The 144179-nt window shown below is 38.6% G+C and overlaps 3 protein-coding genes and 1 long non-coding RNA gene across 7 annotated transcripts; 3 read left to right on the forward strand and 1 right to left on the reverse strand.

Annotated features, from left to right (window-relative positions):
• Window positions 1-3498: 3498 nt before the first annotated feature.
• On the reverse strand, window positions 3499-90826 carry UBAC2 (UBA domain containing 2). 2 transcript variants are annotated; one of them, XM_053934816.1, is made up of 9 exons: window positions 90703-90826; window positions 81896-82023; window positions 78594-78713; window positions 78052-78158; window positions 33655-33778; window positions 31674-31721; window positions 20996-21241; window positions 7673-7792; window positions 3499-4369 (listed from the first exon to the last, which is right to left on the reverse strand). In XM_053934816.1, exons 1-9 carry the CDS (start codon window positions 90731-90733, stop codon window positions 4262-4264), a joined length of 1032 nt encoding a protein of 343 aa, XP_053790791.1. In that variant the 5' UTR covers window positions 90734-90826; the 3' UTR covers window positions 3499-4261. The 2 variants fall into 2 exon arrangements, with proteins under 2 accessions (XP_053790791.1, XP_053790790.1); XM_053934815.1 differs by lacking the exon at window positions 90703-90826 and adding an exon at window positions 84535-84669.
• Window positions 40948-51803, forward strand: LOC128783769 (G-protein coupled receptor 183-like). Its single transcript, XM_053934814.1, has 2 exons — window positions 40948-40988; window positions 48845-51803. The coding sequence occupies exons 1-2, from the start codon at window positions 40948-40950 to the stop codon at window positions 49947-49949; spliced, it is 1146 nt and encodes a 381-aa protein (XP_053790789.1). The 3' UTR covers window positions 49950-51803.
• GPR18 (G protein-coupled receptor 18) lies at window positions 75617-76833 on the forward strand. Its single transcript, XM_053934817.1, has one exon. The coding sequence runs from the start codon at window positions 75617-75619 to the stop codon at window positions 76580-76582; it is 966 nt and encodes a 321-aa protein (XP_053790792.1). The 3' UTR covers window positions 76583-76833.
• On the forward strand, window positions 90712-93308 carry LOC128783773 (uncharacterized). Of its 3 annotated transcripts, none has more exons than XR_008429237.1 (3): window positions 90712-90786; window positions 91425-91519; window positions 92924-93308. It is a non-coding gene; the product is annotated as an uncharacterized LOC128783773 (long non-coding RNA). The 3 variants fall into 3 exon arrangements; XR_008429239.1 differs by lacking the exon at window positions 90712-90786 and adding an exon at window positions 90846-90921; XR_008429238.1 differs by lacking the exon at window positions 90712-90786 and adding an exon at window positions 91219-91283.
• Window positions 93309-144179: the final 50871 nt, after the last annotated feature.

The following is a 144179-nucleotide window of genomic DNA, read 5'->3' on the forward strand; positions in this document are numbered from 1 at the left end:
ATGGTCCCTACCTATCCTCAGTCAAAAGGTCAGATCCTGCTTTCACTTCATCCATGATCCTGGAATTTTTCACACGCTTTTAATGTATATTCCTGCTTTCCCCACTGCAACCATTCAGGTTTAGAAGCAGCCCCCTACATAAAGGAATGAGTCAAACTAACTTCTCCTTCCTCTTGAAAGTCTCCTTTGGAAAACAAATAATGACAGCTGAACTACCAATGTGTTGAGATTCTCAACAGTCACACCCATTTGTCCAGTTCAACATTCCTCTGCTCCCACTGCTGGTGTCTCACCTCATATTTGCACCAAACACTGCTGGAAGCACACACCCTCTTTGTTTCAGAGTGGACTTTCTGTGGTGAAAGAATCCCTTTATATATGGAAACAGGAGGAATGTAATCCTACTGAAAATTAAACCAGTATTTTTTAAGTAAATGCACACACATTTTACATATATATATATATATATATATGTATGTATGTATGTATGTATGTGTGCATATATATAAACACATACAGTGTTTGTGGGTTCATGTGAATCTCCGAGTAAAACAATTCATTTGTTCAAAACATGCTCATTTATATTAAAAACTGATTACTGTGGCCACACAGTTAAAGAAAGCTAATCGCACGTAGGTTTTTCTTGTGGAAGAATACACAAGAATTTAATTGCACTTTTGTATCAAATCCCTCTATTAGTTCAAATAATGCATTTATTTATCAAACAGATGCAGTTCTCCTCATGGGAATTGTAGTTTGGAGTGTTTCCAAAGCTTGGTACCTTTGCAATTGCACAGATACTCCAAATACACACGTTTGAGAGAGGGGGGTCTTTGAATATAGACTTTTAATTTTCTTTTAACAAACTCTTAGCTCCGCTTAAATTCATTGAACCAATACATAAATATTCTCACTCACTCTCTGTATATATACACATGCATACACACATACATATGCATATATATAATCATATATATACATATACATACAAACAGGAGAGCAAGAAACTTTGTCCTTTGCCCAGTGCCTTGCAGTAAGTTTTTCTGGCTTGTTCTTCTCTTCCAGACAAAAATAACAAGACCTTTTCTCCACCACATATTCCAAAAGGCACTGGTAAGTGCTAGATAGCACAGGCTGGTGCGTGAACCAGCTGCAACAGTCCCTGTGCTCGCTCAGTAACAGGCAGCCTTTAATGCTTGTTTTGAGGGAGAGGAAAATGTTTTTGGTAGGTGTTGAGACCAATCAATCTCCATCTTGGCAAAAAGTTAAGGCTTGAGAACCTGAGCCTGGTGGCTTATCAGTTAGATTTACACAAGTATCAACCTCACTGTGGGTGTATTTCAAAGTGTCACATACCTGTCTAGGAAAGTCCCCCAGTAAGTTACTCCAGTGCTGTCTCACAAGATTATATTCCCTGTCTAGTAGGGAAATTTTAACAGCAGCAACTACTTTTATTTCAAAATATCACATCTTGGCTTTACTAGAACTAGACTCAATTTTCTAGGGACTTGAAATCCAATACGTAAAAAAGTATTCTGCCTTTTTCATGCTGCCCAAAAAATATGGCTTGTGTCACACACAGATTAGAAACTGTGTGATGAGACATTCAAAACTGTATCAGACAAAGCCGGCGTAGGCTGTGAAGAACATGTTCCTCACATTCCCAGAAACAGTTCATGAGAATTTCACCATCAAATGGAAACTGAGTTGTTTTCCAGCTCTAACGTATGGTTCTTGCATGAAACAGGAACCGTTTTCAACAGCATCTCAGACTCTTCTTTTACCACTTTTTTTTTTTTTTAATTGGAAAGCACAACCCTGGAAGCATTTTAAACACAAACTTTTCTCATAATCAAGTAGAATTTTCAATTGACATCACCAAGACCTGCATTTTACCCCTTAGGTTTAACCATGTTTTGCAGAATGCCCAGCAAAATGGGATTTTCCAGGCAATCATGACATTTGAATCCCCCTGTACAGGCAACAGTGAGAAAGGATTTAGTCTTGGAGAATATCCACTTACATACCCCATACGCTGCTCAACATGTTTTAAAATTCCAAGAAACAAATACTCTTTCTGCTTGTTCCTACAGCAGGGCAATGTCTGAAAAGGGCACGTTTATTTACTCTGGGATAGGTATTTTATTTCCTACAGACAAAATTTGATTTCTGAATTAATTTACCAGTCTTTATTGCTATTTTTGGATAAAATATTTGTGAAGGAAGAATCAGTATGTTTCAAAATTAAAACCTGTTTCAAAAACCTGTATGTTTCAAAACATTTAAGTAGTCTGCATATACACGTTATGGTAGGACTTCTTTTTCTTACATGTATCCTTTGCTTTCCAAGACAGCAGGTTTCCAGAGTTCCCTGGGTACAGAAGTGTCTGTGGTCTACACACACATAGCTTCAGCTTCACACAAACAAAACTTTTCAACCTTTTTAAAAAAGTAGACCCTCCCTAAATAATATGATCACAGAAACAAGCCAAACCCTGAAGGAGATTGATCAAAGCCCAAGAGAACACACTGTCTTTCCAAAACCCCCTTACTTAACCCACTGCAAAATACCAAAGAAATACATACAGAACACTGACTTAATTAAAAATTATGTCATGTGCTGAAAGCGGCATAAATTAGATGCAATTTCTAGATAAGGACATGAATTCCCAAAGGACTTTTTTCAGTTTTATCAGTCAATTTAAAAAGGAAAGAGAATTATCTCTCTCTCGCCCTAAAGCTTGTCCGGCAATTTCCTGATATGCTTTCCAGACCAAGTGAGACTGCAATGATCTGTGCTGTGGTACAGAGTGTTCATCTAGATTTCCAAAACATCCCCTATACACCTGTTATTGCCACTGTTACACTTCTTACGACCTACACCTTATTCTAAATGTATGCATGTATTAAATATGCCTGTGTGTATATAAACAGACACATATACACACGCTGCACACACACAAGTACAGACAGAAACACACATGAAATGCGTAAGATACCTGTGTAGACTGGTTCCATGGAGTTGCACTTTGGAATCTTGTATTCCTTCAGATTGCTTTTATAGACATGTTCCCCTCTCTGCACTCCATCTCCTGCAACTCCTAAGGTGCTAATACTGAGCACTTCTGAGAGTCAAGCCAAGCAAGCTGACTGAGGAATCAATCTAAGCTTCAAACCCGGCATGCCACAAACTTGGCACATCTGTCCTCTTGCCTCCTGCACCAGCCTGGGTCACCCCTAATGTGAATGTTCCAGTGGTCAACACTAAGTTGACCAGACAGTGAGGATTCAGCAAATGCAGGGCCATCCTCATCTCTGACACTAGAAAACTAGACTTTTATGTAGAAAAGTTAGCTTTCTGTAATTTTCTTTTAAGACAGTATGTAGCCAGCTGAAAAAACTGAAAGCAGCACATAGGATACTACATACAGCCATTGTTACAGAAGTCACGTCTGAGTTAGCCATGGAAGTCATTCACATCAATCATTCCACTTCTGATCTTATTGCATCATTCGATTCACCTTTATTGCTTCCAGTGAGTATCTTCATGACCCGTATTTCAACAGCAATTCACTCAGTTTGTAAAAATTCAAATTTACAGAGGTCTCTTGCCATAGCTCACCATACACATATGAATTTTCTCTCACCCTATCTGTCTATGATGTACTGAATGACAACTTTTATTCAAAAAGAAATTTGAGAAATAAAATATTACAGGCATTAACAAAACTTTGCAAAGAATGACATAATAGTCCCATAACCCTTTATTGAGTTGAAAATTAAGTGATCTTCAAACCTCTTATTACTGTAATAAAAAATCAAGTACTGTAAAATAACATTTAAGCTTGAGAAATTAGACTTGTAAATGAAGAAAATATGATTTTTCTTGACAGGTAAATCTAGCTCTTATAGTTGCTGGAGCTTTTTTTTCCCTAGTCATTAAGTCTGATAATGTCTAACAAAGATTTACAAGAAGAAACCCACCTATTTTATTTAAAAATAAATTTAGGTGATATCCAATAACAAGTAGAAACTAAAGTTAATTTGAAGAGGATAACCAGACTAGAAACCACCAAGTGATCCGAAGGCTTGGGAACAGTTCATATAGTTTCTTAACATCGCTCTGAGTCACCCATCACGTGGAGCCGTGTCTCTCTTGCTCTTGCTGGCTGACCTTGGTGAGTTTGCCCAGCAGGTGGCTTTGATCCTCTCCCAGGCATGTACAAACCCGTTGGGTGAAGTTCCTTCACACACAAAACCATCAATGCTGCAGTAGAAAATTAGTGGCTACATTTAAGTCATTATTTGAAGCCCTCAGAGCTTCTAGAGCATCTCCTCTGGAAAACCCCATTTCCATAAGTCGTGCGACCTGGAAAAGAAATGAAGTAACATCACTTTAAAACCAGAGTTTTATTCACACTGTGTGCACATTAGTCAATAATGTCGGAAATCACTCTTCCACTGATCAAAGACCTGTTTGGGACAGTGTGCTTCAAAACCTTGCCACAGAGATGACCACTTTCCGCCACTTAGTTCAAAGCTGATTGCAGAAAATGCCACACCTGCATTTTCCTGGCTGGTCCAGTTTTGAAAGAAGAGTAAAATCCAAAGTCTGGTACCACACATGAAAATTACAGTCTGACCTGGGGGCTTGCTGCTCTCAACAAGAACAGGATCTCAAGAAACCAACACTGACTAAAACACAGAATTACAGAGCAGATGAGAAAACCTATCCAGAATGAATATTCAGCTCTTCTCCTTCAGAAGATCTACTTCTCCAGAGGGCATTAAAAAAACTCTCAAAACTATTCATTCCATGTGTTGAGCTTTTTTGAAAGTTAGTCCTAACATAGAGGCAGTACAATACTTTAATTAGTTTAGTAAAATTCTTGGAGGGCTTCTACATATACTCAAAAAAGCTATTTTTTTGCCAAAAACCTCTGCAAAGCAAAAATCAATGACACCTGATGGAAGAAAAACATGGAAAAGGGCACATTAAGATAGTGATTTTGTTAAACCAATAAGCACTTGACCAGCCCTCTTTATAATATCACGTACTTGACACCTAATCTTTGTGCTCTGTGTTAACAGATATTAAAAGCACGATGTGTAAAAAGACTATGCAAATTTAATTTATGGTTAAATACAAATTTAAAGTACATTTAAAATCTATAAGTCTCACTTTGGTATGACTGAAAGTCACAATATAACTCATTTACTTTTATAATTAATCTTCCAGAAGTGGAAAAACAAGGTGCGGGAGGGCAGAGAATGGCATGTAAAAGTAACTGTGGCTGCTGGCAGCATAAATCATTCCTCATCCTGCTTCAAAGGGAAGCAAGACCAGACACCACAACTCCTGAACCTGGAAGTCCTGGGCTACAGAAGCTGTCAGAGAGCTACTGCTACTGCTACTCCTCCTCCTCTGCTTGCAGTGAGCCTGCAGCAGCAGAGTGAAGCAGGAACGCAGAAGAGGCTGTACACAGCTTGAGAGGAATTTTCCCAGGGTGCAAGACCAATGTGCAGCACTAGCACTGAAAGTATTTTTAAAAGAAAGTTGCCACCAAAAGCAGCTTTTCTTTCCTCTAAGACACCTCCAGAACTTTCAGTATTTTTAGTCATCTCTGCTTTGGTGACTTACTGAGAAATATACAAGTGCCAAGTTTGCCCAGAAGCACAGGTCCTCCTTTTCTTAATATAAATACACCACCACAACACATTTGAGAACAGCTACCTTGGATGTCAGAACACCAACCTTACAATCCACTGCACGTTTTTTCACCTTCTTGTAGGGAGAGAGATGAATTGTTACTTTTGACACTTCTGCAACAACAATTTAAGTCCAAACTCAATTTTGTAACCTGTAACTCTTATTTTTCATCTAAGATTGTGGGGTTTTTTATGAGAAAAAGGGCAGGCAGTGCAATAAAAGCTAACCACAGAAACATACTTCAGAAGTAAAGTTTTTATTCCAGTTGCCATGAATTCTAACTTTAAGAAATGGTGGATGGAATTGCAACATTACTATTTGTAGAAATATTCATCAAGCACCACAGGGAATAGTAATAACAAAAGCCTCTTTTCATCTGAGCATATTTTAACCACAGGAAAAGAATCCAGCTCCAGGAAACAGTGTATAAATGGCAACAGTAACTAAAGGTGCTAAAGCTCCACAAGAAATGCAGAGATTTTTTGTACCACAAGCATTGCAAATGCTCACAAAATTTAATGTGATGAACGGATGAAACCCTTGCATTTCTGCCATTTTAAGACAACTTGTGTCATTATTAGTACAGTCTTGAAAAACCAAAGGTGCTTTAATGAGTTCTTTGCAGGATAACCAGAGAGCCTTGCAAATGACAGCAATCAAGTAAGCCCTACATCCTTAATGCATCAGAAAATATAAGTATATATTGCTTTCATAAATCTGAGCCTTGGGTAAGAATCCAGACTAGCAACTATTTCATTAGTTTTGGCCCAGAAATAGAAGTCTCCATAAGCAGAATTTGCCAATAATTAAAGAAGAAAGCCAACCCAGCAGGGAAAGCTTTTGGTCCATCCCATACTGGCACTGAGTAGGCTTTCAGGACAGCCAAAACCAGGTTTCTGGGCTTTGTCTCAGAATGTGCTTTTTGATGTGCAGTTTTTATTATTATTTTCTTTTTGTTTGTTAGTTGGGGTTTTGTTGATTTTTTTGGGAGTTTTTTTTTTGTTGGGTTTCCCCCCACCCTTTCTAGATGTAGCCCAAGAAGTTTGCAGTCAGAAGTACAGTTAAAAATTTTGAACATTTTGAACACAATCTAACATCCAGTCAAAGCTAGAAATCAGATCATAGAAAAGACTTCTGTTTGAGAGAAGCTCAGTTTAAACTAAAAATGACATTGCTGCTACCAAGTGTTGACTTATCTCCTTATAAAAAAGAAGAAAAGGAAAGAAACCTAATTTTGTTCGAGGGTAGCAGAGACCTTAAACTATAAAATGGCCAATACAGCTAACTGCAGGTAGGCTACAGCCTGGAGAACTTGACTGCATGCAATCAATCCTGAATGCAGGAATAGACTAATCTTAAATTCTTAAATTTCTGAGTAAATAATCATCTCTTTTGAGAATAAAACAATCAAAAAAAAAGTCTAGAAGTCTAAATCTATACTTGATAGAAAGGACATAAACTTCTATGTGGTATCAGTATAAGGAATTAGTCGACCACATTATTGAAGGAAACATCCAAGTTTTAGCCCAAGTGTGTTTTACAGTCCAGAGCTGGCATAACATTTTTATTAAAAAAACCCAAAATGACTGAATTGGAAACTTAAGCTGGAGACTTCAGTGAAGATGATTTCTACATGACAAATAATGAAATTTATTTATCATTCTTCCTTCTTTGAAACATTTATTTTATCAGATTTGAATAGTTTCCACTACTGAAACCATCAACATATTTAAATACAAAATACAAGCAGTAACACATAAAAGTAAAACTCCCAAGTAGCTCTGTAACTCTGGTTTGGATTGTAATGACAATATGCTGTCTCTGTATTGCGACCATTACCTTATATTCTCATTTTTGCTGCTATAGAAACCATTAGAGAAACTGTGTAAACAGATGACAAAAAAATAGTAGAGATTAATTCCTAACCATTTAAAATGCTATTTTAAAATACAAAATGTTTACCTGCTCTTCAGAAACCTCAGTAGGTGGAGGTATGCCTTGTTCAGATGGGTGATCTTGATAATTTGCATTATGTCTATGACGTAAAGGAGGAAACAGTCTATTCCAGTTAATCATCCCACCCTGAAAGCAGACACTACTGTCAGTCTTTGCAAAAAGAACTACAAATGTTTTAAACAAAAAGATCATCCATACCACATTACATGAAAGTAGATGTTTAAGTACTTTATTTTAAACAACAAAAACTGCTGTAGTCTCCTATGAAGCAAAAATTGGACTGGTTACTTCTTTACTTGTTAATTGAAGTAATCACTGCAAACTAAGGAAAAGTGCTAACAGAAGGAGGAAAGGATGTTTCAAATCCATTGGGATAGATCTGGTTTAGTACAGTCCTAGGTTTCTGAAGTTGAAAGACAGATGTCTTTACTAACAGGGGTTCGCCTGGCAAGAGGTGCAACAGCAGGTCCTGCAATACTTCACAAAATTGCAGCTGAAGTTAACGAGGGAAAAAGAGTGCAAGAAATAAGTGAGGGGAAAAAAGCAAAAGGGGTTTCTCAGTGCATCAGTAAAATCACATCAGGAAACTCAGAATAAACCCAACCTTCAGGACACCTGGGACTTCCATGCAAGTGACTACTTCTGTGACACCGGTGTGACTTGCAGACCCACCACATTTACCTCACTTCCATGTATGAAATATTGTGGCCATGTTCCAGTGCCAAAACATCATGTAACTACATAGTAATAATGCAAATACACAGCAGTAACATAGGCATGGTGCAAGTCACAGAACTGAAACTTCATCTTAACATCCAAGCTTCAACTCTTGTAATAGTAAGATATTTGGAACATAAAGAAGAAATACTAAAATATAAGCTTTATAATTGTCCAGAAATAATGAATCCTCATTTCATTAGCTTAAATGGACATTTTGGAAGGGATTTTGTATCACACAAAGCCCATAGATCTTGTGAGCAGATAAGAGTAAACCCCACTCTGTATTTTCTATAGTTGAGACATCTTTTGCAGTCTGTCAGTCTGTGTTGTCCTTTTCCTCCTCCCCTGCTCTCCCTGTTACTATGGAGAAGATCCCCCTCCCTTTCTGTATATATGGGACATGGCCTTCCTTCCTCTAGTTGCTCTATTTTAGTTCAGTAACGTTGTTTCTCAGAAGGCCTTCCTCTTACAAGAGTTTTCTCTTTTCTTCTCTCAGATTGCTCTTCCTGCCTTTATGTTCCCTTAGAGCATTAAATACCCTCTGCTCAATCAGATCAGCAACAGCTAAATGTGCTCACCAAAAAAAAAAAAAAAAAAAAGAATATTTAGCATTCCTGCCCTTTCCTTTGTTTCCTTCCGTTCTGTCCAGAAGAGACCGAACCAGCCCAGACACCACAGGGGGCAGTACAATGGCACACTTAAAAAAAGCATTTGAAGAGTCATGAAGCTTGAAACATCAGCTTGAGAAATATTCTAGTCCCTTCTATACTAGAGTACATGTGAAGATGTAAAATCTCCCGTTTTCAAGACATATATTGCATTGTTAGTGAATTTGAATTTTAAAAAGTATGCGTCTACATTTCCCATAAAATACTTGCTTAACATTCATGGCATTTTGATCAAAGGATTCTGTGTAAGTCTCATGTTAGTCAAACAGCACAGTGTAGTAAAAAGGAGAACTGGTTTGGAGCATAAGCCTAAAGAGAAAGAGGGATCAGATCTTCTACTGACACTACTGCACTACCTTGTGGTCTTGGGGAATCGCATTCTGTACTTCCCCAATTATAATTTCCCAAAACTCAGAATTACGTTACATTTGAACTTTGAATTTCTCACAGTCTACTAAGCTCTACAGTTCAGTGAGAGCACTGCACTAATGCTGCTTTACCTGTTTTTACTATTTAGAGATGACTTGAGGAGAAGAAAGTAATGCTGCCACAAGTCATTCACACTGAATTGGTAAAAATACTAACTGGACTATGACACATTCCTTTGAGGCACCGTAAGTCATACACAATAATATATAGCAAATACAAAATCTGCAATATACATTAATTTACCTTTATCTCAGTGTATCTGAAGACCAAAATAAACGTATCTTTCCAGCAGTGCCCTGAGCTTCAATACTGAGCTGCCTATTCCAGTTTGGTTTTGCATCCTCTCTGTCCTGTGCTCTCTTACCTAACACTACAGACTTGTCTACTTCCTTATCTTAAGCTTACAATACAGTTTGCATTAATATACACAGAATTCATTATTTTCAATGAGAACTGCCATTTCCTTACAAATATAACTATTTAGTTTTGAAGGTTTACAGCAGATACCTTAATAAATTACAGATGTTGACTGAAGCATTCAAAAGAGTTTCACATGAAGATCCCTTCCCAGAGAAAAGAGACTAGACAAATTAGATAAAAATTGAGTATTTCAATTACCTTTGGAAACTGTGGTAAACATAATGTATCAGTTCTTAACTATATTAATGAGAGGAAAATATCCAACATTTAATGGTCTGTGAACACTGATGGTTAGGATTAATCCCGACATTGTGGTGCACTTCTCATCTGCGTAGTATTTTAAACTTCACCAAAACTGGGTGCATTAGGATTCTTTATCTTAACTGAAAGAAAATAGTTTCCCTTCACAGTCTTGCTTCTAATTAGATGACACACATCCACAAGGTCAGGCTCAAAAGAGCAGGGATTCAAGGAACTGCAGCAGGAACTATGGAACTGGTAATGTGGTCAGTCTCATAAAGGAAAGGGAAAACTGGGAAGTGCAGCTAATGTCTTAAATCCACAGAAGACGGAGATCAAGGCTATGGATTTACAGTATAGATGGTGACTGTGCAAAGACCTTCAGACAACCTTAACTATCATAGCAGAAACATGAAGATCTGTTTTAAATTGAGCCATACCAAGCACCAAATAATGTCTTAACATCACAAATTCCAGTTTAAAAAATGCACAGAAGAAGATTTCCAAATCAATATTCATTCTTGCCTTACAGAAATTATTTTGCAGACCTCCCCTTCATAATTTCATGATAATTTCTGTAGTGCAGTGGTTTTACACTGTGCCACCAGACTTACTTGTGAGAAGTCAAGAAGATTTCACATGAAGATATCCAGTATGATTAATTTATGTAAGTGAAGCTTCTAAACAATCTGAGACTCCCTCCTGGGAAATCAGCAAACCATATTTAAGCATTTCACAACATACTTGACCCTCAGCACCAGCACCCAACAGCACAGAGGAGCTCACATCAATCTCCTCACTCTCCACAGAAGCCTTGTCTTAGATAACAAAGCTCTCTGTTACTATTCAAAACTGTTCAAAAACCAATAAGCAGTGGGGATGCTCCAGGGTCCACCGTGTAACTCGCTTTCCTTAGCAGCACTTTCAGTGACAAGTGTGTGCCAGTCTAATCCATTTAGTGAAATCCAGGCAGTTCTGTGATTCCGGATGGCAGTTTGTTATAGTAAGAATTAAGTTCAACACTACATGGTTCGGGGGCTGAGACAACATGAGCCAGCACTACGTAAGGAGGATGCCTTAAACCTCTTGCATCCAGAGCTAGATTCAACAGCTGATAGACTTGGGCTATCTTGCACTGAGATCATCTCAGGCAGTATTGTTCTTGGTCCTGATCTTTGGTGTCGGGGAGCAGCTGGTGCAGGTGTACTGCTGGAGAATGAGGAGCATGGAAAAATTCTAGACTATGATTCATAAAAATGCTGTGCACAATTTGGCGCCTGGGCCCTTGTCTCTGTTCACAACACAGACTTTGACATGTCATCAGGAAAAAGATTTGACAAAAGCACTGCTTCATTAATTATTTGACTAGAAGGGTGACAAGAGAAACCTAAGAGAGGCCCATAAGCCTTTCTTCCTCCTTTAATACTATGCTATAATTTTTTAGAAAAAGTAGAAGTTTCCTTTAGTTTAAGCAGCACAGACGGGGTGAATCAGCTGATTTTAAGTTCTTTGTTACTGCCTGATGGGACACAAACATACTAAGGAAGTAATTTTACTGGTCTCTAATAAATCACTATTGGAAATGGATTAGAAGAACACTGGTAATGTTGGAACTTCCGTTACAGGAAGACAACAAACTCGTCACAAGTTTAGATGACCAAAGAATGAGATTTATAAATGGAGTGAACTAAAGAAATGGGGAAAAGAGCAGCTCTTCATTACAGAAAAGGTTTTAAGGAAATGCCATATTGATTATTTACTCCTGGATAGCTGCCAAGGCTTTACATACAGAAGTTGTGCCTTCTGAAGTCACATCCTTGATTTTGTTGGGTTTTTTTTTTTTTGGTTAGTTTTCTGTTTGTTTGTTTTTTCAATTTGGGTTGTTGTTTTTTCTTTCAGTGGTGCCTGGGCCAATTCTGTTTACAAGAAAGAAGTATCCTCCTTTCCTACAGAATAAGGAAGAAATATCTAGAGCTAGCAAATGTCTCTGATTGTACAGCCTGCTAAAATCTTGTTAAGCCACTTCTTTTCAGATAATCTTCTCTGTTTTGAAAAACAGCTCAACCTGTTTCCTACATACATATCTGCCATGGCATATTTTGTAAAAGCACTTCTTATCCAAAGCTTCACAAATGAAAGTGTTGCATTATGGACAATTAACAAATATCCAGTTATGTAGTCTTCAGATATCACATATTTTAATTACATTAATTTCAGAAGAAATGAAAGGCTTTATAAAAATCCTCTTGAAAGTGATACATGTGATTAAGATATTTTGATAATGTTATCTCCTGCAGATGGTTAATGCCAACTTGTCATCTACTTGCACAAACAGGAAGGACCTCCTGGTATGTCCTGTTCACCTTTTTTTAACATAACAACCACTGTGAGAAAAAAAATAGGAAATTGCTTTGCATTTCACCTTTTAAAGTTACATTTGTAAAATATTCCACTCTGTATAGAAGCCTTTACTTGATAAAGACAAAATACTCTCATACTTTTTTTCATATAAAGCTTCGTAACAAAATTTACTGAAAACAAGAAACATTGACTTGCTTTTCTGGCATAAATTTTTCAACAATGTATTGACTACAAAGTCCACATACTGATGATATAAATAAACAAACAAACAAAAAGCATAGCCTTGGATGACATGGTATCTGATGCCCTAAACACTGCATAAGAGAGAAAAATGGTGAAATTTCCACTACACTTACTCAAAGTCTAGCCTGCCTCTATTTGTGAGGAAAAAACTCTTCTGGTTTTTGGTTGTTTGGGGAGACTTTTTTTTTGTGTGTTTTGTTTTCCTCTTACTTTAATAACTTCCCTCTTTTAAAAGGGGTAGAAACGTAACAGTATTAATGTTGTAAGTGTTGTTCTTAACGACAGAAAGAATTTTTCACCAAGTAAAGCACTCCAGCAATTTCTAGTGATATTCTAATTTCCTGGAAACTTATCCTACAGACAAGTCTATTCAGCCAAAAGGCTCTGTCTCCAGCTCTTAGTTTCTGCATCCTGAACTTTGATGCCTGCATTGTCCCTGAGGAGCTCATATGTCACACAAGTTCAGAAATCCACATGTGGTCTTTTCTGAAGCCTGATCAGCTATTTCCTTTGTAATCTAGAAGGAACACCTTAATCTGGCTTCTGAAGCTGCCTGAGAGACAATGGAAGGGATTTCAGTACTGGCATGACACTGGGAGTATCCAGTGTTCCAACTGCTGAAGGCAGGTCCACCAGCATGAGTATGGAGTCTGTACTTGAGGAAATAACTGTACTTCTGTTTTAGACATTTTGCACAAAACAGAGTCAGTTTTAATCCTTACCCCATGGCTCTTTGGATCTGGACTTGTGACACTGAACTGGTACTGAAGCATGATGATTAGACAGATAATTCTTCACTCACCTCCTATGCAAAAACCTTTTCAAAGAGTAATAAGGAATAAGAAAAGACTGGAAACAAAGTGAGAAATCAGAGTTTTAAAATTTGTTCGGATTTTACAAGCTGAGATAACAAACTCTTGGCACAAAGCAAACTCAAACCTAAATCCTCCAAAATACTACATAAGCACATTCCTTAGTATATAAAAGGCTAGTTTGTGATGACATAGGGAAAAAAGCAGATCAGCATCCCATTCTGGGATGTGAAGGTTCAAGTACTGTCTTAGGCTGCAAACAGGATTAGCTTCCATTTATTAACATCTCAAAGTCAATATACAAGGGGTCCTATGCAACACTTTGCACCCGCAGCATCTCTTAAGGTATCTGTCCTGATTTCAGCTGGGATAGAGTTCATTTCTTCTCAGTAGCTGGTAGTGCTGTATTTTGGATTCAGTATAATGGTGGTAACACACTGATATTTGGGGGTTAGCTAAGCTGTATTTATCTTAAGTCATGGACTATTTTTTGTGTGTCTCATGCTCTGACAGTGAGGAGGTACACAAAAAAAGGCTGGAAGGCTACATAGCTGGGACAGGTGAACTGAATTGGACAAAAGGACATTCCACACCATAGAATACCATGCCCAGTATTTAAAACTGTTTGAGCTAACCAAAAGGAGGACTGATCCAGGTTAAGGAATGGACTCTGGCCTCTGTCAGCCAGTGGTGAGCAATTTATTGCACAGCACATGTTTGTGGGTTTTTAAAAAAATTACTTTATTATTATTACTACTACTACTACTACTACTACTACTACTACTACTACAAGTACAATTTACTTTGTTTCAATTATTACAGTGTTCTTATCTCAACCTAGTTTTGATTCTCCTTGCTACTCCACCAGGGTGGCGGGGGAGGTGAGAGTGGCTGTGTGGTGTTTAGTTGCTGGCTGGGCTTAAGCCACCACAGCAGCACGTTAAGGAACAAGGTGTGGAACCAGCTCGCAGTTGTTATGTGCGAGTATCAAGAGTTCAAACCAGAAACCCTACGTATTAAGGAGGACCAGGTACTATCTGAACCACAGGCTTCTTTTTTACTACATACTATGGAAAATGGCACTCTAGAAGAAGAAATGGCCCGTCAAGGCTCTCTAAGTGCAGATTGGAAGGACAGTAGAAGCAGACTTGGAATCCAGTAACTGACTGCCCCCAAAACAGATGCCTTATTTGCCCCATGTTCATTAGAAATGAAGGGACAGATACACCTAAAAAAATCCTGCCTTCTGTAAACAGAACTTGATTCAACAACAGTGAATTAAATAGTCTGGAAATGTCTGGGGTGATTTGTTATGTCATAAGCTTTTTATAAGAAATTTCCTCTAGTTAAATTGCCAGAGGAAGGGAATATAGACTACTCACATAGGAGAATATTATATAAAATATTCTATTTCCCAAACAATTTATTTGCTTTGAAATAAGCAGTGTTTTGCTTTATAAAGTTGTCCAATCGCTGCTTCTCTAAGAAAGATGATTACAAATATTAAACCAAATTCAAAGGCTACGGCTCAAAAGCTGAGTCAAAACAAAAGAGAATTTCGTAATTCCAGTCCAAGAGAAAAAAGGATTGTTCAATATATGAGCAGGGTGCTACCAATGAGTAGGAGATAGAGAAACTCAATCTTGTGATTGTGACAGCTGGCTATTAATGAGACACACTCAGCTTATTCTAGTTGTACCAGTGTCTGCTGACTCTAGTTCTGTCAGCTTGTGGAATTGCCAACTTCCATAAAAAAGACAGAAATCTGAAGTTTCTGTGGCAGTCTGTAGAGGAAATAGTAATGAATTGTTCATTACCTGGAAATTCATTACCTGTGAAATTTTAAATTTCACACCTAGAAGCCATGAAAGAAATCATACAGCAAAATAATCCAGAATGTTTAGATAGCAATGGGTTATCAGTCGCTCAAATACATTATTGAAATGAAACAGTTAAAAACCAGAGATCAGGAATGCCAACATCGGCAGCATATGCAGTTTTTACACCAAATAAACTCTTGATATAAATCCAAGTTTATTTTCAACACAAAGAAAATAGTTTTTAACAACTACAGAGAATAACCAAGGCTTGAAAATTCCAGAAGAGTGCAAAAAAGCAAAGGATGAGTTTAAGAAACACAGGCCTGAAGGAAAATATATTGTTTTCTCTACAAAAATGGAAGCTGTTATTTCAAAATGTGTCCACACGTGTACATTGGCATGCAGAGGAAGGGAAGAGTGATGGAACACTGAGTCTAAATTTAGCCACAGTCATTACTGCTGCAGCATACAAGCTTCATTCATGGGCTGAAATGAATCTGTAAATCACTCACTGGTTAACACAATTCTTTAAAAATATGATGTCAAATCCTGTGCACACATATCCCAGGAGTCTAGGCACAAAAGCTTTTTTATCCTATTGGTACCCTACATATTTGGAGTTTATGGAAGTGTTGCTAAAGGCAGTTTCTATTCAAATATGTCACAAAATCCCAAAGAAGCCTTAGTAACACAGAGTGATTGGAATGGAAATCCAATTAAAAAAAAGACACTTGGCTGAAAGTCTCACCCATTTATTCAGGTAAAGCAGTCAGGTAGTTTCCTTCCTGGCAATGATACATAAATTTGTGGAACAAAACGGAAAAACTGCTTCCATCCAAAGTCCTGGCTGTGAGAGCAAGGGGTTTTGTGGACTTGGCAGTGTATAAAGGTTGCAGAAGGTCTTCATGGTTCAAAATATCTGTTTGAAAGACTTCTTGTTGGTCCTCAAACTTGTGAAATTATTCAAGAAAACTTCAGTGAAGTGCCACCTCAGTACCAGTAGGAGAGCTAAAAAATATTCCCAGGTCTAGCTCTTCACTTTGAAAAAGCAGAATTGGGCTGTCTGGGAGTATATTCACTGGGGGACTTCTTTTCTACCATCATGAATGAGGATAACATTCCTGAGAAAGAATTCTTGAGCCAGGGAAACCTCTGCTCCATTAATCTATTTTTTCCAAGGTCAGGAGTTTATTGCTTAGATATAACCAGAAGGTAATTTACCAATCTAGACAGACAGTCCTTAGTTGACAAAATATGAAACTTGCAAATTGCTCAGGATATGAGGCTCCCCATAATAATAAAGACACTCAGTTTGCCTACCCACAGAACATCTCTCCTGTGTCCCAGGAGAAAGATATCTAATGAATGAACAATTAGAGGATGTCCCTTTGTTATAGAAGTCTGGACTTTGCAAGCAGAAGAATCTCATATATGATGAAGATGGGATATACATATGAGATACCATGTGGTATGAATCTTAGGAGATTCTGGCCTCAGTGAAAATTAATGGCAGCTGGAAGAGAAGAACAAAAAGACAGGAGGGGAAAGACAACATAAGCTTGAAGTGGCCAACAGGGTAGAAAGAGAGGTAGTGTAATTAAGATTTTCATATATGACTGTAGGCTTGTTACAGTCTGGAGCAACCTGGTGAAGCTCTTCCCTGATCCAAGACACTTAAGAGAATCCAAGAAGAAGGCAATATGATGTCCTTAACATGCTCAGCAAAAATGCTTTGCAGATACAAACCCCATTCTTTCAAGATGAAGGGACTGAGGTTGATACACTGCCCATCCTGAATGGGCACAGCGAGCAGTGCTCCAAGAAGCTGTATTTAATGCCAACAGATGGTGCTTCCCACCTTTATACAACCTTCCACCACCTTCCAGATAACAGTCTGTAGTGACATCAGAGCAGCCAATACCACCTAGGCACGGAATCTTCCCTAGCTATTCACAATCTGGCTCTCTGCCAGCCTCCCTCCACAATTCTCAATGGGAAGTGAAAGTCAAGTTGACACCCTGATACCCACACTGGTGCACAGATGCTGCAGTTGCTTCCCTTTTCCCACCAGGGTTTTATTTGGGTTACAGAAAGATAAACTTTACAAAAATGCTGAGAAATAAAGAGATCTAGAAATATAAATATCAGGAGAGGAAGACCAAACTTTTATCAGTATTACAGTAGCAAAAGGATAAAATAGCAAATTATTACTGGTGGTCAGACATGACAGGAGAGGACTTCCCCCAAAGTGAAGAAGCATTTTATATAGGAGCAAATACAAAGTATGGAAAACAAGAGAGATGAAGGTGAAGAGGTGACAAAAATGTGGGAGGAAAATGGCACAGTGGGGAATGAAAATGTGACAGTGATATGGAGGGGAACAGAAGATCAGATAATGGGAAAAAAAGAAAAACAGGACAAACTATTTACAAAATAGGAGAGATAAAAGAGTGTGAAAGAAAATAACTACAAAAGTGAAGTTTAAAAAGCAGCAACAAAATGGCAAGCTGATATTTTTAGGGAATAAATACATATGGCATACATTTTATTCTACTGCATTTAAAGGTGAATATAGGTGGTGCTAAGTAATTAATTTAGACAAGATCGTAATTTCTCAGCAATATGCAGAAGAGTAAATAAAGAACACAGTAAGATGTAGAAAGTTTTCTAGATGAACACTACCATGTGTTTAAGGGCTGTATCCACAGCAACTAGAAACCAACACAAAACCAGTCACCATTTAACCACACTCCCCTGAGAAACTACCAGCATAACAGTTTCTAGCAACATATTCAGACACCATGACCACTGAATATTTAAGAACTACAGTGAGGTACATCAAATAACAAACTTGGTGGGTTTATTTTCAAATTCTACCACATGCTCAATCAACTCATTGAAGTCAAGGGTGTTTGACAACCCAGTACTCACACACAGTTCCATGCTTCAGGTTCCTCCAGACTAGAAGATTTCAGCTAGTAAAAGGCTGGGAAAAGTAAAGCTCAAAGAATTGCCAGCAAAGAAATTCTGGGGTGATTGTTCCTTGCTTTTTATTTTTTGTAGAAAGCATCCAGAGTGAATTCTGCTTTGGATAAAAGGGCTTAGTGAACAGCAAGGAAAAAAAAAAGAATTATTTACATCTCAGTATCATAGAGGTATACTAAAAACAACTTTTGAGAAAGGCTTTCCTCCCAATTTCTTCCCTCCCCCCCCTTTTTAATTTTTTTTTTAATTTAATTTTTTTATGTTGGTTTGCATAACCTGTCAAGCTCATGTTCTTCAGAATGTCTTGTGAAGACTCGAAAGAATAAACTTACTACAAAAAGCATCTATTTAAGAGAGGGGTCTCCCTTATGAGAGGCTGCCAACATTGCCCAGACAATGGAGCCCCAATTAGAAGCACTGATCTCCTTCCATAATGCTACCGACATTCTGGGAAACTGCATTGTCTCATTTCTCAGATAGATGAGCTGAAGAGTAAAGGAGTGGGAGGAATGAGCAGAGCACCTTCTCAAGGGGTAGCTGAACAAAATTGTTGCACAATGGCATAGAGAAGAAAGTTAAAGTTCACTTCCCTCACCAAGCAAAGCAGAAAGTGTAAGAGAAAATGTTAATTTATCTCACCTATGGCACTCTACCTACAGACAGCATATCAGGACTTCAGAAATCCAAACAACATTTACCCAGAATATAATTCAAAGCCAGATCTGATGGCTGACATGTACTTCACAGCTTTTATTATTTTCAATTAAAAAAAAAAAAAAACTGTCTAAGAAACTGATCTGCATTCTTTATAGCTTCACTCCCACAGGTAAAATTATCATCTAAATTCCTTTCATCTGCAGCATGATCTGTTCCACTCTACTGTCTTCAAATTACACCTTGCCAAATTTTTAAAGGCAAAATAACTGCCCAAATACACCAATCCAGAAAATGGTTTTCAACTTTTCAAATATTATTTTGAGATTGAAAATAGTCTGTTTTTCATTTTTACCACTACACAGCAACATTTGTGAGTGATGCTTTTTCCGATTTAGCTGATGACCAGTAAATTCTGTGAGTGAGTCATTAAAAAACACCATGGGTGGGTCAAAAGCTTTCATGACACACCTTTTCTGAAGAGCCTCTGTGGAACATTCATACATTGATCCAATGGCCTTCTGATCACGGGTTTCACAGATTAGCACTACCAGTTAAATAAATGCTCTGCTCAAGTTAAAGGCTAAACATGAAGGTAACTTGAAAGTGTTTCAGCAACTTGTAAAGGGAAGCATCTTACTGATGTTCAAACAGTGTTCCTGCATTTTAGTCAAACCCCTCCACCTTTTTAAAGAATTCTATTTGAAGTCAAACATGAAAAGACATTTTTCCACTTTCATTGTTCACAGCCTAGGGAAAGGACAAGATGAGAAGAAAATGTTATCAACAGCTCTTTTATCATTTACCATTCTGAACTTATTTACCACTTTTTGTAATTACAGAGATATTAGAAAGACTGTCCTTCCTAACTGGAAGTGGCTTCATTCTCACATCTGAAGAAACCTGGCTGCACTCCTCACAACTGCTTGTAGCCCAACTTATGAATTGAACTTTCAATTCATTTTCTATTACAATGGCAACATTCAAGAATTGAGTAATTTCTAGTTCAGTTCTTATGTTAAAACTGATTAGCATTTTAATAGGAATGGAGAAAAATAGATTAGAAGTTTCTGCTTGAGGAATAATTTCATCATATTGAAATGTTAAGGAAACAAGAAAAACAGAATTGTGTTATCAGGTACTGGAAACAAAGATTCATACTCCAGTATCAAAAAGGCCAAAGCTTTATGCCATCATACCTCTAATTCTGGGAATGCATTAACACAACTATATCTGTTTGCACTACACCACCCCCAACACAAGAAGATCTCATGTATCAGTACAGAGCTGTGTTTCAGGCAAAGAAAACTCACTGAAGATAGTGAACACATCTAAGACACAGGAATTGAGACACCACCTGCCTTGTTCTGCTACCCTACAACACCAAGTCTGAGAATATCTGGATTTGTTGGTTTGTATAAAACAGAGAAAATAAAAAAACTTTGCTACTCTGTTCAGTAAGGAAATAAACCAAGAGGATTAAACATGGCAAATAGAAAGTCACTTGTGGTTTACCTCTGTAAGTTAGAGAATTTAATTTCTGCCCTTAAGAAACAACACATACATCCACAAACAAAGGAATTTCATAGAAAATTTTCAACCTCTCTGAAAAGGCTGCTAACCAGACAGATAGACAGAAGAGTGAGAAGCATTTTGACTTCCTAACTTTACACAATGGCTTTCATTAAAGACCACCAAGAAGCAATCACTTTACCTTTCAGCCTCATTTTTTGTGACAGAATGCCTGGAGTACCACAAGATCCCCACAAGATTGACATCCTTCTCACATCTTGTGAAGCAGTTTTAACTAAGCTATACAAACCACTTAAATGGCTATCAGCAGTACAACAGTGTATGAAAGACTGATGGAGAAAAATTTAAAAATGCATGACTTTTAAGAAACAGGAACAATCCAAGATCTACGAACTAAAAAAATATATATTTCTTATGTAATCCTTAAAGAATGCATAGCAATACCTGCTGCTGTCTTTGCCGCCTCATTTGGGCAACCTGAGACATCATGATTTGACGATCCAGTAACTCCATTCTCTGCTGCCTCTGGATGTCAACTGTTGCTCCCATTCCCACTCGAACTTCATTCGTTGGTTCCACAGATGAGAAGACTGGTTCAAGAGTCCAAGAAAATATCTTTGCTACCCATCTGGGTACACAAAGAATTTGATGAACTTTTAAGATACTGCTATTGTAGCAAATCCCAGAAATCTAAAATCAAAAACAAAAATGTTTAAAAAACCCTGAAAACCAAAAAACTTAAGTACACCACATTTACTTTGAATTTGGCTGCAGGTAACAGTTGGTCTTTCTGGTTTTCAAAGCACTTTTACTGTATTTACTCATAGTTCTCAGTCAAGAATCAGAGAACAAAAAGGGGATTTCTTTAATTCCCTACAACTACAAATTGCTTTTTAAAATCTGTGTGGTGCATTGCCTGTGACTCATAAAGCTGCAAGGGGCTTTTTGTTTGTTTTGGAATCTGAGCCCAGGCCAAGTGACCTTTTCTAAAATTGGTCAAAATTAAAATAAAATTTTAATTTCTAGTAAAAGAGCTAGTCAGGGTATGCTGCACGCTGACCTGAGAAGATTAAGACAGTTCTTGAGGATGCTGAAGCACCCTACACACCCCTTCAAAAAAAAAAAACCAACCCCCCTTAAAACTTCCTGTCCCCACCACCTGAATCTCTCCTTCTAGTAAAGTTAAAAGCAAACCAGCAGAACTGAAGTTAATTCTAAGACTATGCACACACTCATTCCAAAAGAAGCCCACCTGCCTTACAGGAGGGAAAAAAACCATTTGAAAACCAATACATTAAAAACTGTGATACTGAGAAAGTCAGTTTTTGAGAGGCCCTTCTCCTGCCCATAAGAAAAAAACACATTCTCTGTGTTCATGCTTGCATTAGGGCTTTATTTAGTTTTGGATTCTGCAGGAGAAAAAGAGAAATCATGAGCCCCATAAATGGAATTACAGTCATCACTCAGCCATTATTTTGAATGCCATTGTGAAATCACAGCACTTGAGCCCCAAGCGGTCCCATCTGCATTCTGCTTTATGCCACATTTCAGCATTCGTGACTCTCTATTGTCTGTTATGCCACAAGAAATATGCTATCACAGCAGAGTGAAATGAACAGGAAGAGATGTGAATCTCAACAATTCTGTAAACATACCCCAGAAATGAAATTATGCTAAAAGCAATGTAGAAACTCTGCATCTAATGTATCTATTTATTTATTTATTTGGGGCTATTTGTTGTATCTCACTGACATTTGTATAAAGATATGAAATACATTGCTGATTATACAAAGGGAGACAGTATAGGAAAAAACAACATTCTTTAGGAGGGGGGATATTTTTCAGATTATTAACAAGATTATTGTTAAATATCCAATGAGGTAGTGAGACTTTTAGCAAAAACACATTCTGCTTTTGGAAACAATGATTTTTGTTTTATTCTACTTTCATTTTATGACTCATGGTTGGATTTACAGCCCAAGCTGTTGGTTGCTTGACAGCCCAAGTATGGGCTGTCATTCTAAGATGAGAAAGAACAGTTTTAAACTACTCTTAACCTCTTCAGTCTTTCAGTCATGCTATGAGAAAGGAGGTAAATACTATAAAGGCCATAATCACATCAGACTGAAGACTGCCTTAATTAATATTTTCTGTATTCAAAGGAAGGTCCTAACTGGACAGGGCACTGTAACAGCTTTTTCCTGATCTCAGAGATCCTTTCCTCAGCTCTAGTGAAACTGTTCCAGATGACTGTAAACTCATGACTAAAACTGTGCACATCAACTGGAAACTAAGGTGTAACTATAATCACCAAGGAACAAGAGGAAGAAAATTTGTATCACTTCTGCAATTCACCTGTTTTTAGTATGTACTGCTTGAGGTGTCTGCCTAGCAAGAAGGTCCCCCAGAAGCAAACCCCTTAATTCTGAGGGTGTTAGGTAGATAGGCCACTCACTCAAGAAAACCTAGATTGCACAGCAACAGAGAAAGCAGTTTTTGGGGAGCGAGAATTACTGAACCAGATTGCAAGTATTACATAGACATTTAATCTGATGTTTTCTTCAATGCAAAATGCACAAGCAGCACCAGAACATACAGATTATCTCCCTTCCTTCAACCTTGCTAGGTGTAGGTATAGGTAGTATCATTAGGCTATGGAGCCAGGACCCCTCTTTCATTCCAGGGATTCTGCACACCTGATTGTACAGGTGTTAACTAGGCAGAGAAAGAAGTCCCACTCAAAATACTTTGTCCAACATCACACCAACATTCCTTCACTTCATTCAAATGGCCCTCCTAAATACTGATCTCTGCTCTCTCTTGCCACCTTTGAAAAGGTCTAATGTTTTCAAAAATCTTGAACAGGTTCAAAAAGTCACAAGAACAAAACAAAGGAAGTGGTGATAGGAAAATCTACATCTCCCTGAATATATGACAAATCTTGGCACGTGTCTGAACATACCAACCACAAACAGAATCATTATTTATCAATAATGATATAGCTTGGAAAAGGCCTTTAAGATCATCAAGTCCAATTGTTAACCCACTACTGCCAAGTCCACCATGTATTTAACTGCCACATCTACATGTCTTTTAAACGCCTATAGAGATAGTGACTCAACCTCTTTCTGCCCTGGGCAGCCTGTTCCAGTGCTGGATGAACTTTTTGGTGAATAATTTTTCCTAATATTCAATCTAAACCTTCCAAGGATATTTCCATTTATCTTACTTGGAAAAAGAGATTGACCCTCACCTCATCACAATCTCCTTTTAGGTAGTTGCAGAGAGCAAGTCATTCCAGAGCACTTAACCAGAAGAAAAAGGTTTTATAAGGCTAAAAGTTTATGGACATGCTAAAATGAAGAGCTATTATATGGAAGTATAAGAAACTTTAAAATGCTGTGGTCAGTTATAACCAATTTTCAGTAAGTTTCAACTAGTGAGGACGAGATAGCCATTTCTGTATTTCCAATAAACTGAGAATGGAGACATTTGTAGTTAAAAAAGGTCTTGTGATTCAGTCTGGCTCAGTGTCATACTCTCATCTTAATGTCAAGTATTTCCAAAGAACTTCCTCTATAGCTGGTTCATATGCAGAACCTAATTGATATCATTTTAAAAATCATGAGCTTTGACAAAGTATAAAGCAACTTTTTACACTGTTTTTGTTACTGACATTGAGTGAATGTCTAGTGTTTAAGAACATAAAGCAACATTGTTTATTCAATGAAAATAAAATGACCTCAATATATTCCAACTTCAGCACTGTACATCAGATTAAAGGGCTACTTCCCCCAAACAGAGGAGCCTCCACTGTATTTTACTCGCCAAAAGTCACCACAAAAAGACGTTGTGGTTATGTTCACACTGTTAAAATGGAGAATTTGTGGCTAGCAACATAAGGTGCATCTTAATTTCTGTTAGTCACAGCATCTTCCACCATATTGTACATGGCACAGTGCTAAGAAGAGGAAATGGAGGATGCTGGAAACTCTCTGGCACACTGCAGAATAAAAGTGTGCTTAGATATTTTCAATTTCTTAATGCCATGACTTACTAACTTACTACTGGTACTTCACATGAAGTTTCCTAACCTCCTCCTGCCCCCATATAAAGCCTATCTTCCCCTCCCCTTCCCTCATGTCCTTTCAAAGTTGTACATTTTCAAGAAAAAGGAAGTAGATGTATTTTCTCTGTAATTAGGTAAACCAAACATGGAAGCTCTCCAGTATTTTATATTGTGAAGACCCATATGCTCCACAAGTAGCTGGAGTAGTATTTAAAATTTAAGTATTTAAATATTTAAATTTACTGTACTTGATTAACACCAAAAAAAAAAGGAAATGAAACAGAAAAAAAAGTAGACAGACTGGTGTAGAAAATGATGTTGAAAATTATTTTAACTATCAGAACTTGACATCAAATACTCAATTATTTTGTTCTGAAAAATGTAAATACCTTCATCATATGTACTCAAGACTTGGCTATTTTCAGATACCAACAAATGAAAAGTAAACAGTTTTCTTAAGGTGAAGTGACATTTTTATACCTATTTTATCTGCTTAATCCTTAGTATGTTCTGAATTGCATACAAGTAGAATCAAAAAATGGGTTGAAGTTTGTGCCAGGATTCTGTATTTATCTTCATTAGAGAAAGCATTTATCAAAACAAGAGAGATTGTGTGAAAACCACCCAAGAAACAAAACTACCCAACAAATAAACCCCACTACACCTGTATTTTCAACATCTGTTAAAATTCTAACAGATTCTTTTGTTTGTATTTCCTTTTTGGAAATTGTTGCAAATACTATAAACAGCCTTTTGCAAGAGTTACCTTGAGAGAAAAATAAGATTATAGTATTTCTAAAGTATTTCTCTTCAATTTTGTTTCCAGTTGATTTGCCTCACAAATTTTCCAGGTACCTTGAAACTTTTTTCTTCGGAGTTCATCAGTGCTTCATTGGTCAGAAGGAATCACTATCAGTAAAGAACATTGTGTATGTGCAAGCATGACTGTACTGCCATTTCAGCACAGTACAACTATTCTTAACTTTTACTGGTGTCCTAAGCATAGGCTCCCTTGGTCTCTGCCAGTGTTCTGTAGGTGATAATTATCACATTATTAACCAAATCTCTTTAATTAAAAGATCAGGATTTGATTAATCTGATCCAACATAAATATCTGTAATTTAAAAGCCTACTTAATAAGCTGGTTGTTTAAAGTTGGTGTCACAGTCAACAGAGAGAAATGGGCACTCTCAGGATGTAACTCATCCTTTGGCAGATGTCTCCAAAGTAAATACACAGCTGAATTACTCTCATGGATTCCCTCTCTGAAAAAGGGTAACGCTGCTGCCAAAAAAGCAAATATTGATAGAACAATCTAATTCCTAATGAACCAGTTGGTATAGTTGACCAAAGAGACCATATTTTGGACACAGAAACTCTTCTTCAGATCTAAGAGAGAAATTCAGAAGTGAAATACAAACTGAAAACCAATATCCATTTTTCTACAGATATTAAGGAGAAAGTACCTTACGACATGTTATTACCTTTTCCTGTCCTTTCTCACTACTTTCTCCTTCTTCCAGAGTTGGAAATATCTGCATTTCCCTCCTCCCCAGACAATTACAACCTCACTTCCAAACCAACATCCTCTGTATTCCAGATGAACCAATTCCTTTTTTTCTCAGATGCATTAACTGATGCAGGAATAAGTGCTGGCAGCTTAGTCAGTTGTCATGTGTTCACACCTTGATGTGGGCAGGGTGTCAAATCTCCCACCACAGGGGACATTAGGTCAATAAAGTCAGTAAAATGTAGTGACGCAGATCAAGTCACTTACAGTCACTCAGCTGAACACTGAGCACTGTCCACACACAAATACTGCGTGTTAGCTTTGGGCAGGATTCAGCACATGTGTTAATGTACACGGACTTGCTTGAGGAAGTCCAGTGCAAGGCCACAGAGATGATCAAAGGACTGTGGGAGCATCTTTTACATGAGGAGAGGCTGAGAGAAGTGGGGCTGTTTGGCCTGGAGAAGAGAAGGCCCAGGGGATTTTACCAAAGTAAAGAAATGCTTGAAGGCAAATGAAGAGGATGAAACCAGGCTTTTCTCAGCAACAGGAAAAGGAGAAATGGGCACAAACTGAAACATGGGAGGCTCCCTCTGAGGATCAGGAAACACTTCACTGTGAGGTTGATTGAACACTAGCACAGGTTGCCCAGGGAGGTGGTAGAGTCTGCATCTTTGGAGATACTCAAAAGCCATCAGAACATGGTCGTGGGGCAAGCTGCTCTGGGTGGCCCTGCCTGAGCAGGGAGGCTGGACCAGGTGTTACCCTCAGTGCTTCTGTGAACTGAGTATGTGCTCTTTGGTAGGTATTCTATCAAGAAAGGGGAATCACATCCATTACACACAAAACACATGGTTTTACTAGGTAACTACTTAAGCATAGCCAGAATTTTTAGTAAATGAGTAGTCTCACTGATATTAGCAACACTACTGATATTTATACTGTAATACCAATGTCAAATATTCAGAAATAAACTAGATCCAACATTTAGCTAACATTTACCTGAATCCACTTACAATCACAGTTACAAAGTGTTCAAAAAGCATCATACTTTGACTAAAGTCCTGCACCAGACTAAGTGTGGATGACTGAAGGATATCCAGACTAATTGGAGGATGAAGGACAATGCACAGCCGGACATGAATGTGGAGGCAACTGCATACATCAACAGACTCTGATCAAAGATTTTCTTTGAGAAAGCATATATTTAATATTAATTTTAAGTATGTAGAAGGGATGATATTTTAAATGAGAACACTATACTATGGGGTAATACAAATGTAAATACAAAATGTTTTAAAACATATTTTAAAACAACAAAAAATTCAGCATGCTTTGTTCAAAATCACTTAAGAAAGATTTGAAAGAGGAAGAAAGACAACAAGAAAATCAATGATTCCTAGGTCTGATCAGATATTAGCTACATAATACTATTTTTAAGACAGGAACTAAACCAATGAAAGTCCAGTTTAATTATTTTGCTCCCACAGCTGAATCACATTTTATCCTATATATGCCAATTCCAAAGGACATGAATTCACTATACAAGAACACCTCAGCTGATTGAACAACTAACAGATAGGATGGATTAAGTTCTTAACAAACAGAGCTCAAAAGTACAATCCAAGTACACTTGGGAGCATTTAACAGTATCTGTAGTGTGTGTAAAACTAAGTTAGCCACTTCAAAATTATGAATAATAACTAATGTACTCAAAAAAACAGAACTGAAATTAAAATCATGCACTCAACACAGTCTGAACTTTCTATGTTAACCGTAAGCCGTTAAAGTACAAGCTCTAAATTACAGATTCTCTACATTTTCCAATATCTAAATATAAAAAGCACAACTTTTCATACAATCTGAGAAAAGTAAATTCCAGCATAGCAGAGTAACAATGCAGAAAACTGTTGCATTCAGCTTAGTGAAATCTCCAAGTCAAGCAGTGTTTTAGAAACTTCTCAATTTCAGTTTCCTAAGGTTTGAACTGAACTCTACATAAATTCAAGGCAGCTCACAGAAGACTTGATGGGTTCCAAATTTTGAACTTTATGCAGTGCAGGTCATCTTGCAAACAAATAAAAAACTAACAGGAGGTAAGAAGAAAGGCTAGAACACTAAAATCACAAAAAGGGCTTGAAAGATACCTTCCCCCTATCAAATATAGCCCTAAGCCACTCAGAAAAACTCATGGCATGTGATCTGTCTGATGACATTATCCTAGAAAGTGGAGGGAACTGCATGTCTTTGTGGGACATGTCTTCTGCCAGTCACCAACATGAGCTTACTTCTTTAAGCAGATGAGCTCTAGCTATGATGGAACCTTGACACATCTCTCAAATTTCAATCCTACCAGAGTATGGCGAGGAAAAATGTAAAGTGGGAATCCAAGAGCTTTTAAAGGGGTGGGGAAAAAAAAAAGGTAGAGAAGATTTCTACATCCAATGAAACACGAATACCACTTCCTAAGGTGCTTTGACTATTTTAAAGGAAAAAAAAATAGTGAAGCAACTGTTTCAAGCCTTCACTAAACTGAGTAATATGCACTATATGGAAGCACTTCTGTAAACAACTGCTGAAAGAATTTTGGGCATCTCTAGTATGTTTCCTAATTTTATGACACAAACCCCAAAAAACTCCTATCATAAGAAACAAATTTGGTCTGGATATGCACCAGGCATCATATATTCCTGGCAAAATAAATCACAAGAAACGAAACTAGTCTTATCAATCATAAGATGATTATAGATTACTGATTACTAAATTAGTGATTTGTAAATTTCTTTACAATCTATTACATAATTTTTCTCTTCCTTATACATAAGCATCATGGATTTAAACAGCATGTCTTATACAACATACCAGCAACTGATATACCAAAAGTAAAATAATTGATTGTCCAGTTTCATGTGGACAGTAAAGAAACTGCCTTTAAGACTGTAATCCTGTGCTGGTTAAAATTAGATCTAGCAAGATATACCTTATCACAAAGACAGACACAGCAGACCTTCTGTATTCCAATAACAAAACATGAGTTCTAATTTCTGCACCTGAAAAAAATTCACCATCAAAACTACAAATTGTCAAAAATTCCCTATCACCAGGCACACTACATCAATGCCTACCTGCCCACATAGACTCATACACTCATTTCTGTAATGATGGCATCACTCTAAACCACTGAAAACAAGAACTCAAGGCAGTACGGTTCCCAGTACCTCTATACCCTGCCTAGAATTCACATAGAAGTTCTAATGATATTTGCAAAAATGTAACTAGAAAGTCAGATCCCATTTAGTCATGTTCAAATATAGGCTGTGAGAATTTAAAAAAACCTAAACCAGGAACACAGTGAAGACAAAGTGGAAACTGACAACAACTCAGAAATTGTGCTGGCACCATCCATTTTAATATTCCACATAAGCAGAAGTGCAACAAAAGCTAAATTACAGAACAGCATCATAACACACTCAATGTGAGTCCCTAAGTGATCTTCAGTGCTTAAAATACAGTGAAGTGGCTACCAGGCAATAAACTAGCAACTAAATATCACACCTGACTTGATGTTTGTGCATTTACTTATCTTTTTTGTACAAATACCTGAAAATTTGAGTCCACAAAGACTAAGGTAGTAAGCTAGAAAAATGTTAACAGTAGTAAGAATTACATAACATAGGTTGTCAGAATGACTTAACATTAATTTGACAATCTATTTATTTCTGTAACTGTACATATAAATATGTTATCAACCAACTACACTTGCAGTGATAAAAGGCACCTTTATAGTGTTGCATATCCTTCTTCAGATTATTTAATACACTGTGAAACTTTATTGCTTTACCAAGTTTTCTCAAAAGACACCAAATCATAATTTCTAACAGAGAAGAAAAAGAGACTTCTTAATCACAGAAGTGTGGCAGATACGCTATGCAAAAGAAATGGCTGAAAATCCTAACATGAGTTTCTTTTCAAATTACTGCACTTATTACAAAGTCGTGGAGTGCAGCTCTCTGCTTGCTGCATAAAAAAAACTGAGACTGAAAACACATTGTAATTAATGATGACTTAATTCATGCTGACTGAAGCAATAGGAAAATTGAAATTATTTTTTAGCTATCCTGTGACACAGAAGTAACTCAATTTAATCCTATAGATTTACACCTAAGTAAAACATACTGTTAGCTTGAAATTTAAAAAAAAAAACTAATTTATAAAAAAGATTACTAAGAAAGTTCAGCAAGTTTCATTATATAGAAGAATAAAATTTTATATTAAGAGGGAATTAAAATAAGAACTGCATAATGTATTATGAAAAAAAAATTGACCTACTCATTATATGTCTATATAATCAAGTATAGACAGAGCTTCTGTCATCAGGAAAGAGGGAGTTAAAATGCCTTTCCATTTCTTTCCTTTCCTTCCCTCTCTAATGAACACCTGTTTGAAAGGAAGGGCTATTAAAAGAGCCAGCAGTGTAACAGGAAGGGTAGTGTGTTTGGAGGAAGTCACAGATCCTTCACTGGGCACAGAGGCTTGGGCTGATTGCCAGGGGAGATAGATTCTGATTTGTAGTTGCACTGCTTTCATCGATATTTATAGCAAGATCAAATCATGAACAGGCATCACTATTTGCTGCTCCGTCACTCCTGTTATTACTTATCTTAGAAATTCACAGAATATTTTGCAACAGTCAATGCAAATGATAAGAGATCAAACTACTAAGTTGTAGCAGCATTTCCCTCTGAGCTCAACCCAAATTCAAATTAGTGGGTTCTATACAGCAAGGGCATAATTTGAGTTCTCCACCAACTTAATAATGAGCTCCCTTGGAAGTGGTGGCACTCCCGCTGTTGGAAAAGGTTACAATCTTTTGGGCCAAGAAATCAGTCCGAGCTCCCAATTTCTGAGTTTGTAAAATTTAAAAATAAGCTTATCAGTATCTAAAAATCTGACATATTTAGCACAATCTGTTTCAGCACTAAGTGCCTTACTACCAACAACAGAGTCAGAAAGGAAAAAGACAGATCACACCCCCCTTTATCTGACTGATGTGACAAACGTGATTTTGTGCCCCTACTGCCATTGCCATTGTGAGAAACAGCTATACTACAGATCCTTGGAGAATAGCAAAGCTTGAAAAGCCCTCACAGCAAAGTTATTAAAACCTGAGTTTTGGAATCAAAGCTTGAGGCTTGCTGAAATCTGAAAAAACAAACCTCAACCCAGGGTACGCATTTTTACCATTTCCTCAGCAATCTCATTTATAGTTCTAGGTGTACGGCTATATCCATGGCAACAGAATTAAATTTATGCAGGGAGCAGTGGTACCCTGAAAATATCAACCACCAATTTTGTCGTCTATCAGTTTATCACCAGCTAGTCAGTGCTTTACATATTTGGAAGTTGAAGAGGAAAACTTTCTACTTGCCAACACAAAATGTTACTTAGTAATTTCTGTTCTTTTTGAGTCCAAATATACTGTGCTGATCCCACACATAACAGAGTTTTAAGCAACATATGATTTTTATAACAGTAAGACTTACCAATCCACTTAAGGCTAAAATCCAGATGTAGGAACCAGACGTTAAGAGCTAAAAGACAAGAGCAGTGATTGAAATTTTTATTTTACGAAGTTGTTGCTATATGAACCACTAAGTTGCAATATGGTATAGGTTATGCACTCATCATGACAATGGGAGACGTCAGACTTTTACCTCTGTTAAAATTCAGTTTACCATTAAAACAGAAAAAGTATTCCAGAAGGAGTAAGTGGAAAAAACACAAGGATCCAACAATTGTTCTCCTTCTACAGAACAATACATTTTATTTTCATATAGCTTACTAAGTATAACAGGATGTCGGTTATAGGCTGCACAGAAAAACAGGTCTGAAAGACAGACTGAAGCAAAGGAAATGACTCAGCAGCAAGAGGAGAAGAGTTCCAAGCAGGCAGGCACTCCAAGTGAAGCTCTCAGACATGCAGTCACAGACAGACTAAGCACCAGCATCAAAATTAAGGAAATAAAGTTCTTACCCAGTGACATATTTGCTGACATGAAATCACAGAAATAAGCTGGAGCAAATTTTTTTTTAAATCCTGATAAGTCAACATGGCAGCCCATAGTTTCTAGCAAAGTATGTGACTAGTCACCTGGAGAAGGTTATTACCAACTGGAAAAATGGACTGAAAATGGTAACTAAAATGTTTCCGTGTGATGCTGACTGAATCGTGAGAACACCTTCCCTCTAGAGTTCTGACTACGGAAAGAGTGATTTGAGATAAGGGCAGAGTTTACAAATGAGGAGAAGGCAAATGAGTCTTCCCTCAGGCTCTGTGTGATGGCAGACACAGTTCAGCGCTCAGCAGGGAGAGATCCCGCAGAGATACGGGGCTCAGTGACAGCACTGATCCGCACTGGGGGGCCCAGTGACAGCACTGATCCGCACTGGATCCATGCTGTGTGTACGAAAGCAAAAGGTAAAAGACATGATGGAAAACAGCCCACACAATATCATGGCTTTCCCAAAGACTGCAATAATAGTGGAACTGATGGGTTCAGAAGAGAGGAAACAAGATTTCTGAGAGATCAAGAAAATAAGGTGCTGGAGCAGAAAGTGAAGGAAACCAAAGGCTGAACAGGAAAGAGGATGAATTAAATGTTCATGTGGAGCACAAGTCAATATTCTGAAACTGACTACTTATTCAAAAATACTCTCTACCACATTTGGTACAGAGTAACTACCATAACTATGGTGGTTTCCCATTGCCCATGCCAGAGCTACTTTTGAATCCCTAGAAAGTATAGAAGTGAGCCTAATTTCTCATAAATTTGCAAATCTCCTATTTCACCATTCAGGTTGTGAGACAAGTGTCCATTCATTTCTAAGCTGCTGGGTTTTGGGGTTTTTAATTGTTTTTTGAATCATTACTACCTTCCTATACCAAGTAGCTATATTTTTTCACTCATATTTCACAGAATAATACATGGTGTTGCTGTGCTCTATGTGGCACTATTCTAAATTACCTGTCACATGGTAATGCATCATATACAAATTAGATTAATTTATATAAAAGTGAAATTTAGCCAAAACCTTGATTATTTACTAACAGGTTTACCATAAAAAACCACTGTATTCTACAGCTTTGTTTGAATTCTAATAGACAAGGGAAAAATAAGCAAATTCAAGAATATAAGCAAAATAGAAAGGTGAAAGATAACAATGCTTTAGGATCAGGTTCCATTTTAATCTATTTTCATCTAACTCATTTTACTGACCAAAAAAACCAAAACTGTGGAATTGTCTATTATATTTTCCCATGTAAGACAAGGTAAGAAAAGATCACTTGCTAACCACTTCAGCATACTAGAAACACATATATCTCTATGTTTTAGCTGATGGGATAGTTACTAGCTAAATGTATGTTGAATCATGCATGTGGAAACATCAAAATTCATAGACAAACAGAAATACTAACTACATTAGTAGTTTATTAAAAGATGAACAAGCAAGTACATACCATACCTGTAAACCCAGTATGTAGACCAGAGACTTGTTTGTTATAGAAAAGTGGCCCAATACTTGTGTCACCTGCACTCTTGGAATGGAGGAATAAAATGGAACAAACAGCGCAAACACAGGACCCAAGCTGCAAAAAGAAAGGTACAGATGGTTATTAGAATGATACTAACAACAGTAGTGTCAAACAATCAAAAGGAGTTAATTTTAAGTACATAACAATCAAAATGTTACACCACCTTGCAAACAAAGGTCTTCCTTGGGAACCCACACTAGGTAACTTCTGGCATTCTAGGTAATAGATTCATTAGCAAATAAGAACAAGTGACAAAAAGTATTTTATTTCCCAATGTTTAGGACTGGAGGCAGAAGAAAAGGCAACATATTTCATCTAATAGCAGATTCTTTACATAAGGCACAGCACACAACAAGAACAGCAGTAATCTCCTACATCAGAACAAATATGATTCAAATGAACAAATCGTAAGAATTTACCTTTCCCAAAAGGTTAAGGAAGCCACTCCACTTATGAAGCCAAGCTCCTGGTATACTCAGACTTAATGTGTTAGAGGGTTGCCAATAGAGTACAGCATCTAAGATGGGAATACTGACAGTTTGATTTAACTTCCCTTTGCCAGTGACTTCCATGGCCCTACAAATAAAACTTCCTTTAGGATCCTCATCTTAATCACAACACAAGATGTTTTTTTAAGTTTTTAAGCCATCACTGGAAGGAGATTCATAGAATCTAAGACTTCAAGCACTTTTTACAATGACCAGATGCCTAGACTGATCTTGTGAATATGAGTTAGTGCATTTCATTCAGACACTCAATTTTGCATATAATCCTTTTTACACAAACAAAATACACCTGTATAAACACATGCAACACATTTTTGAAATAAACTGAAATTATTGAAGTTTTAAGAGTCAAAATGCTATAAGAAAGCAACATGCAAAAATTATTCTTAATCTGAATTTATTCCATTGTAGATAATATTCACTGAATAAATCAGGTTTTATAAGTGAAGATAGAAGAAAAACAAAGAAAAAATATCTCTTCTCTTCTTAGAGAAAAGTAATTTTAAATTATGTATTTCTACTCTGACCAAATTGAGAGAATACCACAACTGTGGCATGCTTTTCAGGTTTTAATGATCCTGTGATAAACAGTGACTCAGACACAGAGATTTCACATGCAAGAATGCACTCAATCGTAAGATGGGAAAGTACAAAAAGGAATTTCCCAATACTGCAAGTGCATTTTAAAGAGATCAGAGAATGCTAAAAGGTTCCCTGAATGTTAATATACATTTATGTCAACAGAGACCACAGAAAGCACCACCCCAGTCCAGAGTAGCTATCAGCTTAATTTAAATTCCGGTGTCTGACATTGCTCAGTACCCAAAAACCTAGAGGAGCTGGAGGAAATTTAGTGATGGGCCTTTTCTCTTAAAACAGTAAGTTCATAGGCACTACAGAGGTATGCTCCTAAAGGCATCAGTGTTTGTTTTTTAGACAAAGTTCACATCTAATATTAATAGGTATTACTCAAAGATCCATTCAGATATCTTTTTTTAAAATGTCAAAACTGGTGCCCTCCAAAATGCTGTGTACAGGCAATTCCACTGTGTGAAAAGTCATTCCAATTAATTTTAAACTTTCGCTCTCAACTTTCTTTACATAATTCTGTACTTTGAAAATTTCCCTTTATTTTCTGTTGCCTTCAGTATTTTCAATAGTTTACTAATGCCTTTTTTTAGAATATCTATATGGGGATGCTGCTTATCTACAGCAGGTCTGTCAGACAAGTTATCCACAGAATAATACTACAATATGGCTGACACAGTAAAGTACAACAAAAGGATGGTCAAGGAAAATCTGGACCCACTAGTGAAAAAAGGGACCCAGTGACAAAGGACAAGAAAAAAGCCAGGGCACTCAATGTCTTTTTTGTGTCAGTTTTCAGTGGTTAGTTTTGCCCTCAGGCCTTGCAAGTCACTGAGCATCCTGTGGGACTGGAGCAACGCCTGCTGTGAAGGAAGACATTTTGGATGCTCTTGAGCCCAGCTGATCACACAGGAGGCAAAAGGACCAGACAGGCTGCACCCCAGGGTTCTCAGGGAGGTGCCAATGCTACCTCACTGAAACAGCATGGTGATTAAGGCAGGTTCCTGACTGGATAACTGCAAATTGTCACACCCATCTTCAAGGAGAGCAAGAAGAGGATCCTGATAGCTACAAAGCTCACCTCTATCCCCAGGAAAGTTACAGAGCAAAGCTCCTAGGAGCCATTGCCAGCTACATGATGGACAAGGCAGCTACTAATATCCCATATGGATTTACCAAGAGTGACTCTGGTGCTGTGGATAAGGAAGGGGAAGATGGCAAATATTGTACACTCTGATTTTAGGATGGCCTTTGACTTGTTTTCTTCTTCAGCCCTTAAAGAAAAACAGGGAAGATATGCACTGCATAAGCAGATTTGAGGGAATCTGGCTACACTGCTAGACTCAAAGGGTTCTGATCAGCAGCACCAACTTTAACAGCAAACACTTACTAGCAGCTTCCCCCAGGGATCCATACTGGGATGAGCACTATTTATTGTCTTTATTAAACAACCTGGATGATGGGACAGAGTGCACTCCCAACAAGCTAGTGAGTGAAATCAAACTGGAAGGAGCAGCCAATACTTTGGAGAGCAGGATCACATTCAGGTATTCCTTGATGGACTTGAGAAATGGGCCGACATTAGGAATGTTAGGGAGTTCAACAGAAGTAACAGAGTGGAGTCTTCCATCTGAGTTGGAACAACCTTGTGCAGTGGCACAGACTGGCTAGAAAACAGACTTGCAGATAAGGAGCTGGAGAATCCTTTGAGTGTTAGTCCAGCCTTTGAGTGCCACTTTATCTTTGCAGGAAGTGTCAATCACACACAGGGCAGCATTATCAATATGTTGTCATCAGACCAAGAGAAGTAATTGCTCAGTGCTTCTGAGCCTAAATGTAAATAATTGTGTCCACTTTTAGGCTTCATGCTTCAAGAAAGGTATTAATATACTAGAGCAACTCCAGACAGGATAATGATGGTCTGTCTGGTATTTTACCAGGCTGCCCAGAGCTACAATCTCCATCCTCAGAGATACAACCTGGACACACCACCCAAAATAACCCATTCTCATTGGACATGTTTTGAACCCAGGGTTGAACTAGCTGACTGCCCGAGATCCTGTCAAACCTAAGCTACCCTATTGCTCTGTGAAAAATCAAAGCCTTATTCATGAAGCTCATGATCACTGGAGGAATTTCTGTTCCTGTATTTCACTGGACAGGTACAAACATCCAACCACATACCGTAAATAAAATTACTGGTTCTTAACTCTTTTAATTATGTTAATTAGTTGTTTGGTACCATATATCAGACTCAACATCTAAAAGTGGAAAACATATTCTTATTGAAGGACTACTTCAGTGTTTTCTTTTCCTTCACTTCTTTCTTATCCTCTTGTATTTGATTTTCCTCTCATCTCTTTTAGTCTCCTTTTCTGTGCTTTCTCTCCTTTTGCAGAGACCTTCACCCCAGCCCTTTGTTCATTATACTATGAGAATATCAGGAACATCCTTTCGTGTGCCATGATTAACTACTACTAGAAATCTGTGATATCTGTGTGCAAAGAAGGGCTATAGACACAAGCATTTTTTGAACTGGGTTTTGGCCCACTTCATATTCAGAAAGTTAATTTGAGCCACATTTTCATAGAAAATGAAATTTTCAAACAACCCAGAAAACTCTAAAACCTGAAAACTGAATTCTAGAGCTTGAACATTCTACATGTCCATCCCAAAGTCATACTGTAGTAGCCATCTCTACAATAACTATATCCTCCTTTTGAAGAGCACATTAAATTTCAACATTTGAAGTGAAACAGAAACACAGTGACAAGATAGGAACATTCTACATCATATGAATCTATGAGATTGGCTTTGTACAAAGAAATTAAAAAATACATATACAAACAATATCCTTGAAAAAAAATAAATCAGAGACGTAAAAATTGTCTGAGAAGAAAAAATCAGGGGCAGGTACATCTTACAAGAGAAATACACTATTTAAAGTCTAAAAGGGTGACTATTAAATGCAGATTAAAATAAAACATTAGCACTAGCAAATATATACACACAACAGGAAAATGGTTCTAAAATGCATGAACAAAGGGTTAGAAAGTTAAATAAATGTAGCTTCTGTAAAAATGCTTGCTGCTGTCAATAGAAGTTCTGTGGGATTAAGTTTGCAGAAATAACCTATTTTATTCAGAATGACTCACTGCACTTACTAACTGTGGTGGTGTGTTTTTCTTCATTCAAGTTCTCCAAAAAAACATTAAACTGACAAATTCACAACCATGTATTTTTTAGGGGACTAAAAATATCACTTATAAAAAACAGCTGCAGATAATACAGGCACGCAGGTAGTGCACTTACAATTCAAGTTACTATGTCATTTCAGTGACCTGTGTTCCTACAGTCAGCCCAAACACTGCCATATTACACTTAAGGTTCCAGCCTTTATTCTGAACATGCTAAATATTCACAATAACATTCCTTAAAATTAAGTAACTCTGTGGACTGTGACTACCCTTGATGGTTGTGTTCCTCTACCTGCTGGAGCCCTGGACTCAAAGGATCCTCCTACTGCACCCAATGCTTTCACTACACATAAGCAGGACAGCCCATTGCCTGAGGTCTCTCAATAGCAGCAAAAGCATTAGGCTTTGTTACCTAATACTCACTAGCTAACCCTAACATTTCACAGGAAAGCAGCAAGAATGCAGAAAAAAATTTAAAAATGCATCTGGAGGTGAAAAGAAAGGCTCTTCCTGTCCATGGATATCCCCATGCAGAATCCATGCAACTTGCACGTTCATTAAAATTTGAGACTAACCATCTAACCAACAGTTTACAATCCCCTCATGAAGGCAGAAGTCAGACACCTATCCTAAAGTAAGCTTTAGTTTTTAATGCCAAGACTATCCAACAATGTATTTTGTAACCTGTGGGGTTCCATGTTCCTCATCTTGTCTGCCAAAATCTGAACAGTGTTTGTACATATATGGTAAACACAAATGTATGTCGGTACATATATGATAAACACAAACACCTTCTGACACACAGCAATTTTTTAATTTACATTAATTTAATGTCCAAATCCTGGAGCAGTCAAACAGATATTGGACCAACAGCAGCTGCATCAGAACAGAAAACAAACAGCTAGAAGGATAAATAGTTAGTGAAAGAATGCAACCTGCACCATTTAGCTCAAGCAATTAGCTTGAGCTAATTTTTCATCATGCTAGGCTGGATTGGTAGCTAATATACCAGTGTGACTCAAAGGGTACAATCTAGTAGTGTATCTTAATCAAAGGAAGGCAATATTTTATCAGATCAAAGCAGGAAACATATAGTGGTGTTGTTTTATAATGATACAACAATTCTGAAACAAACATTTCCTTTACTAAGAAGCTGGGGTACTAATGTCAGCCCTTGAGCAAAGACATGTCTGCGTATCTCAAAATTTCCCATTTCTACAGCAGACCTTAGGTGCTGGACACAGAGCCACACTGTGGTATTACTTTGCGTACATATGAAGCAAGTTCCCTGTGCAATTTCCTTTTAAGCGGTCCTGAATTCTCATTACTTCATTTAAAGCAATTTTACTCTCTGATGAAGCTGAATAATTAAAAAATTATTCAAAAACAAGTAAGGAAAAACTAATCCAGAATAAAAACAATCCAGAATAAAACTGGTAAGTTTTCCCAAAGACTTTCTGAATGTGATGCTAGAAGATGAATGCTCCATTAAGACTGAGGAGCTGAAAGCCCTAGATAGAGCCCTTCAGCTCTTTGGCATCTAAGGAGAATCAAGTCATGTGTACAGTGGGAGTTCAACATAAGAAAAATCAGTTTATAGTGTCAACCAAGTGCTCCAAGTAGGTACAACAGTAGCTCACAAGGCTTTGTGTTCTGCTATAGGAAAAACATTTCCTAGAATACAAAGTAACTTTGCCATTAGGTCTGCATTTACTTGAGGCTTTCTGATGAGATGGACGTGTTAGCAGAGATCCTATCTCTTTACACACCTTCACCACTACAATGTCAGCCAACACCTGTGCTGTGAACACAGCCCTAACATTTCCAAAGAGGCATCCTGCACTCTGCATGGGTTGGACCTGCCAAAAATACCCTTATCATGCCTTGTTGGTTGTTTAAAATCAGGCCACTAAATGAGGTCATGAAACAGTCCTTTGCTGTCATGAATGATCAGTATCAGGTTTTGGGGAAAAGCCCAGGTAGCTCTCAACCACAGCCTCTAAGAGCAAACAAAATGATTTTCCATCTACCTCTAATCTCCAAAACCCTCTTAACAAACACACAATTTAACTTTTACATTAAAAGTTCTTCACCCAGAAACAAGATTATTTCAGGTACAAATGGGTTAACTCACAATCTGACATCCATTCCCTTCCTACTCCCTAGCCACTCATTCTTGTCAATATTATTTTAGGGGAATCAGATTTGTGTTTTAGAAGCTTTTTATCTTTCATGTATTTACCTTACATTTTTCACTATCATTATTATTACCACTGCTTAAAATGTAATAAACAGCTTACAAAGGCAGACATTTTTACTAATCTCTCAAAGTCCCAGAGTTCTTTAACTCCCTCATACATTTTTGAAAGGCATTTCTGTAAATCCTCATCATTATGATACTAAAACCGAACTGGGAATGTCCACAGGCATTTGAGACGTCTGCTTTAACACCACATCTCAGTATGTCTCAGTTTTGAGGTTTCCTCGTGCTGCATCAGATCTCGTTGGTAAGAAGAAGTTCTAAGTATGTACTGATTACACAGCTTTTTGCTGTAATTAAGGTATTTTTAAATGCAGATGGCATATAAACAAAGTTTTTCTCATATGAGAGGGATTTTCGCTGGTCAACAATTAGTCAAGTAAACCTCTGGGTGAAGTCCCTTCTGCAAAAGTCAGTAGTGCGTAACTTCAGGGGGGAGGTGGAAGTATTGTTTCTAATTACTCTCTTTGAGCAGACTAATTGTAAAAGGATCAAAAATAGATGCTTTCACATCCCATAAAACAGTAGGCAGCAAATCAAGACCGGCATACAAACAGGGCTGGGACTTTTTTAAGCACTTGAAAAAACCCTACCCCTCCCACAAAAGACTCACGTAATCACTCTTGAGAACAATGTGCAAGGGTAAACCTTCTCAGTCAAGCCATCCTGTTAATGCCCTTAACTGCTCAGAGGATCCAAGAAGCTACAGAGATGTAAGTACAGAAAATAACTAACTTTTTACTTTTTTCCTTTGCCACTGAGCAATAGCAAACAATTCCAGAAATATCTCCTTTTTTGCATTATACTGGGTATTTTCATGTGGTAGTAAGGATAAATGATCTTTGTATGGGAAAGGCCCATGGAAGAAATTATCTGATATTTTATATTCCCATATCAATATGCTGCTAGTTAGTTTCCACTTAAAGGATCTGTTGATCTACAGTATCAACAAGTTATTCCAATTCCTTTCTTATAATACAGCCTTCTGACATCCACAGGGAAACATTTCATACTGCCTTAACTTAGACAATTTTTTAGCAACTAATTAAAATTATACTGGTGCAGAAGTAACTACTGTAGAAGTAGTAAGGGAAGCACTGAAGCTCTAAAGTCACTGAACCTCACAGAATAATAGTAAGAGGGAGCCTTAAAACAAATCCATGCTGTGGTTATGCATGCATAGCTTTCTTTTATCACATGCGTTCCTTGTCTATGAAAACAGCCTTTATTATCAGCTCAAAAACTTCTCACTCGTCTCATGTCTGAACATTGCAACAGAGCATTTTAAGAGTTCAAAGCTTTATGAGCTAATTCCTCTTTTAACTTCTAGTGCACATTTCTTTAAAGGTTTTTAGAAGGCATTCTTCTTCTGAATTGCAATGACCAAACATCTCTCTCCTTATTACTGATCTTTAGACATATTACAAACGGTATGATTTTTATACAGCTTCCCAATTTAAAAGGATAATTTTTCCTATTATACTGGCAAAACAAGACAGAGTGTTCTACAGACAATAACTCAACTATCTTTTATCTAAAAAAATAAGAGAGAGTACATGCCTTTGAGCACAAAATACAAGAGATCTGTCTAACATCTTCATGGCTGCTCCTGAAGAGACAAGGCAATTGAAAATTTACCTGGCAATTAGTCTTTAAGAGCTCAAATCTCATTTCTTTCTGATCAAAAGACTCAGGAGCATGTATAGGGAATGATAATATAGAAGCTGTAGTCTGAAGCTGTAAACCCTAAAATTAAATACTATACCTGTATGGGTTTAATGTAACTTAGAAAAAAAAAACCTGAACTCAAATAGTTTTGCATGTTTTCAAGTACTAAAATACAAATCCTCATTTGATTACTTTTCTCTTCTGCTAGAAAGAAAGTAATTTTCAGTGGCTCACACTTTTATTTTGCTTATTTGCTCTAGTTTTAGGCTCTCTCCTTTTTACATTTGGTACACCTAAGCAAGTATAAATTGAAGGGAAGTTAATCATCTTAGCATCAGTACAGCTCTTCATGTCAGTATGAGTTTTTTGGCAGAGATTATTTATGTTAGATAGGTCTCACACTTGTAGAACCCACCACCCTGGTAGAGAGATCCAACAGATAAGACCAGGGTGTACCCTTCAAACTACTTCCACTTTTTCTTTAATTAGTTATGCACTTCAACTCAACTTCTTTTATTTCCATCTCACTTACAGTAGTTTCTACTATTTTTTAGCACCAAATATAACTGTCATACAACAACTGTCATGCAAAATCTATAATAGTAGACAAAAGCAGGACCATAAAGATCCCACAGTCTTGTGCACTTGCATATTCTGTTAAGCAGCTAAAGAATATTCTAATTCTTTATAGCCACTGTTAAGACAATTTAAGACGCTGTTAAGACAATATTTGGGATTCTCTGACGTGTGCATTACAAATTTGGGTTTACTATGCCAACAAATTTGGATCTATACCAAAGACGGATAAAAGCACTAGCCTGGAAACTCTCTCATCAAAATTAACTGTGGGTTGTGACCTGAGGACTCAATCTTCAGGTCATTAGGCTGACTCACCAGCCTTTAGAACACAAAACTCAGCAGCTTTTGAAAAGAAATTAACAAAAAGCACTAGAAGCATGAGTGATGTGTTAGAAAGAAAGAGGAAGCTTTAGGACGTGCCTGTCTCTCATCTCAGCTTTTATTAAACTACATGCAGCCCCCAGTCGCCAGTCCACACACCGTATTATGCACCTTAGGTATATATTCTTTCTATTTTAACAAAGTGTTTTACTATGCAACTTAGCACACACACTTTTTAATATACATAACTTAGTTGAATCAAGCCTTTTTCTCAAACAGAGGAAACACTCTACAATAGAGATCACCTGAACGGTAAAATAGAAATACTAACAGTAAATATGTCTGGTCAATAGAAAAAAATAATTTTGAGATTAAGGAAAAAATTAAACCTACAAAACCAGAGCACTGTGTATTTGCAATCTTCTACTGTTTTAAAACAATGTAAGACCTACACAGATTATATCTATAGAGGACTGTAAGATCAGTGAATCTTGCACAGAAGTCTTTTTCCTGACCATTCTTTTAAAATAATCTATACTCTTTATGCACAGAAAAACAACATTAACCCCCAATATGATTTGTTAAAGAAATATTGTCCATCTCACAGTGATTAAACCATATTATGTGTAGAGAGCCAGGAGAGATCTTTCTAATGAATTGCTGTGCCTTTTCAAGAATATAATTAGTATCCTTAAATTTGCAACTGGACCAGGGACAAATGGACCAGGGATTCATCTTCAAAGAGTGAAAATTATGAAGAGACACAGAGAAATCACACGTTAGATTACAATACAAAGTAAAAGCCTTCTACGTGTCCCCTGTTCTGTTAGAAAGACAGACAGTGCTCCTCAGCAAAAGCAGGAGGTGGTAACAAGAAGAAATTTGATTTAGCATTCAGAGAGCACTTTGTACCACTGCTTGCACACAATCCCAACCCATGTAATCTAAGGTGTAATACTGCAACTGCTGGCTCACAGCTTAAGTCTATGCTTCTTAACAGTTAAATGTATGTAATATTATGATACTACATATAAAGCTTATCACACACGAACATGTCTGTGAAAGAGAGCTTTGGATTACACAGTACTTCCAGACTGGGGTCACCATCCTGTTCATCAAACACCTTTTGCTGTGGGGATTAAACACAATACAAATGTATAAACATAAAACAAATTACTAATGCCAGTCAAATGTTTTCACCCAACATAGATCTCCTACACAAGCTATTTTTCCTTCTTTGATGAGATTACAATATTGGTTTAGAAAGACACTTGCATAGATTTCAGACATGCTAGATTTTGTAAGCAGTTTGCCATTGTGCTGGGATTTTTTTCCCCAGATGGATGCTATTGCTGTGTAATGTCAAGATGCACAGAGAATAGACTAGCAGCTGCCTAGCTAACAAACCTTGTAAGGTAATTGACCAAAGAAACTTGCTGGTCAAAAAGCAAACATAGTGCTAAGACTTGAAAATGGCAAGGGAAAGAACATTATAAAACAACCTGCACTGGTTGCAAGCCTGGGCATAGTATTTAACAGTAAAATTAATTTTAAACTCTCCCAGGCATAAGGTCCTCCCAGGTCAAAGCAGAGAGCAATGGCCATGCCCTTACACTGGAGATACCCTGTGACAGAGTGAATCAGAGAAATACTCCTGGATCACAGTGAACTAACTTCACAAACTCCCAGTGCAATGCTACATATGTCTATCTTGCATACATAATCCACTGAGCAGAAAAAGCAGGGATGTAGTGGTGAGTTTGCCTCCAGGTACAGTAATACCAAGAGGCATCTGGAACCCCAAGTCCTGTGTGGGACACAGCTGGGGTTAGAATAGACATCACAGGATCATTTCACCTTGTAGTGAAATATTTGAGAAGCTTACCTCAAATTGCCCAAACCATGAGATTGTGTAAAGGTAGAGACTCAATGAAAATAGCAATTGCAAATTAATTTTTGAGACATTTAAGAGAGAGACACACACTTTTTAACATGGAGGTTGACTGACCAAAGACTAGAGTACAAATAGGCAATTTGCTTTCTCTTCAGTTCTTCAAGACAAACAGCATTTTAGAAAGTATGCTTTAAATGGAAAGTTACCGGAATTCATACACAATAACTAAAATAATATAATCTGAACTATACAGAAGATTACATTAAGTGAGTAAGTGGTCTGTGTCACTGAGTGTTTATAGACTCAGAAAATATGAAAACCTTAACAACCTTCTTTACAATACACATATACAGACAGGAATTTTCAATACTTTATACCTTAACATTTTGGCATGTAACTCTAAGCCAAAAACCTCTGGTACTGTTTTCTTAAATTATTTAATTGGTAAGGGAAATTAATATTATCTTTCTTCCAAATATATGCTTCAAAGTAATATCATTAATAAACCTGGAAAGCCACTGGAAAGGTCTTTAATCCAACAATCTAGAAGAGCAAAAGTTTTAGTAGTGATTCTAGAGGGTAAATTCATTGGTGCATCTGGATTTGGGACAGTAAATGGCCATGTTCTCATGAGTTATTCAGGCACACAGCTCATTAAAATAGAATAATGTCCAGCTAGTCTGAGGTTTGCAGCAGTAAGGATGTAACATTTTCCTTTTATTCTCCAATAATGGAAAACTCACAAAAAGTATTCAAAACATTCTTTTTTCAGATACATTCTGTAGAGGATGTCATATGATGTATGTATAAGTGGATCACTCAGGACTGCTGCCAAGAAATAAACAGCAACCTGACACAAGGAATAGGGTTTTTTAAAATATATCTTATCTTACTTAATAGTCCAGATACTTTTCAGGAAGAAAATGTTATTTTTAATGAAGCCCTCTCCAAGATTGCCAAGAAAATGTGAAATACCTGCTGAGGTCAGTGGAGTTCATCCAACAACAATTAGAGTTCAGAAGTACAAAGAAGTCACCACAGCTTCAGTGATGCACATTATGGTGGAAGGTATCAACTTTATCATCTGTTTGGGCCACAAAAGAGATAAAATCTCTCTCTTTTTTTTTTTTTTTTTTTTTAATGAATATATTCAGGTACTGTAGCACCTAAACACCTTGGTGACTCTCAAAATGTCCCTACATACCCACAGGTAGACAAAACACTAATACTCATCTACAGCATTGTAAAATTGTTCGCTACAGCAACAGTCAAAATAACAGAGGATCAAAAAGAATACTTTTTGCCCCCTGGGCTGACTCACACAGCAAGCAGAAGAGCCTGCCAAGGAGTACAGCTTGGCTGACTGCACACTGATCCATGAGCTATGCTCCTCCAGCTTTCTCCTCATCCATTTGTGGCCAGTTTGTCCTGCCAGGGAACTGCTCCCAGTATATATCCATGCTAGCACCTTGGATAGACACAAACACTGTCTTAGCTAGGACTCCTTCTCAATATAGCCACAGTTATATGTGAGGATGAACATCCTATTTTGAACAAGTTCTAGATTAATTTATTACATTAAAGATCCAACTTCACAGCACAAAATTAGGTAACATGCAATTTATGAAATTCTACTATTGATGTAAAAGACTATATATTTTAATGAATATACAGGTTTTTTCCTAAACTACAGTTCAATGTGTTTGTATAGTAGATATTCTACATTTCACTAATGTTTATACAAAGACATATGAATGGATGTGACAATTATGTGCCCTATTTTTGAACCAAAACTATTACAATTTTAAAGGAAAAAAAAGCTCTTAATATGCTGTATCTAGTTACTGCAATTGAACTGTTTATCACAAATCTTAGATTTGTGAAGGATGTTCAGTAGAAATCTTCACTTTGCTTCCGCTTAGAAGAGTGTAGTTACCTGCAGTATATAATGTTTTAATACATATTTAAGTTATATTTTACAGACAAATATAAAAAAGGCTTCTTTAAGATTTTATAATCACAGATGAAATGCATACTAAAAACTCCTTTTCTAATATGTTGACAAAATTATTTTACCTGCATTTCAAGAAAGAGATTAATAGAAGATAGACATGATGCTGGGAGTGTGAACAAGAATTAGAAGCATTTAAATATGAGAAACAAAACAAAATACCTCACTGACTCATATACAGGCGCCTACACAAACCCACACCATTTTATGCAAAGCCTGTTACACTTAGGTAAAACAAAATCCGTCTTAAGCACTTCTACAATGGAAAAGATGGGAGGAAATAATACCATAACTATCCTCAGGGTAATAACTACTGCATTAATTAATCACCAAACACATTAACAACAAGACAGCATGAACAATGCAGACTTAACTAATATAAAATTACTGACATTCTTAAATCTGCACTACAGCTGGAGTTGTTATTTACTAAACTAGTTCCTTTATTCAAGGCACAGAACTCCCACTTCAGATTTGACATACAACTCTGAATGCAGTATTCCCATGTCTTGAAAGACAGCACTTACTTCACAAATATCTAAGAATCAGAACATTGTACATCTATCAGTCAGAAATTACCCACCTGTCTTCTATCTATGGAATGCAGCAAACACAGACTTAATGTACTACCCGGGAGACAAATTTCTTCCTTAAACATGTAATGTAACTAATTTACATCTTTTAATACACATCATCCATATCCATTACCGTTTACAGGGAATCATTAATTGTGGACACCCTGAAATAAGCAGAACAATCTCCTCAAATCATGAAAGAAAATACTAACCTTTAAATGCTTTCACAAGTTAATAAATGAATAATAAATACTTTCTAAAATGTGTGGTTTAAATCCCTTAAAACTGAGAGGTATTTCCCAGAAAGACTTTTTGGAAGTAGAACAGGCTGCGGTTGCTTGTAAATATTGTCTGTTGAATGACAAATCTTCAGAAATAACATAGACATGTTAATTAAAGGTACAAGACAGACCTAAAATTCCAAATACAACAGCTTTTATCTTCAGGTAGTATTCTTTGTTAAATAGAAGCAATCTTGTTTTGATTGCTGTTTAAATTCATAAATGGTGCCTCTAAGAGGCACCCTTTTTTATAACAGCTGCCTGAGGAGTAACATGAAATGCCCCATCCTTTGTGAGCTTCATGCTTACATTACACAACTGTCAGGGAACAGCAGACCTAGGAAATGTTTGCACGGTGAGCAGTATCAACAGAATGGGGTTCTTCCCATTTCTGAAATTCTGCTGGATCATTTTAAAATATTTTTAAGCCCCCCCAAATCACTGCCACTTTGCAACTCTTCTATGCTACTTATGAGTGGGCAGATGAAACAATTTCTAAAATCTACTAAATTAACAAAGTGTAAAATAGTTCACCTGCACTACCTCTCTTTAGCAGGGTCATTAAAGATGATTAAAGTAGTAGTCTTAATAATTTATGTATGCAAAAATATTTGAATTAGATTACAAAAGCCAATTCTTAGAACTAGAATTAAACAAGTTATTATGGTTGGAATCTATGATCTTAAAGGTTTTTTCCTACCTAAATGAATCTATGATTTTATTATAATGTCAATATGATAAGAATGCTGAGAAAAAAAATTCTCTAAACAAGTTAAAGCATCACAGTGTGAATTGTTAGGAACAAAAATTCCCTTAGAATTAACTAAAGCACGTTTAAAACATTTTGTCTGCTTATCTGATTCTTGGAGACTTCATTTGATGCTTTATCATGTGGTTTCTTCAGACTCTTTTTTCCCCTCAGGTTGTTTTAAAGAGTCTCCCACATCCTGAGCATCTACAGACTTCACTTTCCAAATATATTACATCCCTGGTTTATTATACTGCCCATTGTCCAATTTTCTTTAGTAGAGAAGCAATTGGGATCAAAGTAGAAAAGCCAAAAGGAGGCATCTATTTGTTTGTTTTCAGATAGAGTCTTGAAAAGTATTTCACAGCAATGAAGTTTCATTTCATTTTTTAGTCTTATTTTGCAACAGAGGCTGTCCATTTTTACGTAGAAGTAGTTTATCTACATTTCTAACAAAATGTTCCCTTTTGTTGTTTTTTTTCCTCATGTTAGGTCTACTGAGCTTCCTGTAACAACAGTGGTTGCAGAAATGGACCCCTTCACAGCCTCTGAGACCAACATTTCCACTTGTGACTTATACGAGCACAAAGACACAGCACGGATATTACTGTCTGTCTTCTACGGCTCCATCCTGATTCTTGGGGTGCTTGGAAACACCATTGCCCTCACTGTCATTTTTAAAAACAGAAAGAAGATCAACTCCACTACCCTCTATTCAACAAATCTCGTCTTCTCTGACTTGCTGTTCTGCATTGCCTTGCCAACCAGGATCGCCTACTACGCCCTGGGATTCCACTGGCCATTTGGAGAAGCGCTGTGTCGAATCACTGCGCTCTTGTTCTACATCAACACCTACGCAGGTGTGAACTTCATGACGTGCCTGAGCATTGACAGGTTCTTCGCTGTAGTCCACCCTTTCCGATACAAGATCAGAAGGATTAAATATGCCAAAGGCATTTGTGTCTTTGTCTGGTTTCTTGTATTCAGTCAAACGTTCCCATTACTTATACAATCCATGTCACAGGAAGAAAATGAAAGGACTACATGTATGGAATATCCAAACTTTGAGAAAATTGAACATCTACCATTTATACTACTTGCCGCCTGTTTAATAGGGTACCTTATTCCCCTGGGGATTATTCTATTTTGCTACTCTCAAATCAGCTGCAAACTTTTTCAAACAGCCAAGGAAAATCCACTGACTGAAAAATCAGGGATAAACAAAAAAGCCATCAATACAATCATATTTGTAATTATAGTGTTCATCATCTGCTTTACTCCTTATCACGTTGCAATCATACAACACATGATTAAGAAACTTCAGCAAGAACCCTTGTGCACTGAAAAGAAAATTTTCCAGAAGTCACTCCACTATACTGTATTTCTGATGAATTTTAACTGCTGCCTAGATCCTTTCATCTATTTCTTTGCATGCAAAGGATACAAGAGAACTGTACTGAAAATACTGAGACGACAAGTGAGTGTATCAATTTCAAGTGCTGCCAGGTCACATCACGAAGAAAGCTCACGTGACGCAGGAGAAACGCAAATGACGGTACTTGCTAAATCTTCCAATGGAAAGCTACCAGAAAAATAAAGTCTGTAGTACACCACAGTGAACCAAGACTAAAAATCCATGGTCCATAGCAAAACCTCTTAGTGCTCCCCTACAGCAGCTTAAGTAAAAATCTGTTTCTCAGGATGTCAGGGAATCAAGGAGTGATGACTAAAAAAGATTTGTCACAGGACAGCAAGAAAACTCAGCATTATCATCTTCTTGCTGTTCCTTTTGACTGATCTCTTATTTTTTCCGGGAAATATGCACCATTGCGGATGTTCAGATTCCATGCAGCACATACATATGCCTGGATGTTACTAACTCAAGCAGAGCCGAATTACAGTTAGGATTGAGCACAAATATAGCTTACAATTCAGACCAACTACAACCAGAACATCTGAAAATTTCAAGATCTCTAGCTGAGTTCCAATTGGGGCAATGGTTTTGTTGGTCCAGTCACACAAACAGAGGAAATAAAATTTTGATATAAAATGGACAACTTCTTTGCTCATTTGACTATTACAAGTACTTAGCTTATAGCTCTTTGGAGGTGAAACTACGTTTTACAATATGTGGAGCACAAATGCCTTATTGGACAATTCACATAGAAAACATTGTCAAATATAACACATGAAAAGCTAATTAACTGTTTGGTTCTCCCCAACATTGAACATCTCCTGTATGTAAAATTACTCATCTTCACAAGGTGTATTATCACTTTACTCCTTTTCCTAAAGGAAAACTTTCCTTTTTAGTGTTTATTGTAAAAAGTCTCTCTCTACTCCTGTTGTATATAGATTATTTATGAACACGAATTGAAGCAAGAGACTGTAATATGAAAACTGCACCATTTCAGTTAAAAAACAGTGATACAGTGTTCTTCAGAACTTCTGCTGAAGTCAGACATGGACATAAGACAAACACTTTAGAAACATGAATAACGTTCATAGTTGAGACCATTCAAAAAGTAAATTAATGGATTAATTCTGATGGTGTGAGATGGCTACCTCTCTTTAAGCACTGTTTACCTGAGAGATCAATAAATGAGAAGAGCAGAATTGGCTGGGAAAGAACAAGTTTTCCCATCATGCCTTCATACAGCATATCTGGGATCCCTTTAGGCATGCTGAAATTGGCTCAGGAAATAGACCAAATGACTTAAACACATCCTGCTGGAATCAGCTCAATACCAGCTGAGAATCCAGGATGTAAGCCCTGGGTTCCTGCTGATGTGTGCCCTTCCGTCACGTTTCAGTTTCCTTCCCTACTTTATTCCTGGCCCTCTATCTTTTCTTTAGTGTTCTATCTTATTAATATGCCCTCACTGGCCAACACAACTTGGTAACTCAACCACAAGATTGTGATGGAAAATTAAAGAGTGCCTGATAATCATCAGTAAAAGCTATGATACATGTGAGAACAAATGTTATTTATTTCAGCTGTATATCTCTGACATTGAGATTGTACTGAAAGTCAAACAAACATATTACATTTGTCATCTTTGCAATTCCTTCCTTCCTCACATGCTGACCTCTACCTACCTGCAAACACAGAAGGATCATACCTGATGAGCAGTACGGAAACATTAAATTAACAATTAATTTTTTATGCCAAAGAAACCACAAAACCCCCTATATTTCATACCACTTAGACTGCCAAAATTGAGTTTCTAATTCTAAAATACTAATTCTCTCTTTTCTAATTCTAAAAGACACTATGCAGCTTCAGAAAAGCAGTGTAAGAAGAACAACTTTTATCAGGAGAACTTCTACTTAATTCTGTATGTTCTAGCGGTTCTGTTCTTGTCAGCTTTTTAAATAAACTATTTTAAAACATTATTTAAGAATGTATTCCTATTGAATTGAGCAAATGGTAAACAGATAAAATCATAGACAGACCACTTATGAATACCTAGAAATGGTAGAAATAAAATATATGTATTGTTAACATCTCACTAGTACAAGCTGATTTTATTCTACTAAATTCTACTAATTTATTCTGCTAATCTAAAAAAGCCTACGATTCTAGGCTTTTTTGAGTTTTTAGTATGCATTTCATCTGTGATTATAAAATCTTAAAGAAGCCTTTTTTATATTTGTCTGTAAAATATAACTTAAATATGTATTAAAACATTATATACTGCAGGTAACTACACTCTTCTAAGCGGAAGCAAAGTGAAGATTTCTACTGAACATCCTTCTCTATCCCCATTTTCTCACATTAGCAATTCTGTTATTTTCAATATTGGATTTTGTTTCTAAATCACATTAGCATTCCCAAATAGCTAACTTTACATCAAAATACTGCTCTAGCATGATTCCAGTTAGCTTTATGTTTGAGAAAAGCAACTTTTTTCTCATTATTGAAATACTTCTCAAATGCAGAAGAAACCAATAAAATAAAAACTTTGAAAAGCTAAGATAAGCTCAGTTCCCTGACAAAAGTCCTGCAAGCACTGACACAGATGGACAATGACAATTTATATCTGTGGCAGCTGATGCCACTGCTTCTCCTCACTCCTTGTCACGATGCACTCGCAGCTCAAGCACACTGGTGTCAATGAGGAGACTCTTTTCTGTTATCTGCCAAAAGCAGCAATTAGGGATTCACTGGGTTTGGGACACTGCACTGAAGCAAAACATTTAGAGAGCATCTGTCCTTTTCCTTGTACCAGCTGTGGCATGGGGCTGGCAGCCATCACCAGAGAGATGGTAACAACCTGCTGCATGGGACCAAAGGAGAACAGTGAGAGTAAAAAGTTACAGCTGTTCTCAAATAACTGGTTTCCTCCGTGATGCCCTTATCCAACTTGTGGCTTGAAGTAGTGTGAGCTTTACAAGAAGAAATAAGCTTTTTGTTTGGGGGAAGCTTTTCATACATTCTAAGTAATGTTCCTTTCTGTGTGAAAGGCTGCTAAATGGTCACACAGACCTGGGACTCTTTCATGCTTTTCACATACAAATTAAGCAGCTGCCAAGTAGCTGTAGGTGCAAATGGCTTGCTCATTGTGGGGATCTGACTGGAGCATTTCAGAAAAACTAGGTCTGTATTTGGAGGGTGAAGTCTAGTCAGGATCTTGAAACACATGCTCTTGAAAAACAACAGAATCTCTTTTATCTCTAAACTTTGGAGTGTCAGGCCGGGCAGTTGCTCAGAGGACTCCAACTATGTGGAGTCCCAGTTCTAGTACTAACACTGCATGTCCACTGTTGACATCTCTCTCAAATCCTACCTGGTAGGGAATGTGACAGAGCATATAGGAAGCAAAAATTATTACGGTGGCCAGTTGGTACATTTTGGCTGTCTCTGTCCAAGTCCAGAAAAGAAAGCTGGATAGACATCTACTGTCAAACACATGATCAAGTAAAGGTGCACCATGTGAAAAATCCCAAAACACACACACTTCCAGCAGAAGAGCATCTAGTGCCTTCTTTTCTTTCACTGAGAACACAAAACTAAACAGTAATAGTGCAAGTACCCTCAGCTGCCTTGGACTCTAAGGTATTGAAGACTAACAAACTGTGGAGATAAAGAAGGTAGTCTCCTGTGGCTTACAGTCCCAGCAGAAGAGGACAGGTATTTCGCAGGGGACTGCTGTCTGACTGTGTGGTCTGTGGCTCTGAAAGCTATATAGATGAGGAATCTGTAAGCAGCATGTTCATCTAGCAAAAGACAGTGACAGCAACTGTCTGAAGTTGTAAACATACTACCACAAATAACACAGTTCTTGAAAGTGGTTAGTGACTCCTTTTAAATCAGCAAACTCATTAGTGTAAAATAAAGGAATGTTTTGAGCTTTATAAAATAGATATTCCATTTAAGACTAACATTGTTCTGAAATTTAAAAGCTTTTACATAAGCAAGGAAAGAAGAGACTCCAATAAAACGACGAGACAGCCTGCAACACAGGAAAAATAAATAGCATGCAGCTGAAGAGAAAGAGAAGAAAAGCTTTGCCTTATACGACCACTTCTGGAGGAACTGAAAAGCAGTGACATACTCTGTTCTCTTCTATCACCACATCTGTGGTACAGAGCAGGGGAACAACTGAAGATAAACTAATGCTTGTATTCAGCAGTATCCCACTGCGCTGGCTCAATACAGAACCAGTGTGTCAACAGACACACAAATTATTTGAAAAACAACAAATTCATCTGAGTGCAATATTTCCTAATACAGTCTTGGCTAATCTGCAGCCTGCAGACTAAGACTGTAGTACAAAAGAGATACAAAAAATCTGCCAAGCTGTAACACTTCTCTGAAGAAAAATGGCCATTACTGTTTGTGTAGTAAATGCTAAGATATATTTCCTCAATTTTTTTCCCCTCAGAATACTCCCTTGGCTTCCTGCAATGTCTAACTTTGGACTTCCTGAGGCAGATGTCTCATATTTGCACATGACAGCTCTCAATCAATGTTTTCTTCCATCAGTCTGTCTGGTCCCTTTGTGAACTCAAATAAAATACCTCAGACTGCAGTGTTTTGCAGCAAGAAGTTGCACAGAATAACTACCCATGGTGTCTGGAGCCATTTTTGTTCACTTGTGACACCTGTTAGTTTCATCTGAAGTCCCTTGCTTCTTGTACCAGAAAAGAGTGAACACAGTGACTCCCTATTTACCCTGCCCACAGTACTTGTGATTTTACAGACCTGCATCAAATCCTTTTCCTTCAAGTTATCTTGTCTCTTCTCCTGTGAACAGTCAGATAAAAGCTGTTCACCACTTCATTCAAACTCTAAAAGAAGGAAAGAAGGCAAGTATAAATAAAGAATGGGAATCCAGCTGTGTTTGTGCTGTGTGGCAGAAGAGAACAGGGTATCTCTATACACACGAGATCAACAGCATGCTGATCTACTTTTCTTACCATATTAGCATAAAGGTTCTCTAAACTAGGATCTTGCCCCATGACTGACAAATTTGGATAACCTTGCTCCAAGGCACTAAATAAGGAAGAACTAGACCTCAATGGGTTGGAAAAATGGACTCACATGAACCTCATGAAGTTCAGCCAGCCAAATGCAGAACTGAGCTAGAATAACCCCACGCAATAGTGGAGGCTGGGCATGACCTGGTTAGAAAGCAGATTGGCAAAAAATTCTGGGCTCTGGTAGACAGGTTAAAGATGGGCTAATAGTGTTACTTCATAGCCAAACATGTATGGGACTGTGTTTTAAAAGAATTCTTTCCCCTCCATTTGGTACTGAGATCACACCTGGAATTCTGTACCAAGTTTTGGGTTTCCCAGTAGAAGAAAGATACTTGGCATACAGGAACAAGCCCAGCAGACTGCCATCAAGAATGTGGAAGGAGCTTGCAGCGCATGTTACCAGAGGAGAGGCAGAGGGAACTGAGATGGTTCAGACTGAGAGATGTAACTGCTATCTGCAACTGCCTAATGGGGAGGGATACAGAAAAGATGGGAACACCCAGTAACAGGCAAAAGTTGCATCAAGGACCAATTAAACATTAAGATGCATTTTTTCATCATGAGGTTAGTCAGACATTAGGAAAGGTTCCAGGAAAGCTTTTGATATATCTGTCCTTAGAGATACTCCAAACTTGATTTGACACAGCCATGCTGAAATTGGTACTTCTAGGGCAGGGCAACATAATCCCCCAGTGGCTCCTTTCTACCTGCATTCTTTTACGAGTAGCAAATAGGTGCAAGTTATACAGGAAAGCAACATGAAACTCAATGGCCTTGCAGTAAAACTAGCAAATTACATAACTTTAAAATCTTCTGGTCTTGTCCTCTATGAATGCCCTTAGCAAAATGCTGTCATTAGCATCCTCCCAAAATACAAGAAAGGTCAAAGCATGGCATAGATTTCTTTTCACAAAACTGCATTCATTTTCCCTCACTGCAAAAGTATGAATTTCTCCTCTTCCTCTTTTGTTTTCCTCAGTTGTGACAGATGTTGTGCAAAAAGCTAAACTAAAAAAAGAAAGTTTTGCACCTGTTGTAAGGCAGCAACATTGTGGTTATCCTATCCCCTCCAGAAAAGTATGCATTGTCTTATACCATGCAAAAGGAGAGCTGTGTTCCTCCCTCTAATCAGCTAAGCTTAGCAATTTCATCCTTCCTGTGGCACATAACTTTCAAGGGAAGTTGTGGTTAGTTTAACTCCAAGGCAGCCTATTTTAAATATAGAGATGCTGATTATTCTCAACTCACCAGCCTCAAGAGCAGCCACATAGTGTTTTATTGGTAGCTACTAAGTACTAGATATCTTAGTATCACAACTCTGAAGTTGGACAGTTGTAGCAACTCTGTCTAGAAGTAACAATGACAGATCATTGTCCCCAGTGGGACAGGGAGAGGTGAAGCTCCCCAGCTAGCTGCATGTGCGAGGCATTTTTGACAAAAAGGGACAACTGAAGATTCCTCACAAGTTATCAGACTATAAAGATAACTCTAAGCCAATTCTTTATTTTTTGTCTTTCAAAAAAATTAATACATTGTATTCTCAATGCCAGCTATTTGAAACAGCCTGAACACCCACCAGAACCGTACTTGCAAAGGTGATTCACACTTCAACTCCTTTTAAGCCAAAAGCTAGAACAGAAGCTCTGAAACTAACATACTCAGATACTAGCACCAGAACTAATGACCACAAACACCAGGGGTGACTGCAAGACGAGCAGCTCACAACTCCAGGTACAGCCAGGGCACCACTGCCCCTCCTTGCTGTTCTCCTGCACCATTTCAGCTGTTCAGCCAGACCCAAATCCCAGGCCCTCGGCCATACCCAAGAGCACAGGGAGAGCTGCCCACAGCTGGCAAACATAGAGGCCAAGCTCATGGCTGAGACTACTGCAGATGGAGAGCCCAGGGTCAGGGAAATGCCTCCTCATGTCTGAACTGGTTTTACTGCCCCACAAAATGTCTCTCTACATTTCCTCCAATGCATGAGGAAGCTGAACTTGGAAAAATTAATTCCTCTGGCTACAGCCCTGCCTTCCTAATAGTGTGGCTGCTGGTGGCATGGAGGCACTTAACTGTACAGATCAGCGTCTCTATTGAAGTAGTGAAGCACAACTGCCATCACAATCCCCCTGCAGCACTTCTTGTGCTGCAGCTTGCAAACTCCTGCTGAAATTCTGTGATTAATGATCAGATTTGTAATTTTAAAATGCCCACAAAAATTTTTTTGGAACAGAAATCAATAAAGAGCTAATACCATAAGTATTATTTTATGATAGCATTTTAACTACAGATGAAGTCTCATTTTTATATGGTTCAGATAAGGTCTTCATAACACACAAAAAAAGGAAAAAAAATTCTCAGAAATCTGATTCTAATGCTCTTTCAAGAAGTACCACTTTCTAGTCCCAAACAAAAACAGGAAACAAGTGTGCCTCACTGGCCACAGACCCACGAGCAGAAAAACGTTTTATTACTCTCTTTTCACAATGTTACTCAACTTTGTGAACACGTCAAAAAAGGTCTAAGCAACTAAGAACTATGACTTATACTCCATTTCATCTGATCATATAACACAACTGCTCACAGCAGGATTCCTCCATATACTGGATGCTGACAGCACTAGCCTGGGAAGAATGTCAAGTTGTACCAGCAAGACACACCAAGAATTGCAGAGCACCTCAGAACTACAAAGAAAATTTTATTTTAGTTAAGCAACCTTTGCTTAGAACAGCAATACTTCTTCAATTGGTAAGAAAACATAAAATCAGCTGTATTTTGGACCAAAATGTTGGCAGTTGCAGAAATAACCTTATAAATAATGATTTACCTACTGTACCAGACAGCAGTGGATGACTATTTTGTGAAGAGGCAGTGACCCACATAACTACTGGTTGAGGTGCAGGCCTCTGTATCATGCATACTACATGATCACTACTTAATCAAGACACACCTAATCAATGGTATAATTAATCACTATATACACAGTCAATACATAATTACCCAATGTGCACTCAATGCACATTGGGTAAATGTGTATAATGTAATGTCTCATTCATATGAATTATTATCTGCAACAGTTTTATGACTGCAGCTTTATTAATGATACGAGTGCATATTGCTCAAGGGGGTCTTGAAAGCCATGTCCTTACTCCATGCTGGGTTCTGCCAGTGACTGATCAATCTGTATTGATAATACAAGTGATGTCAGAGCTGGTGAACCTCACCACAGATGGGATCTGCACCGTGTGCTGCCCCTGACCCGAGGTCCAGCCAGTGCTGTAACATCTCGTTGTTCCCAGCATTGGAAAAGATGTAGGATTTCAAAACTTGCTATTGGCTTTTCTAGGCTATTAATGAACAGTGATCTGCCTTGCAAGTGTTTGTGCCTTTCTTACAGGGATTCAGTCCTTTCCTTGGTGCAAAAGACCTCCTTGGTCTTTTATTTATCACCTTTCCAACTGCAAATACCAGGAGGATAAGGGATGAGTTGTAATTCCTTTTCTCCAAGAAGTATTCTATCAAATCAAAAAGACCAAAGCCACTGTCATGGGTTGGCATTTTTCCGAGAAAAAAACGCTGAGTTTTCACCTCCCTGTCAACCTGTGATAGCCAGTAAGTTGAAAAACTTAAATAAATTAATTTTTGTTATGAGCAAAATGAAAAAACAAACTAATGATAAGACTTTGTGGGGAATGAAAAAGGAATAAAAACATAAGCAAATTACTAGTCATGGAAAACCAGCGAGTGATCTTAAAATCTGTGAGAGAATTAAGCAGTGCTCTCTCTGAGAAAAACTGTAATCAAGCAGTGGTTGAAAGAAAACAAGGAATTATAATATGAATTTGAAAAAATTCCACCTTTTATGGTCTAGGGATGGTAAAGAAAAATGAAACCACCAATTAAAGCTACATGAACTTGGGAAAAAATGGCTAAAATTTTTTATGATTCCTGTGCTTCATATGTAAAAGCTTAAATATTGGTGTAAAAAATTCACAAACACATCAGAAGCTAAATAAACTTGTGTTTTATTTGTTCAAAACAAACGAGTGAAATAAAAAGCCCGCTAAATATAAAAATTTAGATTTTACTATTTGAGAACTCTTATCTGTGCTTCCCAAAAAACCCTACTTGCTGGTCTTTGTAACAACACCAAGCAAATGAAATACTGTGGGCAACGTCACAATTTGCTCTCCCCACTTGGTTTCAGTTTTAAGCTTTTAATACTTTTCAATAAGCAAAGATTGCCAGCAGAATGGTTAAAATTCTCTTCAAATTAATGTTTTCCACTCTTAATATCTACCTCCCTCTTACAAAAACTGTTTGTATAGAGAAACAATTTCTGACTAAAATGTCAGGTTTTTATTTTAAGTATATTATTACAGAAAAAAAGTCTGCTTTTATTTTTTTCAAGTTTTGTTGAAATACAAATACAGCAATTTATCTTTTCCCTTCTTTTAATTTTTTTTAGGAAGTTCATAATGTTGGGACATGATGCACCTCTCAGTAGCAACATTCCCCCCTCCAGCCAACTCAACCCAAACTTCATTACCATTTCAGCTTGCTCACATATAACAAGAAAAAATCGAAACCACCTCCCCAAAGCACATTTCTTTCTAATCTGCTACCCTGATTTTAACAGACAAATACTAAATTGTTCAGAGACATGCAATATCTCATCATAATATGCCTTCTGTGGAGTTTATTCATAACAACTACTGCTTCTAATAGCCCTTGTTTAAAATTATCCACTGAAGAAATCCAATTACAGCTCATTTATCTTCAAAAAGAGTTAAGACACCTGGCATTATTTAGCCAGGTTGGCAGAGACACATGTAATGTTTACCTCCATAAAATGCTCACGGAGTACTGACCACAGAGACTAATCTTGCTGCAGGGCAGACCAGTTTTCAATTGGAATAATTAGTTCTCAGATCTCTAACCATGCTTGGTATTTTCCACCTAACAAAAGCAACTAAACAGTAAGTGTGAAAGTGATCAGTGCCTGCAATTACAATTGCCACTCAATACTCTGAATTTTAAAAGCACAGCTCATTTCAGGGAAGCCTTTCAAAGATGTATCATCTTATTTCCAGACATATTCAATCATTGGTAATTTTTTTTTACTTTTTGCCAAATTACCTCCCACTGCTTTCATCCTCTAAATACTGTTACTGAACATGAGTGTGCCTATCTGAAAGGTACAATAGCAGACAGACTTCACGTCCCAGCTGCAAGGCAGAGGTAAGTATCCTAATTAATGTGGAAATTGCCACATTTCAAGATCACCCTCAAAATCCTCAGCAAATCTTGACACCACTTAAAAAACACCTGATTATGCATTTGTTATTACATCTGATATGCTGAATGGCACAACTTCGTATAGGGTGTAGCTTTTGGATGATAATGACTCCTCTTACAATCACTAAAATCAGGGCTTGTGATACACCACAGAGAACCCGAGGTCAGAGGTTATGATCTTCTGCCTCATCTACCCTCATCCTCTTCAGGGGCTGCCGACTCTGCAGCAACGCATGCCTTAACATCAGGCACCCGAAGCTGGGCTGATATAATCAACTGTGAATCTTGTGGTACAAAACAATGAAAAGAGAAAGTCCCATTTTATCTCCCAGCTACATGTTTCCATCACTTTCCTTGCTCTGGTGTTAGTATGCATCCACCCCAGAAGTGAGCAGGTTTAAAAATTTAAGCTGGTGGGAAATGATCCCTGACAAAACATAAGCATATGTATGTTTTATTTTCAAACATTATCTCCTGATAACCACTGCCTGTAAGAAGTCAGATGACTCGTGCTTCAAGTGGTAGATAGGAAAGTACAGGTGAGAGCCAATTGGTTGCTCTGTAAGCAGCAGTCTACACTTCAACCAGATCAGCCCTGCTACAAAACTGCACCTTCAGCAGGTGAAACTAAGCCACGTGTGCTTGTTCTTGCTGCTTCCTGTGCCAGGCACTGGCAGAGGAGTGGAGAACATGGCTGGGAACCATGGTTATGGTTTGAATGAGTTCCACTCTTTCCATTAGTTGAATGCAAGTCAGAGCCCTCAGTTCAGGTGCCTCAGACTCCCTTACACTGACCAAGTGTCACTTTGCAATTGATATGGGTATTTTTTGTCTATCATTGCTCTGTCTCTTCTGCCCCATATGTTAAGATCTTCCTATTTCCCTCAAGAGTCTAAATGTTTGGTCTCATTTTCTGATCCTGTCCCCTTACTTTTTCAGCTCTTTTCACAGTCAGTCCTATATTAAGCAGAAATTAATTTAAATGAGTCCCTGCTACACATATTTGGTGCAAGATTTTTTTTTTTTTATGGGATTAATCAATGACAGCCTGGAAGTGCATTACTTAAGCACTTAAGGACAAAGACATTTCAGCTTAATGCCAAAAAGGTGGGACTCCTGACTGTCTACTCCTCTGTTGGTTAAACATAGTGTGGAAGGAATGAAACACACCCTAACTTTTCCATTTGCTTATCTCAAACTTCCGATACACAGGAGTTCAGAAGCAGATCTGAAGATAGAGATATGCAGATGGATAGTACAACCCTGTCTGCAGTTATAAGCACAAGTCCTTTTTTTCCTTTGAATGAATATTTGCAGGAGCATTCACTGGGATTACTGCAAACACTCACTTCTTTTAACCACAGCCCCCAAAAAAGTTATTTGAAGAAGGAATGTAGTGATCCCACTGTGCAGCCCCAGCCTTGTGTTTGCCCTGAGCTCCCTTGTCACCTCACAGTCTGCTGTTTACTACGGCAGTCAGTACAGAGATAGTTATTGCACTGAAGAAGAAAAAAACACTCCTGAACAACCTTTAGAAATATAAAAATAGAAAAGTGCTTAATGTCCAGGAGGTGAAGAAATGCCCCAGTTCTAAAAAAAAAGAAGGGTTTAAATGAAACACCAGCAGGTTGATTTTCTGACAAGTGATACAGGAATGTGGGATGAATTCTGAGGAGAATCTTTAAAAAGAAAAGAGGAAAAGTACAGGATGTTCTACTGTTTCAGCCACACAGGCTTCAATATTCTTTCAAGCTTGTGGCAAAGCACACAATGACCAAAACACTATCAAAAGGTGAAAAAAGCTGGTGACCACAGGTTCAAAGAGCTGTGGTGTGAGGAAAGACTGCATCAAACAAACATCTCACTAAGAACAAGGATCATTAAGTGAAGGCAAAACAAACAAAACCACCTCTCATCAAGCCCTTGCTAAAACCCCTGGTGACAAGAAATAGAAAAGCTCTCCACAGAAAGGCACAGAGATTAATGCTGAGTATTGCTTTATGGAATCAATTTTATTAAGTGTACAAGACAGAGAAATAAAAAAGTAAAAAAACTGAACAAAAGTTTTAAAATTGAGAAATGTATTTTGTCACCAATGGGAAATCAGCTCATTTACGAACTGCAAAGGAGTAAGTGCTTCCTCTTGACTGTTTCTCACTTAAGGACTTAGTGGACATGCTTTACCAAACCCAAAAGCTATCCCCAGGCCAGAAAAAAAAAAATATATATATATAAAAAGCAAAGAAGTAGACGTGGTGTGACTGCCTTGTTAGCTGAGATAGTCCTGAACAAAAGCTCCCTCTCAGATGGAATGCTGTCATCACGGCTAACTCATCTACATCCTGACCAATCTCTATTGTCAGAAAACTGGAAAAGGTGCCCACATATCTGACTGGTTCCAGAAGAGAGGAAAACATTTTTAAAACAGCTCTGAGAAACTGTCTCAGATTTCCTGCTCATGACACACCCAACTGAAACACTTGAAGTCCCACTCAGTAATTTGTCAATACATAAACTCAGTTCCACCAAATGATCAGTATCCCTCACCAAAGCAGGAGAGTGATGTGTCACCCTTCACGCCTGTGTAATACACCATGGTACTGCCGGCTTTAAGCTGTACCTGGATGGACGAAGGGACCACCCAGCCAAAGGTGTCTGCCTGGCTCATATACAGATAGGCAAACTAAAGACACAAGGTCTCTGTTCCTCAAAAGATGTCAGAGGAGGTGCATGATTTAGGCTATAGAAATCTGTGACTACACACCTGGTAATGATGACAATGGGCTAAAATCCCATGGGCACTGGTTTTACCACCACTGTAAACTCTCTCTCTCTCAAACTATGCCCGTGTGCAAGGCAAGCAATGAGCAAAGCACCACGTACGGACATGCTGCCAAGGGGCTCACTGAAGGCACTCACATACAGAAGGATCTGAGGCTGCACACCCCAGCCTGCCCTCCAGGCCTGGACAGGGATAGCCTGGAAGCAAACTCATGCTTCTGTGGCAGACAGCCAAGCCTTTTATAATCTTTCTGAATCTAAAAGAGAGCTGTCTAGCAGATCTTAAAGACCTTGACACTCTGGTAAACTGCCATTTGTGAGGCACTCTACTGAATCAAGAAGAGAGGGCAACCTCATTTAAGATAAGCACCTACTTCAAGAGGCCATTCAGATACATATAACCTCAAAAGTGTAACCTTATACTGGCAATGATCCAACTTGTAATGGAGATTAGCTTTTAACTCTAATATATATATGTTTTTATTCTGCAAACTTCTTGCCTTAGAGAAAACATATTTGGTAAGTAGTGATCCAAGACCCTGGCATGTTACACACCTGAATTTCAAGGGTTATGATTTCATTGACTTGCTTTTCAACATTATTAGTTTCACAGCTGTTCTTACTTCACCTGAGAAATACTTTCAAAACATGCAGATGCTATCTGAACTTACAGCTCCCATAACTTCACCTGTTTAATATTTCCTGGAGTAAAGGAAGCGCAAAAAACCCACCTGGGTAGCATCAGTCTCCCAGAATTCTTTGCATGGACAAGTCTGGCTACATGACAACTGCCTGTGCTGGAGAGGAAGAGGTGGGCACCACACATGAATGAGAGCTGTAGCCTTTCCTACCATGTCCTGATGTCTGATCCTCCACTGCACTATGAGCTCCAACATTTCAGCACAGAAATCCTACTTCTCTCTACTCTACTGATCCCACAAATGGCCCAGATCACCCAGTCCACACCTCAGTATGTGATGGGATGAAGAGGGTCTTCACTCCCAGCTCCCATCAGATATAAGCATTACATGATCTTATCAGGATCTGTATTTAGTATAATGCTTGGGCAGAGTGGAGCCAAAGTGGAGCAATTAATGTTGACCTACGTGGCAAAGCACACAAGCTATTTTTGCCTCATTTACTATGACCTATTTTCATGGTAGAGACAATAAGTTGAAGCTAAATAGAGAATGTGACTCATACATCCCCTGTTCAATATTTTAAGTGTAATTCTGTACAACAGTTGAGTTATTGGCTACTCCTCAGTCCTCTTCTGCAGTAAATATTATTTGTAAATGTTGTGCTATTTTTTAGCTGAGCCATTTTTTAACTACTTTTGTATTCTTGGTAAAAAAAATCAAATTTCTTCTAAACACATTATGATGAGGATATTGTAACAGACATCATAAAGGGAGGTTTTAATCTTTATCTTATTCACACAGTTTGGCTTACTTCACAATACTTGAACATTAAAATGCTTCCCACCATTTTAGGGCTTTTTGGTCAAGAAACCATTCACACCTCCTTGTGATTCATGGCTGTAGTTTGACTTTTCCAATGAGTAAGTACTGTAAGGCACAAATTGCTGGCAGGAAACCCTTTAGTTTGTTCATGATAAAACAGAAACAAAATAGAAAAGCTGTAGCAGAGAAAGTGATTTCTTTGCAAAACAAACTTCCCCATTAAGACCCCCATATAACCCTTTTTCTCAACTACAGAGCAAGGTATTTGAAGCAAAGTGATGACTAAACAAAAGGAGAGTATTCAGTAAGCATAAAATAAAAGCAAAGAGGAAATTTTAAAAGATCTTTTTACTTATACCGAAAGTCTTCAAGGTCATTTAACTCTGAAAAAGAGACATTTTTATTTCTGAATTCTTTAGTGAAACAATTGCAGTACTTTTTTTACTAACTGTACACAATACTTTCTGTTTCATGCACATTTGTTTTTTAAAGTCTCAGTCATACAACTGTATCTTCTCAGATACCACTGGACTTACTGAACCAATTTCTGTTCATTACTTTGGTAAATCAAGAGGGGTTTCTTTAAAGCATCAGTCACTGCAAGACCCCCTTTGTGAAGTTACTTCACTAACCTCCTCATCTGTCCTAGGAGAGCAATAATAGCACCACACTATTTTGCACAAGGCTACAACAGGCAGAGTATCTCCTCACACTAATGATGTCTTCAACTGCTCTGAAGAATTATTCATTAATTTTTCTTCCTTCTTCCTCCACTGCAAACAAATAATTAACTGCTCTACAAATACAGGGAGAGGGAAGAGATTCAAAGAACTTCACTGGAATGGAAACAGTTAATTCTGTGATGGAGGAGGATATCATTTACATGAAAGGATATCAGATCCTTCAAACAAAATGTAGCAATCTATGCTTGTAGCAGAACTAGACAGGAGACAACTGATGTTTCTAGGATGCAATGACTCCTTTAAGCTTGTTTCCCTTCAGATCAAATGACAGAGGGCACTGCAGTGAGCCAATTTGCAAACAATAGCTGAAATGATAACTTGTACAGAATTGTTTGGCACAGACATCTACAGTTAAATGCAGGATTTCCTTTTAAATTCCAAAGGGACTTCCACATCCCTGTCTTTCTTTACTACAGCTAAACATGACGAACAAACAAGGTGTTCCTAACTCCGGAAAGAGGAAGAGAAGAGAGGGGAAAAAACCCCCAAGCTGCCAGTAAAGACAGAAAGAAAGCTTGATCATGCCCACGTGGACTGAAAATAACCTTCAAGGGTCAACTGCTAAGTTAAAAAGGAGGCCCCTATTCCCACATAGGAAAGAAATCATTGTTTATTCTCATGAAATAATTTAATAATAAAACTTTCAGAACCCTCCTTCTGAAAAAACAGAATGCTGTGCAAAGAAAGTCGTTGCTATTGTGTCTTATTTTAATGAAGACATATCAGACAAATACAACAACAAAATCAGGAAGACGGTAGCTTAAAACCCACAGAGTTTCTTAATTTGTATTATTAGTTTATATCCCTGTGCTATATGACAAAGCCAAAAGAAGAATGGTACATATTTCCAGTCTTTCTTCTCTTCCTCCACTAGGTGTCTTCTAATTCTTCACTTTTTCAGGGTAAACTCAGACTATGCACAGTAAGAATGTCTTTGCTTACAACTCATTCTCAGAATTTTATCTTAATGTACAGAATTAATTAAACAGAAATGCAAAGGGAAGACCTGTATGAATGTAACTATTTGAGCAATAACAGAATTTGAAGTTCCACAAGTATGGGAACAATCACAGCTTCCATGTTCACATGGTATGTCCCTTTCATAAGAGAGACAAAGTGGCTTTCATTCTTTATAATCAGTTTTCCTGAAAAACTGGCTAAGTAGTGCAGGTGTATAAAGGAATTAATCCATCAGCCATTTCTGCTGGTCCAAAGATGAGTTGCTATGCTTGCTAAAGATCCGCAGATGGCAGCATTGATGCAGTCATTAGTCCTCACCACAGCCGAGGTCAAAACCATTTCACCCAACCGTTTCTTATTTGAGGCTAAACCCCATTTTTCAGAGTCAGAAATCTTAGCACCAGGCAGTACAAGCACTGGGCCAGGAACTGTCAGGCAGTTAAAGAGAAGTGAGATCCAGGATCACTACTACATGACACTGTGTCAATCACTCATTCAATAACTGTGACAGGTTAGGCCCCATTACCTTGGAAATAAACTACATCATCCAGTCAGTAATGAATGCTGTGAACCACGGGCTGCTGGTACAGTTCTTATGGTTACCTCCATATGCTGCCAAATTTGAAAGAAGAAGGAATACAGAGATGTCCAACATCCTGCCGCCTTTACTGCCCTTTCTTCTCTCGCTGTTCCTTGTTCAAAACAAGCTTTGCACTCCCTCTCATTTCTGCTATTTGGGTAAATGATATGAATTTGGTGGCCTCAATCATCAGACAGCACATGGCTCAGTTACAAGCAAATGAAGGCAATGTCCCAGATGTTCTAAGGCTAAAATAAAAAAGCATTGACAGGCAGTATGATTTGGAGGCAAAGGATGAAAGAGAATGGATGAAAGAGGCAAAGGCAGAGAATACAGAACACACAAGTCCCAGTTCAGTTTCACTGCTCCAAACTATCTTAAAACCACTTTTACCAACACAATCTCTACATAAGGAAAACAGCTGCTTAAATTATTGAACTTCAGATTTATGCCCTGACTTACTCTCCTAGGCCTCTTGTCATGATAAACCTCAGGATTTTCAGCCCCTTCCCTTTAATGTGCACGTGTGTATGTGTGTGTGTAAAACCAGATATAATTTTTGTAGCTGAACAGTTGGTTGGGAAATAGAGTCCTCTGACTGGACCTAGCTCCATACTTGAAAAGACAGTGACTCTGAAATCACATGCTTGCAGCCAGCTCTGCTGTCCACCATAGCCAGCTCAAAGCACAAGCTGGCCTTGTCCGGATGCTCTGGTGCACTGAGCACTCACACTCAGCAGCTCTTTCATTTCCATCCAAGGACAATGCTGAGCCTACACAGCAAGCAAACTGGCCCAGCAGAGCTCCTAACCAACCAGATTCACTGCTGTGCAGCAGGCACCGGGCTGCTTTGTCCCAGTCTGGATTATGTCAGCCCCTTTATCATCCTGATGCTCCTCTCGTGTCACCTCAACTCCACCACAGCCCACCAAGCTTCACAACCCCAACACACTGCTGCTTGTTCATCTCTGCCAAGGACAGGTGGTGCAGGCAGAACAGCATTAGAAGACTGTCACTTCTGCAAAGCAAGCTACCTGCCAGGGCTGGGCAACACATTGTAAAGCACCCTTGATTTTAAGTGCTTATTCCAATTCACACAGCCCACTCTCACTTCAGGTACTTTTGATGAAACCCTTCACTGGTCTGCTAAAGCCTATGTAGCAATTTTTAATGGTTTAATTTCTGATAACATCTACTTTGGCTAGTTACTGACAGAGCTTGTCCAAACTCCTGAACTCTGGAGGAGTCAGAACAACTCTCCCTACTCCTGCACTTGACTTCATCAAAGGAATCTAGTACATTCAGCTCCAAATAAAGACATTTCTTTTGAAACACTAACTCTATTCCTGGGAGGCATATCAAGTTTCAGAACAATACTGCTTATGCACCTGAGACCTTTAAGAGCAGTTTAATAGTAAAAACATCACATACCACATACTTAGTAAGGAAAGAGTATTTGAAAACAAAAACTCTCCTAGACACTTCCAAACTCAAAATAACTAGTTCCTGACAATGCAGGTTAAAAAAAAGAAAATAAACAAGTGAGCATTCATGTAGGTTTAAAAAACTATGAAATACCTGTCATGAGAATGATGCACTTTTTGAATTAGTAAAGCTGCTTCCCAAAAAACAGAACACAGGAATTTGTCAAAGGCAACATAGGGTCATCAACGAGCATGGAGCTTTGTTGGTATTTGCCATGAGCTAATATTAGACTATGGACATTAAGATTGCTGGTGTGTAAAAGACCACTGTCTCCAGTCCACTACCCCACTGTCACAGACATCTCAGAGATTCAGATTTTCATTAATTTTTGAAGTATTTCAAAGTATTTCAAAGGCTGACTGACAGTGATAAACAGATGAACTACAGGCCAGATGTACATTTTTAGGCTATTTAGTGACACAGGGTGTGTCCTGGCTGTATGAGAGGTGGTGCAGGGGGGTGAGGGAAGGGAGGAGGGGTAGGAAAAAAACCCAGATGAACCCAGGAGAAGAAACATGGAATGTTGATTTTTTTTTTTTCTTTTAGAGAAAAACCAAGATCTCCTTCCTCAAACCATACCATGCACTAACAAAACAGGGAAGAGAAAGCAAACTATGACAGTAAATTAAGACATGTCAGGTACAGCTAACCAGGCTGCAGTTCTCTTAAGCTGCTCCCTTTTCCATTCCTTCAGCTCTGCTGCAACTGCATTTACACCTCCTCAAACAGATGAGTGGGAGAGGAGGAACAGCTATGCCATGACGCAGCCTCTGAGCAACACAAGCAAAACTGGAAACAACTGCAATAACTATGCATTCAGTGCCAACTTTCAACCAGTAGTTTATTCTTCAGTATTCACTATGGTGAACAGAGGATGGGAATAAAAAATGAAGCCAGTTTTCATCAAGGTTGAGAACAGTAACCCAAAAGTGCATGTGAACTCACCCACAACAGCAAGCCGGTAAGTTAACAAATTGACATGGGAGAGTTGCTTCCTGCACCACTGGTGCAGTGAACCATGCAAGAAGCGTCAGTTCTTTCTTTTCAATAGATCCCAACAGTGGAAAGTTTGAAAGGAGAAAAAGAACATGAGCTCAAGCCAACTCCTTACCAAACTGAGGCAGAGGGTAATCCTTCTGTCCCACTGTGTGCAGAACTTCTCTGTATCAGCTGGACAAAGCTTACATTACACAGTAAGTGAACAGGAAAAACAGACTTTTCCTGTACCATGATTAAACCACTGAAAGACCCAGCAGTGCATTAATTCTGCAAAATTAATGAAGGCAATCTATTCAGTCCTGCACTTCGAGGTTGTTGCAAGTGATCAAACTCATTTCTTCTGAGGCTTACTGCCAGTTAGTGAAGACACCAGAACAGACCACATGCACTCTGCCTTATCCCCAGACAGGAAGTACATTGGCTTAGCTTTTAACTAATTAAAACCAGCTTTAGCACAACATAATGCAATGGCAATTACCTTGTCTACTGCTCAAACTTCAGAATAGCAAAAGAAGACCCCAGATGGAATTGAGAATTTAATCAGCAGAAGCTGGAGGAGAGGAAGTACTCACCCATCTGTGGGAAACCAATGCAAGGCACTCATTTCTAGCTGATAAAACAGCAAATGAAATAAAAATAGAGCCAGGTGCTTCCTACAGCAGAAACCAAAGTAACAGGGGAATGTGGCACTGCAGAGCAGCCCACTGCCTCTCACAAACCACAGGCAGTGCAACTTTTGACTTGGGTGTTCACCTCCAAATGCTTATCACCCTGCCGCTGCAGCCAGCTGAGCACCTAGACAAGGACTATGCAACTGCTGGTACTGCAAACACCTCTTTTCAGCCTCCTGCTGCCAAACAGAGCTACTGCTCCACTCCTGGGGGAAGGCCTGCCAGCCTACAAGCAGTAGAGAGGTTTGGCTGCCTCTTCTCCACCAGCAAGGCTGTGAAAAGCCTGAGTGAAAGCAGAACACACACTGACATGCTGCAGCAAACCACATGGATGGCTAACCTGCCAGCAAACTCAACTGGGCTGCTGTCAGCCACCTCTGTAAACTGTGGGATTTGATTCCAGCTGCCCTCGCAAGGCATGACTTCCTTTGCAGGGTCAGAACATCAGCCACCCTCCAGAAAAAATTACACAGCTACAAGAGGTCACACTTTCCACCCTCCCCCAAGCAGACAACAAACCAAGAGACAACTCACAGTATACAGGTTCTCTGATCCCAAACGTAACATCTTCCTGCTTTCCATTAAACCCAGAATCACTTGTGTACTTTCTCTTTTGCTAAGGGAGGCACTAGCTGTCCACTTGCCCGTTTTGGCATAAACATAAACTGCATAAACATAAATGCATAAACTGTATTCACAGTGCAGATCAGCTTGGAAGGTACCTCCACATGGAAGGTACCTCCACACTTCTGTATTTTTTCCCAAAATAAAGTACTCTTGCCTAGGAGAGTTCAAAAGAACAGTTCTCTTCCAGAAGATATACATATGACACTGAATTTCACTGAACTGTTGAAAACAGTGTTTTGTTCTGCTGAAGCATGCTCTGGAGTTGCTTTACTAATGATAAAGCCACTGAAGAGTTTTCAGCACTGGTTAGTCCTTTTAAGATACTCCTTAGTCATAAAATATTAAGCACTTTAAAATAGATTTCTATTTCTCTAGGGTGATCTGGGTAGGACTTGCAGCTCACTGCGTTTAAAAGGCCTTTGGAATGATCATAAAAAAACAAGTTGCATATTAGTTCACCTGAACAGAAAAAAACCCTAAATATTTAAAGGTAATCTACACACCAAAAATCATATCCTGGTCCCTCCCTCTAACTACTTTAACCATCACACCTACATGCAGACACCTACATGCTAACACAAACCCATTCAGCTGAGATAAATTACATTACTCCAGTAGAGAGGGGCTTCTTTTCCTTGAAGTTATCTTGAGCACTAAGTGAGGATCTACATTAGATCTACTAAGTGACCTATCTACATTAGTTTTATAGTCAGTGAAGAAAGATGTTCCCACAAACAAACCTGATTCTGGCTATTTCTGAACTGCAGGACTTTGTTGCTTCTGGCACCAAGTGAACATCCTGGCAAATTCTTGACAACATGTCAGGTGGAGACCAAAACATTATTGCTCCCCTACTCAACACAGAGCTCTCTGCTACCACCTCCCAAAGACTGCCAGCCAGAGACCTCAAGCAGGAAGCACTCTACAGAGAATACAGAATGAGCTCCTTCTCCGAATTGCCTTTCTAAAGGGTGGATCTTTTCGCAAGTTGAGAAAGAGAAAACATAGGAAGTTAGTTTTATTTTTCTATAATTATTTGTGAATACTCCCATCCCACCTAAGGTATCTGTTGCAGTGACACAGCTGAGAGATTTTACTCCATTTTAACACAGGCTATAACCTCTCTTCATACAGCATTTTTCAGCAAAGCTCTTGAATAAGCATGTTATTAATTTAGACAGCAAATAACATATAGAAATATTGCTGCTGAGTTAATAAAATGTTGTAAGGACAGGCATAAACAAAGCTGTGAAGCTGTATATTCAAGTGAATCAAACTTCTCATTTCAAATGCAGTGACTTTCTGTCACTTTCAGACTGACTACTATCCAAGGCAATATAAATAAAATGGGGATTTCCACAAAAAATCCACTAGACTGTAGTCTACTAAAAATACATTTACACTGTGCTTATTAGAAACTTTTGCATAACCAAGATGTGTATTCTTGCAGATACCTTTCTATGGAAACTTTAACGTAAAATATATTTTCACTATACCACAAACATTTAAAAGTTGAAAATATAACTAGTACAACAGCCCAGTCTGACCACACTGGAAATAATACAAAAGTTTGACTGATGAAAGGTAATAGAATACTAGTTCACAGACACCACACCTATGTGAAATAGTAACTTTTAAGTATGACCAATAAAAGAGCTCAAAACCAGTGAGATTACGTCATTGTTTCCTGCCTGAGAAGAGCAGCTATTTTAGCTAAGTGAAGCTGAGCAAAGAAGAGGAAGTCTAAACATTCTTCAGATTTGAGGCCATGAAAAAAGCATCTCTGAAGAAATTTTGTAGAGCACAAAAGGTGAGTAACAATCCCTTATGTTATGCTAACAAAGTAACTTGTATGTTCATACATGTTGCTAATAGATTTTGTTCAGAAGCAGAACATGGGCATTAATTCTAGAACTAATGAAAAGATATTTAATTTTTAATGGACTTTCAAAATATCAGCAGCATTCTATAAATAACATTTAAAGAAAAATAACTGCATTTGTAATAGCATAGTACCATAAACACTGTTGTTTAGAATTTTAACTAAAATTTTAAAAGTATGCAATAAATTAAAACATTGGTAAGTATATTTATCACTAAAAGAAAAATGTTTGTTTTCATGAAACAAAAACCAGGAGATCATGTTACTTGGTATCTCTGTGCTTCACTGAAAGCCAAGTTCTCCTCAGGGAAATGCAAGCAAATATAAGGGACAGACAAAGTAAAAAGGGGGATTGGGAAGAGAGATACACACATGGCCCTTTAAATGGAACCACTGTGACCTAATTCGCATTAAGAATCTGGAGGAAAAGATTTAATTGTGATTTTGCTGTGAACGTCTTGCTCTCATACAGGGCACGTGGCTGGCCTTCACAATTCACATTAGACATTCAGAATGTCAGTCATCATTAAAAAAATTAAAAGATTGATAAAACATACAGACAAACAACAGAGGAATCATTCAGAATTAACACAGACAAGTCTTCCAGCAACCAGTGACTCCAAGGGCTCTTCAGCAAGTGCTTTAATCAATATCAGTAAATAAATGTTCCCATTATGAAAAATGGCAACTAGGGCAAAACTACCCACCCAGAGGCACCCAAAGATCTGCTTGGGCTGACCTGGGAGATATCAACCTGAACTCCAAGCAGACAAGTACCAACGAAAAAGCAAAATATCTCAAATTGTGTATAAATGCGGACAGGTAACACCTGCTTTTTAAAAACCTCAATATTTCTTCTGTAAATAAATGTTACATTTTAGGTTCTTAAAAATTAACTGGCATGCATTTAAACTCACAAAGTTGGGAAACAGTCTCCAACAACCAAGCAAAAAAAAACCAAAAACCAAAACCCAACAAACGCCTTCTGTTACAGCAGGTCAGTTCTTTGATATATCTCAAAACCGTCACAAACTTGAAATAACCAGCAAACAAGGCATGAAAAGAAGATCACACCAGATTCAGCTTCCTCTCTTCCCATCAACATCAGGCTACTGGTTATTTTGAAAACATGACCTGACCAGAAATAATTACAGTCACTGCAAGTCCGAAGGAGACAAGAACAAAATCAAAACTAAAACCATGATGTTTCTTAATATTCAAGTGAATTATTCTACCTGTCTTACACATTACTACTCAATTCACCTGCCAAATCACTCAGGGTATTGGTAGTTCTGAACTGTCAAACACAATCACTAGCAAAAAAGAAAAAATAACAGAACAAAAGAGAAAAAAAGCCCACTTACAATGTGCAAGGGCAGGGGGGAGGTGTATATTAAGCAACATTTGGACAATTTTGTGCAACAGTACTGTAAGTGGAACAGTGTGCCAGATAATATTTTAACTATGCTGCTAGCACATGCACAACACTTTTTAGCATATGCCATCTAACTTCCAACAAGGTTTGCTAGCATTCTTTAATTATTTTATTTTTCATATTTTTAGAGTTCTTCATGCAATGAGGAATTTGAGAGGCATCTATACAGACGCCCTCCAAACCTCTTTTTTGTATTACATACATGGCTTTTCCCATACAAAACATAAATTCTGTTGCATGTTCTAATGTCCTCATCTGAGCACAAAACACACCTTTTTTGTTTTGTACAGCCAAAAAAAAAAGACCTTGAAGTTAAGGGTTAAATATTTCTATGCATAACTTTAATGTATCTGTAAACTGGAGAACTGTAAGAAAATTAGAAGCCCAAACTTTATATTTCAAGGCAGAAACTAACCTATATAAAGATTTAACAGGTCATATTTAAGTTAGTTACTCCATGGCACTCTTCTCAAAAGCAACTGGTATTTGCCAGTGTCAAACCAGGATGCCAGATTAATAAACACTGGTTAAATCCCCTATGCATTCCTGTAGCACTGAGAAAGTACTTGGTAACATTACAGAGAAATCATTAACCAGATGGGCAGTAGCAATAAACCTGGTTTTTAATGCATTCTTCACATCTGGAGATAAAACACACAGGAACTATGCACCCTTCTGCTCTTGAGAGCCATTCTGGTGCCTAACAGATACTGTAGAACTTCCTTGGCTGTTTGTCACAAGTGGGAAGATCAGACAAAAAACTAACTTGTTCCTCCTCCTCTTCACAAAGCTGCCACAAGACTGGGTAAAAGGCCAGAGAAGAAGAACCCTCCCACATAAAATCATGAAACTGTGACCACACCAAAAGCCAGGAAAGTGCTGGGGGCGAGGGTTAAACAAAGCACTCATGCGAACACCAGGTAAGGTCTGCCATCCTTATGGGCTCCAGAGAAAACCAGGGATCCTCTCCTTCAGCTCTCATCACCTCAGCCTGCACAGTGGCATTTCAGATGTCCAATTCCTATGACCAGGAAGCTGGATGAAGGAACATAACTGTGCTCTGGGGTAGCTGGCTACCAGACAGCAACCTTTTCCTCCAAACTAATACTGTTCCCATATGACCAGTGCTGCTTCCCTCCTTTTTACTTTTTTTAAACAGGAAGTCTATTAATCTATTAATTTTATTTGTCTGTTGGGTGGGGGATTCTCATGTCCTAGGATTAAATACTGTATTAGAAGCCATACAGATACTCAAAGAGTTTTTTTTAAGTGTCTTTAATAAGCAAGCACCTCTTCTTTTGGGAGTTAAGTAGGTCTTACACAGATAAAAGGCAAAGTCAATACTCTTTGCATATCCAAATGTAACTACATGCCATGCTGACTTGTTTCTATTAATAACTAGTTTTAGTCAAAATTTTTTTTTAACAGAGACAGCTTGAAGAAATATTTTCTTTAGAAAGTAGTTGTCGTAGCTCAAATACAACTATTTCAATCTAATTATCAGCTACTGATGCACACCTGAAATGCCAATCTTGACTTTTTGATTCCTTATATTAAAAGGCCCTGTAAGTAATTAAAGTATTTTATTAAAACATGCTTATAAATACTATTTTCACAAGTCTGACAATACATATGTTTCCCTCAGAGCATGATAATGTATTTACAGTCAGAAAAAGCAATAAAACTAGCACATTTCAGAGCTAAACAATAGTTTCCTCACTAAACACCATCCTAAAACTATCTTCCTATTTGTTTTAAAGACAGATTTTATCTGACTGAGAATAACTTCCCATATTTTATCTAATTTTAGGGGATTTATGGAGTGCAATAACTACTCTTAAGTTTAATTAAACTATGACACCAGAAAATTCCCACCCAGAAGAATACAGGATTGCATCACTGGTCTTCTACAGCTTTGTGTTCACAGTGGGATTGTTGGTGAATGCCACTGCACTATGGGTGTTCAGCTGCACTACCAAGAAGAGAACAACTATAACTGTATATATGATGAATGTCGCATTACTTGACCTGTTTTTTATATTTTCCTTGCCTTTTCGGATAATCTACCACGGGACAGAAACGTGGACTTTTGGAGATACATTCTGCCGGATCCTCGGCGCTTTCACTGTGTTTTATCCAGCCATTGCTCTGTGGCTGCTCGCTTTTATCAGCGTAGACAGATTTATGGCTATTGTCCAGCCGAAACATGTCAAAGAACTAAAAAATACAAAAAAAGCTGTGCTGGCTTGCACTGGAATCTGGATAATGACCCTCTCAACAACATCCCCATTGGTGTTTTTAAGGTCTGATCCAGATCAAGCCTCAAATTTCACCACCTGCATGAAAATGCTAGATATCATCCATTTGAAGGAAGTAAATACACTGAATTTTTGTCGCTTGATTTTTTTCTTTTTGATCCCCTTGCTTATCATGATGGGGTGTTACCTAGTCATTATTTATAATTTTATTCACGGCAAGACTTCCAAACTGAAGCCTAAGGCCAAGGAGAGATCCATAAGAATTATAGTTACTCTCATTGCCCAGGTACTCATCTGCTTTGTACCCTTCCACATTTGCTTTGCCTTCCTGATGTTGCAAGATGAAAATACAAGTTACAATCCCTGGGCAGCCTTTACCACCTTTCTCATGAATCTTAGTACATGCTTGGATGTTATACTGTACTACATTGTTTCCAAACAATTCCAGGCAAGAGTCATCAGTGTAATCCTTTATCGCAATTACCTTCGAAGCGTGCGCAGGAAAAGTTTTCGAACTGGAAGTGTAAGATCACTCAATAATATGAACAGTGAAATGATATAAAAAGAGAAAAAACATCAGGGGACTTTTACAATGTAAACAAGGGATTCTTTTTCCAAATTCTAGCACTTGGCTGCACAGAAGGATGTTCTATAACCAAAGGTAACATATGTATTTGTTGCATTGTAAATATGACAGAAGCAGAATAATAATTACACTTCTTTCTATTTGCTCAACATCGTTTGTTGTTGCACCTGAAATGAACTAAAACCTAGCATCAGTGTTAAACTTTCCAATGCTTTTATCACCTCAAATGACTGTGAATATTGTGAGATATGAAAGTGACTATTAATATAATAATATTAATAAACAACACTGAAGAATTATGATGCAATGCATATATGAATTTTTATATCTGCATAATCAAATGCTCCTGAAATACTGTATATCTCACATTTGATGACCATCAAAGGGTAAAATGGTCAAACTGTTCATTACCTACCTGTGGGTATGATGTGCTCATTTATGACACCTTACTTTTGCACAAAGTATCTTTTTACATATAGGAAAATATTAATTTCTCCAGACACATTAGTAGCCTATGTCCTGGCAACAAACTCTAGGTAACAAACACGAGTAACTGCAGTAGCTACTCAGCTACTCTTTTGAATACTCACACACTACAAAAAATGTATTTTTATAATATCAAACACGTGCTTTTTGTCCCTTATAAATCAGTCTTTAGATACTTTCAACAGATGCTCTGGAAAAGCAGAAATAAAAAAAAGGTCTAATATGGTGTTTAATATTAACAATCTTACTCCAAGAGCTTTTATTATTACTTCAGAGTGTGAAATACATGGAAACTCAAGTCTGTGTGATCTCACCTGCCAGAAGCTTAACCATAAAGGGTTGCAAGCTCTGTGGTTCTATTGTAATATGCAGATCTTTTATTAAGTGCAGAAATCTCAAACATAGGCTATACAAAACTGAACCACTGAACACCTTAAAGCTGTAAGAACTTCAGCTGCAAGCACGAAATGGAGTAACAAGTTCTGGCACTCAATTTTTGAAAAACATACAAAAAAACAATGCGAAATGCATATGAATTTAGAAGTGAACATAAAGCACATGACTTACAGCTCTGTTGCCTTTCTAATTTAAGACAGAAATCAGCACAACCTAATTCCAGTTTTTACAAATTGAATGGATCCAAACAATTTAGACTGAACAAGTACAGCAATAATTCATGTGCTGCAAGCCATGTTGCAATCATGTTAACAGAGGAAATGAGACTAACGTATTGGAAACTAACCATCGGATGGATAAATTATAAATTAAACACAAGTCATAGCTAAGAAATAAATGTTTGAAATTACAATAGTTGTGCCAAGAACCTTTACACTTCAGTTCAAAAGAGGATTAAATTAATTTGAAGTGTTACATGAAGAAAGGTTTTTTAAAATAAAATCTTCAGAAAACAACCTCTTGATAATATATCTAAAATAACCAATTCATTAGAAGCTACTTACAAACCAGAAGGCAAGCTGTTGATGGTGATGCCAAATATGTACTGAGTGATTTCTACAAGGAGAAGATCAAACAAAGCTGAGAGCATCCAAGCGCCCAGTAAAAAAGACTGGAAAGAAAAAGCTTAATTTGAATCAATTCAGCAGTTTCAAAATAAGGTTTTAATATACCTCTAAATATAAGAAAAAATAAGAAAACCTCTATACTAGTTCAATTAAGATAAATTCAATCTTTAACACAATGTAATTCCAGGTCTACTTTTCTGGATAATGAAGAATCAAGAGTAAGATTGTTGCCAAAATTAAATTCAATGGGTCTGATATCTTACAACTGATACAACTGCAAATAGAAATTAGAATAATCCACCAACTGCAAGGTATTATCAATATAAATTTAAATTTATTAAAACCAAATTATCTTTAAAACCCTCTAACATATATTTCTATACAACATACTAGAAATAAAACTGCAGTATTCATCAAAGAGTACATGATTGAACTATATAAAAAAGTTTCTATTAAAAACCCTCAAAACTAGAACTTACTGAAAATTTTCTGCTGCCATATCTTCTTTCAAATATTCGGAAGTTGTAAATGAGCAGACTGCTGCAGAATGTGTCTTTCAAATCAAGACATATTGTTCTTCCACATACAAGTCTCCAAATCTGGAAGGTTAATATCATCATGTTAAGCCACTCCTCCTTCACGAAAATTCTTTACAGAATTTGTGCTCAGAGAGAATTCAATACTGGAGGCAGGTAAGAGAATTGCAGCACAGTTAAGGAGGCAAGTATAGAGAGTAGAATGTTATGAAGAGTCTCTTTAAAATATTTTCAAAGCAGATGTCTAACTGTTAAAATAAATAAACAATTGAAATTAACTCTTTAAAATATTTTCAAAGCAGATGTCTAACTGTTAAAATAAATAAACAATTGAAATTAACTCAAAATACACTTTGAGTTTCCTAGTTTACACTTAGAAATAAAAATGTAAATCACAACCCTAGTGAATTTAGACTTATAAAAAAAAAAATTTGAAGCAACCTCTAGATACAAACTAGTACAGTGTAACTGTTCTAAGAAGGTCTAATCAGATCAGCTTGCTGAGGGCCCTGTCAAGCTGAGTCTTGAACATCTCTAAGGATGGAAACTGTTCCTCTGTTCCATCAGTCTTACAGTAAAAACCTTTATCTTTAAATGGAATTTCTTGTATTTCAATTCTTGCCCATTGCGTCTTGTCCTTTCACTGGGCCTGGCTCTGCCTTTTTTGCTCCCTCCCATTAGGTATTTACATGGACTGATAAGATCTACCCTAAACCTTCTCTACCCCAGGTTAAATAATCCCAGCTCTCTCAGTCTCTCCTCATACACCAAATGCTCCAGCCCCTGACCAGCCTGGTGGCCCTCCACTGGATTCTCTGAAACATGCCAAAGTCAATTTTGTACTCAGGAGCCCAGCACAAGGGACAATACTTCAGACTGCTCTCACTGAGAGTAGAGATGATCACCATCCAGGCCTCCTTGTCAGGCTCTTCCTACCTAATGCAGCCCAGGATGCTGTTTGGCTTCTGAGCCACAATGCTGCATCACTGCTTCATGTTCAATTTAAGCCTCCACCAGGACCCTCAGGGCTTTTCCTGTGATTTCCAGCTGCTCAGCCCACAGCCTGTACTGGTGCATGGTGTTACTCCTCTCTGATGCAGGAGTTTGCATTTGCCTTTGCTGAACCAAGGTTCCTACTGACCCTTTTCTCTCTCTAAATGGCTGCAGAACTAACAGGTGTAACAACTACAAATCCAAGTTTTACATCACCCACAGAACTGTTGAGAGAACGCTATGTCCTACTGTCCAAGTTATGAAGACACTAAACAGTATTGGCCCCAATCCACTTCACTTACCATTCTCACTACCCCATGTCAACATGCCCATTTTTAAATCCTAGCCTGAGCACCACCCCTCCTGAAGCCAAGACTGGCAGGGCTATGACCTTGCAGCTGAGTTATTTCATGACACGCACTGACTGAGCAGCTCTCACAGACTATGAGCCTTACTGCTCTTTGCTTCAGCCAGCTTAAAATATACATAGATATGATGTAATGAAGATCTTTTACACACAGCATCTTCACTGCTCTTGAGGGCCCTCTGTATGGAGACAAGGACCTTTTAGTTTTAGACAGCACATATTTTGCCTTCCAAATCAAATGTATTCTTCAACTGTTCACTTTAATTCGTGTGCTCTCTACCAGCTTTAAGAAGTGCAAAAATTCAACATCCAAAATGTCTGTTCATTCCTTGAAAAAATTCCTTTCCATTAAACACATCCTTGAAGGTTAATTTATTCTAAACAAATTTTGTTTTAAGAATTCTCATTTGAATATTAGCACCAGAGAGGAGTTAAACATTCTGCTCTCTCTGATCTCAGAGGTACTCAGTGATATAGTACATAGCTTGCTCCAAAGGCTGTGGAACGATCTCATGAAATAAAAAAATCTAAACTCACAAATTCCCCAAAGCACGACAATAAAAGTATCATAGTTTTTAGATACTTGCAGGTGTTTATGGTTAAGACACAGTAGAGATGTTTTCTTTGAATAAAATGCAGCTACTACTGTCTTTCAGCAGATCAAACATATGGAAAGAGAGGATTCCTCTGAAGACAAATCTCAAAACAAACAAAAAAACAAACCTCATACCCACATAATTTCCATTTAAAACTTGAACGGTTTCTCAGACTTTTTCATTCCCCTCCTCAAACACTTGGCTGTAACACTTTTAAAAGGCAGACATCATTTATATATTTTCACTGCACAGCATCAGCAAGACACTTGGAAAATATGAGTAGTGCTCTTGCAGAGTTATAATTTATTATTACAATAAAGCTCTTGTTCTTGACAAGAAAGATTACAGAGAGTACAACAGCACAGAGCATCACTAGCTAGGTCTAATAATCTTTTAAAGCATACAGGCTACAGCTGGCATCCTCAAAGACAATAATTTGACTACATACCTTTTGTTTGATGCAATTGTAAAATCTGTGGGGTAAGATAAACACAGAGGCATTTGCTGACCTTTCTCTATTGAGCAGTAGTTTCCACTTCCAAAAATTAAAAACATCCCAAAACAAATATCCACAGAACTAATCTAATCGCTTTTAACTGTATTATTTCAACATTTAGAGCTGATACTATAGGATCCTTGATTAAATTTAAAATAAAATGTTACAAGATACAATTCCTAAAATATAGAGTATCTTAGTTTGAAACAGGAATGAGTATGAAATTAACCAATTCAGCCAGTTACTGAAGAGCATGACAAACTCCTCCATCATCTGGAATTTTCAATTTAGAAGCAGCAGTTCTATTCAACATGCAAAGTTTAGTTTTCCACAACTAACTACAACAGTTAGCTAGAGAATGAAAATTATGGCCTCTGTTGTTAAAATAAATAATTTATAATCAGCATGCCTAATCAAAGTAGCTTTCTTCAGCCTCAAAAATTAGGCACAATAAGATACTGATATTCATATCAAAATACTTATATTATTAAATGGGTTATGTCACACTTCATTCACAGCAAGTTTACAAATGTCAGTACCTGAAAGGAAAAACAACACAAACCAAATAATTTCCCAGACAAGAAAAAAAAATTAAAAGCTATATTGTTTCAGATCAGTTTTTCTCATTTTTCCAAAAAGTAGCATACTGGGGTGACATAAAAATGGTGAGAACAAGTTGGTCCATAGCAGCAAACAAAGGGAAAGAACCAGAGGACAAACAGACTGTGGGGGAAAACTGCATAGAAAACTACAGTCTGCAATCTCTTTTCACACAATGTGAACAGACTCTTACCTGAAAATCCTCTTTTACAGCTTGCAGGTTATACGCAAAGAACTTCTGATAATGTTGGAAGAGCAGAGTCAATAGAATCGAGATGGCACTTGGGACAAGTAACAAACTCTTTGACAAAGGTGCTTTATCTTAAAGACAAAACAAATAAACAATCAAACAATTTTAAGAGACAAGTCTTTCACATTCAAAAAGTGACTGGAAGACATAATAGCAGTGACACCACCTTGACTTTTTAGCTCAACAAATTCCCAAGTTCTCAAAAACTTGAGAATAGATAGGAAGAACACACTAATCAAAGGAAATGTTTAGAGATATTAATGACATTAATATTAAATATTAATCAGACATTTTGTTTTCAATATTATCTTATGAAATTGGCTACAATTAAACCAAAGTTCTTTGCACCTGCTGAGGTCGTGTCTTCCTATACTGCCCTCCTAAGGCTCAATCACATTTCAGGAAATAATCACTTTTTTCTAGCAAAATATACATGCACATCTAGTTGAATATTTCTGTTTCCTTTTCACTAGGGATTAAGATTAGCTTTTTCTTAGAGGCTATGAAGCAGGAACCACCTGAATAAATGGACTTTCTCACCACTGCACTTAGATCCACCATTCAAGGAAACATATCTAAGTCAATTAACGTGATACTCATCTTCCTTCTATTCAATCATTACAATTATTCATAAAGAAATTACTAGAATCAGGATGTTTGTGAAATCAGAACTTCTTTCCCTCTAGGGGCATCATTTTCAGAAAGGACACTCAGAAGACAGCAGGCAAAGAACAGCGAAATCTGCAATACACATTTCACATTTACTAAAATTTGCCAGTAGTATATCCAGCAGGAGCATAGCCAGCAATTCACCCTAACCTGTTGGTGCAGTTGATGCAAAAAACCACAAATTCTTGCCCAACAACTCAAGCCAACACAGAGACTCTGAAATATTATTTATTCTATGACTTTTCTCCTTTTCACAAATGCAACCTGAATCACATTTACTTCCTCTCCAAACATCTCAGCTATGGCACAGAATCCATTCGTTTTCAGACAACTGTTTTTGCAGGGTACTACAAAAATCTATAGTTCTGTTGTCATTCTTCTTAATATAATAAAAGGAGCAATGAGATTACTTTAAAAGTACTAACGCGGACTAAAGAACAGGAACACAGCAGGGAAAAAACTTCATGAAACAGTATAATACAATAAACATTTAATACCTGTCCAGATTAAAGTGAATACCATGAATGATTTTTTTCAACATCTGCTGCACACTAGAACAGTGAACTTATAGAAAAAGCAGATGGCAATAGGCACCAAAGAGAAGATTTAAATTACGGCACAATCCCACTGCCATCAAAAATATGGCTCTTGCTACATAGATCAAGCACTGCCATCATCCAAGTATTAAATGATGACATCAAGAATGACTTTGATGGGCACTGTTAGCTGTCCACCACCTTGAAGTCTGCAGTCTTCTGATGTTCACCATGGGAAGAAAACATCTCTATGTGTATCATAATGAAAACTTGTACTTACAACTATTAATTCAGTCCACACCCATACCTTTTGAGTTCATTATTTAAACATGCAGCTTCCATTTAAGCAAGTATGGCCTTGAAGAATCATCCTTTTATAGAAATTAGGCAGTGATTTGGATTGACACAGGTGGATGTCTATGTCTATGTACTATGTCTATGTACTATGCTAAATATAAGCTCTACTTTTATGATTGTATGAGACACCTGGGCAGAAAGTCTGGCTGATTCTTTTTATTAATGCAAGAAAACTGTCCATATTTCAATCCAGTAGCTTTCTTTGGGTATTTTTTTTCCTCTCCAAAAATAAAGTTTATATTCTTTAGACATACTTTTTTTTTTAATTATTCATGCCTCTAATTCAGTTGGGCTTTTCAAAACCATCTGAAGCCATCAAAGTGCTGTACAACACTAGGGAGAAAAAAGAAGCTGGAGTTTCCTGAAAGCTTCTATGCAGACAATGCACATAGATATTCATTTGAAACCTCAAGCAATACTCCCTGTATTAACTTAGTTAAATTAACATTTCTGAATGTGAAAAGGTCTATTTTATAATCAGGATACATATTTTTGATACTTAGAAGTACAGCCTAATTCAGACTAATTTTAACAGTCACAACAGTAAACATTTCTGAGCCAAAGTTGGATAAAAATTGTTGTTTTACTATCAAATGCATTTATGTTATTTCATGAATTTTAAGAATTTTTCACAAGAACTAATTAATCCTATAAAACATTGTACATAAGGATCACATTACCACAGACACACATGAGAACAAAATCTCGATATCCCACCATGACTATATTTTTCTATACAGGCTTAATATGTAGCTTTTACTGCAATTTTTTTATTATTAGGTAATTTTTACATTACAAGTAATATACACTGAAATACTTCATCTTACCAATTTAATTCCTAATTTGAATGCTTTCAAAAATAACCAACCAACAGAGCCTTATCTGTTTTCTCCAAAAGTGTGAACACACATTTTTATTAAAAGCCTCCTTTTAGCTTTCAGCTTAGACACTTTAAACCCTGATGCAGGGAAAAAATACTTATTATTAGACATGCCATCAAGTGAAAAACCACAGAAGTACCTAACCCATGAATCTGACTGTCACCCACAGGGAACATCACGTTAGTGATGGAAATTTTTACTCTCCAGTTTCTTATAATGTCATCATGGTTGAGAAGTTTATTCTTGTCTGGTGAACTTGAAAAATATAATAATGCATCCTCTGAAATTCTTTTTCCAATGTTTCACTGCACAGTGTAGCAGTTTGCTCAACAGCATATAGATCTTTCTCAAGGACTGCTGTGAGGTCACAGGGAAGAAGCAACCTTCCCACAACTGTGGAATGCCTCAACCATGTCAGACCAAAAACGACAAACAATGCCAGATTTTGCACAATCAGGCATTCTAACATCCAAGTCAAATTCCTAATTTACAACGCAAAGGTAAAATTTAGAAAGCAGAATTTTAATCCAATGAATGTGCAACCATGTGTGAGATGGAAATAGTTACCACAAACCTACTGGGGCACCAGTCTGCTGGCAGCACCGATGCAAATGTTCACCAGAAGGAGAAAACACTGTCTTTATACCACATAGAGAAAGAATAATGAAAGGATAAACACTCATTTTGACCTTGAAAGTTAAAATATATCAAATACTGTCTTCAAAGATCTTGGAATAAATTTGCGATCCCAAAGTGCTCCTTAAGTGGCATTTCTTCCAAACAACAGGCAGTTATAGCACTGGTGCTGCACCACATCTACTGAGCTTCCACCTAAGTACACATACAAATTTTGTTAATAACCACCAGAATATGCCCACGCTATGATGAAGAGCAAGGAATTAAGTTCCACTACAGATCTTTGTTTCCTCCTGGTACAATGGAGAAGTTCTCCCCCAAAATTGCCCTCATAATCTCATGGGCAAGTGTCCCAAACTTCATGCTACCAACTGTGCAATGCCAAGCTGATCCTAAAATGTGACATAAATGAGAAAACCACTTCTAAGCCTCCATATTCCACCCCTGCACTTATTACAAAGCCCACAGATCCTCTTCTTCCACAACCTACTACTCTGCTGGTTGCCAGTGCATCTTTTACAGTACAGAGAGTGAAGGATACAAGTGTCCATCTGTCACAAACAGAAGGGGAGGTTTATGGCACAACTGCCCAAGTTGCAGCTTCAGATATCACCACTGCACTAAATGCCAAGAATGAGAAGATACAGCAACAGATACAGTTTTTGAAATTATTTCCTGTCCCTGCCTGTTCACTGCTCACAGATGAAGGGACACCAGATGGGCACAGCAAAACAAGCAGCCAGACCAAGCTACTGTTGCAGAAGAACTCTTGCAGGAACAACTTCACCCTCTCCAGGCTCAAGACTCAGGTGTTGACTTGGGAGAGGACCTCATTGCCAGTTGATGTGAAGTGATGGGCCAGCTGATGAGCAGTGGCTGCAGAAATTCAAATTAGCTCAGGTCAATTTCTGTGGGGATCCCTACTGAGCTTACACCACAGCTGCAGACAAAACATGCTGTGTAACAACTTTTTTTTTCCACTGTCACCCACAACTTTCCCAAACCCAGCTGCTATCAGGCAGGCACGTCACCTTCACACAGACCATTAACTGCCGGGGGCTACTATAATGGCACAAAATGCCCACAAACCAGTTTTTAAATGCTTATACACGAGATCCATGAATTGAACCATAACTGATACATATCTGAATACACAGTACTTCCCAAATGCACTTACAGAATCTGCATTTTGAGTGGTTGCTTTTCCTGCATTAAACCACCATGGAGATATCAATCTATTGTATTCCAAGGCCTGTCCAAGAACCTGCGGCAGGCTCACCAATCAGCAGTGATGTTTGTTTGCAAGGAAAACAGTAAGAGTATCACTGCAGGAACAGTTTTTCACCAAATGCTTCTAAATTCAATCCAGAAACTGAGAGGTGAATAATATTAGTACTAAGAAAGTTAATAGAGAAACCTGTGATCATGCTTTAAATCTATTTTTTAAAGGTACAGGCAAGACTGTAATCAAACCACTTGCCTGTACATTTACTGTTTAGAAAACTTCTAGGTGTAGCCTAGGTCACAAACTATTAAAAAAAAGGAGATACAAAAAGAAAAAAAAAAATAATACCTTTGTTTCTAAAGCAATACTTGAAATATAAACTGAAGGTTGAAAGTATCAAAAATACTCAACCCATTCAGCAAACTTTTCTTCCTTCCAACCAGACAGAGATGTTACCATACTACTTTTAGTATACACTGTCAGAAATATCAGGCATGGCTACACCACAAGACCACGTGGAGTTCCCCACACAAGCTTGAAACGAAATGAGCTATTTCTGCAGAAGCAGAATAGCCACAGTTTTGTGGCCTTCATTGCTGTGCTGCTTCCAGGGCTCACACTAACCAGGCTGCACAGTGGCATGCTGATGTACAAGCTAATTTGCTTTCCCATATAGTACTGTACTGCATAATACTGTTATACACAAGTCTTATGTATTCGGTATGTTTCATTTTTCCTTCAGTCATACCACAAAGCATTAATTTACATAGCTTTATTATTTTCCTGACGCCTCTGCATAACAGAGTTCATTCCTGCCAGTTATGCAAGCAGAGGAGTAAAGAGATCCCTTTTTGCCTTGGGGATTTTTAACAAATTGCTAGCACTGCACTACAAGGTTCACTGAGGTAAAAGCCTAAGTTGCACTACCAAGTTCAAAGGGCTCTCCTCACTCCTATGACAAGAAATAGCTTGTGTGCAGTAGTCAAAGTAGTCAAATATTTTCCAGATGTAACAAGTGTATATGCTTTAAAAGATGGACTCAAATGTTACCTTAATAATGACTAACTCTTAGCAGACTTTCCTACTAGACTCCTGTGCAGTACATAAACAGCATGAAGAATATTGAGAGGGGATTTTACAATGTCTGCAGAAAGGTTTCATGTTGGTCCAACTGGTTTAAATTGTTGGTTAGGCCTTTGTGCCTTATAATGGAAAGCCTTCCTGTGTATCATACTTTGCCCCTGGGACGCAGCTTCTTGGCAAACTAAGCAGCACTACAGTAAAGCAAACAGCCAAGCCATTCACACACTCATGTGAGCCTTTGCAGAACTGCTCAAGTGTTTCAGCAGCATTGTACACGGGACCGAAGCCACCAACACAAGCAACCAGCCTGGGTCTGGCATCACAGCCCACCTCTCAAGCACACCTAGAGCCAGGTCCTGCCAGGATGCCCCCTGAGCACATTGCAATGCTCTTTGACAAGTCAGCTCAGCTGCGTTAGAGTTCTGATAAGCCATTTGCATATATCTGCACTGTGTCTCCTACTAGTACTCAAGAGCCACTGGCTCTTTTTTCCAGAGCGTACCAGCTCCTCCAATATTCCAGATAACAGAAACAGTTTCCACAGCAGAGGCAAACTGTCTTTGTCCTTTAAGAAGGTGGTGTCCTTTGTTTCCTGGCTTCCCTATCTCACAGTCATACCATGTACCAGGTATGTTTATTTTTACTTTTTCATCTCCACATCCCAATGTTACAGATGTTAATCAGTCTGTCAGAGGTGGCACAGCAGGCTGCAGGAGCCTTCAGTGTGACCTGGCATGATCATTGCTATTGCTGCTGAACCAGGTGTCCACTTATTTCATTCAGGATCACTGATACAGGTCCCATTATCTACTGACACTGCCTTCTGCCAGAGGTTCCCAAGCCCCAGGGGCAGAACACACACATACAGTTCTCTGGTGCAACATCAGACACCAATTCATTAACTACCTGAACCATCAGATTCTGTGCATCAGTGACAGAATCCCACACTCCTGCTGCTACTGCAGCAACTTCTGCTACACACACAGAAACAAGTCTGAGGGCACAGGGACACCTGAAACTGCCACAGTTGTGCCCTAGGTGAGCCTATGTCACTGCACCTAAATCCACACCTCTACTGGAGTTTGTCAGTGCACCCATACCAGCCAAATCTTACTGTAAAAACCCACTTTAGGTCAACAGGTATGTTCAGTAAGAACATATGTTGTATTTGGTTTTGAGAAGGGAAAAAAAAAAAAGCACAATACTGATTATGGAACTGTGTCAGGGAAAGTTTAGGTTAGAAAGGTTCTTTGCCTAGAGAGTGACCAGACACTGGAACAGCTCCCCAGGGCAGTGATCACAGCACCAGCCTGACAGAGTTCAAGAAGCATTTAGACAATGCTCTCAGGCACATGGTGTGATTCTTGGGCTGTCCTGTGCAGGGCTAGAAGCTGGACTTGATAATCCTTCTGGGTCATTTCCACATCAGAATGTTCTATGATTCTCTGATTTTCTTTCTGCAGAATGACATATTATCAAGGTTTTTTTCCCTACCACATACCTGTTTCTTATAACAACCATTTCCCACTCATCCTTCTGATGGATCAAACCTGGAAAAACTTGTAAATACTGACCATGACTTTCCACCCATTCAGTCTAACAAGGATACTCTTCCTCCTACATTCTCACAGAATTATGCACAGACACATGCCATTGAAAAGTCCCTCTACAGTATATATTGGGGGGCACAGAGATGAAAAAGCAGGAGCTGAAAATCAAGGTACAGTATTATCAGATCCATCTGAAAAAGACTCTTCCCTTCTTTGGATTCCTCATACAAAATACAGCTACAACTAACACCCCTTTTAAATGCCAGAATTATTCCCCCCCTAGTCAAAGCGTGCTTTCACACTCAAACTGATTTCATAGAATCACAGAATCAATTAAGTTAAAGAAGACCTCTGAGATCATCAAGTCCAACCATGGTGAACAAACCCCATCTTGTCAACAACAGCATGGCACTGAGTGCCACATTTCAGTCTTTTCTTAAAAACACCTCCAGGGATGGTGACTCCACCACCTCCTTGGGCAGCCCATTCCAATATCTAATTATCCTTTCTGTGAAGAAATTCCTCCCAATGTCTAACCTGAACCTCCCCTGGTACAGCTTGAGGCTAAGTCCTCTGGTCTTGTCCTGTCGCTGGTTACCAGAGAGAAGACACAACCCTCACTTTGCTTCCTTTCAGGTATCTGTAAAGACTGATAAGATCAGCCCTGAACCTCCTTTTCTCCAGGCAAAACAACCCCAGCTCTCTCACCCACTCCTCATGGGACATGCATTCCAGATGCTTCATCAGCTCCACTGCCCTTCTCTGGACATGCTACAGCACCCCAATGTCCTTCCTAAATTGAGGGGCACAGAACTGGAGACAGTACCCGAGGTGTGGCTTCACCAGTGCTGAGTACGGAGGGACAATCACAGCCCTGGTCCTGCTGGCCACACTATTGCTGATACAGGCCAGGATGCCATTGGCCTTCTTGGCCACCTGGGCTCACTGACTCATGTTCAGCTGGCTGTCAACCAGCACCAGATCGTTTTCCTCCGGGCAGTTTTCCAGCCACTCTTCTCCAGATCTGTAGTGCTGCCTGGGCTGGTTGCGACCCAAGTGCAGGACCCAGCACTTGACCTTTTTGAACCTCATACTGTCTGGTCTCGCCCCATTGATCCAGCCTGTTCAGATGCCTCTGCAGAGCCTTCCTGCCCTTCAGCAGACGGACACTCCCACCCATTTTGTAAGGAGTACGCAGTTAGTCAGCAAAGCTTTATCATTTGTCCTCGCCTGCTCTTAGGACTGTGGTGCCCAAGTCCACACTGCAGCCAGGTCAGCTCCTCACTGCTGCTTCCAGACGCTGCAGATTCTGTGTCCTGTAAAACAAGCTCAGAACCAACCCCAGATACCTGTGAAGTCAGTTCAGGTAGGACCGGGACATGAAATTATTTACATGTACTGTGCATAAAAATAAAGCTAAGCAGAGCTACGGGCACGTCAGTTCTTACGTTTGCCTTGTCAATAAACTGGTTTTAAAAAAATAAGTCTAATTTCACATTAAGAAAAGAGGGTTTTTTGCTTTTTTTGATACGTATCTTGGCATGGAGGTCTCTATAGATGTATGCAAATACATATAAACACAGAGAGAGACACAGACTCACATGGACATGCACACACCTACACAGGCAGACACACACACACAGAGACACATACACAGACACACCCGCGGCTCCTCCCGCCGTCACATAGTTTAAAAGTCCAACCAAGAGAGGACCGAAGCCAGCGGCTCCCCCGGGGCCGACGGCGGCAGCGCCACCCGCGCTCCCACCCCTGGCCGCCGCCCTCCCCGGACCGCGGCGGGGCCGGTACTCACAGAACCCGTTGGAGCCGGTGCTGGTGAACATGGCAGCGGCCCGGCCCGGCCCGGCCGGCGGGCGCGGCTGGCGGAGCCCCCGAGGTCGGGCAGCCCCTGAGGAGCCGCGGCGGGCCGGGGCCGGGGCCGGGGCCGGGGTTCGGGGAGGGCTAAGGCGGCCGCGATGGGCCAAACGCCGCCGCCAGGCGACCGTGCGGCGCCCCCTGCCGGGCCCGCCGGGTGAGTGGGGGCGCGGGCGGCGCTTCGGTGTGCGTGCGTTATCTGTAATTACTCCTGCCTCCAGAAATGGGAATAACTTCTTTCCACTGAGGGTGGCAGAGCACTCGGACAGGCTGCCCGGGGAGGGCGTGGGGTCTCCCTCTCTGGACACATTCAAAACCCGCCTGGGCACATTCTCGTGCCACCTGCTCCAGGTGACCTTGCCTTGGCTGGGAAGTTGGACTAGTCTCCAGAAGCCGCTTCTAGCCCTAACTATTCTGTGATTTAAATTTTAAATATGTAGTTGCCTTGAGGAAGCCTGGCTCCTTACACTTGGGAAAACTCTGGCCTTCGAGGCTCACCGTGATTTGGGAGTCCAGCAGGTAAATGTCTCATTAGGAGCTGTGGGTGAGCTGTCATTACAGCTAACGGAGACAGAGTTAATACAGACAGCAGAGTTTGGAAAGCTTTTCAGGTGGCCAATTGAAAGTGTCTGCTTTAGGATCAAATTAATTCCTCCCCAGGCTCCACCACGGGACCACATTGAAGAGATCACCATAAGCTCTGATGGCACATCAGACTCCAGCTCTCTAGCAGCATGGTAGGCACCCAGTATGAGGTAAGCTGAATTCCCGATTTCATAGGAGATATGGTATCATAAGGCTGAAACTATTAGGGCACCAAATTTCGCTGACATTTTCAATGAAAATGTAGAAGTCAGACTTTACTGAAATAAGTCATGCTAGGCATTTAAAAAGTTGGCAGTGCTTTGCAGCACAAGGTGTGTGAGCTTTGTGTTCATGTGATGATGGAACTGCAGGCCTCAAGTCACATTTACCTTACTGCAGTACAAGACTGAAAACCAATGCCGCTCTGGAACTGCAAAATATAACTTGTCAGCTAGGTAAAAATTTTTAAGTAGGCAACCAATAATAAAAAATTTTAGGTAAGTCATATATTTCTTATATTCCATAAATTTTGTAATATACCATAAAAATGCATTTTAATAATTGCATTCAAATGCAACTATTAGCTAGCACTCAGAAATGCTGAGTTCCTGAAACTTTGTAAACATAATCTCTTAAACACTGCCAAGGGGACATAAAACGACCTTTTGCTTTGGCCCACAAAGACTTCAGCTAAGATCAGCATATCAGCATGTATTTTTAAAATGGCCAATTTCCAGCACTAACTTCAGATTTCTGTTGCTCACTTGTTCTCTCTGTACAAGGCCTGCATCAGGCAGGTGGGATTGGAACTCACAATCTGCTCACAGAGCAGGAGGTATATCTAAACCTGCCAGGAAGAAGAGACAAAGAGATAGCACATTGGAAATCCTGACTTATCCCAAGCTGAGGTTCTTTCCTCCGAAAATAATCTAAATTGGATTCACAGCATGAAACCCGTCACATACTTTGTGTCTTTGGCTACAGAAAACCAGCTTACTCTCTGCTGTTAAAACACAGCTGGAATAAATTATTTGCTACAGAAATTTTCCTTCTTTCTTTCAAATGCAAATGACTCTGGCTGCTGTGTGCTACATATGCAAACTCTGTCTTGCCAGTGCACTGCTGAATGCCTGTAACCACACAAAAGTGACAGGCAACCCTCATTTCTAAGGAATGGAAGGTAAATAAGGAGGTGCAAAGCCTGCAAAGCTTGTAATAGCTCCAGCGTGAAACCTCTTTGGGAAAAACTTGGGTGCCTTCTGAAGCTTTAGGGATCTAATGAGGTACTCATGGCTTAATTAATTACCATTTTGAACTTTTTTTACTAACCTCCACTTAAAGTAATTAATCCTTTTTGTGGATCTGGCTTTACTATAGGTGAGGATAAAAGCTATCCAGTATCCAAACTTTTCCAGTATTGCCTGTGTAATAGGTTTAGGAATGTTGTTTCAGCGCTGAAGATAAAGCTTGCTTTTTTTTCTTTTCACATTCTCTCAGAATCTAGTGACAGAGCAATCATTATTTAGAAGTTTACAGCCCTAAGAGCCAAGACCTAGTATTTTTCTGTTTTATAGGCTCTGCTTTGAAGATTTCCCTAGATTGATGTCCTGCAAGGTAATCATATTAGAGGGATTCTCCTCTGCAACGTCAGGCGCTGGAATTGGATTCAAGTCATAATCACTGAACATACTAGAAACTTAGGCATGTATTCCACTGAATGAAGATGCATTTGGGAAATATTTAAGGGCCATTTTGAAAGCAGCTCTGTGGACTAGTTATCATTGACAGATATAGCAAAGCTGGATGAGTAGCAATAGCTGGCAAGCTTCTCCCAACAGCAAACCAAAACCCTTGCAGATTTGTCAATACTGTTGGAATACAAGGCAGCTGGCTCTCAATCTATTTGCTGCTATCTTATAAATGTCTACAAATACATTACGGAGTCTATGAAACCCCTGATGTTTTTATCCCTTTTTTTTTTTTTTTAATTATGATGTCAATTTTTCTGAGATTACAGCAGATGAGATCCACTATGTATTTTTGAGAAAACTGCACACCCCTTGCTAATAATTATAATTTCACATACTGATTGAATAGTAGAGGAAATGTAGTTTTTGCCCTCAGATAGAGTGCCAAGAAGAGAGGTATTTTTATCACAACACTGTCACTGTCAACTGGTAGCGTGTCATGAGTATTAAGCAAATTATTTGCATTGTTGAAGTATACAGTGCTGACTACTTTGGAGTTAAATGAAATCATCAGTCCTCATGCTTGCCTTGGAACATATCCCAGAATAGGAAGGCTAGCACTTATCTACTAATCTACTCAGAACAAGCTTAGAAGGCTTTGACACTGCTCAAATGTCAGCTTGAATATCTCCCATTTGTTTATTACATCTAGTTAGTGGGGTCAATGTGGTATGGTCAAAAGAAAGTTATTTACATTTCCTGCTCAAAAGAAAATCCCAGGAGACTGGAATTTAGATTTCTAACTATTTTCTAAAATGATGAGGTTGCTTTCTTCTCTGAACTTGTGATGTTTCTGAAGCAATTCTTAATTGCTCTCTAACTAATTAATCTCCAACAGTCAGATGCTCCTCTGGCAGATAGAATGAAGGACAGCAGCAGAGTAAAACAGGATGGAAATGTAATACCTTGCTTAGGAATTTTCTGACTAAACTCAGTGCAGGTTAAAGATTCTGCAGGTTAATTGCAAGTGTTCTCTGTCTCTTTGACATCTAGGGTTTCCGTGGCATTCATAGTAGCTCTTGCTACTACAATTACCTGAAATATTAACAGATACATAGAGAGGTTAGTGCTAAATTTAATTATTTCAGTAACTTCTCCCTACAGTTTCTAACCTTTGTGTTCAGTTACAGAAGATGTTAAGGAAAACAGCTGTGCAACACACATACCCTGCAAAAATCCAGCAGCAGTGCAGCTTGCTGATAGCAGCTTGCATAGGAACAGGAGGAAGGAGAGAAGGCAGATACTCACTCTGCTGAAATCAGACTGATTTGGCCTGTACCTTTCCAAAATTAGTGAATTTCTTTCACTCATTCAGAAGTGAACAAGACTTTATACTGCAGCAGACCTCCTGTCCTCTTAAAGTCTGGTGTGTGTTTATCATTTTATTACATAGTTTTGTGGTTTTTTACTGGAGCTAGAAGATACAGAATGTTTTCTAGCTTAGTTCTTTGCATGTAGAGCTGGTAGGCGTACTGTTGATAAGGAGCAATGGAGTTGCTGAAGGAGTATTGGGCTTTGTTGGTTATTTTTGCAATTGATTTTGCATCACACTATTATAAAAAAAATTAGGATACTGAAACATGTTTCATTAGTTAAGGTTCTAGCCATGAGATTTTTTGCAAAACTTAAAATGCCGTGTTAAACCTGGATGCCATGCCAGTGTCTGGTAACATGGATGTGGGCAACTATTGCTTCAGTAACTCAAACAGATCACTATCTTGTTTTTCAGCCGGATCCCCTGAATGGTAGGCAATGACAGTGCACTAACACTTTAAGGTACTGGCTTATCTGGAGCTGAGCCACATACAGTTTTACATTACAGGTCTTAACCATCACTTCCCTTTCCCTTTTAACCATCAGTCATGTGATCCTAAGCACTGGCACCAAATGCACCCAGATGTTGACATCTCTGTGTTCAAGGTACAGCACCAAGCACTTGATCAGAAGCTCAATCTCTAACTACTTGTAAAACACTGCCTAAAGGTACTTAAATTCCATGTCACATTTATTTTCAATAAATTTATTTCAATAAAGGTTGAGATCCTGTGAAAAACAAGAACATATGGCAGGCATAATCAGGAACCAGATCCTAATACAAACATATTGGGAAGCAAGGTTAAGATAGAATATTAAAAATTCAGATTAAAATCAACAATTAAGAAGCTTCAGAACCAATCTGCCTATATTCATGTTTTATTTCACTTAGATGAGACTTCTTGTGAGAATTAAAAATGCACTGGTCTCGCTGCCCTTGTTTGAGCAGCTGTTGCTGCATTTTAGATCACTCATTTGAAGGCCATTAATTTACTGCAAAGTAAATTGTGAAACATAGTAAGCATTAGCAAAATGATAATGTTTAAGCACAGTGCTCAGAAGACCCAATTAAGGAATCCATTAGGAGGGCAAATAATTATGTATAGCATTGCATAATACAATGTACTTTGCATATCTGTGTTCTCTGATGCATACAAGAGATCAAGCACTAGTCATCTATTTCACACTGAATTTATGTCAAAGAGTACCTTTGAGATCTGGAGCATATGCTAAATTACCCAAGATAACTATCAGTGATAGCAAAAACACTAGAGCCTTTAAGATGCAGAAAATTATTTGCATTGTTCCACACAGGTATGACTGTGCTGAAATTGCCTATTCTGAAAATCAGATGTTAGAAGATATTTATAAGGTTTTTAAAGGCCTTCCTTCTCCCTGATAGCTACTCATATTTCTCTATTTCTCAGATATTCCTCATCCTCTTGCTTCACATCCATATTCTAATGCTATCTGTGTATCTCCACACAGTGCAAAGATTATTAATCACCTGTGTTTACACTTGGAGGCAAATCTGTGTTTAAGGGAATACCTGATGAGCCACATCATGATGTTATCAGGCCTGTAGCATAACACTGCTAAGAGATTAAAAAAACCAATAAAGCTTTAAGCAGTTCTCATTATCTCATTTGTATTTGAGTTAAATTTGAACATGAAGGAATAGTCTTGTCTTTTTTTCACCTACTTACTGAAATCAGAAGAAGTTTGTGTTCATATAATTTTATTTAAATACAGTGATCTCTCAGAAGATTTTGTAAAAGAATAAATAATGTTCATCCCAGCAATATGCTTGCACAATATTTGAAATAGAAATATGTACACTTACAGGAAATAAGCATTCCCAGGTTTTCTTTTCTCCTCCATAAATGTTGGTAATGGCAAAGTTAGGTGTCAAAAAGCTTTAGCATACAAAAGTGTAAAATTTTGCCCAGCTGTGTCCTTTAAATGGCCATCAGAAAACCAAACTGCTTTTCATTATCAGAATGAGGAACTACTGTAAAAACAATCAGTGTATTCATAAATAATGTTTAGGTATAGTAGGGCTATTAAAAATTGTTTATTACAATTGTTTATTATAATTATTCTTGATTCTTTGTTATACTTTTTCCAATATGGAGCATTATCTGTTTGCAGCTACAGACATTGTAATGCCAGTTAGATTTCTAAAACTGAAGATTGGATCTAGTCAGAGACTGAAATATAAAACTCATTAAATGCAAAAACTGGCATTCTTACTGCATAATTGCCTTCTCTGCACATAGGAAGTATTTCTTGTTTACTTGCTGAACACAATTTAATATACTTAATACATTTCTAAAATGTCTAGAGTGCTTTATAAATTGGGGTACAATAAAAATCTGTGGTTGTGGGGCTAGTTGTAGTAGAAATCACCAACAGTGGCAAAGAAATCTTTCCTGGCATGATGACTCACTCAGCTGCCATTCTGGGCTCTTCCTCACCTCACCCAGGAGGTGGGACAGTGTCACTTTCTGGTCAGCTGGCACCACAGTGAGAGAAGTTTGCCACTGAGCTCCCAGGACAGACTTGACTGGGGTGTTAAGCCAGAGAAACCAGCACCGACATTTTGTATCACCACAATTTTCAAAGTAAACCCCAAAATGCCTGGCTGATGAAGCTTCCAGGGGATTCTTCCCACATGGCCTTCAGCCTGGACAGAGCAGCCTGGGCTGCAAGCCTCACTGCTCTAGTGTAGCTCCTCTGAAGCAAATGCAGCTGCACTGAGGAAAAATGAAACAGTAACTGGGAATTCATTGCAAGACGAGAAACTGGAAGGCCCTTTTTGAAGAGGTGTGTAAAACACACCATTAATCTTTTCTATTTTACATGTGCTGGAGCTCTTGTTCCTCTTCTGGGAACACAAGCAGCGTTGGGTAGCTGGGTAGCTGGAGCCCAGACATGTCCTCCTGGCTCATATATTGATCTGGCAGTTGTGCTAAAGGTTGAGGCCATTTTTGGCCCTTAAGAAATAGTTATGAAATACTAAATCTGCTCATACTAAAGCTCAAGTTTATTGCTTTGTCCCTACTGTAAACTAAGTTAGCAAACTTTTCAAGTGGGAAAAAAATAAACCATCAAAGTCAATACACTCCTTTATACGTACCAGACATGCATTCACTGCAGCAGTTGTTTCTGAGGTATGTATTTATACTAGTAACTATATATTTTCCACATAAGTCATTTTACACAGCTGACAAGAAAGGGTTAGTACACATACTTCATGAGTACTGGATGGAACACTGCTGTTGATTAATTTTGTATGTGAATGTAAATTGTGAAGAAAGTTTTCTCAGCCATTCTCCTACGATTTTGATTCCAGATTTCATGGCAGTTAGTTCTTCCACAGCAACATGGTTAAGGTCTCAACAAAAAATGATTTTAACTTGTTGTGCAGTCAATATGAGTAAGAGCTGATATGTTTGTGTATACAGGAGAAGCAGCTTTTCAGCTGAATTCAGCATCAATGATTTCACTGGTGACATGTACATTTGGGGGCAAAAATTAAGTGTTTGTATCCTAGGCTGCCTCACACAAACCCCAGAAATTTTGCTTGCTTATAAGTTAATTGCTTTCTTCTGACGGTCGTTGTGTTGGTAGACACCATGCTTAGGAAAAGCACCAATTTGGGGCTTAAGTATCTGCATTTGATGCAACAACTGAGATGTGTCAGTACATTCTGCTCTAAAACAGGAAAGAAAAAAAGAATGCTACAAAGAAAAAAAAAAAGAGCATGCCAGCCCCAGGTGATTTATGGCCTGATTCACAGTGCCCTGAATTCATCAGCCAGAAGCCTGCTATGTTTTCAGCAGACTTTGGCTCAGATGGGTGCACTTTAAACTTCCAAACCGCAGACAGTGCAGCAGCAAGCTGGGGCAGATGGAAAGTGGCCGTCACAGCCGGGATGATTCAGGGAGCAGATGGGCTCTGCCGCGCTCCGCCTTTGTTTTGAGAGGGGAGCGGGAGGACACGGAACTGACATCCAGTGGGAGGCCGCCTTTGCTCTACATGGATGTCGATGGCATGAATGGAGATACTAAGGCGAGAACAAAAAGAGAGAGGAAGGGAGTGGTCCGAGAGGAAGGCTGGGTGGAATGTGCAGAATTAGCACAGGGTGGAGCAAGAGACAGGAGAAAAAAACAGAGGCACACTTGGGGTTATGCAAGTTGGCAGGTCTTAACCCCTGACACAGGCGGAGGAGGAATCCATAAAAAGCTCTGAGGAGGAGAAGTGGTAAAGGGGATTGACAGGAAAGGTAACACCAATAGCATGGTGGTCTGTGCAGGGTGGCATGATGACTTTAAAAAAGAGAAAGAAAAGATGAAAAAGAAAACAAGATAAAGGAAAATACTAAAAGCAGCATTACTGAACTATCTTGAAGAATTCTTGTTGCTTTGCATGTGGTGTTCACCGAGCCTCTTTCTTTTCTGTGAGTTCATGCAACAAAAAGGTTTCCTGAGCTGCACTAACTAGGGTGTTCTGTATTCTGAGTAACTTCATATTCCACATGAGGTACAAAAGAAGTGCAAAAAGTGTCTTTCCTGTGTAAAATGCAAATATTATAGGACCGTGTGGGTGTAGGCAACACACAGTAAAACCCTCCAAATAATGTGCAGGTAAGTAACTTTTCTTGCAGAGTACTTGCCAATAAATATTTCATGTACATGCACACAGAACTACAGTACACACAATCCATAATCTGTGAGCTAAACTAAGGAGGTGCTGGGAGGCTGCTAAAGAGATCAGGGAACTGCTCCAGCAAAAAAACCCAGAGTTTAAAAAGTAATTTTTTTCTACGATTGGTACTTCTGTCATAGAAAATGCTTAATGAAAACCTGGGCTGATCACTGACTATGTCATAGTAATGGCACATGCTATCAGCAGCTTCAGCCTATGGAATGAACTCTTCTCTGAAATGAGCAGAAAACCGCAAGAGATCTCATTGTGCAATGCTAGAAAAAAAAATTCTACTATAATTTAAAACTCGATTTTATAGACTTTGAACTGAAATTTGATGACTCACCAGTGTTTGAGCACTCTTAAGGAAGTTTCAAGGTTCTTTGAAAGTAAGGGGCTAATACTTTCTAAATCCAGGGAGCATGAAACTTGGCTTTTCCCTTCTCTGCAAGAAGCACAAGGAAGAAAATCAGTAAGTGGATCACTTAATTCAAGTGACATTGTGCAACCAGCTATGGTAAGAATGTGGGGTGGGGCCTGAGAAACACGACTGACGTGGAAAATTATTAAAGGTGTGTGTCTTTCATCACGTATTTGGTTTCTTCATTTTGTCTTGCTGATATAGTAACAACAAAGATGATCTTCTCAGACATAGCCATAATTAAAAAGGCATTGGCCTGGATTCAAGATAAGAATGTTTCAGACTTTGAGAACAAAACTGAGATTCAAAGGGGTAGTAGATTAGTCACTGCAGAATTAAGAACGTCAAGGATTTAATTAGAATGTGGAGAAAAAAATCATATAGAGTTTCACAGTGGGTAGAGGTAAAGGTGGAGTATTTTCTCTTTCCTATGTTGTCACATTTAAGAGGTAAGCTGAATTCATTTGAAAAAAACAGAAAATGTTGCCAAAATCCAGGTGCTAATATTGTCTTGGCTAAACCACAGCAATTATGGTCCCTCTGTCAGCACCCTGGCTGTCTTTCCCACAGATCTGAGGAATGAAAGAAATTTGAAAAGATTTAAAAATAATAATTTAACCAACAAAAAAAAAAAAAAAAAAACAAAAAAAAAAAAAAAAACAAAAAAAACAAAAAAAAAAAAAAAGCATGTTTAAAAGAAGCTCTAGATTTTGGCCTATTTGAGAAGGTGATTAAACAATAGATGTTCCTGTCTCCTACAAAGCTTTATTGACCAATAACCCTTCCCCCTTAAATCACAGTGTACAAATGAGTGTCTTGGTTTTTATTCACAGTATAACAAAATGGGGTAGCCTGACTGACAAATCACTTCTAGGCCTAGGAATCTTTGCCAACAGCTTTCACAATCAAACTGTCTTCAGACCCAACAGGGATTATTTCATCTCTTTCCTGCTGTGACAGTGCTCATAATTTGACTAATTGGTTCTGCATATTCCCACTGCCCAAACATGAAGGAGTGGGCTGCTAATATGGCTCTGTCACTGTTTCTTTGCACAGGTACCTGGTCTTTCAATCAGCTGAGCTGCTCTATGGCAACAGGGAACCCTAATTAAATTGTGTGGGTTCAAAAGAATGAAAATGGAGGTGTGACCTCAGATGCTTATACCACTTTAGATACACACAAGTCTACAGGGCCGGATGGGATCCACCCAAGGGCACCAAGGGATTTGGCAGAACTTGTCACCAGACCATTTTCCATCATTTACCAGCAGCCCTGGCTCAGTGGAGAGGTCCTGGTTGACTGGAAGTCAGCAAATGGGATGCCCTAATTACTAAATGTAACACCTATCTAAGAAGGGCTGGAAGGAGGATCTGGGGAACTATAGGCCTGACCTCAGTGCTGGGGAAGGTCACAGAACAGTTCATCCTGAGTGCTGTCATGGGTTATTACATAATTAATATTACTGTTCTCCCTTGCTTCCCTGAAGCAGGTTGTTACAATCTCTCTGGTGATGGCTGCCAGCAGCGCAGCACAGCACAGCTGGTAGAAGAAACATACAGGCTGGCTATTAGGAAAATTTTCTCCACAGAAAGAGTTGTCAAGCATTGGAACAGGCTACCCAGAGAAGTGGTTGAGTCACTAGAGGTATTTAAAAGACAGGTAGATGTGGCACGTAGGGACATGGTTTAGTGGTGGACTTGGCAGTTCAGGGTTAATGATTGGACTCAAGGATCTTAGAGCTTTTCTTCAACCTGAACCATTCTATGATTCTATGACTCCATATGATTCTATGATTTTATGGTTCTATGCTCTATGACTTAAGTGCCAGGGGCCAAATGCCTCATCCACTCTCCTCCTATGTCAAGTGACTTTTTTTTAAGGCTTCCTGTGTGGAAAGTCTTGTGCAATAGCTATGAGACATAATTTGAGTTTAATAATTATTTAATATCTGCCCTCTGCATGGACTTTCCTATTTTACAAGAAAAGCTGTCTTGAGGTTTAGTTTAATCTAACATAGAATAACTTTTGCACACAAAACACCAGCAAGAGACTCAATACTATCACTTGGTGCACAACATCTTTCTAGCACTCATCGTTTCAGGCTTTTCCTTCATGTAAACACATTTAAAGAATTTTTCATAACTTGTGCTCACCAAGCAAGAAGATGCTGGGAACAAGAAAGTGATGGTAAAGAGGCTGCTTTCCAGCCCAAGTTTACAAGTGGAAATCAAATGTGAGGCTAAAGTGTTCACTCACCCAGCCCACCATGACCTCCATCAATACCACCTCCAAGAGAAGCGTCACCTTGCACAGGAGTGAAACCCTGTGGTGCTGTCCTGCTCAGCTATTTCATGACTTACACCACATGACCCATGAATATAGCACTCAGATGGGGTTATTTCTGCATTCTGGGTCAACATCTTGGATGGTTAGAGGAGGATTTCTCCTTGTCTATTAGCCCCATGACTAGGTTATATGCTGATTGTACTTCCTCCTCAGTTTTGGCTGTCCCTTGTGTAGACAAGTACTCAAAAATAATGCAAAGGTAAAGGTTTGATTCTCCTCTCATGTTAATGTGGTTTTAGATTTTGTTTTGATACATGTGTGTGTGTGTGTGTGTGTGTATGTATACATATACATATATACACACATGCATGTATTTTGCTCATCACAGCTTACAGCCCTGAAGCATAGAAATATTTGTTTGGAGAACATGTACAGACAAGCTGGTAGCAACGTGTGTTTCAGTACCTGCCTTTGCCATTCTACCTTAGTACTGCAGGTGCTGCAAAATAGAAAAGCAGCCCAGATGTATTACAGCATCCTGTAACTTTATTATGAGATTTAGTACCTTCTATGACCTTCTTTTATGTGAAATCCAGATATTTTTAGAGAATTTCTATTTTATGTTTCCAAAGGAAAGGCTTTGAGGCCTTGACATTGCAAAGAAAGATTTGAAAAATGTGATGCAAGTTGGGCCCAGAGATTCAGAAAGAAAACACCAAAGCAAATAAAAGGCACTTTATTATCTCTGGAGCCTTACTCATGTGTTTTGGGAAATGCAATTAGCAGTATTTTGTAGGGTCACCTCCGCCCTACTTCACTTATGCAAACAATTGTAACAAAAATAATAATTATAAAGCATTACTACTCTTATTTTGTAAAAGTAGCAATGCTCTCTTACTCAGACCAGCTATGCAAAGGATAGAGCAATGATTCTGTTTTGTTCTTTTGAAATTTTTGGGCAAACTGATAGTGATGTCAAAACACAGCTAACTGACACAGCTCTTCTTTGGGGAGATGAGAAGGAGTCAGAAGCAGCAGACCAGAAGATTATTAATTTTAAGAAATTAATTGTGGCTGTGTACATTAAAAATAGCCTATGTATGCAGAAACTGTGCTCAGAATTTGTGTTCACTTTTCTAGGTATTCTGGGCGATATCATCTAGCCATTGTCTTGGTGTGCACACCTGACATCCTGCTCTCTGTGTGCCCCTTCTTAAATGGAGATAGAGAGGCAAGAACTCTTCAGAAACAATGAAGGTGCCCATAGGGGCTGTTCACTTAAGAGTTGAACTCAAGGATCCTTCTGGATCCTTTCCAACTCAGAATATTCTATAATTCTTTCTGTGATTCTGTGAGGCAATTCAGTTTGGATAAAATGTCAAAAGGATGAGGTACTTTTGAAACAAACCCACCAGCCTCAAAGGACAAAATACTGCATGACTGGAACAGAGAGCAGAATTGTTCAATGGCATGGAAAATGAAACAATATAACAAGTCTAATTAAATCGGCCAACAGTTTCTTTAATGTGTAGGCAAGGTTGCTTTCAAAACAGCCATTCTCTCCCCACCTGTCAAAATGAATTTCAGAGTTGAAAGTCTCATATATTTGATGTAGATCATTAGATGGATTAAAAAAATAGAGCTCCATCCATGAATTGCCTTGAACCAAAATCACTTAATTGCAGTTGAGAATTTGCCCTCTTCCTCCTCCAAAACTGAGAAAAGATATAGCTTCCTCTTATCACTTTATACAAAAACCATCTCACTTACAAAATGTGTGAGTTTTTTAAATTCTGTTAAAGTTCATTTTGTTTAGGCATGCAAATCTCTTTCCTGAACACAAACAAGACATGCAGATATAATTTTCCTTGCAACTAATTCACCCTCAGAGTTGTGGGTGATTAAGTGTCTTTACCACATTTGATTGGCAGAGAAATAAGCACTTTCAAATATTTTGTAATTGGGCTTTGGTTGTTTTTTTGTTGTTGTTGTTGTTTTGTTTTGGTTTTTGTTTGTTTGTTTGTTTTTGGTTTTGTGTTTGTTTGTTTGTTTGTTTGTTTTTTCTAGCCTTGTTAAAAGCTTAGTTACCTCTCTTGGAACTGACTTCATGAACACACTAACAAAATACTTCTCTGAGTTGTTTTGTTTTGTTTTGTTTTGTTAAGCACAGCTAATTAATGCAGTGAAGTACAACTGAGTTAAGTAGGAGAATCACCGCTCATAAATAAAGATAAGAAAATTATAAGAGGTGTGACTGATATGCATGTAATTACCTGCTTGGGAGGCAGCCTGATCTGGAAGAACCTGAAGAGATTTGGGAGGCAGGAAATCCTGTCTCATCATCCTCATTCCACCCATGACTTGTGCTGCCACAGGCAAGTTGCTCTGCCTCTCCTTCCCCACAAGGTTGTCACTCAGTGACAGTCATGTAAGGATTTATTAATGAAATAGACAAAGCAGCTGAAACCCTCAAAGTGTGATTTTGGTATTTGTGAATATTAGAATCATAGAATAGTTTGGATTGGAAGTGACCTTAAAGATCATCAAGTTCCAATCACCTGACAAGAGCAGGGACACCTTTTGCTAGACCAGGTTGCTCAGAGTCCCATCCAGTCTGACCTTGAACACTCCCAGGAATGGAGTATCCACAATGTCTCTGGGCAACCTGTTCCAGTGCCTCACCAGCCTCAGAAAGAAGAATTTCATTCTCAAATCTAATCTAAATCTACCCTCCTCCTCCAGTTTAAAGCCATTCACCTTTGTCCTATAACTACAGGCCCTTGTAAAAAGTCCCTCTCCAGCTCTCTTGTACCCCCTTTTAGGTACTGGGAGGCCACTACATGGTCTCTCTGGAGCTTTTTGTCTTCCAGGCTGAGCAGCCCCAACTCTGTCAGCCTGTCTTCATAGAAGAGATGCTCCAGCCATTTGATCACATTTGTAGTACTCCTCTGTACTTGCTCCAGCACCCTTACCTTGGGGACCCAGAGCTGGATGCAGCACTCCAGCTGGGATGTGAGCAGAGCAGAGGGGCAGAATCACCTCCCTTGACCTGCTGGCCATGCTGCTCTTGGTGCAGCCCAGGATATGCTTGGCCTTCTGGGCTACAAGCACACATTGCCCATGTTGAGATTCTGATTCATCAGCACCCCAAGTCCTTCTTTTCCTGGCTGCTCCATATTAAAGGAGCCACTCAAAATTTTCTTTCACCATTCTCCATATCTCAGCCAGAAGTGAGGAAACAGAAACTCTTAACTTCTCTAGTGATTGCTCCTTGAATGTTAAATAATTCTGACTTTTGTTACTCTAAAGTATTGGATCATGAAGCAGATTGCAAGAAATGAATATTCATGGTAAGGTGCATGATCCTGAAGAGAGTGTTGCCAAAGAGCTGTCAATAGCACAGAATCAAGATCTTATATGTCTTTCAACCATGAACAAGAAATCAATGTCAATCCTCAAAAAAAAAAAAAGTTTAATATCGCAGTTATTGCCAACTAATAATCAATAAAACCGTTTTTATAATGTTATGTTAATCCATAATTTTACTCAAAAGCAATGTTTATAAAAGGATCTCAATGTCTGTTTTGTAACATTTCACTCCTACAATAGATAGAGGAAACAAAATCTGAAGATGGGGAAATCCGAGAGGAAGTAAACTAGAGGCTGAGTCAACACTGTAACCTTGCAGTCAAAGGGTAGGTGTAAAATCCTGAAATGCACACATCAGCTTCAATGAGCTCTGCTGATCCCAATCCCCTACATGAATTTTGACATATGAGGGAGATTCCAGTTATTTCTACAGCATGCCTCGATATTCAGGCCTTGCTGTGTGTGAGGTGTCTTAAAAACACAGCTGGAACATCTGTGTTTTCCCATGTTACTAGGCAACTACCAAGTTGTAATACTCTTAATATTGTCTCATTTAGTAATACTTAAAGTCTGAAAACATCACCTTTCTAACCTATTAGGGTTTAGTAGGGACCTGGTGAGAGGATTCCTGCGTGAGCTCCTTCCAGGAGTCGGTGCACAGGTTTTAGGGCACAGGAGGAGGAGCAAAATCTTTTCGGGTTCCTCACAGCACAGCCTGTAAATGCTTTCTCTTTTCAATGTATTTAATTCAGGGAAGATTTTTACTGCCACTCAATTAATCTAATTTATTTAGCTTATGCAAGTCACCTTGCATATGTGCCAGGCTATGGCACTGTGGCTTCTCTTGCCGCTATAACTCTGTAACGTTCATTCACAAAGAAGTCTTGAATTTCCTGTTGGGGTGGATAACTGCACCTTTAGAAGGCTGAGAAACGAATAGGTTTATCTCTTTCATAGTTTTCTGTTCTGAGTCATCACTGAGCAAACACTGTAGTGAAGAGAAGAAACCAAGAAAATGTCTAAGCAGGACAGAGAAGCTCTATATTGGTCCCTAAATGCTGAAAATGTCAGGAAATGTAGAGGATAAGCAGGGAAATTTTTGACCTTCATCTGAAAGGAGAAATCAGAGAGGTATTTGTAAAAAACTCAGGCTAATAAGAGGTATTTTACCTTTCTTGTTAAAAAATTATCTCACCCAGGTACTTGAAAGATAATGACTGTAACAATATTACAGCTGCAGCAAAATGGAAACCGGCCAGGTGCTGGCTTTGTTTCTGGCAAGGAGCTGAAGCACTTTGTACCTTTGATACTGTTCCATGAAACCAGGGGTATGAATCATGAAAGGGTAATACAGATTGTAAAAATGCAGGAGTTAAGCATTAAAAAAAAAACCTCTTTTCATTAGGAGGTGGCTAAAGAGGGTAAAAGACAGGAGAAGGTTGATTGATCTGAGGCTGACTGTTTTGAACAGTTGACTCAGACGAAGCAAGGCAATTTGGAATAGGAACATGGGACTGGAAAGCTGGAAGACTTGGGTTAAATGCTAACAAAACAACTGGAATTTGTGAAACAGAGGAAATTACCTAGCCCAGCTGGAACATACAAGAGGATGGACAAAAGCCTTCCACAGATGCCAGACATGGAGATTTCAGAGGTCTCCAACAGAAAAACCAAGAACCAGAAAGACAAACATGGGTCAAATTTCAATTCCTTTGGTGGCGGAAAAAAAAGGAAGGAGCCATACACATTGTAACAAACAACACCAGCCAACACAATATCTGGCATCAAGATGGTGGCGTAAGATGTGCCCAGGATTACATCACTCAACAAGAGCTTGCCAGCAGTAGCAGGTTGCTCTCAGCAAGCTCTGAGGGATGACAGCAGCCCTGCCGGCTCACAGGAATGCTTTGTGCTGTACAGCATGCCAGGGGAATGAATGAGTGAGCAAAGCAAGGGAGGAAAGAAGGAAGCATTGTTTGGAGAACAAATGGGATATTTGCACTCAGGTGTGTGAGCCAGTGTGATACCAAAGACCACTGGTTCTCGGGAATATCTCCAGTAGTAAAAGGCTAGCAAGGGAAAAAAATCTGTTCCCACCCTGGCTAGCTGGTTGTCAATAAGAGAGATGCACTATCTTGAGGAGAACGGCTTGGCAGAGAGTCAGCCAGGACGATAGGATGGTAGTAGCAAATCCATGTCCCTCTCCCTGCAACACTGAAAGGCCTGAAGCAGGAGACTAGTGGTGTGTCTATTGATTTTTGCTGCTCACTCTCTGTCTAGGTGAATTGGGAGCCAGGCTAGTTGAACAGAAATGTTCAGTAACCTTGTAAACTGACCACAAATTCCTGGAGGGAATTACCTACTTGCTGCTGATGGCTTTGCAAGCATCCGCAAAGCTGGGGCAGGGCAAGAGGGCTAGCATACAGGGACTGACTCCAAAACTGGAAAACCACAGGATTACCTTTAGCAAGAGGGAAATGCATAAAATGCCTGCCACGAGAAAGGTGCTTTTATCAAGGTTGGTGAGACTACAGTAATGGTGGCGGGCCCAGGCTCTCAGTGATACTACTCAGCCAGGGCTAGGAGTGCTGCAGACTTCACAGGATCTCTGGCATTGTTCTGTGCAAGATGTGGCATTTCCTGTATTTCATAGCAGCTGGCAATGCATGGGGACTGTCAGTAAGCAGCTTCTGCACCTAAGTGGATAAAGTGCACAGGCCATACCTGCAATTCAGCCAACCATGTGTTGTGCACTGTGTATCTGACCCATGCAGGCCCTGTAGCCCTGTAGCCATCCAGACTGGCTCTGCATCCCAAGGCACTCAGTTGGCCAGGCTATCTTCATTCATGCTGTGTAGACAATCCACACATCCTACAAGGCAGAGTGAATAAACATGGCCTTTGTGAGTCACTGTGCAGCCCAAGAATGGAATCTGTGGAGAGCTTTTCAAAGACTCACAGTTATTGCAAGAAAAGCAAAATAACTCTTTTGGATTTTTTTCTGACCTCATCTGGATGTGGATGTGACCAGCCTTGGCTTCTGTCCAATGTTGCCTGAAACAAAACTATTTGTCCCATGAAGCCCTGTCTAAACTCAATCTATCACAAGTATGACAGCAAACATTTTAAACCACACTTACAGTCATTTCTTTGACATACCCTTGGACTCTGTTGTATCAACTGCTGACAGAGTCAAGGACCTGACACCTGTCTGGAGGTGGCCTTTCTTGCTTTTTTTTTCCTTTTCTATTATTTCTATTTTAGTCACCTACTAATATCAGAGCTGTTAACCAAAGCAGATGTGATTGTCTCAGCTGTCACTGGGATGGAAGTGGCATTGTAAATAACAGGATCCAGACCATATAGTACTTTAAAGATCCAATTGCAGCAAGCCAATATACAAGTAGTGACAAATAGGAAGCCATTGCAGCCTTTCAAGCATCAAAGCAGAGCTTTCACAAGGACTATCACCATTGTCAGCTATTTCATTCATACCTCTGAGTACTATCTTACATGGAGTGTGCTGCAACAGCTCCTTCTCAAAGCTGCATGTTCAGCTTTAATGAGAAAAGGAAATGGTAGGCAGAAACAAAGTAATTGAACTGCCACAGTTATGGCAACCCTAAGAGCAGCTGAATCAATGAGAAGGGAAAAAGGGTATTGAGGGTAATGAAGACTTTAAAAAGGAAGAATGTCACTGAGAAGGGCAAGGTTAGAAAAGCATCATTAAAGCTAGAACTAAGGGTATACACAAAGACCTGATCAGTCTGAAAGAAATTATCTTTACGGAATTAAGCATATATTTAATTTGACTTCTGAACCAGCTTACACTTAACCAGTTTTCCAGTATGAACAGTAGCTGTTCTTATCAGAGCACATATGCCCTGAAAATTTGTGTCAGTGTCCACTGTATATCAACCGACCTGTCCACAGAAAACAGTTCCTTTAACAAAATCATCGTGCTTTTGATATCTAGAGAAATGAAATATAATATGCATTTTGCATATCTTTATATATTTATAGGTAACTGATGACTACAGCACGTCATCTGTTGGTAAGAGAGTGTTTGAACAGCTAATTTATTTTATATTTGGACATACAATGTTAACTCAAGTCTGATTCTGCTAGCAATTCTAATACCCAAACTTCGCAGTTTTTAGGATTCTTACCATGTTTTTCGACACAAATTTTTATTTTAAGGGGGCTTTTCAGAAGCACAGTGCTTTTTATGGCAAGTAAAACTGGCAATACTCTTAAGATCGACTTTAACAGTAATCAAATAACTGATTTTGCTAGATGTCAGTGAACATTATATGATCTTTCTTTAATTTTTATAATAACTTACAGTTTATTTTTCCATATTATATTAAAAACTGTAAATTGAAATGCTGTAAAGTTTTTTATGTATTAGAATCAGAACTAGTTCTGAGTAAAGTCATTCTCTGACACTTCTATTAAAAGCTTATTGACAACAAACTGTATTATATAAAGTGCTGTTTCATTTTACCAGTCAAATAATTGAAGTACACATAAAATACTTTAGACCCTAATGTTATTAAACTGTAGAAAATATGTCAACAATCCACAGAATTCTATTAATTCAAATACTAGCTTGAGTAACTTTCCAACATTTTTTTTCTTCCCCCTTCCTTTTTAAAAGTGTACGAAATCCAGGCCTGGTCTAAGGACTCCCAAAGACTACACAGTGAGGGTGTGTTGTTCATGTGTATCTCTGAGTATAAAACAGAAGAAAGTTTATTCCATTGTGCATCTCCAAATGAAAAATACAGAAAAAACCAATTTGAAGTGCCAAAGGAAATTACTACACAGGAGGAGTTCAGATCACAATCCTATGTTTGTCTTGTAAGGAGCACGGGTTACATGCACTGTCCTGACTTCATTGGCACAACTTTATCAAGAAGAGGAACTACCCTGTGATTTTAAAAAAATCTTTTTGATTGTATGCTGTGGGCATGCCCCATCAGTATCCTTGCCAAGGTTTCAGTTTCACACTTTTGTCCTCCTCAGGCTATAGCTTAGGAGGTAATCTCACAAAGGAGAGTGGAGGGTAGGAAAGTTAGGTAACTTAAAGATGGATGTCCATATCTATACCAGTTGCATTTGGCTTCCTTTAGCACTGATGGTCAGAAAGGGACACCTGCAGAGAGCAGGTCGTCTCCCTCTAAGGCAGACAGCCTAAGTAGATCCAAGAAAGTGCCCTCTGGAGACACTTCTTGTTGTCCTTTATCTACATGGTGCGGTTTAGGCAACTGTTTAGGTAGTGAATTGTATGTACCCCAACTTCAATGTCTGTGTTGTTTTGAAAACAAAACCAAGCCATCTAATCTACTTGGGCCTTCACCCCATGGAAGTCACATGCAAAGCCTATGGTGGGATCCCAAGGTTACTGGAAATTTGCAGCTTCCTCGAGAATGCAGATGTAGCTCTCCAGGACTCAGCATAAACCCAAACAAGCTCACACCCCTTCTAGCATATGCCTGGCTATTGCTATAGCCAAGATGGTCTCTGACTGTGCTGCTCTCAGGGTACTCTGATGGGGCATGACAAGGGCATTCTGCCAACTCTTTCCCACCTGAAAACAGTTTTATGATAATAAAAACCACAGCTTTAACAGACTTTGTTACCCACTTGTATGAAGACAACTCACCTAGGCCATGGTAGAAGCCAGTGTCTGATTTTGCAGTATCCAACCACCACAGTAGTTTCTCCTCAACATTTTTCACCAGTACACCATATCTGGCACAACCCAGTGCCTCTTCCATGGAGTGCTGCACACCTAACTGACTTTGCCACACTAGAGTTTACACTGGCATTGCCACACCTGGAGATGACACAAGGAATGGCTTAAGGCAAGCTCAGCCTGTGGAAAGGTTACTGGAGAGCTGCCTGGGAATGACATGCAGTGGTGGCAGCTGGGGGCCGTGTATTGCTGGGAGGAAGGATGTTGCAGGGCTGCCCTGGAGTGATGCTCACATCCCACTAGGTTTCATTAGCTCCTCTAGCTGCTAAACAAATTATTCTCCTGTGTGGAAAGGCACAGCCTGTTTTCTAGGACATTCAGTCTGCTCTTTAAATCACAGTTACTCACTCTTTCCAGTCTAAACCAAAAAAGAGTTGTGGACAAGGGAAGAGTTAATTTTCAAAGCAGAGGTGACACAGGGCACTAGTACTATAACCATTTACCTTGATTCACTGGAGCTTTATAATATTGTGATGTGGTATTATAAAAAAATGGACGAAATTCAGATTTCAGGTTCATTTTAACAGCAAGTAAAATGTTTGGCCTGAAAACTTGCCTTTCTGCAGGCTGAATGTGCTTCCGTGCTAGCAGCTTCCAGGAAACTCTTAGGTTACAATTACAAGAAGTTAAAACTGCAGCAGCAAGATTGTTAACTGGAAGTCAGAATTTCCTTTACACCATTCCTCTTATGCTTAGTCCTAAGGCTAGCTTAAATACTTTGTTTCTTTTCCTTTTCTGTTACATTGTTTTGGTATATTTGCTACTCAGTTATTGTTTTGTTTTCTCTATCTGATCCTAACCTCTAACTGTTCTTTGGTCTGGTTCTTTTACCTTACACTGGATTATCTACCTAAATCAGCATTTTCCAACAATCCTTTCAGGTTATGGCACCTTTTCTTTTACATTTATTATGAATGTGTCCAATTCCTGAAACAGGTAAAAAATATTTTGTACTCCTTTCCAGGTTTCCTAATTACATGGCCAGTAATACAAAAAAATAATGTAAGCAGGAAAGACAGTGATAAGAACTGACAAAAAAGCATTTGTTCTGGGGAATGAAATTGAAATAAATTTCATAAACTAAAGGAAGAGAAGAAAAGAAGATAATGGAGGGATTCAGTTGAAAGGTACAGGGATTTTTCATAAAATGGTATTTTAGACAATTAAAAATTATGAGTAAAGATAACTAGAGCATAGCAGAAAATCTAAAGAAAGGCACGAGGCATGATTTAATAAGTCTTCCAGTCATGGAATCTAGGGATGATACTTCAGGACAGATGGTATCCCAAACAGATCTGTGCTCTGCAAACTTACATGACCCCTTTTCTTTAAATTAAGATGCAAGGAGATGACCCTGAGAAAGTAAGAAAGTGAGAAAGGGCAGAGCTGGAATGCTGACTGAATGAGCCACAGGGACAGAGGACAGTTTGTTTGATCCTCTCTGTCTGCTATTTGAACATAGATCTGAAAGATGATAAGGACTGAAGACACTGTCCAACACATTAGGGGTTTTTCTGAAAATAAATGGAAAGCTTGTTGAAAGCAGGAGCATTTTTATTTAGTGGAATTTTACTCACTGTTATAGGATTGAGCAACAATGCTGAGAAACGGAAACAAAATTTGTGTCCGAACAAACACAAGGCTCTATGTTTGCTCACTTATTATATATGTAAAATATAAAAATAGCATATTTGTTTATATGGTTGCTTGCATCACAAATACGAGTTTTACAGGCGATTTATCACTGCTGCAGACCCTGGAACCTGCCAGTAAATCTGTGGCCCTGTGTCTTCTTACAGCTGCTTTTGTATTTGGAATATAAGCCATGTTAACTCCTGAAGGATTTATCTGTTTAGAGGACAGCTGTGAAGTGTTTAGGAGAGAACCTAAGGACAACGTGGCCCCAAAATAAATCTGGGTTTGGCTGCTCCATCTTCTAACATGTGAGACTTCTCTACAGAGAAAAAGACTTCTGATGGAGGAGACAGAGCCTTCCAGGGACCTCCAGCAATTACTTCCCCACTCTACACCACAGGCTTTGAAGGCTTTTTTTCTGTGAATTTGTCTTGTCTAACAAAAGAAAACAACACAGTATATTGGTGGATGAATGGATGGAATATGTATTATTAAAAAGCAGCCAAAACATTCCAGCAGATGCACATTTTTCCATGAGTTAAAAAAAAAAAAATCCACAACAAAACAACCCAAAATAAACCCAAACAAAAATGTATTACTCACATTGTTTAATAGGCTTCTGGAAGGCTCTTAGGTTTTATAGTTGCTACAGATACTACTACACATAACAAGACAGCTGTAGCTTTCAAACAGACAGTAACCCAATCATTTTGTTGGTAACTAATTTTGAACAGACATGCAATTAAAATGAAATGCAAGGCCTGTTTGGTAGTTCTTGGGGGACAGACAAGTAACACATAAGTGATGCAAATCCTATATAGCAAGCAAGAGCAGTTTTAAATGTAAATTTCTTTTCTGTTTGTTTGTTTGCTTTTTTTGAAACAATGTAAGTACATATGAAACAGTACATCAGGAAAATCAAGGACATCAAACCTAAAATGACCTTTTTCCTTTGTCCTTGCAAAGGAAGGCTGACAAATGTTCACGAGCTTCCATTCATCATGTTTCATTGGAAAATAGGAGACAGTGGAATCTGATTCATTCACTCACAGGGATCCTCCTCCAAGACCAATGTGCTTAACAACTAAACAAAATTTCAACTGTCCTTCTAAGAAATCTGATTTTTATCCTAAGTCACATTGATCACTAATCACATTTGAAAGGTTTCAGATAAGGATTTGAATTATTATTTTGATTAGGAGATGTTACTCTTTGGTAGTATTGCACTAGGTTATAAATTCAGTCTGTCATATAGTCCAGGACTGATTATGAAGTATTTAACTTCCTTAGTATTTATATTTCTTAGAAAGATGTTTGACTTTTCCCCTTCTGTTCTGTTCTGTACTAGTCATGGTAATTCCAGCATTCCATTTTACAATTTTCTTATTTACACCACATCCACAAATTCATTCTTGCAGCTGTTCCCCATGTGATTATTTCTAGTAGTATCATTGTGGTTCCCCATGTGAATAAGGCTTATTGTTGTGGTATACCATCATAGGCTACAAATATGCAAAAATTATAAAGGGACAGGAAACTTTCAAACCCTTTAAATATTTTCTTTTGGTTTTGGATATGTACTGTTTTTCAGGTTTCCTTGGCTTTTTTGTTTGTTTGTTTGTTTGTTTTGTTTTGTTTAATTTTGTTTTAAGATTGCCCTACAGCTATTTAAAAGTTGCTTTAAAAAGTTTAAAAACTGATTCCACTGAGTTACTTTACGTAAGCTAACCACAGCAAGTAGTTAGCAAGCAGCTTCAAAATCTACCAAACCAAACCCTTAGCCAGTCGAAATTAGCAATTGTGCAGTTATTTTTAATAACTGTACATTGTATTAAAATATAAATCTTTACAATAAAATATTCTAGAATAATTTTATTTTATGGCAGTATACTGCATTTTCTTGTGACAGTGTTTCTTATTGTGACTAAGTTTATTATAAATGACAGCCAGAAGAATTGGCAAGGAAGAAAGCACAGGAGCCAAATCCTACCATTTTAGAGCATATACTTATACCAGAGAAACAAGCTCCTAAACACACTACTTGAACAGATACTGGACAAGCTGCAATATACAGAAAAAAAAAAAAAAAAAGTGTTTTCTTTTTCTTGTGAACAACATATGGTGAAAGCTGTTCCCTGGTGCCAGCAAGGATCTCTGCTGCATCAGTTCCTCTGCCCTGGAGGTAAGAACTTGAGCTTTAGGACTAACCTACAGTGTAAACAATCACTGCTCAGATGCTTTGCTGAATACAGATCATGTCCTATTATTTATTTCTCAGATCATGTCTTGGAACTGTATCTAAACTGACCTTGAAACAAGGAACACTTATCCAAATTCTTTGAGTAGGAAGAAGTTACCTACTCAGAATGGAAGAAATGTGAGCTATGCTGAACTAAGGGAATGAGCAGCAAGTCAATAATGGAGGATTTGTGTTTGCACAGACTACTTTGAATTACAGTGTCTGCAGGAGACCTTGTCAGTGCTTTTATGTGTTAAGAGGTTATCAGCCATCTCCTCTATGCTGTTCTTAGTTTAAAGTGGGTGGGGAATCACAAACATTAACACTGCAAGAAATGTATTACTGATTTTTGTACTAAGGGATGCAGTCTCATAATAATAAATACTGCACATGAATACTGATGAAGTACCAGAATTATTCTGCATTTTTAATGGAAACATCTTTGACAACATCAAAGAAAGACTGATTACAGATAAGAAATCCAGGAATCAGCATATGGTCTGGCTTAGCTGGAAATCTCTATCCCTACTGAGAAGAGAAATCCTCTTCTAAAGGTTTCAACAATCCTTATGCTGATGATAAAAGAAAGATGTATCCCACAGTAGGCTCTTAAGCAGCTTCTGGTGGTCACGGCACAACATGAAGCATCTCTTAAAAATACACAGCAATCCTAAACAGCAGTTCATGGAAAACTGTGAAGGTAAATAAACATTTTAAATTGTAAAAGTTAAAACTCTAAATAATTAAAAAATATGAGTTTATTGGTACAGAACATTATGCATCTATTTTTACTTTCGTTAAGTGTAGGCTTTTTAAATTTGGTTCAACAAAAACTATCTAAACTGAGTTTAGACAAACCAAAATAAACTAAAACAAAATCAGAGCAGCAACTCAGAATTCCTGCATCAATTTTCTATCAGGTTTAAAATCACACAGTTGTCATCCTCCATTGGATATAGAAGAAAACTATTTGGAACTCAGTTCATATTGCATGACTAACTCTCCAAAAGACATTAGCAATACTCATGGGTAGAGTCTTACAACTAATGTTGAAGAAGGAATACTATGCCAGAAGCCTGAATGAAACAGATTGACTGATAAACTGAAAGAAGTGTCATAATTGTCTTAGGAGACAGTAGGAAAGACAGAAAGTGAATTATTTTGTATCCTTGTGAACTTGCACAGGAACATATTTACATAGAACTATAGTTACCCTGGTTGGAGTTCAGCCAGGTCATGGGAGGTAATATCACCTCTGCTTTTAAGAAAAAAAGAAGCTACATTTATGCGGTGCAGCATTGCAGAGAAAGATTTTGTTTGCTTATATTAATTCTGTAATACCTCTGCTGAACATGAGAAATAAAATTGGAAAAATGAGCTTTTAAAACTGCACATGAATGGGTAGAACGATCATGTAATATTTACTTGGTTCTTCCTCATGTTTCTATTGGCAGGGTTACAAGAACTAAGGCTAAAACACAGAGTTACACTGAAATTAATGACAACATTCTGCTAAACAGGCAATGGATGTAGTCTTATGAACAGTAACATGCTGGAAATTATGGAGAAACTTCCACTAAATGCTCCTTCCTTTCACCTCATGATATAGCCAGATTTCCAGGTAAGGAATAGACTAAACTGATTTTTGCATTTCCCTTTATGAGCAGCAGAAACATGTATGTGCTCTTTTTACTAATATAATTGAAGGAAACAACCTCAAAGTAATTTATGGTATATCTCCTCAGTGGAAATACATATTTATTCTACCTTACACTAAGCAGCTGTTTCCAGGTATTTGCATTTAGGATTAACTTTGTGGACCTGAGGACACCATCTGATTAAAAAACCAAACATGTTATCTTAAAAAGGCATACTGTGGATTTCATGGAGGAGAGGAGACCAGTGTTGTATAATCAAAGTAATTTTTAAATGCTTGTACCTTTCTGTACATAAACTTTGGCATGCACTTATGTTCCACTGGGGGTGGTGGGGAAGAACTAAATGCTGCTATTCAGAAATCTCTGCGTGGACTGCTTGTATAATATTTGGAAGGGTAAATTAGCTGTATCTGGGACAAAGTCAGTCAGCCAGATGCAGCAAAAACACTCCATTATTCTTTTCAAGCTTTGGGAGAATTTTAAAAAGGAGCTCAAATGAACCTACTGCAGCACATCATTGAATGAGTTAGTTTGTTTCAAGATGCTAAAAAATCTGCCTATCAGCATTATTGTTTTAAGTTAACTTTTACAGGTATAGAAAACTAGTAACTTATTTTAAATTGCTGATAAAATGTTATCAAAATGTAGCTTTTTATGCCGCTGCCTTTCAGACTACCAAAAAAAAAACCCTCAGAAAACCCCCTACATCTTCTCTGGATTTTAACATCCATTCTTAAGTTGTTTATTATTTGTAAAAACTCCATATTGTCTGTTTAACTAATATTTAGTGAGTACACCCTTGCTTCCTCTGATCTTTTAGCACCTACTCTGGCCATATCATAGAATAAGCTGAGTTGGAAGGGACCCACAAGGATCATCAAGTCCAGCTCCTGACTCTGCACAGGATGCCCCAAGTCACACCATGTGCCTGAGAGCATTGTCCAAAGGCTTCTTGAGCTCTGTCAGGCTGGTGCTGTGATCGCTGCCCTGGGGAGCTGTTCCAGTGCCCAGCCACCCTCTGGGGGAAGAACCTTTTACCTGATATCCAGCCTAAACCTTCCCTGACTCAGCTTCATGCTGTTTCCTCAAGTCCTGTCACTGGTCACAAGAGAGAAGAGATTGGTACTTTCAGTGACCTTTAGCTCAACAGCTCTTTCCCAACGGAAAGGATTTTCAAGCCAGAAAGGTTATGATCATTTTGATCTCCACAGCAACAAAAGCCAAGAAATTTTATAATGTGAGCTTTGCTTTGAGTCCATAACTTGAGGGATAACTCAGATCACAGGATTTACAAAAGCCATTGAATCTTAATTTAGAAATTGGGAAATAGAGTTTAGTGGGTCCTTAGGGATAATACCAAATAACTCCTCTTGTGGCTAAAAGAGAAGGATGTTACTCTACATGAGTATAATTTCACCTGCCATTTATTGGTTCTCATTGTCATCTTAGCTGACAGATTAAAGAGACTTCTAATATTTGAAATTCTCTTGCAAATCCTAGTACATCATGATCAAGGTTTTGTATAAGCTAGACAGATGCTTCTTCATTCTCTTACTGCAAGGCATATTTCCTGGCTTTTCCAGTTTGTCAGTCATTTGTGTTAAAATGCAATACCACTATTTCAATAAAAGTTCGATGAATGCCATATATATATATCATCATTACTACTTCTTAATATTCCTTCACTTTTAAATCCAAAGTTTGTACCATAAGCATGAATCTTCTTGAGTTGTTCATAACCACACTATAACACCTCTATAATTTGACTTCTAAATATTCTTTGTACTTAGATGCCTTTCTTTCCTATAAATATTTATATCTGCATCTATTTTTTTTTTGCTCAGATAAAGCTATGTTGAAAATTTTGTATAAAAATATTTTTGAATAGAATATTAGCATTCAATAGAATATACCTTAATGTCTTCATAGAAACTCATAATTATACAGTGACCCTTGCCAGGTAAAATACTAATCCCATTAAGCAACAGGCCTAAATTTCAGCAAAAGATGTTGATGTTAGAAAGTCAATAATTCTTTAATTCCTACATGCGATTCTTACTTTTGATTTTCATGATTTTGTCAAAAAGTCTCGTCATGTATTTTAGCTCCAAACCCACTTTGCTTTGCACTTCTAATGGACACCAAATCAGTTTCTCTTCTTCATTTTTGGGAAAAAACACAGGTTGATTATTACAATGAATGATTTAGAATCCTATAAAATTCTGTGCCATGACTTAGTTGGTCTTGAAAGTTTAAATGTTCTAAGCTTTACTGGTTGCTATTTAGCATCCTTACTGAGTACTGATTGAATAAAACATTTGCAATTACATCCATGAAGTATTACTGCATCATCCAGGTTTCTATTTAAAAATAAATGCTTTTATGCATTGTTATTGTTACTGAAAGTTGTGTATTTCAAAGTAGCAGGGAAGCCATGCCATTGTCTAGATACTTTTTTTTCTTGATCCTGATGTTTTAAAAAAATTATTCCCCTTGCCCTTTAGGCAATGATCCAAGACTTTTCATTCCTATATTTAGCTACTATTAGTCATTCACATTGTTTCACAACTTTAATTCACCATTTCTGCTTATCAGCTTTCATATTTTCCTTTTGTTTTATACTCAGAATTGTCACTTACTTTTTCTTTCTTTAACTGAATGTATTTAGCTGAAAAGAAACTTTGATTGTCATAACCTCATTTTTGGGATATCCTGTATGGTTTTCTTAAGTAAACGATCATTTACCAATTTTCCTACATATATATACCTATACAGGTGTCATTCAGAGTTTTTTCAGACTTGGAACACTGCCATTTTTCCAGGAAAATGCATAATACACATAAGAACTATTTATAGATAACAAACATAGCTAAATTATGCAAATATAGTTAAATTATACCATTTTATATTCAAGAAACCATAAAATCTCTAGATTAAACTGTTTTTATTTTGGTCAAAATTGTCAGAATTTAAAGCACCTGAGAGGTCTGAAAATAACATATTATTTAATTTTAGAAAATAATCATCTATTATTTATAAAAAATCTAGGGCATGTTTACTTGTGGAGGTTTAAGATCTAGACATATCCTACAGATTGAGATACAAAAATCAAAAAGATGATCATAAGATAACTCATTCTAGCTAAATGTTTACATAACTGCTCATCCAATTGTGTATTCAGATAATCTCTCTCGCCAATATGCAATTTTCTGATTTATCAGCCTAAACATTGACTCATAAACACACCAGGTCTTGAACTTGTGAAAACAGAAACTCTAGTGATTTTTACTGAGCCTGGCAAGTCACACTCTCTGCACATTACGTCTTTCTTAAGGTATAAACTAGTTTGAACACTCAAGTTGTGACAGACATCGAACTAAAAAATCCCAGCTCCTGCATTTGAATAAATGAGCCTTTGATGCAGGTCTGCAGAGTATCTGTAGGACAGATCCTTCAAGGACAAAAACTGTGTGTAGGATACAAATTTCTTCATTTGAACATTTTTTATCCTCTGTCTTTCTGAAGGAATTACCTCAATTACTTGGAATCTTATTAGTTACAGATGTATCTGTGAAGCAGCCAAAAAAGTAGGCCCTTTATCCAGCACTATGTGCACCCTCATACACAAACACTTCGTGCTATTTTTTTCCCACCTGAAAGCCCCCTTACCCCTTGTCCACAGCACTCAGTCCCTCCCTCCATCAGTGGTAAGCTGTATATTCAGTGTAGGGAAGTGTTGTTACTTAATATAAAAAGGTGCTTAAGAAGATAAAGGTGCACAAGCGCTAATGCTCTCAAATGCTCCAGGCATTTAAATGTGTCTAATGCCTGCATACCTTCCAGCAGTGCTGCCAGCCAGGCTCTCAGCAGGAATTCATGGTAATTAAGCATGCTAGAGGCATCCACACTTTTAACACAGATCCAAATTCTTAGGGGTGGAAAGGACTTCTGGAGATCATCTAATCCAACCCCCCTGCCAAGGCAGGGTCACCTGGAGCAGGTGACCTCCCTCAGCAGCCTGTTCCAGTGGTCTGCCACCCTCAATGGAAAGACATTCTCCCTGGTCTTGAGGTGGAAATTCTTGTGTCTATGGCCATTGCTCCTCATCCTGTCACTGGGCACCACTGAAGTGTCTGGCATTATCATTTTGACATCTGCATTTGAGACATTCATATGCATTAATGAGATCCCCTTGCAACCTTCTCTTCTCTAGACCAAACAGGCCGAGCTCCTTCATTCTCCCCCCCTAAGAAATGCTCCAGAGCCCTCATCACCTTTGCGGTCCTTACTCAAATAAGGACATGTGCAACTTTGTCTACAAATAGGTACTATTTGTGAGGGCAAAAAAGTAAAAAGGAAAGCCTCAGAGAAAAAGCTGGAAGCATGAGCAGCACACAGGCTCATACCACATTCTGGGTCCTGCAGCTCCAGCACCCATTTCCCAGGGTTTTGGACTCTTTCACTTACACAGCTCCATGTGCATGTGTGTCTACAGTACAGAATAATGTAATGGACAAGGCTGGAAGGGAGCACTGTGGGATGTCTGGTGCAACATCCCTGCTCAAGCAGGGTCATCCCAGAGCACATGGCACAGGATTGTGTCCAGGAGGTTCTTGAATGTCCAGTGAGTGATAACTCATTGAGTGAGAATCATTGATAACTCACTGAGCAAGTGATAACTCAGGGAGTAAGAATCTTTAGCCTCTCTGGGCAACCTTTTCCCGTGCTCGGTCACTTGCACAGTAAAGAAGTTCTTCCTTATATTCAAGTGGAACTTCCTGTGCATCAGTCTCTGCCCGTTGCCTCTTGTCCTGCTGCTCGGCACCACCGAGCAGAGCCTGGCTCCATCCTCTTGGCACCCTCCCTTCAATACTGACAGAGGTTGATGAGGTCCTGTCTCAGTCTTCTCGAGGCTGAACAGGCCCAGCTCCCTCAGCCTGTTCTCATACGAGCGATGCTCCGGTCCCTCACCATCTTTGTTCCCCGCCGCTGGACCCGCTCCAGGACTCCCTTGCACTGTACTGGACACGGCACTCCAGATGCGGCTTCACCAGGGCTGAGCAGAGAGGCAGGATGCCTCCCTGCCCTGTGCAGGTACAACCAGGAGCAGGAGCAGCAGCAGCCACCGCCGGGGCACAGCGCGGGCAGGCAGAGCCCGGCCGAGGGACCGCGACGGAGCCGCCGCCGCCGCCACTCCCGCCGGGGCGGGGCCGCTCGCCAGGCGGCAACTTCCGGCTCGGGCCGGCCCCGCCCCGCCGCGGCCCCGGGTCCGCGCCGGGCCAATGAGAGCGCGGAGCCGCAGCCGGGCAGGTAACCCGGCGGCCAATGAGAACGGCGCTGCGGGAACAGGTGGGCACGGCGAGGCCCCGCCCCCCGCCCCGCTGGCGGCCGCGCCAATCGGGGCAGGGAGGGAAGCGGGAGGGAGGGGCTGCCCGCGGCACCCGGCCCCGGCGGGGCTGCGCTCCCTGCCCGCCCCCCGACGGCCACCCTCGGCTGTCCGGCTGTCCGTCCGTCCGTCCGGCGGCCGCGCCGGGAGGGCTGCGGCGGCCCCGCGCCGAGGGAGGGAGGGAGCGCGGAGGCAGCAGCCATGGCACTCGTGGCTCCGGAGACTCGGAAGTTCACGCGGGCGCTGAGCAAGCCCGGCACGGCGGCCGAGCTGCGGCAGAGCGTCTCGGAGGTGGTGCGCGGCTCCGTCCTCCTGGTGAGTGCGGCGGCGGCCCAGGCGGGGCTCCGGCCCGGGGCCTCGCGGGGCTGCGGCGGTGCCCCCGAGAGGGGACGGGCCCTTTGATCCCTGCCGGGCTGTCACGGCGGCGGGCTTTGATCCCTCGCGGGCACTCGGCTGCTCGGGCGGCTGCTGCGGCGGGCCGAGGTGCGGTGCAGCCGCAGGCGGGGCGGGCGCTCCCGGCCGCGGGGGGAGCGCGCCCGCCTTGGGATGCGGCGCCCGGCGGGCACGGCCGGGCGCTCCCGCCCGCCCCCCGCACACTTCACCTGTGGAGCGGGCAGCTGGCGCCCGCCCTGACGGGACCCGGTCGCTTTTGCGTGTGTCGAAATAGCGTCGCGAAAGTGATTTTTCATCTTGCTGCTCCCTACTCTCTTTACAACTAAGATGCAGTTTTTCGTTGTGTCGTGCGGAATGGAAGATGAGCGCTGGCAAGTGTAGCAGGAGTGTTTTAGTGTGTTGTTTACCCCGGCTGTCCTGTACCGTGCTCGCACATGGTTGCTCCTCTCTCCAGTGCACAGTTGGGCGCGTTCATTTAATTTAAACTGCTGAAAGTAAATTTGTGTAAATACTTGTCTAAACCGGGGGTTTTAGTTTAGAGACAGCTGAGAGGGGATGTCGTCTGTGCATATAAATATCTCAAAGGCAGGTGTCAAAAGGATGGTGCCAAACTCTTTTCAGTGGTGCCCAGTAAAAGGACAAGGAGCAATGGCCATAAACAAGAATTTCCACCTCAAGAGGAGGGAGAACTTCTTTTTACTGAGGGTGGCAGACCACTGGAACAGGCTTTCCAAGGAGGTCGTGGAGTTTCCCTCTCTGGAGACATTTGAAACCCACCTGGATGTGTTCCTGTGTCACCAGCTCCAGGTGACCCTGCCTTGGCAGGGGGTTTGGACTAGATGATCTCTAGAAGTCCTTTCCAATCCTAAGAATTTAATTCTGTTAGATGCTGTACTGAGGCAGCAGGTGATGACATCTTAAACAGCCTCAGTAAGACTTTCCAGGGTTTCTCTTCTGGGACTCTTATTCATGGTATGCATTTGTTTTCTTTGTGGTTTTGTTATCTTCAAGGGGAATGTTTCAGTAAGCATTTAACTCTGTGTAAGCGAAGAAGTTTTGGTGCTGGGATTCCTGATACTGGAAGCTGATCTGTCCTTTGTTCTTTGCTCTTGCTAAGTATGATCTTGTCTTTTTTTAAATGTCCTGTTGGGTCAGTGTCTTGTCATAGTTGTGTGTTGTGAGAGTAACAAATGCTGTAGCTGTGATTGAAAGACAAATACCTTTTTTTTTTAAAAGACAATGGATCTAAAATTAAATTGCTCTTTAGTTATCTATGCATCACAGAATTTATAAAATATGCAAAATTCGGAGTCTTCCTGGGTACTGACAGCTTTCCACTAGGTGCTAGCATGTTTACATGGAGTGAACATCCAAATATGTTAACACTTCTCCAGGGATCAAGTACTTTTTGAGAACTGTGGAAAAAGTGTATATGTATTTTAAAATACTTCTTGTTTTAGGGAAGCACAAAGGAGATTTAGGTATTTTCATGACATAAATGTTTTGCAGCAATCTGTAACCCTGCTATTCCCTCCTCCACCTTTAGAAGGTTTTTCCTTAGTTCACTTATGACTAGCGTCAGTGAGTTGGAAAATATTCATATGCATCTTTAATTAATTCAGGTTGACCATAATAATGGTCAACCTGGATTAATTAAATTATTAAGTACATAATAGGGTGATAGGCACTATTATGCCAGGTGTTTTTAAGCTGTCACAAGAGTATATTCTGCAGAATTTTATGGAGATTAAAGAAGTGATGGTGCAAAGTGGTGTACTGTCTTGATCTTATCCTGGATAAGGTCTTCATCAGCATTTTAGAAACAAAAGGAGTGACTTACCATTCATGGTGATTTAATGTTCATGTCAGGTTTTTGATCCTTTTATGTTAACTTGATGCATGAAGCTGAATCCCCATCTCCCTCACATACAGTCTTGTGCTGAAGTTCACCTTCCTATTTCAGCTATATTTTGCCCCAGCTGCTATGTCTCTTACTATAAGTGCTGTTCATTTTATCACTGAACTCCAATGTTCTCGTACACACTCTGTTTAAGTAATAGAATAAAAGGCTAGTAATTGCAGGGGTACATTTACATTTTCTACCTCCTGTTAATATACTGTAACTCTTTTTGTTGAACATTGATGTTTGGAATGAAATAGTACTTTTTTAGAGGAGAAATTTCGCTGGGATAGTATTGTTTTTTTGCTATAGAAGACTTAAAAAAAATTACATCTCTAAGTTTGACTGTTTCTTATCCGAGTCTCTGGGCTTTGTTATCTGAACAAAGATATCTGGGCTTTTTTATCTGGTGAAAATACAAGTCTTACCAGTGTTACAGTAATTGTGGAATACTCTGTTCAGATGTGGGTCTTTAAAGAAAAGGAGACCCACTTTCCTTCCAAAGCTGCCTCTCAAAGCTCTTTGATATAGCACTTTCACAGGATTTTTTCAACTGAGTTGTTAACAAATTGTCTTGCTTAAAACATAGTTCAGCACTGGTAACTAACGGGATCTTACTGTCATCACTTGCTCATGAGCAAGTGCTGAGGTTTTCCAGAACTGAAAAACTCCTGTTTGCCATTGACTAGTTGTGCTGTCTAGACTCTGGAGGTAGGAAAGAATTAATTCCAACTAGTAGTTAATGGTGGATGATCTGTCCAGATCTTTACAGCCAACTATTGCTTTGGACTGTACATCTCTGCAGCAGAATGTACTCAGTAGTGATGCAAAACATCCAGTCATTACTTGCCGCAGCAGATAAATGGGAGCTACAAACATCTCTGAGCTTGGGTAGATTCTACAAGTTGCTATTGTGGCTACTGTTTAGCAGTTCCATCCATTTTTACAATCAACAATGTATGGCTAGATTAAAAAGGAAAAAGAAAAACTCTGCCCATCTTTAAATGGGGTTTATTATTTAAATGGGGTTTATTAGAGCACATTACTAAAATATGTACTTTTTTCCCATTCTATTAATGTCCTTGAGATTATATTGATGAAAGAGAACTGAAACCAGCATGTCAGTAGGATAGCATATATCTTAAATTTTCAGATTGCTCTTCATTGGATCTAAAAGTCAAAGACTTTCAGCCAGCTGACAGACTAAATAACTTGACTGTGTAGTAAAAAAACATGAAGCAGATGTGGTTTGCCAAGCTAGTTTTCATCACAGAATGAAGCAAGCTCTCTTGTCAGCATTTGACATCTCATATGTTCTCTCTGTTAGATAAAGTTTGCTGAACCAACAAGTACAGTTTGGTTGGCTGAAATGAAATATTTTTATTTGGCAATCAGCTTTTTACTGTGTTGTAAGGCACATAATGTATTTCTTGATTATTTGTATTCAGATTTTGTATTTTCTGCTTGACAGTAGCATCCTTGCTGAATATCCTCTTGTGCATTGTTGATGTTGTTTTGACTTCAGACTTGTCATGTGACTTAATTTGATGCTTCTGGCCACCCAAATACATTTATGTCTGAGAGGGAAGATTATGGGGATGACAAGTGTGTCTCTTAAACCAGCAATCTTGCCAAGAGCAGTTTTCAATGCAGTTTTAGTATTATGCATAATTGAAAGTGATGTCTTTAAGTGATGATGAGTTATTCAAAGCATGTTGCATACAGATCAGTGTCTCATTCAGTAGTATGTTAATGATAAGTCATCTCAGTGACAAAATTACTCTACATTAGGGTTATTTATAATAATATACCTATATTAGAGCTGACATTTAAGGATAATAAGCAATTAAGATAATGTTTGACCTATGAAATTTGATCTGCTTTTGCCTAGCTGTGAATAAAATGCCTTTGTCAAATATGCAGCTAATAAAAATGTTTAAATATGCCAAATAATGCAACAAAAGTTGTTTCCCCCATGTCAAAATTAATATCATACAGAAGAATTCTGTGATATGGGAAAATAGGATGAAATCTGAGAGATTCTCAAATTGCTCTATACAGTTCTTCTTTTTGGATATGTAAAATAGATTTTAATTATTTAAAGACTAGAACTGTATCTTAAGATAGTCATGGGCTTCATACGTTAAGTTCAGATACCTGATGGAGCTCTTGTTCTAAAACTCTTCCAGAAATTCAGCTTTTCAGACATGGTAGAAAATCAGTATATCACAAAGGCAATGCTTGGATCTCTTACTGATTCTTTGATCTCAAATTATTTGGTATTCTTTCTTTTCCATATAAGAAAACTTATGTCAACTTTGTCCTTCCAGTCCTGATCTCTGCTTCCTGTGAATCTCAACTCCATAAGAAAAGATGGTGAGGTGCACTCTATGCTGTATTATTGCCAAGTTTTTAATACAGCGTTTCCCCCAAAATACGGGAGGATTATGTAGTATTTATTTTGGGCGGGCATTTTCCTTTCTGATTCCTGTATCATTTCATATACCATTTACACAGAGGGCTTATGTGCTTCTCTCCAAAGCAGCTTCTCTGTATCTGATGAGCAGAGTGTTTGGATCCTCATGAACTGCCAGATTCCAGTTGTAGTGTGTCTAGAAAAGAGGGTCAATGGCTTCCTTTAGGAAAGTAGGAATTCAGAAGTGGCATGTAATGCTAAAGGGATGAGGGAGACTAGGATCTTTTAGAGCTGATGGGTACAGAAAAGCTGGAAACATGGATGATGCTTGAGCTTTCTGTACATGGAATGCGAAATTGTATACATAAGGAATTTGGAAGCAGCAAATCATTATGAATGGCTGAGTGAAAGCAGGGAGATGTGAACTGACACTCAAGATTTTAAAGGAAAAATCATTGCTGGCAATGAATATCACCATAACGTATTTCATCTTGTAGGAACGTGCTAAAAATGGTTATGCTAATTCAGTCACCCTGAACTGCTGAACTTTCTTTACCTGAGGGAAAAAGCCTAGTACTTGACCCTAAGAAATTATTTTAGTTTATGGTATGTACTGCTTATCCTTTGTAAAGGAAATAAAAATTCTCAGAGAAGAAGATCTTTTTAATAAAGGTGCTAATTTTATTTTTGCAAAGTGCAATATATAAACATTTTTGATTGGATACAAGATAGTAGTTAGAACACTTATTTCTGGAAAGTCTTAATACTGCAAAGAAGACTTACTGGGTGTGATAGACATATCTGTGGTTGTAAAGATTCAGAGGATGGACTCCAGTACTAAAGTTTCTATTAAGAAATACCATTAAACTTATTTGAATTTTAAAGAACTTGCTCAGGAAGTCAATTTGAGAGACAAAATACAGGACTGTTGATTGTCTGTGTGAACATGCAGATGTTTAAACTTTCAACAATATTAGATCATTCTTGTAAGGTGCAATTTCTTTCTTTATTATTTTCTGGATTTTTTTCTTTCCTGCTAGACAAGGATAATTATGTTTAAGATAGAAGAATACGTGCTTTATATAAGTAGTTGTTTCTAATACAGCAAATGTCAGATGTACCTGATGCTGGTTTGGGTTTTCCGTCTTACGCAGTATGGGATACCACAGCATAGCTTATCTTTCTTCTCTTCCTCCTACTCATGCCCTTTAATCCTCAATCAGGATGTTTCTATCTCAATGGAAGTAGAACTCATTACACCTACATTTAAATTCGGGACTTTCACAACTCTGTGATTATGATTTTTTAAGACCTTGTGCAATAAAATTAAAAGCATGTATCTCACCTAAAGTCATTGGTTATGCTACATTATGCTTCAATGCAAATGCTTCAAAAAGGTCTGTAAGCACTCATCTTGAAAACTAGACTCTTAGTGTAAACTGTCTGTTTCTGTTGCATAGCTGTGAATGCTCAAGTAACTTTTAACCCTACATGGTCACTGGGCTCTTTTGTGAGTAGTGTGTCCCTGAGATTAGATGACCATCAGAGATATGAATGTGTATTCAAGATCAACAATTTGTGAACTTGTCAATTTTATCAGATATTTGTATTTTTGAGGTAACTTGGCAATTCTGTTAAATTCATGTGGGTCTGCTTTAAAAATAATGAGAGGTTATTCATTTGTTGTTGAAGCAAGCAAGGGGAGTTCAGTTTTCAAGACAGCAAGCAGCTTGATTGTGGCCTCCTGAGAAATGTATAGACTATATGGCTTTTATTTAAGAATTTTTGTAATTGTTAGAGGTGTTTTGATGCCACTGGTTCTTTATGGAGAAAAAAGGTATAATAACATCTCCTGTGCTGGTGTCCAGGAAGCTCTCATTTATATCTTAAGTTTCTGATGGTGGCTAAAGAACTTACTAATGCAATGGCTATAAAAAAATAATATGTATTAAAATAGTATATATTAATATATATGTAAACCTTTTTTCCTTAGCTAGTGTTTATTTTTTATTTTGAAATTGAACAATCTCAAGTACTTCATTGGACTTGGGTACTCCATAATTTTTACAAGAGTGAAGACAAATCCATTTTCCCTTGCCCCTCCTTAGATTGTCTGTGTCCATGAAAAGCATTAATTATGCAAGGCAGAAAATTTGCAGTAGTAGTCCATGAATTACACAACACTTTTCTCATTGAAGTATTTTTGAAATTACTTACTTGTAAAGACAAGAAGATACTCCAATAATTCTGGTCAGGTAGCTTATTCAAGATCTTAATTTAGAAGATAGATAGATTGATTGATTTGTGAAAGGTGGCTTACATCCTGTCTTAGTCCAGAGGCACTAATGTCTTTGGTCTCTTAAATTTAATAATCTATGAGATAGTGGGAGGTATTGTGTCTTGAGAAAGCTACGAGGTTTTTTTGGTTTTTTTTAAATTTTATTTTACTGTAAGTAAAGTTTTTTTTTTTTGTGAGAATGAAGGTGAACATGTATAGTCTCAAAATAGAGATTTCTTCTGGCACTAAAAATGTTATAAATTAACACATATTGAAACCTAACCCTTTTAACATTATGGACTAGATTTCTTGTGTTAAGCAAGGGCTAGAATTCCATTGGTGGAATGGACTCTGCTGTGGAACAAAAAATGTGCTAGGTTGTCTGAAGGTCTTCAGAAAGTTGATCAGAAGCTCTGAACAGGGTTTTATGAAGAAAACTCTTGTGGACCACAAAGGTTTGGTCAGACAAATCCAACATCAGTTGCTGGTGTTGTCTTCTACTTACACTCCCATTGTGACAATTTGGGAGAAATAACAGCTTTCCAGCAGATACATTAAGAAAATAAAAAGTCTTAATGTGACTGCAAAGAGTGAGGCATGGGTTTCTTTGTTAGAGTAAGGATGGATGGCTGCACCTGTTACAGCAGTTTGTCACCTCCTCACCTGTGCCCAATGAATCAGATATAAGAGGAGGAATGGGGAATCCAGGTATTTTGTATTCTCCTGCTGGGTCCAGAGATTCTTAGCAGTTAGAGTGAGAAAAATGAGGGAGAAGAAACCAAAAGCCTTTGTTAAAAAGTCTGTATCTGGCACCTGAGGCTGGTGAAACTAACCATTCCATTCTGTGACTAGGCAGTGTTACCTTGGGCCTAGTGGCGAATATCCAGAATTAAAAAAAAAAAAAAAAAAAAAGCAGGTAAGATCTCTCCAAGGGATGGGTTGCACAGGAGTGCCATGGTTCTGTCACACAGTCCCAGGCTGCCTGAGCCTTTAAGGGACCTTTGGAGGTCATTTGGTCCAACTCTCTGTCTCAAGCAGCAGCACCTAGAGCCAGTTGCCAAGGCTGTGTCCAGGGAGCTTCTGAGTATCTCCAAGGATGGAGACTCCACAACCTATCTGGGCAACCTGTGCCAGTGCTTGGTCACCCTCACAGTGAAAAAGTGTTCCCTGATGTCGAGAGGTAACTCTTGTGGTTTAGGTTGTGCCCGTTGCCTCCAGCCCTGTCACTGGGCAGCACTGAGCAGAGCCTGGCTCTGTCCTCTTTGCACCCTCCCTGCAGCTATTCATATACGTGGATGGGATTCCCCTGAGCCTTCTCCAGGCTGAACAGTGCCAGCTCTCTGATTGTCCTCATGGGAGGGGTGCTCCAGTTCCTTAATCATCTTTATGGCCCACTGCTGTGCTCTCTCCAGCACATCCATGGCTCAAGCAGATTGCAGGCTCCTCAGACTGGAGTACTTGTTGGTGTCAATGTTAATGGAGGCTTTTTCTGGAATTCTGGTTTTAAACTCTGAGTCCAGGCCAAATTTGGGGTTGGGGCCCTCTCTGAATAGAAAGGCCCATTCCACTAGAGAACCAGCTAGAATTTTTCTTCAGTTGCTGATGAAAAGGATGCCAGGTGTCTTTAGAACAACATTTGTAATTCAACCCCTGCAACTGTGTCAAAAAAAAAAAAAAAAAAAAAAAAGAGCATGAAAGTTCTGGGTCATTTTTCAATCTGGAGACTGGGAGGAGGAAGAAATAAGTCAGCTGAGGCTGCACATTGCCTAAAAACTCAGATTCACAGTATTTCCATGGAAAGGTTAAATGCAAAGCAGACCTTGTTTTGTGCAACATTCTCAGTAAAGATAGCTCAGAAAGAAAGTGTCAGCTTTATAATTCTGAGCAAATCAAGGAAACATGATTTAGACTGTCTTTTTTCTCCTAACTGTATTTATAGTACTCATGGAAAATTTCTTCTAGTAACAACTCTAGGAAAAAATACTGGAAAATAAAAAATGTAGGACACTGAATCTACAAAAGTAGTCACTTTTCAAAATGATACCTTATTCTTCTAAACTTGTTTAAAGTTTTCAGGGAAGAATGAATAGTGTTAGTCCTTACAAGTCAAAATCAAATAGTCCCTTTTGAAATTTCTTCTGCTAAGAAACATATTTTTTTTTCATGCAGTGGAAATATCAAGTGACCTCACATAAAATTAGCTAAGCTTCCTAAATATGCTTTAAAACAACTCTTCCCCAAACCCAAATAAAAAAAGAGAAACAATGCCAAACCACCCAAAATGAAAAAAAAAAAAAACCCCCCCCCCAAAAAAAAAAAAAAAAACCCTAAAAAAAAAAAACCCAAGGAAGATGAACACATAAATGTAGTCACAACAAACCTGAGAAGGAGTAATGCTGATCCATAGCTGCTAGGGTTCAGAGGAGCCTGTAATATAGATCCATCAGTGTAAATAAATAATCCTGAGCTGCTGCTTTGTGTACTTCTGGGTGCTTTTTGATACTCAGGTGGAGCTATTGACTTAAAAAGAAATGGCATGTTGACAGATACTGATCTGGGTTTGGAAATTTGAGGCATAGCTGAAACTGTTTTTAGTACTTCCAGGTACTCTGTGGATGGGGAGGAGTTGCTTGTTGAATTCAGAGATAAGACAGAAGCTTATATTTTGACTACTATAAAATTATTCTCCCAACAAAGAGTGGGAGAATTTAAATCAGAATAGATAAAGCTTGCATAATTTGAAGTTGAGAAAGCATTTAAAGATCGGGTTACATCAGTGCAGGATGTAATACATTTCACTTGTTATAACACCCAAATTGTAAAGTAGTTAATTTCAGGAGCCTGGAATTCCATGTGACTGAGTTTATAGACATAAAATTTGGTTTCAGCCTGCAAATCCAGAGCCTCCACTGCCTTTGGATGCTTTAGTTTTCATATGGAGATATATGATCTTGCTACCTTACTGGTTACCCAATGCACAGCTGCCCTTCATAGGCTGAAACATACATGAATGAGAAGGTAGGTGCTCCACAGGAAGAGCTGGGTATTTTCCATGGAGAGGACAATGTCAAGGTAAGTTCTTGTTCTCATTTTAACAGATTGGTCAAGAAATCAAAAGTCAAATGGAAATGCTGTGGGTATCAACATACAGAAAAGAGGCTTGAGTTTTAAGGTGATGGAAGGGTTGTCATCCATTTTCCAGTTTGATCATATTGACAATACTATTTCACACTCTGTTCTTTAATGTTGCATAATGGTCTTTGTATCCCTTGGTTTCAGAAGAAGTCCTGTTCTTCACCAGGGTGCTGATTCTGACAGAGAATCTGCTTGTCCTTCACTTCATGCCTTTCCGGGTTTGTTTGTGGCCATGTTGGTAAGGGACTACCAGGCAACAGAATGACACAGAGCTGAAGCTTTGTGAAAATAAGGTAGAAAGTGATTTTCCTAGCCCATGTCTTATTTCTCCCAGCACAGTAATGTTGTCAAGTGGTATTTCAGATGTCTTTCTGCCAGGCATATTTGCACGTGCTTGCACTGTGCTGTGTCATGTTGTCTGATCTGGTAGGTGGTTTATGTGAAAATTGTAGTAATATATTTGTCTTTGAGGGATATTCAAGGAGGCCACACTCTCTGTTTGCCAGTCCAAAAGGGATTTTAAATCTGTGCTGGTCCTCAAACGTCAGTGAGTTTAAAAAGAGCATTCAGGTTAATGAATAGATGACACACATGATAATTATTTGAAGGATGCTATTCTGGTTTTCTTCAGAAATTGTCCTGGGATTTTTGCTTGCCAGGCTTGTTATCACTTTGGTGTTATTTGCCTATCTGGTATTGTATATGGCTTAATGTGGTTGTTATATTAATTTCTTCCCAGCCAGAGCATACAACATGATCCAATAAGATTTTCCTCACATTAAATATGAGGTTCCTATTAGGAAAGAAAAATCAAATAATCCTGGTGTATGCAGTATTACTGATAAAGTTCAAGGGACAATACATCCAGCATAATATTTTGGCAGCAATTCACCTCCTGTAGGGGAAGTTGGAACTTGTTCCTGGCAGAGCTCAGAACAAAGGAAAGGAGAAAGACCTGAACCTGAATGACCTTCTTAGACAAATTAAAAGTAAAAAAAGGATGTCTGAGCCTGAAGTTTCTGCTGCTCTTACCTGAATACAGTAAGATTGATAAAAAAACTGGATTTTAATTTTTTTTCCTAGTCTGCTGTATCGTTGACCATTATTTATTCCATCATGGTTTCATCAGTGTTTCTAAAATAATATCCTGTAATTACTGTCTTGGTTTGTAGTTCTCTAATGGAAATAATATTCTGTTATCAGCTACTTAAAATCCCAGAATAATCACTTTAACTTCAGAAAGCTGAAAGTTACGTGACCACTAGATGGAGTCCACTGAGCATATTTCAATATCAGAAATCCTGTGTTACGGCTTTCAGTGTTAAAAGGGGTAGGTGTTTTGTGTCTCATGCTTAGCAATAAATGCTCATTTATTCAGTTTAGATTGGCTTGGTCAACTTCCCAAAGTTCCTTGGGTTGTTCTTGGTATGTCTGTCCTCAAGGTATATTTGACTTAAATTTGAACTTAAAGCACAGAGCTGGCAGATCCCATTGCTCATCTGTGGATCAAAGTGTATTACTCCTGTAAGAATGGATCTGTGAGAACACTGAGCTTTCTGCAGCAGCTCTCAAATACTTAACCTAGCTAAGATATTTAGCTAAGATAACCGTTAGCTAAGATATTTAGCATTTTGCAGCTAGCAGGGCTATAAATATGTGTGCATCTCTCCATTGGCACCTATGTAATACCTGTCATACGTGTACGTAAGATTTGAAATAGCATTTCTTAGACTGCTTCATTTATGCCTCCTCACTTCTCTAAATATATAAAAGGCATAACAGACACAAAAAATACTTTGTACAGGCCAACTGAATCTTGCTCCAATTTTCATAAGCATTTCTTTTTACTTTTGATGTGATCCTTGACATTTGTGGCATCTTGTATGAATGATAAACTGCCTCTGGTCTTCAGCCTGGTGCTATACTCAGTATTCCCAATGTCATGGTAGCTTTTTGTTTCTGTTGGATGAAAATCTCTTCTTAGGGTCTTGCTGAGTGCACAGATGCTCAGTCAAAATTACTGGGAATTTAACCATGCTATTCTCAAGACTACTTCCTGGAGTTAACTATACTGGCTTTCTTCTGAAGGATGAAATTCTCTTGGAGCTTTTGTCTTTCTCTGTTTCAGTGGTTAGTGTGTGGCTATCCAGTGTACCACCACAGAATCATGGAATGAAGTGCTGATCTGACTGAAATGAAGATCTTTGGAAGTCACCTAGTGCAATCCCCTGCTCAAAACAGATCTGGTTAGAGCAGGTTGCTCAGAGACTGTGACAATCTGGTTTTAATATCCACAAAGACGGAAATACTTTAACCCCACTAGCTATCAGTCTTCATGTTTAAAAAAAAAAAAATCCTTTCATGCAAATGGAGTATTCTGTGTCTGTTTCCTCCTGTTCTGTGACTGTATCTTCAAGAAGAGTCTGGCTCTTCTCTCTAGCTTCCCATTAGGCATTGCAGCAGCAATAAGATTTCCTTTTAGCCTTCACTTAAGGCTGAACTATGCAAGATCTCTTAGATTTTTCTCATATGTGAAACACCATGAGGGCCCTCCATTAGACTCAGTCCAATATATCAATATCTTTCTTGTCCTGAGAAGCCTGCTCAGCATGTTCAACTCGCTGTTCAGCAAGATGTCATCTTTATCCACTGATCCATCCTTATCCACTCATCCAGACCACATCTTGCTAATTGGGGCACATGGATGCTATGGGAGACTGTCAGAAGCATTCTTGCACTAACAGTATTCAGTGTCCAGTGCTATCTCCTAGTCCACAGAACGAACCATCACATCACAGAAGACAAACAGGCTGGTCAGGCATAATTTGTCCTTAGTAAATCCATGTGGTCTGCTTGGAACTGATATACTCTTACTCTCTACATGTCAAGAAATTGCTTCCAGGAGGATTTGCATCATAATTTTCCTGGAGATTGGAGTGAATCTGACCAGCTTGCAGTTTTCCATATTCTCCTTATCATTTTGGAGAGCAAATATGAGGGTAACTAAGGATAATCAGTATTCAAACATGTCCTCTGCACTAGTTTTGATAGATCAAGTGCTTAAGACAAAATAAAACTCACTGTTTTGGCCACAAAGAAACTTTCAGCATAGTTTCTTCCTTCTGAAGAAACATTACTTGTTGAAGAGAATTACCTGGTAAAACTCTTCTATGAAATCTGCATGCAGCAGTCATTGCAGGAACAGTTTTTGCAAAAGGAACCAGCATCTGAACTTTCCAGTCCTCTATGAATACTCTTATTAAGTATGAAGTGTTTTATATACACTTCTTTTTATTCTTGCAGGGCTGTTGGATCTTCAGGTCTTTTCTGCAGCACAGCTTTTTCAGGCAGAAGCGAGTGTGTTGCCTTTGAAATACTGTCATTGGATTGTTAAGGCACTCCAAAAATGCCAAGTGACGTTGGAGGCTTTAGGGCCCCATCTCTAGTGTTCTGAGCCAATATACAGGCAGCTACCAGATGAGAGGGAGTGCTCCACCTACGAATACTTCATGTTTTGTGAGAGGTGGAATTCAGTCAGGATGTGTTAAGATCTCTAAGGAACCAGACATTCAGTCGTGTCAAGATGGCATTAGTTTGGGCATTTCAAATGTCATGGACAACTTTGCCGGTAAAAACACAAGTACTTGCTGCTAATGTTTCAAGAGATTAAGGATGTTTTTATGGCTCTTATGCTAGGACTTAGGTACTTGAATCCTCCCTGAAGTATGTTCTCTTGCACATGTGGGGCTGTGTTTTCATGAAGTGTTTTCTTTTAGTAGTGGCTTTTCTGAAAACAAAAACATGTTTTGTAGTAACCCATTCAATTGGAAGGTCTCTCTAGTTTGACCTCTACTCTCTTAACTGTTCATTTTCTGTCTAGGAGTCTTTAAGTTCTCATTTTGATATTGAGAATTTTATAGGATGAGCTGAAGATTTTATATCAACCCAGGTTGATTCGCTAACCTTCATATACGTTAAGCATTGTCAAATGGAAACTTGTAAATATTTTAGAGCTGTCTGATTGCTGACACACATTTAATTTGTACCTGTATCATTATGCTTTTTTTGGAACTCATTTGGTTGTCAAAGGATTGCTTAACATGTTGATTTGTAATCCTCCAGTTCCCAAGTGCAAAGTGATTATTAGTGATTTACTGTAATCAGGGGAGTGGTTAGGCCCTTAAAGCTATTTTCTTTTTTGGAAGAAAACTAGAACTTCTTTAGTACTTTTCCAAAAGAGCATGTCTCAAAAATATGTGATTCTGAACGATCTGGAGCTAATACAGCTAAATAATTTCTTTTTTCCTCCTGGTGCAGTCAGTGCAGATTGAATATAGTGTATAGCAGGGAGGAGCTTGTTGTTCCCCATATAAATGAGTGGTTTGCCTTAGGGGTGTAGTATTTGCAATAGCAAATAGCTTGTAAGTCTGCATGCTTTCTGGTGTAGGCCCTTTTTCATAAACCAAGAGAAGGCAAGCATTAGTGTTGTCTCCTCCCTATAGCCTTATATTCCTCCCCTCCACTCTCTGCCTTATGGAAAAAGACCTTTCCATAACCCAGGCTCAGCTAAAGGCAGCTTGCAAAGGGTAGTTTGCTGCTCATATGTACAGTCTGGGCGTGTTCATATATTGATTTGTTCTGCTTTGGTATTTTAACCATTGGATTAAGACTTTTACCTACCTTGGGCTGTCTTTTAGCTCTCTTCAATGGGCACAGTGCTGTCAGACCTTTGTAAGAATTTTTCCAGCCTCCCATTTGTCCTGGTTCTCCCCAGGACAGAGATAACATTCCCAGGAGGGGGCATGGCTAGTTCCCAGAGGTTATTCTCTACCAGCTTATGTCGTTTTCTGGGGACAGGGGAAGGGGTCTCTTGCAATGGGGGTAGTGTGATGGTGGTTCTGGTATTACTGGGGGCGTGTGGTGAGCAGTTGTGTGAACCATTCACCTCTTTCTTGTACACTGTTATTTGTATTGCTGCTGTTACTGTATTTTCTTATTTAATTGCCATTTCTAGTAAATTGTTCCTCTCTCAGCCTGTGATCTTTATGCCTCCAGTTCTCCAGTGGAAGGGCAGGGGGCAATGAATGAGGGGCACATGGTTTGGAGTGTTTCAGTGGGGACACTAAATTGGGGAATACGTTTACTAAACCATGACACCATTTCACTTTGAGATGTGATACTGAAGGGAATGTTATCTCATTGTGTCACATTGCTGCCTGGATGGTCACTGCTTGTGCAGTTCATTGCAGTTCAAGCAATCTCCTTAATGAAGCTGGAAACTTCCACTTTGCACCAAATTAATAAAAAGTCTGATTGTTGGCAGACTTCTTTTCATTGTATAGTATTCAGATTTCTCCTGCTCCCTATGGTTTCTTCCTACTCCTCATGTCCCCATAATTATTTCCCTTTCAAGGTCTATTTGGAATCACAGAATCTAAGCTGAGTTGAATGGGACCCACAAGGATCATCAAGTCTGACTCCTGGCCCTGCACTGGACCATTCCCAAGAATCACACCATGTGCCCGAGAGCATTGTCCAAATGCTTCTTGAGCTCTGTCAGCCTGGCACTGTGACCACTGCCCTGGGGAGCTGTTCTAGTGCCCAGCCACCCTCTGGGGGAAGAACCTTTTTCTAATATCCAACCCAAATCTCCCCTGGCACAGCTCCAGGCCATTCCCTCAGTCCTGTCACTGCAGAGAAGGGATCAATGCCTGCCCCTCCCCTTCCCCTCACGAGGAAGTTCTAGACTGTGATGAGGATGCTTTTCATGGTGGTGTTACCATTGTGTTGATACATGTCAGTTTCAGTTCTCTTTCTTAAATACTGTACAAACCTCATGCTAAATTTATTCAAGATATAGTTGGAATTAAATTTTCTCTTAATTGGTTTTGAATTAGAACACCTCCCAGGGTCATTTCCAACCTGAGTTAGACTATAGTGTTTTAGTGTTTCTCTTTTCAAATTAAATATTTTTGTCTTCCTGTTTCTCCATAACCTAGCTAATATTTTACAAGGTAATTTTCTAGACATTTGGAAGAACTGTCTAGTGCATGATAACTTGTTGTTAACTGACCTGTTTTTCTCATACTCTCTTAAGGTGTAAGCTACTTTTTTTTTTTTAAGAGACATTTGCTATTATAAAGACTTTGAAATTGCATGGAAAACCCTCTAATCAGTGCTTCCTTTTAATGATCTCTCAACTTTTGATACCATGTGTGTAATGCCAGGTCTCTGTAATCCTGCATTTCAGATGGGAATGAAGTGGGTTTCTGCACTAGAAACAGTTAACTTGAATGTATTTTTGGGGAATGCCTTCTGTGGTAATTCCCATGACTGTTTTTCCTTGCATGTTTGCAAGGATGTCTTTATCCAGCCTTAGTGAATGGAGCACTGCATTTCCCTCACTGACCTACTTCTTCTTTTCAAAGAGGGTAGGATAGGTAGGGAGACATTGCTGTGCAATCTTCATGGTTATGTATGAAGTATCTCTGTCCTTCATAGTAGAATTTATGCCAAATTCTTCACCATGACCTTCTTTGTTCTCCCTTTTGATAAAGCTGTTCATTATTAGCAGAACTGCCTTAAAACAGTTGGTATTTCTCCCAGTACGAGAAATGGTCTAACTTCTGCCTTTCTGAATAGGGGACTGACAGGAACTGCTTGGATCACTGTCAAATACTGTTGGGTTTTTGGGGTTTTTTTATTGATGTGTTTGCATGTTATTATGTTTTATCTAGGTTAGAAATGTAATGAGAAGCATATTGACATATATTAGCTAGGCAGATATTAGGGGAAAATGCTATTAAGTCTGAAATATTTCTTGTGAAGTATCATTATAGCTTGCAAATATTTCCTTAAGAAAAAAATTTTTATGGGCACAAATCTGTAGCTGACATCTTGAATCTGTTTATTCCCTCCCTCCATGCTTTTAATTTAACTTGTTTTAACTCCACTGCAACAACTGATTCTGTAAGATCCCTTTTTCATCCAGTTTTACAATTTGGTAAGTAAATAAGTAAATATATCTCAGTGCTTTCAGTTTAGCAGAAATATAAAACTCACCAGCACCCTCTGACAGGGTGATACAGCACTCTTGTGGTGTGGATTGGGACAGTTATTTTTTGCAAATTGCTTGCCTTTAAAAGTCATTCTAAAAATTTAACATTTCTTCTCCATGTCAGTTAAAGATATTTATGTACTTGTACAACAGATACTGTTGCAGTATGTGAGCTAGTGTCATGTAGTGATAAATTCGGTCAGTACAGGTGTGAGTCACTATAAAACCAAGAAATATATGTATTTTAAATTTCATTCTATATTTTTGTTTTAGAGGTGGATGTTGATCTGAACTACATAGTATTTTTCTTTTTTTTTTTTTTTTTTTCCTTTTGTGACTATTGATTATTTGCAATCAAGGAATAATAAATTCAGCTTTTGGCAGGTGGGAATTGACAGATCACTTTGCATGTAAGAAAGAAAGGGAAAAGTGAAGACAGTCTTCAGCTCCCTTGTGGTTTGCCTGAACGGATAATAGCATTCTCTGATTTGACTGAAAGAAGTGCATATAGCATGCTGTTTTCTTTGCATAGCAGCAGTGATTTAAGAATTTCCCCCTCATATTTTCAATTTTTTATATTGAAGCTTTTTGTTTCAGACATTAAAAAGCACATGTAGGTCAAGTAAAGAAGTGTTTGCCAGGACGAACTCTGTGCTAAGCATTCTGGGAGACTGCTTTCTTGCAGCAGATGAGGATTCTTTGTGGCTGGCAGCAGAAACTGCAGCAGTATCTTTGCAGTTTCCTTTCATCTTTGATTATGTTCTAAGGATCTATGAATATAGGAGCTTTTTCCATAACCCCTTGGAATATCTTTTCATCCCTCTGGTGGAGTGCAGCACATGCTGAAAGCCTCCTATCTTCTACAGCTGAGGTATCCTTGCTTTTCATCGCTCTCTGATTTTTTGTCTTCAGCAGCTGGATTTTTGGCAGTATTTGGCTTAAGCAAATAGGATTACATTTCAGTAGCTGATGGTTTCCAGTCGAGGAACATACTAAATGTGGGACATAATGAGGATTGTACAAAGAAATATTTCTGCAAAGCACAGGAAAATTACTCGAGTCGAGCAACGGAAGAAGACATTCTGCAAATGCAATCAGGGCTGCTAGAAATGCAAAATTCAACAGATTGGGAATGGGTTGCACGACAAGTGTGATTCTGTTTAAAGGCATTCGAACAGTTTTTGAGAGAAACTGTGGTTATATATGCAAACAGCAAGGGGAAAACAATGCCCTTGAATACACAGCATTCAGCTTGCCAGATGAGGATTCAGAAATATTGATTCATTCATTCCTGGTAAATAAAAACTTGTTTCATTAATAATTTTATCTGCTAATTGAAAGCTAAACTAAGCCAGAATAGCATGTTTATTTAACATCTGCCAGGTACAGACATGGATATATATCTTGTCCTGATATTGTAGGATGTTAGTGCATGTATGTGGCATGTTATGTATGTGTGCATGCAACTGTAGTGTTAAAGCTTAAGATTCATATTCCTTATATAATTTAGATTTGTATTGATAGCTCTGAAGAGTTTCCACTCTGTAATTGTTGTAGAAGATTGTCTGCTCTTAGATCTTTCTAAACATACTCTTGGAATGTATTTGGCACTTGGACTGAGGAACAGTGATGGTTATGTTATTTGAAAAAACTAAGGAAGGCATTGTTGAGGAAACAGTAACCCAGCATTTAAGGTTTATTTTTTTCTTATGGATTTGAGTGTATTTTTTTCTCTGAAATGGTTTAACTGTTCTATTTCTGTTTAACTTCCTGAAAGGGATACAGGAGCATTCTAGAAGAAAAAAAAAAAAACCAGAAATGGTTAAAGGGAGCAATAACTGTTTCCTGAACCTGCTTTGCTCTGAAAGGCTTTTTAAGTATTTCCTGACGTAAAGAAACCAGGCTTTAAAGTGCAACTGTGGTCTTTGTGCCCCCCAGGTTCATGACGTGTTTGTGCGTCAGGTGTATTACATTTAGGCTTGAGGGGGTGGAATTGTAAGAGCTAACTAGTGTGCATAGCTTGCTTCACAGTTGGGCTAGTTAAGGATTTAAATATTAATTGAAACCAATTTGAGTTTACCTGCTAATTGCTTTGTCACTGGTTCGGTAGTTGAGATGAGAGGGGCGTGGTACACTGAAATAGCTGGACAGATTTTGAGCTTGTTGTCTTGCTGGCATACCCATAGTGTGCAACTGCAGCTATGGAAAGTCTTTAGAAATTTCATAAAGCTTTTGTTGCCTTTGTGCTCTTCAGATCCTTTTTTTGCTGAACTGAAATTTAAAGGAAAAAAAATCGGTGTGTGGTTGCACATATGTGTGAATCCATCTATATACATGTGTGTATATGTATGCACACATGTATGTCTATTTCTATACATGGATACACACACAAGCTTCTAGGAGAGAACACAGAATAATCTGAACTGTCTTCAGATGCTTTAAATAACTTGTAGTATGTATATTACCCTTCATGATAGCATTGCATTTGCTTAATATAGTTTGATATTACAAATAAAATGGCTTCCTCTGGGTATTAGAAGCCTTTTTACACTGTTAGCCATTTTTAAGTTAGCCTCATACAGAATATTGTTAGAAATTTGTCAAATTCTGTGTAATGAGTACTTTCAATTACTTTGGTAACCCATTGAATTTAAGACCAAACACCCTTACTGGCCTGGAATTCTACATATAGTTAGGCAAGTGAATGAAGAAATACTTCTTTTTTTTTAATGCAATATGACTTACTGAATCTTGGAGTATATAGTGAATTTTTTTTGGTATATATTTCTTCTTTGTTTCACATGGTACTGTTCCAGCAATAATTTTTCTTAAATTTAGTCCTACAGAATTGGTATGAACTGGCAAGATTAAGCACAAAATGTGCTTGATCTGCCTTTTACAACTGAAGTTCTGCATCTGTCCCTTAGGGGCTTGGATTTTTTTCCAACTCCAAAATGTCTAGATGCTTTTAAATAATGATATTATTTTTTTGATTTTTCCTGTATGGCTTTGTTATCTTGGTTTAACTGGAAGTAGTGGATTAAGATAAGATATTTTCAGGGGAAAAACACCTGTATGTTAGTATGGAGGAGTGTGTAGAATCAAGGAGTCCAAATCACTTCCTGTTCATTGTAATGGATCAGTGTAGTCCAGAAGAATAAAAGTCTAAATAAAAGAAGAAGTCTAAATAAAAGTCTAATAAAAGAATAAAGAGTTTTACAAGAAAAAAACAGGACTTTGTTTAAAGGTCATGCTCTTGATAATCAGAGCTGCCACTGGTTATTGCTTTCTGAGGTGTTGTCTGAGGCTGGGGAGCAGTTGCTACAGATTTAGCCCTGAAGATTGGGAAGTGGGATTCTCTGAAGAATGGGAGGAAGGGGAAAGATACTGCAATCCTGGCAACCCATGACAAGTGACAAGTAATTTTATGGAACTCCTTGAAGTATATAAGATTTACAGCTCTTAAATTACATAATGTCTGTAGAATTTGCTATGAAAGCTAGCTTGTCTAGTTTTTTCCCTTCCAAAGTGGTGCCTTTCAGGGGGAGAAACTGTGTTGCTGCTCGTCGAGGAGCTGTGCATGTAGGTGAAGGCTCCAGGAATCTCATCTCGAAGAGAACCAGTATGGCCAAGACCAAGAGTGACACCAAAAGCAGTGTCACTTGTTTGTGTTGTTTTTTATTTTGGTGGTTGTTGCAACAGATACAAGTGGGTGTGTGGTTTCACCTCTTTGTGCTGTAACATATCTGAGCTGCAATGTCTTAGCGTAGCATATTTGGCTGTACCTCCTATCACGTCTGTTTAGCCACTTTGGATCAAATATCTCCTGATACAGAGCTGTTGTCAAAACACCAGTGAATTTCAGGGTGTCCTTTCATTTAACAACACATTGATCCTCTTGTAAAATCGATGTTGAAAACCTGAAAATTTCTAGTGAAAAGGAAACTCTCAGGAAGTAGCTCAACTTGAAGAAAAAATCACCTCCTCTGAGAAGAAAGTAAGGAGTCAGAGGCAGTTGATTTAGCAAATGTTTTTCTTATTTACCCTTTAACCCAGATGTCAGGAGGTTAAATCTAAAGTCCAGTTAAATCTAATTACAGTTTTATCTTAAGAGGACCTGCTCTTTTGATTGCTTGAAGGAAAGATAAAATGAAGCCTATGTGAGAATGTCTTCTTAGGAATACAGTTTATTTCTGTCCATCTCATGTCATTCAAACTTGCAATGAAAATGGTATAGCTTAGCTTCAGGAATATTTCTAACCTATCACTTTGTATTGCTAGAACATGGGGTCTCATAGAGTCTTTAAGTCCACATTGATAAAGATCTTTATTTTAATAAAAGATTATCAATTTAGTTTGAGATGCTGTTAAAAGTAGCACCAAAATTAATGAAATTATATTTTCCCCAAATGCCCATCTCGGGCATATTTATTTTTGGCAAGTTTTGAGAAAACATTTTAATGTGCTTAATTTTGTAGTAAGTTGAAGGATATAGTTTCAGAATACTAGCTTGAATGCTTATTTACTTTATTTAATTTGTCTCAATTTTCCTGTGATTTAAAAAAAAAATCATCTTCAGAACAATATTGCATGTTATTTCTTTTTATATTCAAATTCTTCTTTTGTTTGGTTGGTTTTTTGGTTTTGGGGTATTTTTCTTATCACTGTGTAAGCAAACATTATCTCAGAGTCAAATGTTAATGTACAAATTAGGTCCTAAACAGCTGTTTTGGGTGGTTGATAAAGGTGGAAAATGAGCAAGGGTAAAATGATATGATGATTACAGAACTAGCAAAATTTAGAAAGTTTGAGGCTTGCTAACAAGCCCCTTGAAGTATTGGGTGATGGAAGAAGCTGGGATGAGTGGGCTACCAGCACCTGTGGAAGAGCTGGAAAATTGAAGTGAGACAGACTGCGCTGAAGGACATTAATATTTTTTTTTACATATTTGTCTGAAAATTGCAGATAACAACTCCTTTTTTTCTATGCTTGAAATGCTTTCTGCTCGGTTTGCTTCTAATGGCCTATCCAGCGCTGCCATTTCTCTCATTAAGCTTCAGAACCATGTAGTTTGGTAAAAGTACTTAAAGTAGTATGATAGCTGTAGCTTGTGCAAGATGGGG

Source organism: Vidua chalybeata, chromosome 2 (genome assembly GCF_026979565.1).
Source record: "Vidua chalybeata isolate OUT-0048 chromosome 2, bVidCha1 merged haplotype, whole genome shotgun sequence".
Taxonomy (NCBI): domain Eukaryota; kingdom Metazoa; phylum Chordata; class Aves; order Passeriformes; family Viduidae; genus Vidua; species Vidua chalybeata.

Coding starts and splice junctions, on each gene's coding strand:
- UBAC2 (XM_053934815.1), bottom strand. CDS start 84,571: ATGTTCCCTGTGGGTGACAGTCAGATTCATGGGTTAG. Junction 33,779..78,051: donor AACAGCTTGCCTTCTGGTTT/GTAAGTAGCTTC, acceptor TTCTTTTTGCAG/CTTGGGTCCTGTGTTTGCGC. Junction 31,722..33,654: donor TCTACATACTGGGTTTACAG/GTATGGTATGTA, acceptor CTTGTCTTTTAG/CTCTTAACGTCTGGTTCCTA.
- LOC128783769 (XM_053934814.1), top strand. CDS start 40,948: ATGCCCTTAACTGCTCAGAGGATCCAAGAAGCTACAGAGAT. Junction 40,989..48,844: donor ATCCAAGAAGCTACAGAGAT/GTAAGTACAGAA, acceptor TCCTCATGTTAG/GTCTACTGAGCTTCCTGTAA.
- GPR18 (XM_053934817.1), top strand. CDS start 75,617: ATGACACCAGAAAATTCCCACCCAGAAGAATACAGGATTGCATCACTG.